The 113,706-nt window shown below is 41.5% G+C and overlaps 4 protein-coding genes across 6 annotated transcripts; 1 reads left to right on the top strand and 3 right to left on the bottom strand.

The window, feature by feature from the left end:
• Nucleotides 1-2,504: 2,504 nt before the first annotated feature.
• On the bottom strand, nucleotides 2,505-21,356 carry map2k7 (mitogen-activated protein kinase kinase 7). Of its 2 annotated transcripts, XM_047578250.1 has the most exons (12): nucleotides 21,136-21,356; nucleotides 17,846-17,893; nucleotides 14,201-14,345; nucleotides 13,629-13,695; nucleotides 12,523-12,636; nucleotides 12,042-12,161; nucleotides 11,732-11,839; nucleotides 11,475-11,654; nucleotides 10,855-10,935; nucleotides 10,099-10,241; nucleotides 9,813-9,858; nucleotides 2,505-9,696 (listed from the first exon to the last, which is right to left on the bottom strand). In XM_047578250.1, exons 1-12 carry the CDS (start codon nucleotides 21,257-21,259, stop codon nucleotides 9,553-9,555), a joined length of 1,320 nt encoding a protein of 439 aa, XP_047434206.1. In that variant the 5' UTR covers nucleotides 21,260-21,356; the 3' UTR covers nucleotides 2,505-9,552. The 2 variants fall into 2 exon arrangements, with proteins under 2 accessions (XP_047434206.1, XP_047434208.1); XM_047578252.1 differs by lacking the exon at nucleotides 17,846-17,893 and having other exon boundaries at nucleotides 21,136-21,354.
• A 1,979-nt stretch (nucleotides 21,357-23,335) lies between these two features.
• On the bottom strand, nucleotides 23,336-72,380 carry pkn1a (protein kinase N1a). 2 transcript variants are annotated; one of them, XM_047578468.1, is made up of 23 exons: nucleotides 71,575-72,380; nucleotides 43,080-43,274; nucleotides 39,595-39,700; nucleotides 38,751-38,899; nucleotides 38,240-38,360; nucleotides 34,596-34,741; nucleotides 33,664-33,877; nucleotides 33,285-33,479; nucleotides 32,833-32,942; nucleotides 32,554-32,697; nucleotides 32,204-32,279; nucleotides 31,281-31,416; nucleotides 30,878-31,004; nucleotides 29,628-29,707; nucleotides 29,315-29,390; nucleotides 28,924-29,015; nucleotides 28,513-28,689; nucleotides 28,002-28,064; nucleotides 27,527-27,603; nucleotides 27,063-27,205; nucleotides 26,265-26,372; nucleotides 25,992-26,072; nucleotides 23,336-24,909 (listed from the first exon to the last, which is right to left on the bottom strand). In XM_047578468.1, exons 1-23 carry the CDS (start codon nucleotides 71,593-71,595, stop codon nucleotides 24,706-24,708), a joined length of 2,841 nt encoding a protein of 946 aa, XP_047434424.1. In that variant the 5' UTR covers nucleotides 71,596-72,380; the 3' UTR covers nucleotides 23,336-24,705. The 2 variants fall into 2 exon arrangements, with proteins under 2 accessions (XP_047434424.1, XP_047434423.1); XM_047578467.1 differs by lacking the exon at nucleotides 71,575-72,380 and adding an exon at nucleotides 44,046-44,176.
• Nucleotides 72,381-75,351: 2,971 nt separating this feature from the next.
• c2h19orf67 (chromosome 2 C19orf67 homolog) lies at nucleotides 75,352-78,915 on the top strand. The gene is made up of 7 exons (XM_047578179.1): nucleotides 75,352-75,776; nucleotides 76,014-76,191; nucleotides 76,267-76,420; nucleotides 76,880-76,977; nucleotides 77,832-78,053; nucleotides 78,139-78,294; nucleotides 78,380-78,915. The coding sequence occupies exons 1-7, from the start codon at nucleotides 75,635-75,637 to the stop codon at nucleotides 78,504-78,506; spliced, it is 1,077 nt and encodes a 358-aa protein (XP_047434135.1). The 5' UTR covers nucleotides 75,352-75,634; the 3' UTR covers nucleotides 78,507-78,915.
• Nucleotides 78,891-110,556, bottom strand: si:ch211-214c7.4 (WASH complex subunit 2). The gene is made up of 6 exons (XM_047578178.1): nucleotides 110,264-110,556; nucleotides 93,768-94,428; nucleotides 93,447-93,540; nucleotides 87,517-87,686; nucleotides 84,730-87,324; nucleotides 78,891-82,756 (listed from the first exon to the last, which is right to left on the bottom strand). Exons 2-6 carry the CDS (start codon nucleotides 94,351-94,353, stop codon nucleotides 81,633-81,635), a joined length of 4,569 nt encoding a protein of 1,522 aa, XP_047434134.1. The 5' UTR covers nucleotides 94,354-94,428; nucleotides 110,264-110,556; the 3' UTR covers nucleotides 78,891-81,632.
• Between the last annotated feature and the right edge of the window lie 3,150 nt (nucleotides 110,557-113,706).

Genomic DNA, 113,706 nt, shown 5'->3' with positions numbered 1-113,706 from the left:
GTATGTTTTTCCTGACATATCTGGAATATAAGAGTCTTCAACAATAGGAGTATAGGGTCTGGGAATGCAGAGCCTCGTCTGTACCTGCAACAGGAGCTTGGGTGTGGCACAGCGGATGTGTCCAAGCTGGAAATATGACACTAAACGCACAAATAGCTGTGCAGAGAAAAATCTAATGTAGACCAACATGAGCGTGTTCACATGTTTAGAAAGGAATGGTTTTAGTGACAGTGAGTCCAGTGTCTGTGCAAACACATAAACCGTGTTATCCAATAAAAAGATATGAATTAGGTATAAACACAATCTTGGGCCTAACAGCACACATCCCAAACAAGGTAAATGTCTACCTGCACTTTGTCTCCCATCCACCAATGGGCTTTTGGTTTAATTTCCTACCATATATGGTCAGAGAGAGCAGACACAGAAAGAAAAAGATTTCCAAAGAGAGAGAGCAGAGAGTTGGAAGGAGGCGGGCTCTATTGTTGGGTTTGCTGCGGTGTAAAGTTTCTTTTCAGGCCCCCGTCATTACCCCGAGCTCTGGTCCTCCTGTTGTTTCAGATCTGTGACACATCAAAGATGAACTGATAGGGAGGCAGCATGTCGCAGCATGAACCAGCCGACACACACTCCCCCAGCTCTGTGAGGCGTGTGTCTTTGACTGTGGGCACTACAATAAAACAGCAACACACACAGATGAATGCTGAATTCATTGTTGAGCAGAGTGGATGACATTTGTGGAAGGACAATACTGATGGAAACACATCTTGTTCAGCAGACCGTTCTCTTTTAAAAAACATTTATATATTTTTTTATTTTTAAGTTAAGGTTTCCTGAATGGCTTCATTCCACAATCTGGATTATATTTAATTCAGCATGTATCTTGTATTCCTTGCTTTGGAGGAAGGCAGCTTGCTACATGTTTTTGAAAAGTGACACAACTTTAAGACACACTTTCCTAAAACTAGGTCGTCACATTTCTAAAGTACAAGTTTAAAGATATTTGAGTAATTATGTTCAGTAACTACATTGGAAATTCTTACTTCTCCCTCGCTGAAGAATTCTGCAATCTGAACAAATATGCAACTATTTTGTTCACATCTCAGATCTTTAAGGACTTAGGACCTTTTCTAGTATAGTGAAAAACCAGAGTGTTGTCGTCAGAAAATTTATTTTCACAGAGCAAAACTTAGTGTTGAACCACAATCACCTCCTAACAGTTTTTTTTTTTATAATGACAGGAAATCATGGTCATGCATGAATATGTGAGAGTGAGGTTGAAGATGAGCAGAAACACATTTAACAACAACCTGCTATGAGTCTGTTACTGTTACCTGAATTCACCTCACTGCAGAAAAAAAGTGCCATTTTGTAAGAGTTGCTTCTCTAATGCTCGTCTTCAAAGCTCAGTCTGCCTTTTCACTTAGTCCTGATCCTGTTGGTTCATTTTCGCCGCCACAGGGCACGGTCTGTTGCTTCACCACTTACATACAGTATAGAGCCGCTTCCTGCCTCTCACTTCAGTCAGAGGTGATCATACTTGTTTTTTTTGTTTTTTTTCCCCCTGCATAACACACACTGTGAACTTAGTTCAGAAACACAAATTCCATGTTAGTTCAAATCTGTTGTGTAAGCTTCCAACTTTCAACAAAGGAGCTGAAGCAGAGTCAAGTCGTGTCACGTCATGCAGGTAGTTGTGGTAAATAACACTGAGAAGGAAGGTGTAGTAGCTGCAGCAGGAAGGCAGGGACAGGACTGTCCGTGTTTGGCAAATACAGGCTGCATTTTAAACACACTGTTTCAGAGTTAGCGTAGACAAGAAGATAGGATATTTATTACAAAGCAGCAAATCCAGTAAAAAGCATCAAGATTTAAGTTTAAAGAAAATGTGATAGAAGCCTATAAACGATGCATTTAAAAAAAAAATGAATGGAATAATTTTTCCCTTTTTAATCCGCAATGTTATTGTCCTGTGTGTGATGCCAGGTACACCACTTTGAAGTCACTTATGTTACTGTAACCTGATTAACACAGTACTGAATGAAGAGTGCGCCCCTTTGTGGACAAAACTGGGAATTGCAACTTAATTCTGGCAAGTTTTGAACGTCTTGAGAACGAGAACAAAGTCTGAAATGAGAATTTACATGTTAAGTTCACTTGGTACAATCAGCTGAACTACTGCTAACATCTTCTGTGGCTCTGAAGGAAGAAGTATTATAGGCCTTAAATAAATAACCTTGATTACAAACGGATGGTTCTGTCAGCTGTGAGCCAACCTTTGAAGTTCGTGGACCTGATAGATTTATCTGCTGGTAGTTTCTGACGGTTCAGAGGGGGGACTCACAGCATTTGCTGAGGAGAAACCTTCCTCTGTAAGATTACATTTACATCTGATTACAGATTACATTACACTGAAGCTGCTGTTCTCCCTCTGACTGATGTACTATATAAAGGAAGCATGTGACTAAACACTGGAATATCCTCAGGAAAAAAACACCACCACGACACATTTTTAATGAGTTTTTATTTATTTATTTATTTGATTTTTAAGTGTTTTATTATTTTTTTCTCCAAAAAAATCCTGAGGTATTCACAATATAATGGCATTTATTCTGTTTGAAATGAGACTGGGGGGAGGGAGGGGGATAAAATACAGCCAAAAACCAACAAACAAACGGACGAACGAAATCAGAATAAACGGACAGTAAAGCTGTGTCGATTGGTACAACTGCCAACTTATCCAGGGTGTGTGGTACGTACGAGAAGCCTCTGAACTGCACCAGCAGTGACTGGAGTCAGTCCTCCCCCCGCCCCCCCCACCCTGACACCTAGCAAAGTCATGCAATCTAAACCGACAACTGCATTTTGAAAGACCAAGCAACAAACCTCAAATCAAAGCAGGGTGCGTCCCACCTTGCTATCAGGGAGTGCAGGTTAAAAACAAGCCAATCAGTTCGCTATCATAGTAGTTATCATCAGTGGAAACACCTGAAAAATAGTTTTGTAGGTGGCACAACTAATTGATTAAAAACCATTAAACTCTCAGATAACCAAGCTTTAACTGGGAGTTATTAGAGAGCACAAAGAGTCAAATACACGACGCCGAGGCTTTAAACCAGGGGCGCTTTGTTTGTCGAGGCCTTCTGAGAGGGTAAACAGTAAACAAAATAATGGACGTGTGACAGTTGCAGTGAAGCCAAGAACAGTTCACGTTACTGTGCTGCAGGTTTCTATTTTTAATCTACTCAACAGTTAGTGTGATGATTCAATATCCTGCTTTCTCTACACAATGAGAAAATGCCAATGAGAGACTACTCCTCTACCTTGAGTCCTGTTTGCCCTCCACAAAAAAGCAACACACTTAAAAACAAATTAAAAAAAAATAATAACAACATACAAATGACCAATAAATAAATATCAGTGAGAAAAATACACTGTTGAATCATTTTCTTGCTCTGTGTCACAGATGTATATGATTGATAAAATAACTGCTGTGACTTTAAGAAAATAAGGAAAACACCTGACATTCTCCTCTCTGCACAACAACAACAACAACCACCCCAATCTGCAGCACAAAACTAAACTAAATAAAACCCAAGAAGTGCAACATCAGTCTCAGCATTACAAAAAAAGAAAAGAAAGAAAAAAATAAAAGCTCTGGTGTTTGACCATTAGCTTGTTACTACAGCATCAGACAAACCAGAACAAATAATAAAAAATAATAATAATCATAAAATAAAAATCCAAAGCAGAGGGGAAAAAGAAAGAATAAAATAACAGCACACAATTTATGACCCAAACTGGGGAAAATATAATATATAAACAATAAATTGATCATGATGCCTGATCAAAGGAAAACAATCTATAATAATTATAATTGTAATAATAATAATAATAATACAAAAATACTATTAGACTTCGGGTTTATCTTTATGTGGTGGTCTGAATCAGGTGGATAGACACTACAGCGTAACGGTGAGTAAAACGAGCGCTCCACCTCGCCAGCTAAAGAAACCTGTCTGTCTGGGATCACACGCTTTATTTCTTTGTTCAATTTGGTGTCATCTTTGCCCTGAATAATAATATAGTAATAATAATAATAATAAAACAAAACAGTAATCATAATAATAAAAAACAAAACAATGGACAAAAATAAAAGCTAATAATAATAATAATAATAATCATCGTCAATAAAGACTTTTGGTAGACAAATAAACTTCACACACTCTCAGCACGCTCACACAGCTAACTGAAAAGAAGGACACACGGCACGTAACGAGAGGAAACAGGACACTTCTAACAAACACTGACTGCTGATAAACACACAGCTCCTCCTCCTCCTCAACAACTAGTGATGGGTCCAAACAGAGAAAGTATATTGCAAAGTCGACAGAGAACCAAAAAAAAAAAAAGGCAAAAAGTGTGTCTTTTTCTAAGTACACAGTAATTCAACAAAAATACAGACTATATGTGTAAAAATCATAAATAAGGATAAAGTTTTGTGCATCCCCGTCCCAACCGACCATTGTCTTGGAAGAAAAGTAAAACAAAAACAAACAGAAATCAAAACAATGGCAGTCACAGTGGTGACAATAACATGCAATTGATATACTTTACAGCATTGATCTGTATCTCCCCCCAACTACGAACCCCGGTCTAAGCCCCGCCCCTCCCCGACCCCCCCCCCGACCCCAATACAATCCTTAAATATTTGTCAGCTCATTCAAAACATATCTCTTGCTCTGTCTCTGCTCTGTGAACTAGCTGAAGGCGGTGATGTTGATCAGATTGAGGGGGTTGAAAAGGAAAACACACCGTCGCCAGTTTAAATCTGTGTATGTACAGGAGGCCTTTTTTTTTAATTTATTCCCATCGAAGCAAGCCGACATGGTTTGAATGACTGCATAGTGAAAATGATATTTGGTTTACTTACAGATGGGGTTAAGACAAGCACACACACTCTCACTCGGTGCCACGGCACAGTGTATATACAAGGTGTTGTCTTTATACACCGCTGGCCTTGCACCTGACAGGCTAATGTACACATGGAGCCACTGGGGGCAGCAGCCAGCAGTGCTGGGTAGAGTGGGACCGATTTATACATTTGGTGCGTGTGTAGATGAGTGATCAGATGTTTCTGCGCTGTCAGCCAATCAGACGTCTGGATGGGAATGCACTCGAGCAGCCTGGTCGAGTGAGTGTGTGTGTTTCTAAAATACACTTCAGCTTAATAACAGGAAACCTTGACAGTGGGAGACTGGGTCCAGCTGTGGACAGGGGTGAGTCGAGACACACGAGAGTTTGGAGAGTAAACGCTGCAGCGAGAGTGCATCGTCTCCTACAGTGATTATATTTGAAACTGCACCAATGAAGACATCTCAGGCTGTGCTGGCGGAACAGTACAGCTCACAGATGCTAAGCACCAGATCCAGGTCTATATACAACAGTTTTAGCAGGGAGATCTGTCACAAGGAGCCCTGAACTCCACCGTGTGGAGAGTTTCTGAGAGCAGGAGAGCCCTGTTCAGTGGGGAAGTAAACCGTGGCTTTAAATCAGGTCACATCTGGTTTCGACGTTAAAACCAGATGAAGGCTCAGCTAACAGATCGGCCAACACCACATCTGCTCAGGGGCCGGCATCACCAAGACAGAGGAGCTGGTTTTCCTGTATCTCAAAGCTGGCTCCTTTCTACATCACCATGGTAACCTATACTTCATAGCTAACCTGCCTCAGAGCAGGTTCATTTCAGCCCTTTGAAATGAAAGGTCATTTAGTTATTGGTTCTTTAACACAACCACGTGTCCACTGTCAGATTAAAAATCCACAACTGAAACTATGTTTAAGGGGTCTGTCACAATTTTCACATATTTTTAGTATGAAACAAAGCTTGAAGTGTCACAATGTTGAATAAAATCTCAACAAAAAAGACACCCATGTTGGCTCATTATCCTCAGCTTGGACAAATAATTGTGACTTTCTGCGTTACTGGACAGAGCTTCCTAGAGTCTCAGAAAATAGTGCTTAAGATCATTACATCAGGGTGACATCAAGAGGAAACCTAAGGGTTTCAGGTGCTCAATCCATACTAGGTTCTTTAAATGAGGGCATCTCTGCTTCTACTCATTCTATGAAGATAAGATAATCCTTTAATTTATCCCTTGACAGAGCCAGCTGTGTGTTACAGGTTAACGCTGAGGCCTCAGTGAGGTCAGGTAACGGCCTGTGGTGAGTTTGAACGACTGAGCAGCTGGTTTTTCTTTCCCCTGTAGTGTGTTACTGCACCAGTCTCCCCCTGTACAGTATATGACACATACACGGCACTGCTATAATACAGCACCACCCCAACTAGCTAGAGAGAGCTCACATATATCATAGCTGATAGGAATTAATTATAATGTCAATAACAATAACAACAATGCTCTTTTGTATTCTTGTTGCGTCGTGGTCACCTTTGGTGTGAACTGTCAAAGTTGTCAAGCTTGCAGGCGACCTGTGGACAGATGGAGGGATGGATGGACAGAGCATTGGATGGATGTGGGGTAAATAAAATAAGATAAAAAAAGCATCTGGACAGACAGACATCCCCTCTAATCATATCTACACTGGACAGGCTTGTAGTGTGGTGCTGGGATAGAACCGGTTAACTACTTGTGTTACACACACAGCTATGTTTGAGGTGAGGTGTGTCTTTATAGTTTGTGTGAGTTAGTACTTTTGTGACGTCAGCCTCCCTGCACTTTCTCTTCCAACCATCTCCTCATCTCTCACTTACTTTTGCTCTCTTCAGACTTGCTTTTCAGTATTTGGTAACACGTGTAGACATTGCATTATTTCACTTATTTGGCTTAAAAGAACGAGAATAAAGTATTTGTCCTTTGGGGAAACGAAGTGACAGCAGCGTCTAAAGCAATAAAAAGGTAGCAGCAGCAGCCATATAAATAAATAACATCATTTGAACAGAACAGTAAACATCACAAACGCAACACACTAACTCAGTGGCTAAAATCAGAATTGGTAGGTTGGTGCTGACACCATGAAAGCTTTTTACAATGATCAGCCTCGGAGCTCGGCAGTGCTGTGAAACTTGGCCTGTTTTCCTTTCTGTTTTTCTCTCCTTTTTCACAAACTTGACTTCCTCTCATCTAACACCATCTAACTCTTCTTTAACTTACCATCCCACTTTCTTTACACTCGCCCTCTTCCTTCCCACCTTACTCCATCATCTGCTCTCCTCTTCCTGTCATGTCATATCACTCGTCTTTTCTGCCCTCTTGACAACATTCCTGGAACTCTCTCTCTCCCCCCGACACTTAACAGTTTCCTGTCTCTATGGCTGCCCCCTCCTCGGCTCTCTGTGTCTAGCAGTGATTTGGTTTGCTGCGTGATGGAGCGTGAGACTGCACATCTAGCAGGCTTTGGCTGTGGCCCTGCATCAGGGGAGGCAGTAAGACTCTAGTCAGTCTGTCTCTGTGGACCTCAAATCATTACATACATTTATATCTCTATACACAGGAGTTTCACACACAGTGACCAGTTCTGACGTGTCTGTTTGTCAAGCCTGACACACTCCGTTTCATTTTAACAACAGTCCTCGAGGTCAGGGGGTCAAACATGAATTACCTGGAGACTGCTTGGTGGATCATTCTTTTTCTCCATTAAACAGCAATTATATATTTTAACTGATATTTGCATCTACTTGATGAATTCATCAGTTAATCACCAGAAAAAAAAAATTTGAAAGAAAAAGAAAAATGCCAGAATTTCAGTCCTGAGAGATCGGATCACAAGTATCCACCACTTGAGATCCAATATCAGTTCAGCTCTATGGCTCTTACTGCCAACTTGCTGTGGGTAACAGATCTCTACTTGATGAATATAAAGTCAGTTTGCGACTTTTTGTCCAAAGAACAGTTTCTGACAAGATGTAGAAGAAAATAATTGGAACAAAAAAGTGTATTTCAAATGTTGAAAGTGGTCTTATATAACTGATAACAAGCTTTATGTGTATCTCAAAATCTGAGGAGGGACATTTTTTTAGATGAAACTGTATCGTGCAGGCCTCCAGGTTAGTTTGGCACCCCTCCCAGAGGTTCTACTGACACCAAAACAACTTTAACAAGACCTGTCATTGTGAATTTTTAATATCAGATATTTTGTAGGAGCAGGTCTAATTCTTTTGTCCGTCACCAACAACAACCTGCATGCTGCCTTTGGTCTGGTAACCCTGTGGAGCACTACGCCACACTGAACTGCCCATGCAGACAGAGAGGTGGGCTAAGAGGAAGAGGTAGACCAACAGAGAGTGAAGTAAAGAAATGCTCCACAGGTAATAAGATCTACCCCACTTATATTCTTTGTACAAGATCAGCTCATACTCTCTGCCATCTCAGTGAATTAGCTCCCATTTCTACCTCCACTCCTTCTCTTGTTTCTCACACTAGTAACAGTTAAGTCTCCCAAGCAGTTATCAGAAAGCGTTCAACTTCCCTCTTCTTCTTCTACCTTTCCATCTCACATTTCATCATTTCTCTTCTTCATATCCCTCCATCTCAAGAACTCCTCTTTTCGTTCAACTCTGAATACACAAAAAATAAAATCATAAATTACCCTTCTAGAAAGCTACAATGCAACACTAATTTTTTTGTAATATTTTTCCATTGTTTTTCCAATTATGCAGCTGCTAAATAAAATGATGTATATAGGATTACCAGCCTTACATGTTAAACAATTGTGTGTTAGAGCTGTAGTGTGAAGGTGAATAAGTGATTTATAACCTCACTTATAAATACAGCCAGTGATATTAATTCATACATACACACATGAAGGTGTTTACTCTCACTCTCTCTCACACACACACACACACATACACACACACACACACTACGACCACATATAGACACAGCCTGAGAATGTGTGATATCAGAAACACCTGAAGAATCATCATTGCACCAGACATCGTTTTGTCCTCCTAATCATTTCTATACAAGAGCGATTTGTGTTTGCTTAAATAGCAGATGCTTTGTTCCAGTGTGTAGTGACTACTCTGTTGAATAATCCAATGTCTTGGATCAATGCTGGAAACAGACATTGTAGATATTGGTGAAGAAGCTAGTGGAGGAAATGCAGACGCACATACAAGACATGAACAGCTTGTATGACAGTGTGTGCCTGTTACACATTGTGACGTGATGTGATGTAACAGTGTGTAAATGAAATGGTACTAACTACAGTGTGCACCTTTTCCTGTTCCCTCCTCCCCATGTCAGCCTGTCCAAATTCAACACACAATTAAACCTATGTCTTCTATCTAGCCATCCATTTCATCTGTCATCCATTACTCCATCTGTCCATCCAGTCCTCCAGTGAGTCTCCGTCTCTCCCTCCTCTGTGGGCTCTTCAGGTTCTCCGGTGGACAGATGGACAGGCAGATTGGGTCTAGCGCTAGCTATAGCTGCTAACGACTAGACTAGAACAGACTGAGTCTGGACTTGGCAAAGCTAAAGCTAGTCTAGTCTAGCGTATGGCTAAGCTAACGCCGTGCTGGTCAAGGCTAGGCTACCTACTGAAGAGTGAATGGAGTTGGTGCTGATGGCTATAACACTGGCTGCTGCGAGGCGACTCGGTGCGATCCATCACCGTCTGAAACCAACCAGCCACGTCCACATCCAGCACCTCGTAACGCCGGATGAAACTATGCTCCTGTGATGAGGGAGATGGAAGAAAAGAAAAAGAGTCAAATGAGCAACATTTATTCTAACGCCATTTCTAGTGCATCTCAATAAATTGTTTATTGCTTATAACAAATGGCGACTTACCAGCAGCTGGTGGTATTTTGGCCTTTTTCTGTGATCCTTTGTGAGGCTGGAGAAAGATGCACACAAGGAGAAGCAGTCAGTGAATTTCAGAAGATAAATCAGAGAAAACTACAAGGATTTCAGTTTACTTGGAGTGTGGACACAGCTGTGACAGATCTTATGTCATCAATCAGTTTTTTCATGGAACAAAAGCAAAGCAGCTATAAAAGCCTTCATCATCTGGATCTCTTCCTGGTATAAAATGATGAACTGATGGCCCTGAGCTTCAAGAGAGATCCCAACTCACCAGTCTTTGACGAAGGACTGGAAGTCGAGAGAGAAACCCATGCTGAGAGGCAGGAGAGGAGGATCTTCCTGCAGCACTTTGGTCAGAACCTCAAAGTCTGTCTTACAGTTCTTGTAGGGAAACTGTCCTGTAGCCAGCTCCACCTAAAGGACAGGAAGAACACATTAGCACACACAAGAACAAATGTTTGACTTGTTTGTAAGGAGAACCAAGCAACCCTTTATTTTTACGTCCTTCATCTATATATATAGTCCAACAGGGGCTTTACATTTCTGGATCAAGAAAAAACTTGTATGCTTTTTTTGTTTGTTTTTTGTCAGCAAGTTTTTAAATCAAATGAAATTATGATGAACTGAACTGGTTGTAAGCACTAATGCATCATGCTCTGTGTAGACTGAAGGCAAGTATCATATACCAAATGTTAAGCTTCTTCTTATTTACCAAATGGTAATAGCTACGTTACACAAGGAATATTCATATATTGGATACATTTTTCTATTTGGTACCAAGACTGGTACCAAATACTACAGTATGTATGGTATGTCACCTGCTGCATCTAAAACAGATTTTAATATGCAGAACCTTAATATATATTTCTTGTATTTTGAGCTGCATGTCATATAAAATGTAGTTGATGTACAATATGCCTTGATTTTAGAATAACCATATATTCTTATTATAGACACAACAGAACAATAAAAACACATACATCTTGTAGCGCCCGTCCCCACACTGATAAAATAATAAAAAACATACCAGAGAGATGCCAAGACTCCACACGTCTGCTCGGATGTCATAATCAGGTTTGGTAGGATCTGGAGGGTCTATTCTTTCAGGCTGGACACATTCAAACATTCAGAATCAAGAACAGTGCTGTTTGTTGTGTGGGTCAGAAATGTGAAACATCATGACCTATGAAGCCTCTCTCATTCACTGAAACCACACACACCTTTATGAAGCCTTTCTCTGGGTTGTCAGCAGTGAAAAATCTCCCATAATAAAGGTAAAAACAGATAATATGTAATTCTACATAGCTACTTTGGATGCACCAATATGAACACGTTGCTAATTAACATCCCAACAAATGACATAAATCTCCACTTATACAAGAGGACATTAGTGGATGAGGTAGTCCTTTAATGTGGCTACTGAAGGAATGGGATCATAAATGGTCCAGACTACCTCAAAATGTGAACTGAGTGATAAGATCTTACATGTATTCACCTCAGTTGGTTTTACATCTAAACTTTAAGCTGGTCATTTCTGACTGGATCACTTAGGATGCATGTTAATACCAAATATGAACAGGGTTGATTGATAGTCAGGAACAGCCCAACAGCTATACGTACAATATTTGTGTGTGTGTTTCTACTCACCGCCATGTATGCAGCACAGCCGGCACTGCGTGTCTTGGCCTTGGAGTCGACGAGGCGTCCGCTGATGCCGAAATCGCACAGTTTGATCTGACCTTTATCGTCCAGCAGGATGTTGGAGGGTTTGACGTCCCGGTGGATGACACCATGTTTCTCTTTCAGGTACAACAATGCTTTCACTATCTACACCAGAAATACACGCAGTGAGACAACCAAGTCAGCAATGTCAAATTTGCCATGTGTGTGTTTCTGTAACTTACTGCCACTGTCATCTTTCCGAGGATCCGCTCTGGAATGGGGCCCTGGATTCTCTTCTTCAGCTTCTCAGCACACGTACCCATCAGCTCCATGGCAATGAATACGTCCGTCTGAACATGTATGCAAACACACAGTTTTTCAGAGAAAGCAAGGACGTTTTACTGAAATAAAAGGGTCAAAACACTGGCTGCAAATACTGAATTAATAACACAAAGTTACACTTTAGTGCGCCATGGTCTTCAGATGAACTGAATTTATCGTATTATATTTTCTTGTTAAGAACAAACTCTAAATTGCTTTTGGGACACCCACATTGGTCACTATGGCGCCATAGCACTGGATGATGTAAGGGCAGTCATGGCTCTTCAGCACCACGTCCAGGTCCATCAAGATCCTCTTGTTTTCGTCCTTGTTTCCTGTACGACGCATTTGCTGGTGACGCAAACACACAACAGGCAACACATTGAGCATATGAGAGGAAACAAGCCATTAGGGAATCACAAAACAAAGACTCCTCTGGCGAGCTGATTGACTGTCTAATTGTGGTACAGCTTGGCTGGCTACAATTATGTCATCTCTAAAATAGAGGGGTTGTTACGTGGGGTTATTACTGCCACAGTGTTAGTAAACTAATCACAATTAAAGCACAAAAGAGAATAAGAAAGTGAGACGATGCTGATTAGAGTATTTGCATGTTGATGGTCCCTGTAGAGATACTTAATTAAAATGATACTGACCCAGGAAAAACAAAAACAAAACAAAGAGACATTACCAGACCAAAGAATGCTCTTACTTTGACAGCGATCACATGGCCTGTCTTCTTGAATCGCACTTTGAAGACCTGTCCACAAGTCCCACTGCCGATCTCCCCCTCACTAATCAGGTCTGTTACCTCTGCTGGATACCGCTGTGGACACACAATTAGTAACAAGCACAACACACTTTAGATCACTCAAGATATTTTACTGATTACTATGAGGAATATTTGTTCTTTCTAAACAGACTCTTCAGGAGTTTTATTCATATAGCGTCAATAACAACACAAATTGTCTCAAGATGCTTTACAAAATCCACAGCCTGAAACCCCTCAGTGCATAAACAAAAGTACAGGGGACATAAAACAAAAGGCTAGTTCTGATTTTTCAAAGCATTTCTCTGCTTTAAAAATAAATAGTCACTGACACTGATGTAGTGAGGGTCATCCTATTGAGTGCAATGAAGTGAACCATCTGGGCTAAATAGAGGATGTAAAAACAATGTGGAGAGAAGCAATGGGTCACATCATTGTCTCAATTGCCATCTTCAAACCCTGACTATGAGAGTGGAAACTGGAAAAGGCTGGAAGAGAGAGACAACACATAAACTAAACAACGCACCAGCCACTATTAGACAAAACAACACATATGGAGAAGAAAGTGGCAGAGAGGGCAGTTGCTCCCTGAGAGTGTGTTTGCTTTCATGAAGTTTTAACCCTGACCGTGTTTATCTGTGGTCTGTCGAACTAGAGCAAGGATACCTGCTTTATTATTGTAGTTGAAAACGTTTTCTTTCTCGATAATGAGGAGGGACACTCCTTGCTTAACTGTATTTTTCTGATTGGTGCATTTATTACTGCCCAAACAAATTAAGTTCATGACAAGATGAAATCAATATTGTGTTGCGCTTCAGCAATCAGCCCCAAGTCCACTGATACAAGATGTAAATATGTGAAAACACTTGAAGTTCTTAAATTTCTGTAAGAAATTTGGCACTGTACTAGACAGGTATGCGTGACTGACTCACATAGAAATAAACACCAAATGCAGATGAGACTAGCGCATCCCTATTCTGATTTCACTTCTGTAGTTACGACATGCAGGGAACCGAAACACAACACGTGTGCCTGGGTGCTCATCTCACCTGACCGTCGATCTTTAGATAACCCGTCTGTTTCATGATCTCTTGCAATTTCTGGTCGATCTCTGCACTGTGAGGACAAGAAAGAGACAAAAATCATAGCATGAGAAGAGAAAGTCAAAATCTCACTGGAGACAGAAATGAAGCAAATCATAATGACAAACATTTTACTCTAAATATTATCAGCAGTGTCAGGAAAAGCTACATGGAGTGTGGGGCGTCTGGCTCATAAATAGATGCTGTGTGAGTTTCTGTACAACCTCGTCCACCCACACTCTCTGCATGTGGATCCATTATGTGCGGCATAAGGACACTTTATGCAGATCAGTGTTTGTGTGAGTACTTCATGTACATGAAGTGTTGAACTCATCCTGTGTGAGGATGAGTTCATTTTCAGCATGTGAGAATACTGATGTAATGTGTCCCTTGCCACTGGTCAACAAAAGTTATTCATTCAAAACTAAAAATGGTTTCTTTTTCAACAAGGCATCTGTCCACAAACGAGCCTTCTGATGCCACAGGAAAACTTTCTCACTACTTTTTTTTTGTTTTGGTGAACGTCAGAGTCCACATACTTCTCTAGGCTCTTCTGCAGGCCGTAAGGAGGCGTGGGAAGGGGGAGCATGGGTCGTGGGCGGCTGGTGTAAGGGTGGTGCTGAGGTGAGCTCTCTGAGGATGACGAACGGCTGCCTCCATCGTTGGCAAGGGGCAGCTGGAGCGCTGGGGGACGGGGGGGGACAAGACACATTAGACAAAGACGTGACAGGGGTTGATGTTTTTCACCAGCAGACAGCATTCAACATGTCTACGGGCCTGCTTAGACTTTGCATTAAGAACTGATCTGGGCAATGTGATGGAAAGTGGCCAGTGTAAAAGACAGTATGAACACCCCCAGGACGCACAAAGGTTATATATGAAAGATCTGATCTTGAACCACACTTACTAAGTGATAAATATATCCAATCAAGAGTTAATCTTTACTTAGATTATGGTGTGTACAGAAACTTCCAGGGTTGAGGTTATAATTTATAAGTTTTGTGCCGATCTAACTAACATCAGGGTGGAGATCAGTAAATTATAACTTAACGTGTCGTACGTATACGTATATTAATTCCAGGCCTGAACCCATACATAAAGCTGGTAACTTGCCATCATATTGTCCAGACTGAATCTTAATGCAATGAATTACCAGCCCCTTAATCCATTATTTTAGTGATTTAACGTTGCTGTACATCGACAGGTGATAAGAATTTGTAATTGGTGTTTTATTCACAAATTTGCATGTTTTCTTTTACTTTATGTTTTATTTCTGAAATCTGGTTTTCACGTGTTTCCTTTTTTTGACCCTTGACTAATAAGTAACATCTTATCCTGTGGTGCTCAGGCTGAAACTAATTTCCCATAAAACTCCAAGAGAAAGTGGCCTCGGTGAGGTCGAAGAGTTCTTCCACTACAACACTGCTATCTAGACCCTGTATAGTATTTTACCAGCATATGAACTTGTTCCCCTCCCCCTCAAAGTTACAGCTTTGCTTTCGCTTAGCTGATGTCCTGACCCAATGTCAAAGCAAACAAGACGGTTATCTCAGAGCAAAAGCAACACCATTCTCAGGCAGGAAGGGACAGCACAGTGTTAGCCCACAGCTTGGGAGGTACAGTTTAGGGATGTGCAGTCTACACTTTGTTTTTAATAAAAAGCTACAGAGTATTTAAACGTGGCTTTTAATTTAATAGCTCCAGACATTGATCTTAACAGTAATGACAGCATTTTACTGACTTAAGTCACAGCTGAGATCTCAGAACGCACCAACATCACAAACATATGACTGTACCAGACGCAAGCTGATCCTCAGTGAGTGTACCCCTGTGGGAAATAGTTTCGCTGTGTGCTTTTTATTTAACTACTTGTGTTTTACAGATATCACCGTGTTCCCAGATCTCAGTAAGTATTTTAGTGAGTACAAGGTCATCCTAACTGCTGAATGATAAAATGCCAGGAGCTTTAACGATAAGGTTCTGTTCAGACAATAATTTGACATTAAAGTAATGACTGTAATGACTCTATACCGCTGGACAGCTAATAATTAACTGTAGGTGTAGCTCAGATGTTCCTGGTGCTGAAATCCAAACTGAAAACAGAAGATGTAACATGCTTTAAGCCCCATACGAAGACAGGTATACCTCATGCATTAGAGGGCGTGTTAAAACCCCACCAGCCTTGTACTGTCAGGTGCATGTCCAAGCAAGCGCCAACTCATTTTCAAATAAATATGTTAAAGAATGTCAGGAGGACAATCTGAAGTAATGTTAGTGTCATGCAACCGAATGCTCAGACAGAAAGCCAGCCCCTGTGATGACGTCCCCAGACCATGAACGCTGTCACTGAGAGTTTAACTCCCCACTCATTAGCGACGTCCCGTCATCATCGACTTCTCAAATGACAAGACCATGCAGATGTTATTATTATCATTATAATTTATATTGCAGGCTGGCAGCTCCTCTGAGAGTGCCAGAGGGGGGTTGTTTCCATGAGTCACCTGGATGCATCTGCCTGTAAGGGGAGAATCAGTTAGTGAAGGGGAGGAGGGGTTAGTGTGGAGAGGAAGGGAGACGGGCAGTCTTTGGCACAGATTGCATCTCCATAGTTCAGCTGGCTCCAGATGGACGGATGGGAGGATTGACGGGCAGACAGAGTGAGGAGACACACAAAAACAGATACTGCAGGCAGTGCTACACCGCCTCCTGCTCACAGTGCTGCTGCAAAAGGAAGGGGAAGGTGCCAGAAGATGAAATACAGACAAACAACATCAAACGGTCCGATGTGAGAGAGAGAGAGAGACGGGGGAAAGAAGTTCGGCCAAAACTGCATAGCACAGAGTAAGCTGGAAGTCAGACAGTCAGTCAGTCAGACTCGGGACAGGAAGGCAAGTCTTCAGTCGGCACACAAAGAAAACAGAAAGGGAGGCCAGAGTGTCCACAGCACTCCTGCAGACCGACCGGTGGGGATGCTGGATTAGAGACTGTCAAACAAAACACAACCCAAAAACATTGTGCCGTGCAGAAAAGCCACATGCGCCGTGATTCTCTGCCTCTAGCGAAACAAAGGTTAATCATCCCAAACACGTCCACACACACAATGCGAACATCAACGCATACCAGCACTGCCCTGCCACTGGCACACACGCACACACACACTGAATGGAGAGAGGGAGGTGGAAAGATGGAGAGATGGTGCGAGTTTAGAGGAGGTGTAAATAACTGCTGGGATAAAATATCAGCACTGGTCGAGGACCGGTTTCATAAACACAAATTAAACATATCCAGGTTAAAATCATCAGAGGGGTTTGAGACAAACTGTGCAGGAAATTTGAAAGGATTTATTTAAGTTAAAATCCATGTCTTTGACATTTGATGTGTGCACATACCTGGTATGTTACACAAAAGATGTAAGGCACACAGACACAACAAACCTGCATCAAAGGACTAGTCACCTCACATCACCTATGTCTGCAATTAAATGCCAAAACTACAGCCAACAGCCAGCTGGCACATATGTTCTGCGCCTGCATGAAAGGAATAACTCTGGTAAGAAACCAGACGAGCTACTATTAGTTGGGGGGCTAAAAGCTGTCACAGAGAGCTGTCCTCTTCTGATTCACACTGACCAGTTTGTGTACAGTTTATTCATTCTAGATGATCTCTTTGTTGTGAAAGTATTTGTATATTTGAATGTTAAAATTAGATGAAGATGTAAAAAGAAAAAACAAGCTCTGTGTGCCCTTTAATTTCTGTTCTCTGGTTCTCAGTCAATCAGAGAGATCTTTCTCACCAACTTGTTCCACCACCGATTCAACATGCTGAATCGGCTGAAAAGCCAGCAACAGTCTAACAAGTGCCAGTGGTGCAGGACACACTTGATACGACAGACTGTTGGCATGCTGTGCCACAGCCATTTTGTAAGTGCATTTTTTTTAATGGACTGTCTCTTTTAGACTCTAAATTACCCTGGATGTAGGAAGTGTGATTTAGAAGACGACCCTTAGAGAAGTTGTGGTACTGAATAGTGAGAATATTTTGTTTGTGCAAGAGTGGTGTAAAATAAGAGAAAAAACTGAAAGAGATGATGGAGAAAGGAGAGGCAGAGGGTGTAATGGGGGGGAGGCAGGTGTTGGGAAGAGGGGTGAGTGCAGTGGCAGAGAGAGCGATGGATTGAATGATACCTGCGCGCTGGGAAGGGGCTGGAGCAGGACTGAGCTGGATCACGATGACTGGACACAGGAAAGAAAATATACACACACACGCACATTACTGTACTGTTCTACTGAGACACACACTCTGTCAAATAACGGAGAAAAATTACTTTCACACTTGTGGTCTTCACACATAAACAAAATGCAGAAATCTGAACAGTCTGTATAAAACAACAAGGTGGGTACGTTTCTTTGTCTCATTGCCTACAAGCCTCATCAAGACCAAAATCAACCATACGCAAAGCTACCTCTCAGTGCTTTGGAGCCTCTGTCTGCAGCACTTAACCCACTGAGCACTAATGAATTAATACATCTAAATAAAAGACCCAAACATATCTTCACAAAACAGGCCACAGCAGACCTTAACAAATACTCCACAAAAAGGAGTAAAAATCTCTTTGAGACTTTTTTCAACAACAGATGAACACACATTGTGTGTGTAAGAGAGTCAGTTCATTAGGTATGCTGGTGGAAGCAAATACATTGCACTAAAACTTAGCTTCATGGAGGTTATGGTGCATTTGTTTAGAATAACAAAGAGCTGTTCATTAAACAGCGTTTTCATTTTAGAGGCTGTGCTTTGTTCTAGTAACACTGAATTGTATTTTGTTGTATCATCACAATTTTTTATTATATTGACCAATGCTCGGCTAAATAACAGAAACTCTTTAGTATTTAATTCAATCCAGCTTAACAGAATCACAAACTACATCCTCCAAAATCAACACTAATGTGAAAATTACCACTTTCCTGACTGCGTTTCAACATAAACCGAACATTACAACAGTCAAGAAGGAGGATTTAGTGCAAGACCGTAATGTTAGAATAAATTAGTTTTCAGTGTTCCTAATGAATTGGCAATGGAGTGCAAATCCCTTAGTACTAACAGTACAGTTCATTGGTGTGTCTGGAAGAGGGTTACACTATAAAATATGTATAGCTCACTGCATGGAACATCACAGCCCACATTTCTTTTTTTAAGTAGTTTTTTTATGCCTTTAGTGAGGACAATCGTCTCTACATGTCCTGCGTCCCCAACCAGAAGAGCAATGGGGTGTCCCAAAAGACAGATTTTTAATGGCATATCTGTATCTGGTCATTTCGTAACTAGTTTTCAAAACTATATTCGCTTACATGCATTCTAATGGGCCAGTCTTGCTCAAAATCCCCTTTCATGGCTGTTCTAATGTTCACTTTATATTGAAACTGCATCAGGAAGGTAGTAACTGAACTGAATGATCATTCCAGAGGATATAATCTGTAGTGCTATTAAGATATGAACTGAACTAAACACTAAAGTGTTTCTGCTTAGCTTAGCACTGACTAAAATTACATTATCAAAGCAACGGAAACATGTGTCAGAAAATACACAAGTCAAAAGTACTACAAACTGCAAAAGTACAGCTGACTTAAGAGATTTCTCAGTTATTTACTGAATACCATGAGCTTCAAGAAGCTAAGATTTAGTCCATTCCTTTTCCTTTCAGTGAACCTATTGAACTGGCAAATTAGCATATGTCACAGAAGGATTAGCTCCACCAGGCTTTGGACAGAAGTATATGCTAGGAGAATCAATTATGGTTGGTTTTGGTCTTCTGGAGAGATTTGACAACAAGGAAATTAATCTTGTTCACGTTCTTATTTACTCTTTCATCATGACAGACCAAACTCTAATTACAAGAATAATTAAAGAACAAGAGGAAAAAGCTGGTTCGTGGTCTCAAACCTACATCCTATACCAAAAGAACAGGAAGGGATGATCTGTAGGAAAGAATAATGTCAGGCAACAGTTGTAAAAGTTCACGGTTCCACTGGTAAGATAACAGAGAGGCACCAGAGAGTCTGGTGTTCAGAGACAAGCTCCCTACTCAGCCAGTCTGAATGTTGCTTGGTTTCACCATCAAAGGCCCAACATTTCTGCTCCACCAGCTCCTACAACACTGACCTAATGGCAATTTAAACCATTCATTGTTTATTGTTTTATGTCTGGATGCAAATGTATCACATTGCCACAGAAATCCTGTAAATTAGTTTTACCTGGGAGGTCCTGTGATCCACACAGGATAAACAAACTCTAAGTTTTAATCTTATTTACATTCCATTGTTATGGCTCTGCTACTTTCCACCTCAGCTTTAATTAGTTACTTTGCAAATTATAATGGAAAATAAAAATATATTTTTGATACCATCTATCCCAGGGAAGAAATAACCAACGACCTGTCAGTATTTAAACAAACCCCACCTTTACTGATGAACACATTAATGCCTGATTTAATGATTTCATCCATCTAAATGGGTGAATGGGTCAGAGACGTCTCCACTTCGCTCCCTGTCCAGACTTTGATTTACACAACATAATTCATGATTCTTAAGAGACAAGAGACAGGGAAAAAAAGAGCATCAAACAAGAGTCTCGAAAAGTAAAAACTCACCCCTAAATCACAGAGACGGGACCAATTCGCTCTGGAATAGTTTTATCTCAGGACCTCTGTCTTAGAAGAAATAGGGTTCAGGTAATTTGCAGTGTAATTATTGCTTTACAATTTACGGACAGGGACGATTTGCACAGGATTAAAATCATAGACAATCTCCGACATGATTAAAAACTACCAGAGGTCCCAGATAAAACTAGTCCCGTCAGGAAAGGGTTTGAGTATATGTTAAGAAGTAGGTGTGTTTACACCGCAGCAGTTGGGTCAACGCTAGCTAGCGGGTCATAGCTTCCACAAAGTAGCCTCTGTTTCGCCAAAGGACCAAAAATGACATTAAAAATTGACCTTGTTGCAAAAGTTACTAAGCCCGTGAGCATACAGGCAGATTGAGAATAAATGGCATGGCTGTAGTATTTCACAGGGAGACTGCAAACTTCATGAAATGTTGAACTGACGCTGGGCCTGCCGCCGACTACCAGGGCTAGCACGTTAGCTTAGCATGTCTGACAGGACGGAATCAAAACAGATGTCGGGACGTGACTACCGGCGAGACATTCCACGACACTGCTTCAGTTTTCAAAATTATACCTTGCGTTTCTCCCTCTAGAAGGTGTCCCGCTTATTAAGTGCTTATTTTGACTGTAAAAATCAACAACCCAAGCCGAGTCGGCGTTTGTTTATGCAGCTAGCCTGTTAGCACGGAGCTAACAGCTAGAATAGCAGCATACCAGCCTAGCTCCTTCCCCCCTCCTCCCTCCGCCTCTCCGATCTTTCCCCCTTCTATTCTGGCCGTTACCGACACCCCGGTCCTCCCCGGTGGACACTCACTGGGCCTCGGACGTGACCGGTGCGGGCTCATGTCGATGTTGAGGTCGATTCTCCGGCGAGCTTCTTCATTTTCCTGCTTTAGTTTCTCCTCGATTCGCGACAGCCTCTGTTCCAGCGACGACATCTTGAAAAATTGAGCACCATGTAGTTCCCAGCAGAGCTCTCGACTCCCCTCTCTGGCAGGCAGGCCAGCAACACACTCACTGACACACTCACTGACACACACATACACTCACACACTGCAGTAACGGGACCACATGTCACACATCTGTCTCAGTGTTACAGTCACTTTAAAATCAATACTAGCTGATACATGTGAGTTACTGTTCTCAGAGGGATCCTCCAAAGCTGCCGGTCTGGCACTAGGCTACACTTTAAAATCTAAAATTATTGGGCTCCTGTGCCATTTTATCCTTATTAAAATATCCTTTACTGTGTTGTATTGCGGATGAATGCACCATTTGAGTTGCAGCTAATAATTTCACTGTATGCTCTTACACACTGATAATAAAGGCATCTGATTCTGAAATGAACAGAGCTCAACATTTAAAACTCAAAACAACAAACCAATGGGCCTTACTTGAGCTTCATCGCTCGTCTAAGTAGTTTCATTTCATTGGGTCCAAAAGGCTGGTAGGGAGTTTAGTTTTTTATTAGGGTGGGTGATGTACACTGAAACTCACATGATTAGTGTAGAGGAAGCGGAGAGGGGAGCAGCTGATTCAGATCATTCTCTGGAGGTTCATGGCTACAGTGACCTTTGTTACATAGTCATTTAATACCTTATTATTGAAACAGTATTGATTACGGATTTCTTTCATTCCTCACAATGAGATGGCCTTTAGCATAAATTCTATTTTATGAAACAGAGGCAGCCTTTCAGATGTCAGTCTACAGATAATTAAATACATAGCTGGTACAAAGACTCAAAGGGACAAAAAATGGAAAGGAACTCGTTAATATGTTTGATCCTCAACAATTCACCAAAGGATACACTGGTTGAAATCAGAACAGGACCACTTTTGTTAATGAAAAATCATATATGTTCCACTATTACACGATTATAGAGCTGAAATTATTAATGGGTTTATTGATTAGTCCAAGAAATGAATTAGTAAATGTATAGCCAAGTAAAAGGTGGCATGGTGATGCAGCAGATGACACTGTTGCATGGTCTGTTGCATGGTGTATCTGGGTTTCAACCTTGGCTAGGGCATTTCTGTGTGAACCTTTAAGGTCTCTCATTTTCTCTGGCCCAAAGTCACACGTTTGCTTATTGGTGATCCTGATTGGCGGCCTGTCCAGGAGGTACCCCAGCTGCCATAAGTGGTAATAGATGGGTGGATGGCCAATCACTTAAGTCAATAAATGCCAGACGATTGAGGGTTGAGTCTTCACTAACAAGGAAGGATTTGCACATTTCTATCATACATATTTTTGGGACTTTTTTTTGGGGAGTTTCAATGTTCTGCAGCTTTAGATGTTCGATCTCCTCCACCAGGTCTAGGATGTTCTTCTGTTGCAGCCTGACAGCAGAGACCTCCTTACCCAGAAAGTTGAGATTTCTTCATGTACTTTATCTCCTCCATCGAAGGAGCTTTCTTTGGTGCCATTGCGCTTGATGTTGTTATGCATCCAGCTGGTAGCCTAGCTGGCTAGTTAGCACACTGTACTTATAGTTTCATGGTGAAGTCCTCTCTCTTTCCTGGATGACAGGTCGCAGTTCCTGAAACACCTTCAGCTCGGGTACGTCTATGTCTGTTCATAGTTCCTATGTTATCTATGAAGACTCTGAATGTTTTACAAAACACTATGACACAACAGTGAAGTTGACCACTGACTTATAAAATATAAAATGTATATATAAACTCTATGAGAAATTTGACATCACTCTTTATGATTTCTTTATAGTGAAAAACATGTTTTATCAGGTCACAAAGACCTTTGAGCACCAAAAGGCACTCAAGCCATGTTTTGCGATACTGTGTAATATACAGAAAAAGGGAACTAATTGTACTATATTATCAAATGGTTCCACTTAAATCTGATAAATGATATTGACTTATTGCCAATGTTGGATTCAAATGAATCCTGTGCCATTCATTCATAATGCTCCATTATGACATTTGTTTCAACTTCACTTTCCAGAGCATCTCTGCTTGATTGAACCCACCCATAACATCAATAAACACGCACAAAAGTCACTCCAGGTTTTCTTTATAAAATAAGTCATCTTATACTGTCACAGGGTTTTGTATTGTCGTACACGAGATAAGTAAAATCCACACGGTCATAAATACAACTTCACAACAAACCTCTCCTGTAACATTTTCACCATGGCTCATGTTTTCTCAACATTTATCATTCCATTTCCTCTCTAATGATATATGGTCCATTTAGAAACATATTGCCAAGAGAACTGGGATCTAAGGCAGTGAGCTCTTTAATTGGTTCTACTGTGGAAAACTAATGAGGTCAGGTTTGCTTATGGCACCACCCATGTTTTCCAAAAGCTCTCAATCAGAAACTGAAGATGGGACCCTGTAGGGATTTCAACCTTTCGGTGGCTTAAATCTTACAGCCAGCGAGTTTAAAAATTTAAACGTGTTGGAGGGAAATGACTTACTTCATGTTCACAAAACTCTGGTAGCAGCTAGATGAATGTGTCTCATAATGACGAGTCTCTTACATCACAGTTTAGTGTCATTGACTTTTTTTCCAATTAAAAAATTGTAATGATCCATTTGCCATGTAGCTTTTTATGCTGATGTTTGTGTTCATATCAAATTAATTTTAAAACAATAACTGATTAATAAAAAGCTAGTTCTGTGCAGCGTAATGAATATTACAAAGAGGAGTCAGCGGTCATTGAACATGACTCATTTGCAAGTTCCTATTGTAAAATCCAAGCTTCACAATTTTAAAAAGTAGTTGGCGGACGTTTCATTAAAAAGTCCACTGCAGTGAAATCATAAAGTGGTTCTTTACCCCATAGCTCACTAATAATTCATCTAGAGTCCATCATAAAGTCAGAGGCTTGTGCTTTTAGCACAAATTCCCTATAAATGTTGTCTCTCTGTCTTCATCACACTGCATCCCTCCTGTACACAGAGGGCCACAAAATAAAAACAAAATGCTTTTCTATGGAACAAATACAAATACAAATGTAAGGCATTGGTATGAGAGGCCACTAAGCAACCTCTAAACAGTCAATAGTACAAAAAGACAACAAGCTCCTCCTCTCACAGCTGCACAGGTGATAACATTGGCGCATAAGAGAATGGGAGGCTTACGTTTGCAAGATACACAACCCACTGGTGTGTTGTACATTGACTGGAGAGGCGGCCTTTGTTTATCCTTCGTTTGTGATACAAGATTTCACCCTGACAGCCATCTGTCTCGGCTTTTATTTTCTCAGTCCAGGATCTTCACGCTCTTTGCTTTCAGTTCACAGTGTAAAAGACGGCAGACAAGCTCGGACAGTCAGTTGGTCCACTCTGACTAAAACCGCTGCAAGGCCTTCAAAAATCTAAATCCAACATTCCTCGAGATCACTGAGCTACAGCCCCACTAGCAGAGGTCAGAGACGTAGTCAAAGTCCCGGAAGCTTTCCTGGTCTTTGCGGGACAGCACGCGGGGCTCACGTGGAGGCGTGAGCGCCGGAGGTTCAGTGGTGAACTCCTCGTCAAAGTTGCTGACGTCCTCCTTGCCGCCGATGGAAGGGACGAAGGGAGGGGGAACCTTCCTTTGCAGCAACGCCTCCCAGTCCACATGCTGGGAGATGGAGAAAAGAGAAGGGGAATATTTTAAATGAAGCATCTGCTGGTTTTAGTTCTGCAAGTGTCAGAAAGAATAGAATAGAATGCGGAAGACTGGAAACATGTATAAGACTGTATTAACATGTATTAACATGTAAAACTATGCACAGTTGACCAATTTACAATTTTACAAGTGACTATTTAAGCATTTAGACCGTGGTGTTATACACTGTGATGGCTGTGTCCAGAAACCCAGCCTTCCTAACCAGTCTGTCCAGTCTCTTAATGGTCTTAGAGTTCCTTTGAGTCATGCTGCCCATCCAGCAGACTGCAGCATGGAAACGAGCACTGGTAGAACATGAGTAGCATTTCACTACACACGTTGAAGGATCTCAACGAGTCCCGAAGGAAGAAGAGTCGGCTCTGCCCCTTCCTGTACATTCATTTTGATGAAGTGAGAAGCTCAGAGATATGTGACGGGTGACAAACGTCAGAAGTGTAACTAATAAGACCTGGAGGAGGGTCAGCAGAACGTGGTGATAAAATACACTCCTGCACTCAGCACACTGATATAATTTTTTTTTACTCTTTTTAATAAACTGGTAACTATTTTAAAGCATTTATATAACATTATTATTTATCTATTCAAAACTGTAGCAGGCCTGTCACTGCCAGTGAAAGCTGAATATTACTTATTGCTTCTTCAGGAAGTTTATTTCATTTATATAGCCCCTTAACAGCAAAGAACATCTACACCAGCATTGAAGGCCAAGGAATAAAGATGGGTGTTAAGGTGCTTCTTAAAAGCCTCAACAGAGTCAGAGCTCCTAATAGTTTCTCGCAGGCTGTTCCAGAACGAAGGGGCTGCAAAAGAAAACACCCAGTCCCCTGCCTTTTTTTCCCTGAACGTATTACAGCCAACATACCACAGTCTGAGGATCTGAGGGGTAAGGGGAGAGCTCAGAGATATATGAAGGGGCGAGACGATGGAAGTCAGAAGTGTAACTTATAAGATCTGGAGTGGAGTCAGCAGATGACTTTTAAACATTCATTTTGATGAAGAGTTGTTAGATGAACACGTTGCTAAAATACACTTACTCTGAAAAATGGCTGCTTCTTCACTTCCTCTGCATCCTTTTCACCAGAACCCAATCTTCTCTCTGGATTCCTCCTTAACAGCTACACACATACACACAAACAAAGAGAAACAAGAAATTATAGGAAGCTGTTTTGTTCAAACATCAATGTGACCTGTGTGTGTAAGTGAGTGTGTCAGAGTCAGTGATTAAATGTTTTACATGTAGGTGCAGCATTTGTCATGTCTGAGTGAAGATGGTGAGGTGGTGAAAAAATGTGCGTGTGCACTGTTACCCTTCTCATGATGCCAATAGCCTCAGTGGAGAGGAAGCGTGGGTAGCGGACTTCATCATTCACAATGCTGTCAAACACCTCCTCTTCATCATCGCCTGGGAACGGAGACTACACACACAGGACACACACAAAGCTTAATCCAAAGCTTATTCACAAATCAACACCTTAACTACAGCCAACCAGTCATGTGTCATATAGACCTGTCACCTCCTAGAGACACTGCAAGAGAGTCAGCTTATTTGGATTTATTATTATTAGTTTGTTCATTAACAACTAAAAAGATAAAATATTTAAGTAGGCTCTCATTACTAATGAACAGATAGCAGGTGAGTTACATTTGCCTTTACTACTGAACATTCAAAATAGTGAGTTTTCCCCCCCTGAATGAATAAGGCAAAACTGTGCTTATGCAAGAGGACATCAGATGAGTAGGTGGTCCATCAGTGTGGCCAGGATACACTGTGTGTTAAACCACTAGTAAAAGAACGACTCACAAGTTGTCCAGATCCCCTCTAATGTCAATGGATCTCAAATGCAACCTCAGCGTGTCTTGGTGTGTTCACAATATACACATGTATAGTTTTCTTTCATCATTCATTCATTTTCTGATGAGTATTCTCATTATCTCGTGACATTAACCATTTGCTTTTAAAGGCAGAGCTCATAGGTGAAACCATAGCAACGGTGTCACATCAGCTACATGCAACATCAACCTAACACGTCTCTAATGTGTGCTGACATCTAACTATATCCCGTGGACAGTCTGAAAGCTGTCATTACGTGTATGTTATTTCTCACCTCTCCCACCAACATTTCATAGATGAGGACCCCTAGGCCCCACCAGTCTACTGCTCTGGTGTAGGACGTATCCGTCAGGACCTCTGGGGCCAGAAACTCTGGAGTCCCACAGAACGTGCTGGTCCGGTCTCCATAACCCATTCCTGCAGAGAGATGGAAAACATTTGTGAAAGCTTTTAGGGAAATCTCCACGAAGGTGTGGGAGATGGACCTCCAAATTTACTTTGCCTCTTTTGATGCAACTTTATCACCTAGATGACAAAAATCTGCCACATTATAGTTCATTTAAATATTTATATAATATATATATATATATATATATATATACTATTTTTCAGCAGCCCTGTGTTTTTGTGCCCAGCACACAGGTTTTTTCTTCTTAAAAAGTCAGTTCATATCAGAGAATTTCCTCAACTGAGTTATAAAAAAGTAAAAGCCGATGTGTCAGTAACACCGTTATCCACCTTCTTTACACAATCCAAAGTCCGCGATCTTCACATAACCATCTGTGTCTAGCAGCAGGTTGTCAAGCTTCAGGTCTCTGCGAGGGAGAAAAAACGAAGGTGAGAATCAATGTCTCTGTATAGTATTTCACCACGAGCAGTGGGAGTTTGAAGGAGATAAAAACACTCTAGCAGCTCTGTGAGGCTGTGATATACTGTACAGCCATACCAACTATAAATATCAAGCTCAAAAAGCTTCAACAATGTCAGTAGGATTTATCCTCTGGGCATTAAGAATGTACAGGCAGTGGCTTAAAAAACTGACACTGCCATTCCTAGAACCATGCTGCTAGCGCGACCAGAAATGAATAGAAATAACCACAGATTTGCAGTAAATTTAAAAGGATAGTTGTGTTCTTTATATTTTGTTTTAATTTACTGTTCAGTATTGGTATTTGTGGTTGGACCTTAATCCCCAATCCCAGTCTCTACTCACCTGTACACAATCTTATGGTCATGGAGGAACTGAAGTCCAAGAACCACACAGGCTGCATAAAACCTGAAGTCAGAGCAAAGAGACATTATTAATAAGCTACAAGACAAAGTGTAATGCTCCAAATAAATAACAGAAACTGCTGCTTGTGTAATCTAAACCACAGTCTGAATGCTGGCATGCAGCTTTTTGCCATGTGTTGCACTGCAGTTGTATAGTTATTACTAGTTTAATGTAGTTCAGACTGGTCTCAGAGACCTTCTAACTGGACTCCTGTAAGTGCAGGAAAAAAACCTCTCAGGTACTGGAATATTTTGAAAGCCTTAGGTGATTGGTTTAACTGGTAGTTCATTTTTACACACAGAAAGGACTTAAATGCGCCTTTTAGAAATGAACTTGTTTAATTATTCACAATTACAGAAATGTTGTCCAAGTTTGTGTACAGACTGACAAAGACAAAACAGGGACAGAATAATTCCATTTTCTGTTTGTCAGACACGCAGTCATTACATACACGGCCCGTGGTTCTGTGAAGACATCGGTGTGGATGTGCATCATCAGGTCACCACCTGCTGTGTACTCCATAACAAAGCACACATGCTCTGGTGTCTGGAAGCAGGCGAACAGGTTGACCAGGAACGGATGGTGGGACAAGTTCACGGTCTCAAAGATACGCTTCTCGCACATCAAACTGGAGGAGGAAGGACAAAGTGGACACAGAGGCAAAATCAAGTGAGCAAGAGAATGAGATGAGGAGGTGAGAAAGACGGGAGGATAAAGAAGATGAGAGAAAAATAGATTAGAGTGACATTTCTAGATATTAGCTAGAATACAGGCTGACCAGCATTAAATAATATATATAAGCTCTAAAGCTTCAGGCTACGATCATCAACCAGTCAAATAAGCACAGGACATCAACACACACCTGTCCACCTCATCTCGAGCGATGATGTCTCCTTTCTTCAGGGCTTTAATGGCGTACATCATTCCTGTCTTCTTGTACTCTGAAAGCAACACCTGGGCACAAACATACTCTTTAGCCGAGGGCTTTTATACAGAGGTACATGTTTATTCTTTCAGCCGGAAGAAGAAATAACAACCTCTTAAAATCTTAATTACTCAATTTTAACCAGCAAGTTCAAAGCTGCCTCTTTTCTTTACTACTGTTGATACCTTAACACATGAGGTTCAGACAAACAATGAAAACAAATGATCAGATCTTTTCCAGCTTCTTCCTTATTTCACTTATTTCAACAAACTTTTGTTTGATTTGGTTGGTGAACCATTTTTCACATTTTGTGGATTCAAAATGTTACCTTCCCAAAGTGTCCTCGTCCCAGCACAGCAATCAGCCTGAAGTCTTGGAGGGACAGAGGACCTTTCCTCTGTTTACTGGAGAGACGGATGTTCAGAAGGAAAAGTTTAAATTTTGATTTGTCGTAGTAAGAAAAGCAAAGTGAGCCAACATTATTTTTTTCATTTACACCTCTGCTATTTCTACTGCCACATGTCAAAACATGATCTATGAAAAGTCTCATAATGAAACATAGTGTATGTCAATCAAAAACAGATGAATATATGAATGAAGGAAAAAAGGAAGATGCAGTGTTTCCGAGCATGTGTGTGTACCTGTTAACGGGTGGGGTTTGGACAGTGGACTCAGGGGTGAGGTCTCGGGGTGAGAAGGGCTCGATGACTGGCAGCTGGTCCTATTGGAGGACATGCAAGGAAAGATACATAAAGGAGGAGACATGCAGAGACAACAATGAGGAGACGCAAAATGGAAGACAACAGAAACAATATGGAGGCAACGCTTACTGCCCCTGGTCTGCATTATGGTGGAGGCATTTTGACTGGACACTGTCCTTTTTATTCCACAGTAGCTGCACTGCTAACAGGAGGTGAGAACAGTGCTCTTACAACGGGCTGTAAAGTTTGGATATATTCCTCCTGTGAATTTACACACAGTTATTTGCTTGACTTGAAGTGTAACAATCTATTTCTATAAATATATAAACTGGTTTACAGGTAGTCTTTTAAGTAAGGGATAATGCCTGATGAGGTTTTCTTTATGTTTTCTATATGTTTATCTCATCCTTATCATTCTTTAAACCATCCAGTTCCTCCGGTGTCACCTCCTTGTGTCACATCTCCTTCTTCTTTTCATATTCCCTTCTCTCTTTCTCTTCTGCTGCACCCCAGTCTTCAAAATTATCAAATTCTCCAAAAAGGTTAAAGTTAACTATAAAATCACAGTTTTGTTGTCAACTGTATTGCCGCTGTGATAAATAAACAGTAAAATAACGTATGTTCTGTGTTTCTGTTGCCAAAAGCCAAAGCGTTTGAACCAGCGCAATGATTTAGAACTGTCATCATTTAATTTGACCGGAACTTATGGGTGTCCATTATCACTTTTTAATGTACACTCCGCAGCCAATCAGAATCGAGGATTCACCCAGACCATGGTTTAAGATAAGATAAGATAAGATAAGATTTATTGATCCCCACTGGGGAAATTCAAATGCAACAGAAGCACAAGTCAAAAAGAGAGCACAAGAAAAACTAGTGACCAAAGAGAAATTAAAGAGGAAGCCACATGGTTGAGTGGTAAACCATCTTCCACATGTTTGTTGTATTTATGTCCATGTTTCTGAGGTGTAAATGTGATGCGGATGTCAAAACATGGTCATTAATTAATAACTTTGACATGAAATGAATGTGGAAAAAGTGAATTTATAAGCACTTTTAGATGTATGTTTTTTTTTTTAATTAATTTTTGCAACTATTCAAAAAAATGATTATTTATTTATTTTCTTGTGAATTCAGGATTGTCTCTTCTAACTGTAGTAGCTTGAACAACACCAACTCTTGTCACACACCTCCCCTATTTCCCGGTTGTCCTCTTTCTCTGTCTGTCTCCCCGGAGTGTGTGTGTCCACGTCTCTCTTGAAATCGCCTCTTATTGGAGAGTCACTGTCCAGACTCAACTTCTCCACTGAGATCTCCCTGAAACATGCACACAGACGCACACCAACATACCAGCGCAGTAATGGAGACAGACAAACGGACATGAAACAAAACACAACAGGGTTGTTAGATGCGGGGCAGAGAAAGCATCGTGTGCTTTAGTCTTTTCCAGGAAACACAAGGAAAAAGGTTCAAGGAATGCTGATGTGGTTGATAGCAAAGTCCAGCTGACAGCTATCAAACGTCACACACATATGCAGAGTGTTGGCCCTGCGGCGGCTTTTTACTGATGCCTGTGGTGTGTACTTGTCTCACCCGGAGTTGAGTGTAAGGCTGTGTGCGCTGGGACTGTAGGTGCCTGAGTTGTTGACGGTGGGGATGGCGTTTCGAAGCAGCCTCACCCACGTCCCAATATCCACGTTCATCTGACGAGCCCGAAGGAAAGCCTTGCCTGGAAACACACACGTCTAGAGTCACTACCGTCCTTTCAGGCCACACACAGGAATTAGTTTTCTAGCATTCTTTCACCCACTTCTTCTATTCTATCAGACTCAAGATGGTCAATGATAACAAAAATTAAATATATAAATAAATATATAAACTTCCGTAGAGTAACCAAAAACGTCTCTGTCCCTTTTTGGTGCATTCATTGTGTAACTGTTGTCAGGGCGCAATGAATTAACTTAAGTCCGAGAAGTCTGAAAAGAAGTCAAGAACAAATCTGAAAGTAATTTCTACCATCCTACGTGACTTCAGAACTGTGGCAGGGAAATTATTTTTGTTCCTTCAGAAATATATAGTAAGAACTTTGATAAATGAATGCAGTAATAAATACAAGCTCTAAGTGTGAAATGTTCTAACACACACACTAAAGTCTAAATAAATTTTGTTATGAAAGATTCTTGTGTTTTTAGTCAAATCTTTTACCTTATTAGCTCTTGAATCTATTTTTACCCAAATGTCACCCTTTTTTATCTTTGTTTTGTCTAGATCTACTTTAGTTTTTAATCTTCATTATATTACAGTGCACACTTGCAAAGCAAAGTGTCATCAAATTCTCCACCACCAGATGGTGCCGTGGTCTAAATAAAGTAAAGTGTAACAGCAGCGTGTTATCTGTTGTTTTGGCTTCAGCTACTCTGACTGTAACAGTTCCTCTGTATAAACTGTACAAGTTCTGGAGAATAGAAAAAGAAAGAGGAACAGCAGGTCAGCTGATTTCCTTCTCTGTTGCCCACCGTGCTGCTTAGAAAAGACTTTCTTCTGCCTCTGGAGACGGGGAACTCTCTCTATGACCGGGTTAAAGAAGGTCACCTAGAAAACGCACACAAAAAATAAGACATAAAAACCCATATTTTATTTTCAACCATCAGACACAGAACCTGTTAGTATGATTTATCAAAGCGGTGTTTTTCCAGTACAGGTGCAGGTGACAGCTTGTAGGTAGGTGTACACGCACACATCTCAATATCTTGGGGTATTTATAGCACACAGGTGTCATGTATGCAAGAACATGTGTGTGCACTTTTGTACATAGAGTGTGTGTGTTTTCTAAAAGGATTTATCAGTGTGTGTGGACGGTGTGTACCTCTGCTAGCAGCAGGCCCTGAGGCTCCAGCTCCAGCTGAACTCTATGTTTCTGGTTGTCCAGGAACTCCTCTAGCTTCAGGTACTTCAGGGCGCATAGTGAGCGGTAGTCCTTCCAGTAAACCGCAATCTCCATCTCCCTTGACTGTGACATACAAACACACAACCAGGCAACAGCATTACACACACAAAGCAGCAGTTGTATTTACATTACAGCTCCTTGGATGGAGTGTTTGGTGATTATGTGCAGATCAGTTTGAGTGTTTGTGTGAATACTGACCCTTTCCAGCTCCACAGTGAATGTCTGGTCCCACGCCTGTTCTCCCACCGTCCTCCAAGCTGTCTGGCCCACCACTGTGTTATCCAGCTTCAGCACTGCACTCACCTCAGCTACACACACACACACACACAAACACATACACATACAGCAATGGTTTCTGATGAGTACTCAGCATTTCTGACACTTCTGGTGAAAACTGCTCTACAATATAATATAAGCGCTGATTTCCCGTGAGACACCTTAGAAAATGCAAGACCATAAGACAAGCTGTGTGTGAATTGCCTTTTTTTTTGAGGGCGATCAAGTGAAAACTGCCGATGTTTTGTGTGAGCACTGACCTGTAGTATTTAATGTGACCTGGCTGCCAAGCTGCATTGCATGGAAAGTAATGTTGACGTGGTAAAGGAGGAAAGAGGTTTACACTCATCTGAAGCACATGAACACAAACTCACAGGAAAGTTCGTCTGCCTTGTTGGGCGTCTTCCCGCTGACAGAGCCGCTGCGTCCATAGAGCCCCTTGCTGCTTCTCATGAAGGACCGGGTGTCACCGGGGCTGTAGCTTGGCAGCATAACTGCTGTTCCTTTGTTACGACCCGGGACCACCTCCAACAGTCCAACACAGCCCAGCAACTGCACCTGTAAGGTCCCTGATGACAGAGGAAAAATACACAGGCCAGATAAAGGATCTGAAGATGACTCCAAATATATATTTGCCTCACCACATGGTCAGACTTTAAAAAGGTCACTGTATGGGAGCATACATACGTCTGCATCCCTCAGTCTGAGTCAGACTACTTCAACAACCCCACGGTGTCAACTTGTTAAACATACCAGTGAGAGGCGAGGGCTTGTTCAGGGTGCTGTACTGATTGTGAAGGTAGGGGGCGCCGTGGCGGGAGCTGAAGGCAGGTGAGGAAGCCAAGACCATCTCCTCTTTAATGATGTTGGCCTTGGGATGGTCCTCTGGCAGCTCTGTAAGACGCTGGTCCAGTGAATCCCTCAGCAGGTCCAAGCGCTGAGACGCCTCGCTCAGACGAGACTGCGCCTGCACAGCATTCACACAGACAGGCTTTAATATACATTTATGTCCAGTGGTCAACTGCTTCATTTGACAAGAGTGACAACTAAATAAACATTTAACAATGTTTACCCAGCCTAACAGTGCATAAAATGAAATAAAAGAGTAAATAAAAGGTGTACGTGTGTTGGGAATATAAGCTTCTATTGACTTTGTTTAAAAATTAAATATAGTTATATGGCTTCACTGGTGCTGACAGTGATTCAGGCATAGTTATTCTGATTTGAACAGCTGCTGCTGTTAAAATATGTTTCAGTTTTTTTTTTTATGAACACGTGTTTCAAAGTACATTTGTTGGAACTGCTCTGTATAATAACAGACTTCTCAGAAGACTTTGCTTTGCTGCTTTCAGTATCCTGTGTTTTCCTTGAACCATAAATTAAATCCAAGCCAGACACGTCAGAATGTCACAGTGTTGTAAAGATCTGCACGGATCTCAACTAACACCATTTAAGTGTAATATTTTAGATGAGTGACAATGCCAAATACGACTAAAGAAGAACAGAAGACAGATAGTGACGGAGGAAGAGCAGGTCAGTATCTGATGCAGTAGGTGACATTGGTGTTTCAGTGTAATGTCAGTGATACAGATGTTCTCCAACAAGTGTCTAAGTGTATGCTTTGAAGTGTGTGACAGGAAACTCTTTGCAGGATGTCTCTGTGTTGTTTGTGTTTCTGGACTAACCTCAGACAGAGCTTTCTTGTCTTGAACTTTGCTGGCCCCCAGGAGTCTGAGGACATTTTTGGCCCCCTCAGCAACAGCATGTTCCACCCTGTAGTGGTGTCTCAGCTCTTCGATACGGAGCTCCACCCCACACAGGTCATGGTTACCTATGTGTTGGGACAGACAGACGACAATACAGCACGTCATAGATGGTGATTTTACACAATTTACTGTGTGGCTAATCTGCCACAGGACTGAGAACCCTGGTTTCCCAGAAAAAACATTACATTGTAGATCAATGATGTTTTTCACTTCTCAGGTTGGTGGGTTTGATGTAGCGGCTAAATGGGTTCTATTAAAAAGTAGAGTCCATAGTCAGGTGCATGTTGAAACACTTGTTTTGGCACTTGTTTTGGCAGTGTTGTGGTTTAGGGAACTCCCCAGGGCATACTAAGTTAGGTTAATGCCTTAATGTGTGTCATGCATTACACAAGAGTCAGACAAAGAAAACATTAGCAGGGCCTGGAGGGAGGTAAGCAGCGTCTAAGTGTTCATCCAGTAAGTAGCTCTTACTAAATCTGTTACCAAATGGCCCCGCGTCCCCTCTTAAAAGCAAACAGAGCAATCAAACAGCCTTTCTTGTCTATGTAGATTTGCAGAAGTGCCTGATCATTACCTTAAGTTTGGCAGTCAACACTAATGCAACAATGTTTGTCTAACCCCGACTGACCTCTAGCTCTCTCTGTTGATTGTGATGCTAGGAACATAGCCATCTACTGCATAGCAATGGTTATATACCTATTTTCACTCTCCCCAATAGACTGAGGGTCACTCCAAACACACACAGTTAATTATTTCACTCCTGAAATGACAAGACCTGGCAATGGAAGATAAAACAAAATGAAGTGCTACACTCTCACGTCAAAAGGGAACGCACACTTAAAGAAGAGTAAGCCTCAGAGCAGACCCCATGAAGCAGCATTACAGCTAAGTGGTTAGCTTAATGACACAGTGACAGCCTCTCACAGTGGGCAGCAAACACAATGGAGCACACAGACATAGGATGAACAGGGAGGAGGTGGAAGATAAGGAAACTGACAATGAGATAAATAGCATTTTAAAAAAAATCACATTCGACTTTCAAATGTCAGATTAGCAAAGACGAACGACAGAAGGAGCAGTCAAGATTGATTTTTATGACTTATGAGCTGTTCAAAACACTGCATGAGACATGAGTATAAAGAAAGGAAAAAGAGGGGGGCAGGGGTGGAGACTGATGTGGCCACTTTTATCTCCTAATAAGGTGTTCTGCCTGGAGCCCAGACCCCGCTAGATGACCCCTCCACCGGGTGTGGTGCCTGGAGACTGTCTGTCTGTGTACACTATACTCAATGTGTGTGTGTGCGTGTGTGCGTGTGGTTTAAAGAACAGGGCAGAGTGAAGAAAAACATAGAGACTATGTGGATCAAGAAGAGAGAAAATGTAAGTTTACCATCAAAAACAATCAGGTGGAGAAAGTGTAGAAAGGCATATGATCTTGTAATGTAATGTAAAAGAAGTGGACCTCTGATTTACACATTAAAGTCTGTTTACAGGTCTTGAGTACTTGTGTATATGAGAAAAGCTGGTCAGACAACACCTCAGTCAGCATCAGCTTACACTTAGAATAAAGTTTGAAGAGGATACGTCAGGCCTCTTCCCAGCCCTGCTGCCCAACACACCTGACTAAACTACACTGTCTGCGGCTGATGGTTTGTGGGTAATATACTATTGAGCAATTGGTCCATAACATTTATAATATTATTATTTACATTGCAGCAGTAGAAAGCACGTTAAGATTTTCTATGTGGAGGACACATAGTAATACCTTCAATAATCCTTCCTATCGTCTTTGCCTTAAAAGACTGACATAAGGCCATCAGGTCCCTGAGCTCAAAAATGAACAGAGAAGAATAGATGGCCCCAAAGAGAATATGTCTCCCTCCCATCACTGTCTCCCTCTCTCTGCTCCCCTGCTTTATTCTACCAGATAATCCACCTCCTGTGATCGTCATCAACCCGCCCCCTTTCCCAGCAGAGGGGCCTTAATGGTCCACAGCACTCACTGCCTGTTACTCATTCACCAGCTACATTACATGTGTCAGAGAGAAGTGTGCAGGTCATAACAATTATTAGACTGTATCTTTACATACACAGATCAGGCATAATATTATGACCTAATATTGTGTAAGTCGTCCTTGTGCCTCCAAAACAGTTGGGACCTATCAGAGAATGGACGTGGGTCTTCTGAGGCCCACAGACACTTGATCAGGTTGGGATCCAGTGAATCTAGAGGCCAGGTCAACTCCTTGTGCTGTTCTTCATGTTTTTCTGAGTTGCTCCTAAACTGACCATCAAGGAGTGTCATTGCTCTGGACTGGGGTGTCTGGTTTTAATGTTATGGCTGATTGGTGCATAAATTAATAATGCATGCAACCACCTGCTCAGACAACGTTTGCTGCTTTGTCTCCACATACAAAACTATTACTGTGATTTGTGCGTCAAAGCGACTTTCATCTGCTACCGTTTTGTTGAATTATTTTTGTTGTGCATCTGTGTGTGAGACCAATCTGTTGATTGATTGTGGTAATGTGCCAGGTGGGCCATTTCATAGGCTTCATTTCGCTCACGCCCATATTTGGTCCCTTCATGCAGACACCCACACACACATACAGATACAGATACAAAAGGTCAAAGGAGTATCAAATTAAACTATCCTCTTCATCTTTTTTTTGCTACAAAACGCAGGCAGAGTGATGTGAAAACACTGAGCCAGCTCTTCATCGATCTGTTTGTGCTATTGTGTCTCTGCTGTCTAGACCTGCTGCTCAGGACAACATGTAGGACATACAGAGGAGAAGAAAGCAGTCCTGCACATAAAGATAAACGGAGATGAACAAACCCTGACAAGTGATCCTGCCAAGGCCGGCTGATTACCGTCATAAACTATGACGAGTCTAATTGCACTTAACATTTAAGCTTGGATGCCATTAACGACTGAGCTAAAAGAATCTATAAACAGCATTTAAATGTTATTGATAGTGAGGTTTGCATCCAATTAGCTCAATACCCTTACATTTCTTTCACCTGCCTTTTGGTGCATACAATCTTAGATTCCCCAACACATCTATGCTGCACATTCTGTATTCTTCAAAATAAATCCTAACACCACTAGAGATATTTCAGGCTGATCTGATGTGGTTATGAAAGGTGTTCATAATCGCACCGGGCTGCGAGTTAACACCCGTCCACCCCCACGACACAGACCCAAGCCCCAAGTGGAACGCCCCCACCCTTACATCGTCTTAAATCCTGCGGGAAACACTGGTAACTTGCACCACCATGCTCACAGGTGAGTTGAGTTTAGCTCAGTGTTGTCTGACATTAAGAACAGCTGGGTGATGGAGCATGCATCACTAACTGTACGTGGTGGTTGTGGTTTTGAGCAGCTATATCACCACAGACATGAACCGCCTGAAACTGTGAATGCAAGTACTTGCATATAATTTAATAAGTTTGACATTTATGCATTTGTAACTTCCAATAAGGTAAATGGTCCTCTCTTCTCTGATTTTCTGTCAAATCTCTGCAATAAAACATTCACAAATGAGCTCAGTTCCACTCACCCTGTGTGTCGTCATTGTGCTCGGTGGCCTGAACAGCCTTGCGGATTTGCATGCGGATGATGTCGATTTTGGTTTTACTGTCCTGCTGCATTTGCTGGGCCGTCTGCAGCATCTTCTTATCCTGAATGTAACATTAACATAACAATAAGGAAATCTCCCCATGGCAAGCTAAATATGTATATACGCAAACACACACACATATATATATATTTGTATCCCTTTATGACGGTATAAGAACAAGGTGAAACTGCCAAGAGAAGCAGCTGCATAAAGAAGGGGGAGGGAAAGTTTAATGTACACAACTGAAGAATCTGCTTCGTGAAGAGGTTTCAGCAGATCAGGTTTTACACATATACATCTGAGTCAGCAGATTCCAAGGTTACAGATCATGGACGCACCCACACAATCTGTTGTCAGCCACCTGGGGGAGGGGTGCTGAATGCGTATGGTTTGTCCTACAAAATGTGTCGCGTGTAGTCAATGTTTACTGGCAGATGTAGATGTCTCGTACCTTTGTGGATCCATTAGCGTAGATGGGAATCATGTTCTCAACTCCCTGTTTGACTTTGAGCTCGATGTTGAGCTGCCTCTCCAGGGCCGCGATGCGTTCCTTGTGGGCTGACGTACGACTCTCTGCCCCAGGAGACTGAGGACACTCATCTGTGGAGACAAGGAAAGGTTGGAGATGATATAATAAGGAACAAGATGAGAGTTCACATGGTGTGCTCTAAAGTAAAAAATGCTCTTGAGGGAATTTCATGCAGCGTCTAATAATATTGTTGCAGTCTTGGATTTCAACAGCAGCTTCTACGGAAAACAGATCTGATGGCTGTGTGGCCTGTACAATTTAGTTGTCGACTCATGATGAAAAAAGACTTATGTACTGCCTACAAGTTTTAGGCCCCATTTCAAAAGATCAAAATTCAGAATGAAGAAGGTTGACATAAATATACCTTCTTTTTAAGAGAAGTATGAAATGTTAAAAGGCTTTTGAGACATTATTGAAAACTACAGCGACTACTCAACAGTACATTAACAAAGAGAAAAAACAATGAATAGAGTGTGATGCTATGAGTTTGTACTAAATACAGCTCAACTGGAAAACCTTGAGAAATATTGACACACAGGAAGAAACATACCTCTGGAATATGATAAGCACAACATTTCAAATGCTACACATCAGTTTGGTCAAACTATTAACTAAAACGTTTAGGTTGCATTACAGTATCCCACACCAGTTATCATGAAGGTGAAACCAGTGAATTAATGGTTGATGAACTGTTGTATTTCAACACACGGTTACATACATTCATGCTCATCAAATAAAAAGTAACAGGTTTTCACTTGTCACATACCTTTATTCTCCTCGCCTCCCTTCACCACAATGTGAGCGTCCAGTTCCTGCAGCTGAGCGTGCAGGTTGTCCAGTCTACGGTTTGATGACCGCAGCTGACTGTCCACCTGTAGGTAAAGACACAGGCATTAAACCTTCCATACTGTAACTCTGCATTATCTGTGGACATTTCTTTACAAGACATCAAGAATTCTGTAGTTTTTTTGGAAATGATGGATCCATTTGATTCTTAAATTCTTCTATAATGCCTTTCTGTGTGTGTACACACAGACTTTGACAAGGACATTGTTAACCCAGGCGATGTCTGAGCTGGTTTGACTCTGTGCTCTCATGTTCCTGAGGTAGGCCTTAGTAGCACTAAGGATCTTGTCTAAGGATCCTCACTGGATGGATGTTATTTTCTTTTCTGCACAGAAATCCCAGTCTTCAGTGTGGTAGTCTGTGTCACTAACCACTGTACTCGCACATGTGGGAACCCAACATTCTTTTGTTCACTTTCTCAAATAAATCAAATGTAATTGGACTAGCTCAAACTACCGTGCTTTGTCTTTGAACAATCCTGATTCTGAAACAGTTCAGTGGAGAATATTATTTATAAATGATGCCAGCATAAAGAAACATGCATGCCTGTTAAACATTCAGTAAACTGTTGACTTCACTTTAAATTATGAGCAGCGTTTAGACTAAAAATAGTTGCCATACATCAAATATAGTAACTGTTTAAAGTGGTGCAGTAGAGATATGAGAAAATATCATCAACAAAATACACACACCAACAGAAATGCTCTGGGAAAGTAATATGACTACAGCGCGAATATAATGTGTTCAAGAAACTGCATAGATTATAGAAGGATGGTTCCATTGATTTCATAAAGATGTCACACTTTCTTTAGTACCTACAACTGTATATGAACAAACTACACTGGCCACTTTATTAGGTACACCTTGCTAGTAAAAGGTTGGACCCCCTTTTGTCTTCAGAACTGCTTTAATTCTTCGTGTCATACTTTCAACAAGGTGTTAGAAACATTCCTCAGAGATTTTGGTCCATATTAACATAGTAGCATCACACAGTTGCTGCAGATTTGACGGCTGCACATCTATGATGAGAATCTCCTGTTCCACCACATCCCAAAGGTGCTCTATTGGAGTGAGATCTGGTGACTGTGGAGGCCATTGGAGTACAACTCATTGTCCTGTTCCAGAAACCATTTTGAGATGATATGAGCTTTGTGACATGGTGCATTATCCTGCTGGAAGTAGCCGTCAGGAGATGGTACACTGTGGTCATAAAGGGATGGACATGGTCAGCAACAACACTCAACAGCATTTAAACCATGCTCAGTTTGTACTAAGGGGCCCAAAGTGTGCCAAGAAAATATCCCCCACACCATCACACCACCAGACTGAACCGTTGATACCAGGCAGGATGGATCCATGCTTTCATGAAATCCAAACTCATCAGACCAGGCAACGTTTTTCCAATCTTCTGTTGTCCAGTGTTGCTGAGTCTGTGTGAACTGTAGTCTCAGTCTCCTGTTCTTAGCTGGCAGGAGTGGCACCCGGTGTGGTCTTCTGCTGCTGTAGCCCATCTTCTTCAAAGATGGACATGTTGTGCATTCAGAGATGGTATTCTACATTCCTTGGTTGTCACCAGTGGATATTTGAGTTACTGTTGTCTTTCTATCATCTTAATCCAGTCTGCTCATTCTCCTCTGTCCTCTCACATCAACAAGGCATTTTCGTCCACACAACTGCTGCTCACTGGATATTTTCTCTTTTTCAGACCATTCTCTGTAAACCCTAGAGATGGTTGTGCGTTAAAATCCCAGTAGATCAGCAGTTTCTGAAATACTCAGACCAGCCCGTCTGGCACCAACATCCAGACCACGTTCAAAGTCACTTAAATCCTCTTTCTTCCCCATTCTGATGCTCGGTTTGAACTTCAGCAAGTTGTCTTGATCACCTCTACATGACTAAATACATTGAATTGCAGCCATGTGATTGACTGATTAGCTATTTGTGTTAACAAGCAATTAAACAGGTGTACCTAATAAAGTGGCCAGTAAGTGTAGTTTGTTCTTATACAGTTGTAGGTACTAAAGAAAAAGTCAGCAAACAGAGAAAAATCTCATCAGTGTGACATCTTTGTGAAATCAATGGAACCATCCTTCTATAATCTATGCAGTTTCTTGAACACATTATATTCGCGCTGTAGTCATATACATATTACAAGTCACACAAGATCACTTACAGCAACAAACAGAGCCTAATGTTCACACTAGTGACAACAGAGCAACAAGTTACAATTCATTTTCAATGACAGCTGTTGCCATCAACCAATCATGCACTTCTGTTTGACCAGTCAACTGCACTGTGACATCAACAACAACGATTGTTTGGGCTGGAGCTCTAGAAGTAAATGTGTGAGTCTTTAAGTGCTTTCGGAGGAAACAGTCATGACGACTCCAGGTGTAACTAGCCACTGTCGAGCTACCTTCAGAACTATACACCTTCACCAGCTATGACTTGAATTATGGACCCAAGTATTTTGATGTTGTGATTCAGTTCTAGTTTGGTCTGCTGGCTGGTTTACAAACGTCATTTCTGACACACTTCTGCATCACAAAGAACTGCCTTACACTACTGCATTATTTATAAAAGTTTATCGAGTAGGGGGTTCGTTGGGGTCTGGAGTGTGTCCCAGATGGGTCCCCTGTCCAACACCATGGCATATAGAGTCCATAAAGCCTGGGCTTCCTTACTGATGTATTTCTGTTTTGTTTCATTTTTCAAGGCCCGTGTTAAGTGCTACACTGCTACTGTTTCAGGATTTTTTTTTTTTAATGAAAGTTGCCAGGGGCTGCATTTATACATATGATCACTGTACACTTAGGTCATTCAAAGTATCTTTAGCACTGGGGAAGTAGCTACACTGAAGTAGGAGCAAAAATATACCCAGCAAACTGAGTTGTAAAAATTGCAGTTTCAATCTGTCATTTTTAGTTTCCACAGTTCAAACACACAAAGAAATGCTGCATGTTTCCAACAGTTATAGAAACTATGAAAATGTCTGAAGGTGATTGTGATGCTGGAGACAAAACTCCTCATAATAAGGACGTACTTGTCAGCGAGCTGACTGCTGAGCAAACAGAGGTCAAACAACTGGTGTCTTTAACACTTTAAATAGAGTCAGATCCTTCAAAAAGTCCCAGCTTTCTATAAAAACAAACAGGATAAGAACTTAGCATACCGTCACATCTATCACAGTTCCGGTGAAACAGTTATGTGTCTGATTCACCAGCCACAGTTCCAGACAGCCGTCATTACACTGGCTTCCTGTTGCTACTATCACTCCGTTACTTGTTAGTGAGTTTTCTTCTACACATTATATTCTCAAATCATCCATTGTAAGTAGAAAATCAGTTTTAAGTCTCCATCTCCTCCTGGTTGATTTGTAAAGTATGGGTAACCGTTAGCTCTTACTTGCTGAGCGTTCCTTTTGTCAGTAGTCGCCCTGCGCAGATTCTCGGCTCCTTCCTTGATCTTCAGCTCTTTGCGGATCTCTCTGCGAATCCTTTCACGCTGCTCGTCCAGAAGCTGCTGAACACTGGAGTCTGAGAAGTCCGAGTTCTGGTCCAAACCCAGCTGCTCCAGAACCGAAAGCCCGCCTGGGTCGCTCTGGAGGGGTAGATCAAGAGGGAAGGAGGGGAAACAATATATATATGTTAGACACTGTAGTTATAGAACAGAATATTTTTTCCAAGTCTAAATTTCCTACTCAGTCTGTAAGAAGAGGTGTTGAGAGTGAGGAAAACAGAAGAGGAAGAGATGGTGAGTCAGATAAGACCGTAATGGGAGGAAAGACTGGGTGAGATGATAGTGCCGGAGGGGTAGAGGAAAAGTTAGGCAAAAACAAGTAAAGTGGAAAAAGAAATAGTCGGACTGGAGAGGGGGTGAAGGAGGATCAAATATATATGAAATATCTCGTTCAGCTGATGTTTTTAATATTTCAAAACAAATCTGCCAACCTGTTCACAAGAAGAACTTTGAGACTTGAGATGTTGTTTTCAGGGCTGCTTGTCTGCCATATGTAACTCAGACTATACATAAGCATCAATGCAAATTACGAACTTCCCACGACCTGTGCTGTATATTGTCCTCAATCAGTGTTTCCTCACAGTCCAGTCCTTCTTTACCGTCTGGAAAATTCAGTAACTGTCTTAAGTTACATGAAAAACATTCGTAGAAACCTTAGCACTAGTATATTAATAGAATACACTCACTCCGCCTCTAACAGGCCTACAACTTACTACACAATGAGACTTGCAGACTCAACAAGCCTCAGACATAGCCAGGAACACAAGCGAGAGACTGTCAGTCACTTGAAATCTCACTCAGTCTCGATTACAGGAACAAACAAATCAAAGAAAAGAGCCGGCGACACTTCACCTCAGAGCTGTCCTCATCCTCCTCATCACCATGCCAACACATAGTTCAGTCAGATTTGATGACCCAAAAAGCTAACGGAGGAGCAGAAATCTTCAGTTCGCGCCCGAGCTCGGCCAAACAGCTAATGCCACACAGAGAGCAAAATGGGCTGGGGGGGAAAAAAAACGATAAAAAGAGATAAAGAGAGGGAGAGTTAAGTGAGGGAGGAGGGGGAACGCCTCCGAAAGAGGATATCCGTCCCAACACCAAGCTGCTCAGGCCTTTCCTGTTTCCTCTGCGATTTTGCTGCTGTCAGAGGAGGAAAAAAAGGACAGAGACTCTTTATACAAGGAATACAATCTCCCTCTTGAAGGTTTTGTAAATCATTCCTGGATGTTTGGCATCAATTGCTTATGATGTCAATTCCTTCCTCGTCTGCATGTGTTCACCAATTAATCACATCTGTCTGGAGGTGAATTTGTGACAGTTTTTTTTTATTTATTTTTTTTTACTCTGGCTTGGGTCAGTGATATAATCTTGAGGGCGGAAATGAGGGAAGGATGCGTTTTCTAAGTATTGGATCAAAGCCAAAGAGGACACATTTCTGCTGCCTGCATGAGCTCTTATTTCCTCTCATCTACAGGCCCAGTGGGGGTTCCCCCAGCTTCATATAAAGCAGCAGCAGCAGGCTGAGTTACACTAATGCTAGTGCTAACACTATCCATCAATCAGGAAAATAAACACTGTGCATACTCTGCGTTAACAAGTACAATATTTGAGGTAGGGCCAATTGTGTGAGGTATGACTCGTGGTTTGAAGTGTGCTGTAGGCTTTTCTCTTTTACTCTTGTATTGTCCAGTGAACTCACTTAATTTTAGATTCTTAATTGTTTACTGGCTTGTTACTGTGGGTTGTAACTGTACCACTGATTTCTTCATTTTGCTGCGTCTTAAAGGCCGAAATTTTAAAATATTTTAATGTCTCAAAATTCAGACAATCTCATATTACTGTGTTTAAAAGGTGACATTCAAAAAATTAGGAGTGAAAAGAACTGAGGCATGGAGCCTGACAGGATGCGAAAACACAGAAAGGAGAGGTTGAAAGCTAGCTGTTAGCTTTGTGCTGCAGTTACAACCAGCTATGCAGGTGTCACTGAGCCACTGTTAGCCTCTAGCCAGCAGAAGGCAGTCCAACAAGAGTAGAAGATGACCTGTCGCATCCCTAAGGATGACCAAAGACACAAGTCCTGACTGAAGACCCCTCCCTTACTCACTGCAAAGCAGGCTTTATAATTGCTCATTGTAATCAAATTATATTCAGTCTGTATCTGGGGAAAGCTTGTTCAGAAAAAGAATACAAGAAGAAGTAAAGACAAACCAATAAAATATAATGCAAATTATTTCTCACCACGGTAGCTGGAAATGTTTTCATGTCAGATAAATACGAGAGGATAAAGAGACTAATTATGCCTGTAATTTTGCAGCCTGTCTTTCCTCACAAAACTGGCTCATGTGTGTACACCTAGACAAGATTACTTCCTGTAATCTGAAAAGTCCAACTAAGCCAAGTAGGGATTCTGGGAATTTATGGTGATGAGACACATACGATACATCAGTCATCCCCTAGTAGCTGTGATCAAACCTACAATTTGAATAAGCATTTCTGTTGTACCCAAAATCTGACCGGTTCACCTTCCAGTGGCACTAACAATAACTCTCAAGACCGTGTCAAGGTAGGGAACACCAGATCTTCAATAAAGAACTACCTGCGACAAACTTCAACTATGACGACACTTAACCTATGTTGGGACCAAAAGTTGCACATTAATGCACCACAAACACTACAGCCAGCTGTAAAAGAAAAGAACGCTTCATACCAGCAGGTGGCAATAGTCCGTGTCTGAGGTTCAGATAAAAGGAGACTAGAAGAGCTACTATTAGCTGGGAGGCTGTGATCTAAAAAGAAAAACAAACCGTCTGACAGGGCTGGACCCTCCAGGATCAAGATGGTCAGTTTGTCTATAGTTTATTATTCTAGATGATAATGTTGATAAAGTATCTGTTTATTTGAATCTTCAGATGAGATAAAGTTCTAAAATGCCAAAATGTTTGGTGTGTGCTGATTGGATTTTGTTGTTTTGTTTAATTATCTTTCTTCTATTTCTTTTTTCTTGTCCTGGTTCTCTTCCATTACTAATTCAATATGCATTCATCTGAAAAGCCAGTATCAGGGGACGGGTAGAGCCAATGGTGTGGAGCACACTGAAGGAACTAGGGTCACTCAAAGCAGCTGACTGTCTGCTCAGTGTGTCACAGCCCTTAGAATACAGAGAATATTGAGAAAACATATGAATACACGAATAGTTACTGAAAGTAAAATCATCTGCTAAATAATATTAATGATGAACTACACATGCGTAATCTCATTCTATTCTAATGCAGTCCAATAAAACAGCTGGTAATGTTGGGGTTTTGATGCCACTATTGCAAATATAATTTAGTTAAGTTTTATATTGAGGTGGCATTACACTGGGCTACCTGTGTTTTAATTTGTTGCCTTAACATTCATAAATGTAGTCGATTATTAAAAGCACTGTTCAATATTCACTCCACTGAAAAATCATTACTATGCCCGGAGCACAGAAACGTGTTATTTAATCAGCCCGTCTCTGACAGGGTCAAATCTAATCTAATAGTAGACGTTATGCACAACAGCTGACTGAAAGTACTGAAAAGGAGAGACGCAAATAAGACACTTCCTGGGCTGTTGTTGGTTTGTTTTATTAACTAGAGGGCGTGATCTTCCAGACTGACTGATGAAGATGAGGGGAAATCTTACTTCAGGCGAGATGTCACTTTACCGTGACACAGTTAATCCTCGGTGCCTCCTCCTCCCTCTGTTAAGTGTGTGGACGTGTGATCCACACCTACCACAGTAAAAAACACTGATGAAATGTTTGCCTACATTTTCAGCATCAGTCAGAAGGAGGAACTGTTGTGGCTTTAAAGAGGCGCGTAGTGTTTCAGTGTTACTGTGGATTGTTGTGTTTTTGCAGAGCCTTGCTGCAGAGTGATCATCTCAAGATGGTGAAGTGATTGTGTAACCGAGATAGAAGGAGTTTTTTTTTTTTTTTTTTTTTAAAATATGTCTTACTTCACATACCTTCCTCTTATCCACAACACACATCATCAGCAGAGACACTGATCAAAGTAACTCCCATGACAAATAAAGTTTTATAGTATATCAAAAACACATGGTACTGGTGTACACCAACTAAAAAATGTAGATACACACAGATTGCAATATAAATTACAAAATTGTTGTCACATTTTCATAACATAAGTCTAGCAGAGAAATTTCCACTGGTGAACAGGTTCTTTCAGGAAAAACTGTATTTACAATTTACTTATGGCTGTGCATTAAACCCTGTACAAACTCCCACACAGGAATATTCACGTAATTCAACAACTTAAACTTCATATTTATTCATAAGGTTCTACTACTACTACTACTACTACTACTACTACTACTAGTACTACTGCCAATTTCCAAGAGCTCTGTGTCCTCACAGCGGCCTGTTTTCCACAGCAGCAGCTAGTTTGTAATCATCTATTTTACTGTTTCTATGGCACAGTGAATTTTCATTTTCTCTCCGACTAAGGATCACAATGTTGCCTGATGTACTCAACTGATGATCCTGGTAACACGGCATTTGGATTTAATTATGGGGCACGTTTAAACCCATATTGTAAAAAAAAAAATGTTGTAAACAAATTCAACTCCATGTCTCAGATGCCCCGCATCACTATGTCACTGTTACTCTTCTGCCCATCAACACATACAGCCCTCACAAATGATTGGATTAGCCCAGCAGATCTTTGCCGCAGCATGATCACTTCATAACAGAGACTTTTTTTCAGTTTAATGTCACAAAAAAAGACGGATCATTCTGTTAAAGCACTGACCTTAAGTTGTTTGTGTGAATCACAAAAATAAAAAACATCAGTTAGTTGGTCTAAGGAATAATAAAATGAAAAGACATCAGTTTATTTCACTGAGCTATGGAGAAAATCACTGTAAACGTGTTCTTTAAATAAAGGTTAATTTATCACATCTTACATCTATCTATAATTAGAGAAAATAGGGTGGGGGATGTTTGGATGATTTATGTGCAGATCTGGTTGGTTTCAGAGGATCAGTGATTCAGTAAACAGGTCATCAGTATCCAGTCCTACAACAATAAGGTGTCACTCCCTTCAGGATGTGTCATTTGTTCAGTTGGTGGTGATCTTGCTTCGTCACTTCCAACAACGACAACAGATGTTTACAGCATGATCTGACAAAAGTATGTATGCAGCACGGAGAGGAAACAAACCTTCAGTCAAAGCAGTCATGCCAACACTTTTTATAGTAGCGGAACTCAACAGTTGTGAAGCGGACACAGATCAACAACTAACTTAAATGTCTAGCTGACCCTGTTTAACACTGCAGAGATGGCGACAGCCAAGAGGCATCAACGACTCATCCCGTGCAGCTTGTTAGCGAGCCAGATCAGGGGGGGACGTTCAGCTGGGGTGTCCAGGGATGTAATGACGAGCTAATCCGATAGATAACGGCACCCAGCGACGCTAATTCAATCAGACTGTGTGAGCAGTGTAGAGGAGCCCAGGGCTGGACAGAGAAGGACAAAACCGAGCGTGGTGTGTCCTCCACTGCGATTACAATGCCTGGAGTTTTCCTACTGAGTGATAATGACTACTCGGTACAGAGACCGTGTCCACACAGAGGTCACGGAATGGAGCGCCTGTGCTAGCGTGCATGGCATGGACAAAAATAGGAGAGGAGAAATTCACTTTTAATGAATGCACACACGCAGACACACAAACACAAAACCCCTCTCAGTTTCCAGTGAAACATGAGGACATGTCTCTCTGGGAGTGAGGCCACAGAGCTCCACTGTTATTGTAGAGGGTGTGATCGGGGCTCTCATATGGCTACGGTACACTCCGAAATCCACTATGAACATGACATTACGTGAAAATGCCATTTTAACTGTGACTTGACACTTGATCTTATACAAGAGAGGAAGGACAGATGAGCTCTGGCTGGGCTCAAAGGTACAGCTAAAAATAAAGGAGGAAGGAAGAAGAGGAAGGAGAAATAACCAGTTCAGACAACATTTTATACAGTAACAAAAACCGAAAATTCAATAATAATTTGCAACTGGCTTTCTACAATAAACTGTACTAAATAAGAACCAAAAAAGGGCGATGGCCGTTTTTTATTTTTAGCAAAAGATGTGTTATTATGTAATATTTATGAGGAACTCATAAGTGCCAGCTCATCTGGTGATGACCCAAAATAGGTGACTGCTTTCATAACTGTGTATTTTTTTTTTTTTTTTTTTTTTAGACGAACTCAGTATTTTCACATTCTTATTTCTAGTATTGTAACATGCAAAAGGAGAAGTCCTGCAACAACCCTCCAAGGCAGGAAGCACTGAGGTTATGCGTCTCAGCCACTTAGTGGTCAGTTAATAGAATTTCATAAATTAATTCTTGATCCATTTGAGAGTGGCTTCATCAGTTCTAAATGATTAGTGTTAAGTTCAGCATGAAAATAAAGGCTGGTGTAACCAGGCTCAATTCTTATGGGTCTGGTAACATTTAGATTTCATTATGGGGAACGTTTCAACTGATACAGGGAAAAGAAATAAATACTTCTGCAAGAAACTGGATAGTGCTCCAAACAATCAGAGGCATTTTGTCGTAAACAAATTCAACTTCCCGGTGCTCAGATGATGTGGATGGCTGTCACTTTTACTGTCTATCAACACATAAAGTTGCTGCAAACAATTTGATTGACACATGAAGTTTGTCTGGCTTTCCAGGCAAATGAAAATAACTAAATTCTGATTTGTTTGCATTAAGTTAAGCCTCCCAGAGTTGCGGTCATGGCTGACATCCGTCGCCTTTGTTTAACCTCTGTCAAAGGACTAAACCATGACATGGATGAGTGAAAATCTTCACAGACACAACAGCAATTCATACATCCATTACTACAACCACAGCTAAAGTTCCCTGTAGTGCAGTTCATAGCAAACAATGACAGGAGGAGGAGTCCGCAAAGTTTTCTCTAATGGATTTACAGTGAACTTGTATGTCATTTCCTACAAACATGTACCAGGTTGCATTATTCTGCTAAAAAGACAAGACAAGCTGGCAGGAAACATCGTTTCCTATTCTTGTTAAAGTGACACAGCAGAGAGGATAAGAAGTGGACAATAAGATGGAAATAAAAATCTAAGAAAATGTTTTCCTTGATGGGAAAGGTGGAGTTGCACATACAGTCAAAGCATGTTACCAGCAGCACAGATTTCCCCATATCCAAAAGCATCATTCTTCAGTGAGGCGACCATCTGTAACAGAGATATGGGGGAAAAAAAAAAAAGCTGGCGAGAGCAACAGCCAGTTTGTTCAGTCACGCTTAAGGAAAAGACAGAAAGAGAAGTGGTTAGTGATGGGCTGAGAGAGAAAGAAAGATAGAAGAGGCAAACAAAGAAAGAGCAGCATGGGGCAGGAAGAGAGGGACAGATGAGAGAGGCACGGGGTAGGAAGCCCTGACGACAGGCCAGAGGGCTGCAATGAATCAGCAAACTGAAACTACCACATGAAGGATCTGTGTCAGACAAGTGTTCAACAACAGTTCTCATGGACGAGTGGCTACTGACTCAATTCTGTAATTCTTTGTGTTTTGAGAGTTATAATTGGCAGTCTAGTCTATCTTTGGGTGGACATAGAGCTCAATGATTTATTGATGCTTCTTAAAATACAGTAAGCATTGGGAATGTTGAAAAAATCCTGAAAAAGCCCATTATAAGTTTTGTGTGATACATCTTAGGTAAAATATTACTTCTATATGACAGAGAAGAGCATCAAATCTTCACATCTGAGAAACTGGAACTTCAAAATATTCTTCTTTCTGCCTTGTGACTGACATGATTAATTATTTCAACAAAAGCGTAAACAAAAAAAGAAGTGGAAGAGATGACAATAGGAAAAGACGATGGCTATAATTGGGGCTGGGTGACCTGACCCACCTCCACAAATTCACGAGGATACTCATGAGAACTAGAGCAGTGTTTGCTCTTCGAGCCTCGCGGTCATGTTGACGACCTCCAGGCCTTCCTACTTTCCCTCCCTCCCAGTCTCGACTCCATCGTCCTCACCCTCTACTACTCCACTGGCTCTAAATCATGTGTATATTTTCGTGCCTCAACCTTTACTGTCGTCATCTCTACCCTAGAGAGGGAATTCATGCAGCCCTTAAAGAGGAAATATTGAACTGAAGAAGGACGTTCGATTTGTCATTTTCATGGCATGCTTTTCTTGGCTCAACCTGATCACCTGTTAGTACGACCACCTCCTGAAGATCATTGTGGAGGAAGCTGTGCTTACCTGCACTCACATGCAGCAACACACAACCAATGTGTTGACTGTGAAAACATCAGGTGCTGATGGTTTAATATGCACTTTACGGAAGGACTTTTTCTTATATTTTGCACCGTGTCCGATCTGTCGCTCCCTCACGTTTACTCAAAACTTCCATCTTGTTCTTTTCACCAACGTGCCAAAAAGCTTGTCAGCTAGCTCTAAAACCTCAACACAAAATACAGCTGTAGTGATGAGATGGAGCGTGAGAGAAAAATGTAAAATAATCCTCCTCTACTTCAGAAATCAGCTGATGCATAAAACTGCCCAAGGGCAGAAAATGGGGAGGATCCACTTCTGTGAATGAGCAGCTATTTTGACATGCAAAGCTTTGGGTGGAGACTTTGATTCTCACCTGGATCATTGCTCACACGCTGCAGACCACACAAACAAAATAAATGACATGTCAACTTCACATTCAAAACAGTCTGGATACATTTGGTCGGATTACAATCAGTTAGTCCCTCCAGTGTTCTTACTAAAGTTTGCGAAAGGTTTTGTGTTTGTACTTAGTTTTGTCATCCACTTCAAGGATACACACTGACCAAACACCTTTGTTGAGGTTGTTGATGACGACAACCATTTGTCATCAGACAGGGCAGCCGAAGCCAGACCGCTCAGGTTCACTGAACAAGGAGCAAAAGGTAATAGCATGCGTCGCTCTTAACTTAATTACCAATTAACTTAATTACTAAAGAAATTGAGTATTTACTTGGTTGTGAATCACAATTGGAAGGTGATTGGGTAAACTTGCTGCATTTTACTTTAGATTTCAATTGTTTTCACACAAGAAAACCTAACACACATTCATATGCATAAAAAGTGACGTGGGAATGTTGTCTTGTTAAATCCGAGGTGAAAGCGAGAAAGAAAACAAGACGAATATGCTATAATATATGCAATGTAAGTGAAACGTGTTTGACTAAGGTCAGCTGGAAGATGGTTCTTTAGTCAGATGAAACCGAAATGGAGCCTTTTTGCCTTCAGACTAGAAACACTGCCCATCACAAACACACCATCCCACAGTGGAGCATGGCAGTGACAGCATCATGCTATCATCATGAGATGTTCTCGGCTGCAGGCCCTGAAAGGCTTGTAGAATCTGATTCAGAACTTCAACGGCAAAGAAGATTAGTTTCTAGCAAATCAATGAACTGCAGCAAACAACAAAATTTACAGAGGCATGGTTTAAAGACAACAAGTTGAATACAATACACTATGTCATAATACTTCATGTCGGTACTTTGTTTACACTTTGATGCTCTAGAACCACACAATTTATTGGAAGATGTCACTACTGGCTTTGGGACACTGTTTAACTAAACCGAATAATATTTTATTACAGCCCTACACAAAGCTGAGCCTATGAGTAAGAGAAGCAACAGATCAAATGGCTGAAAGCCAGGGAGCTATAAATGTTTGTAGAGGGAGATTAGAGATGAATCAATCATAAAAGGTCTTTGGTAAACAGAGGTGGAAATTAAATGACAAACATCTCCAGGTGGGAATGTAAACACAGTCAGGAAGAAGTGGCTCCAGAACTACTGAACCCTTCTACATGTAAGAGGGAAGAAGAGCAAAATGAAGGCAGAAGACAAGAGCAAGCAGCTTCTCTACACTCTTATCTCCTGGGAATAAGCCCAGAGAGGCTGGCATTCACACCAGCCTCATTAATCTCCCTCATCAGCAGGGGGAGGACCTTCAGCGCAGCAGGCCGCCCGTCAATCACCATCTGTTCCAGACGTGCTTAGTGAGCAGACCAGACACCTATCAATCAGCATCCAATCCCTGCTGAGTCAGTCGGATGCCTGGCAGCTCTCAATCATCCTCTGGCTACAACAGAAAAAAGGCCACCACACAGCGAGAGGAGTGACAAGACAACTGGCTTGATTCTAACGTAACCTTTCCAGTGGCAGTACAAAATGAATCCAGGAGGGAAAGTAAACACATGTCATCTCTAAGCGGAACAGTTGGCCTTCCAAGACGGCTGGACGACTACTGAGCTTAAAGTCTCCTGTTCCTCATAAAATCTGACATGTTTTGATCAACACGAGGACAGAACAACCATTTAATTCTGTCAGCCTTTCAATACTGTGTTCAAATGAAGCAGGCCACCTTTCAGCAGTTATCTAAAATCAACTACATGCAGTACAGCAAACCCACACAGTCACGGGACAAGAACATTTAAAAGATACTCTGTCTTGGGAGCAACACAGCGATGGAGGTACAACCTCTACATGGTAAAACTAAAAGTCAGCACTGTAAAAGTAAAACATTATGTTCAATTTGGGCCAAATGTACTTGAATGGTAAATATGTTAAATGGAGTAGCTGAGATGTAGTCTACTATTTGTTTGGTTTGTGGTGCAATGCACATGAGAAAAGAAACTGTACCACCACATGGGTAATCACACAAAAGGGGAAACTGAAGTCCCAGGACAAGCTAGAAAGAGCCACAAACCATCGTAGAGAGCTGGTCTCTCCAGAAAGATCCTGATCAGCTGGTCTACACTTTATTCCTTCTACATTATCATGTGACTGACAAAGTATTTGTATTTATGAATATTCAGATTACACGCTGGTATAAAACAACTTAATCTCTCTCACCAACGTTTTCTGTCGCCAAAGGCACCACTAATGTGAATGGTAAATGGTTTTGCTTTTATATAGCGTTTTTCTACCTACTGGTACTTTTACAGTCACAGTCACATCCACCCAATCTGATTTTGGGGGAAAATAGCTCATAAATTACAGGAAAGAAAAAACTAAACTTGCCCAAGTGTTAAATGTGTTTCTATTCATAGATCAGAAACCCAAACTACCATGTCCTTTCCAGCAATGAATCAGCCAGCGTGCGCCGCTGATGCAGCCAACAGCGTGCACGTTAAGAGATAAGTCTTTGCAAGATTGTATCTTTCAGTGGCTGAACATGAAATGACAAAATGTTTCACCGATGTTGATACCGCTGATCGCGATAACCGTTCATCACAACTACACAGAAGATAATCTGCTCTTTGGTGCAGCGGGCGATATCAACTGTGTGTGTTTCTGCGGTCGTTATGTGTGTGTGACAGAGGACCTAGCTGTAATGACTCTGACAAGTCTCAAGTATCTGCCGAGATGAACTTCCGGGATAGAAGGCCCTGCAGAGCTGCACTCTTATCTCTGGATTCTTGTGTGTGAGCGTGTTAACTCTAAAGTGAAGGGATAGAAATGGGTCTGCATAGCTGACTTATTATAAGGCCCTGATCTGATGTCAGTTCAATTTCGTCACACAGCAGGAAAAAAAGGCACAGAAATAAAAGAGGACACAGGCCTCTGTTCACCAAAGACATGAGAGCAAAGGTCGGATGCAAAATTCCACCTGAAGTCAAAACAATGTCTGCTCCACTCTGTTTATGAGCGCACGGGAGGAAACGTGTCCAAGAAACTGTGTGTGAGTCAAAGAAAAAAACATCTGGAGGCATTCCTGAGACGCCTGAGTGGTGACAACAGCCAACCTGGCAGGAAAAAAGGGGAGGAGAATAGGGACGATGGAGGGAAAGGTAAAACAGAGAAGAGGAGGGAGGAGGAGGCAGTAAAGCGATAAAATCACTGACTTATTACACTGCACTCCCTACAGTGTGTCTCCACCTAATCAAGCTCAACTGATTTTTACTATGATAAAAACCACATGGACTACAACGATCCCTTCTTAAAACAGGGGTGTTGCCGGGTGAAAACAAGTCTTCAAAGACGTACACAGTGTGGTATTTTCATTTGGGAAAGAGAAGTGTTATCAGAAACTTTTTGAGAGAATAAAAGTTGGCACAGTCCCTAATCTGAGTTCTCAGCGCAGCTGCACACCAAACCCACGTCAAGGAAATACCAGACACGTTGCTCCTAGTTGCCCATTTCTGGACCAGAAAGTTGCACTTGGACACACCGCAGAGACAAAGGCCAATGACCAGCTGACACTTGTGTTCTGTGCCTGGGAAGCTAAGAAGAGCCTCTCCTGAATCCTGCTGATCATTCGAGGCTGTAGTTTATTCGTTCTAGATCAAGCCGTCTTACAAATATTTGTGGGCTTAAATGTTGTGATAATAGAGAAAAGTCTTCTGAGCACCCTTTGAAATTCGTCATTTATTTTACTTTCAGCTTTCCTCTGAATGTGGTCCGACTAATAACAATAGCCGGGTTTACATGGAGACTTTTTTCTCATTCCAGCTGAAACCAGTCCGATTGGAGGCTTCAGGTCAGCTGTTTACATGTGAGGTGATCCACTCCGATCTGATGTTTACATGCACCACTACATTCAATTGGAACGGCAGTTTTACGGAAATGTGACATACGCAGATCAGTGAAAATGCCCCGTTCCTCTTCTTTTGCAATGGCGGTTGGCAAACAGCTTTCAGGTGCACTACCGCCACCTACTGAAATGGAGGGTGGATCTGGATAATCTAAATCCTATAAAATAATCCCGCGACTGATCTCTCCTCTAATCAGCATAGCAGTTGCTATTGTTCTTACATTTTTGTTCTTAAAGCAACAGGTTGATTCGGAAAGTCTGTGGGGTCATATCCACATTTGTGTTGCCCTTTGTGTTAGCCTTATAGTAGCCAGTCTTCAAGGTTTTCCAGCAGTTCTGAAATTGTTACACGGTTCAGTCTAACTCAGCTTCAACTGCTTTTTAAACAGTTCGGTATTTCTACTTTTTCTGCCGTCTAAGCATGCGATAATGTCTAGGTCTTTCAGGGTTGTTATTAAAAACAAGCTCTCCACTGCATCGCACACCAGTTGAGGAATTCTGATTTAACGTTTACATGACTTTTGATCGCTTTGGGAAAAGGAATATTCTACACCCGTGAAACCAAATGAAATTTCATTCGGTTTGGGCCTGTTTTTTTTTTTCCGACTGAGGTGTTTATATGGAGCATTTTCGTTCAGTTTGGGCTTCCAATAAACCGAATGTAATCAGAATATTTGGCTCCATGTAAACCCAGCTACTGATGCGAAACGCACACACCACAGATGCTCAACAACAGCCAACACTAGGGAACTGACAACTGTTGGCTGTTGACAATACAGGCTTTGTAAGTTCTTAGATGTCAAACTGAAGTTCTCATCGTGTCACACAAATTATGAGATCACATGGCAGTCTATGTTAATATAACTATTACTATAACTATTATTATTCATTAATATTTCCTTCAATCCAAATAGCTCTCTGTTACTTGACTAATGATCAAAACTTTTTACATTTTTTAATGAATGATGAGTAGACACAGAACTTGAGGCCTTTACTCTGAGAAATCCCCTTCGTCCCACTGAGAGAAGTAAAACTGCTTTTTTCAGGGGGAAATGTGCCCACTTTCTTTCAAATCAGTTCTGTTGCTCAACACTCCCTTTCATCTCTTTCTCTGTGAGTTGAGGGAGGAATGAGACTTCAAGAAAGAGGAGAAAGAGATGCACACCACCCTTCCCCATGAGGCACACAAAGGCCAAGAAAGGCTCTGAGCAGAGAGACAGACTGAAGGAGGGGGACCGCCAGAGAGAAAGACTGCAGGGAGGGAGAGAGGGAGGGAGGGAGAGGGAATACGAGAGATGGTCGGCCAAAAAGTGATAAAGAAGCAGGTGGAGGAGGAAGGGAGGACGGTCGACCCACGGAGCCAGAGGCGACTGATGGATAAAAGAGCATGTGAGAGCATGCTGGGAGGCTGGACTCACTGCCAAATACACAGACATCAGACACATGAGGCAAAGGAGGAGGAGGATGAGAGCGAGCCTGTACTCATGGGTGGAGAAGAGTTCATTGAGAGCACATTTGGCAGAGCACTGCAGCTGTAAACCCGTCTGACACACACAAAGCAGGGAGGAACATCACATCAACCTCACAACCAACAAATCAATTTCCCATTAAGGAGGTTTTATTTTGTTTCACTCAACATATTTCTTTTAGAATCTAATGGATCTCTACACAGCACTCTTCATGGTGTAGTCTTCTTAAAAGCACACTTCTGATTTATGCCTCTGGACGTCCTGCAGTTCTCAGACATAAAGCCAGCCTCTTTTCTAGGGCAGAGTGTGACAGTCAGGGAGGAAATGTTGAGTCCCTGAGAGGAGATAGAAGGAAAACCAGAGACTGTGGGTTCACAGATACAGCGGCATACAGGAGGCCATTCATATGAGTGTATGCACACACATGCTGTATCACATAAGAATAGATTGCATGACAATAAAGTGATTGAAAATGTTTGTCATTCTCTCTCGTTTAAATGCCTCTAGCTCTGTTTGTTGGCCTTGAAGCTGGGTTGGCTTAAAAAAATCATACACGTTTGTTTCACTCATTCATTTATAAAGGACAATGACAAACTTCAATTTAACTTTAATTATTAAAATAAAAAATAAATATTTCAAATGTGCTAACAACTCATGCTAGTCTCTTGCTTGAACAAAACTGAGTTGTTTTTGAACGTTCATAAATCAGTAACGTTTTAGGAAATGCAGGAAAAGCAGTTTACACTTATCTTTGTAACATGTGCTAAAAAATATGTGTTGATTAAAACAGTGTTTGTTAACTATGCAGCTAAATACATCTGTTATCGCCTTCAGTGTGTGTGTGTGTGTGTGTGTGTGTGTGTGTGTGTGTGTATGTGTGTGTGTGTGTGTGTGTGTGTGTGCGTGTGTGCGTGCGTGCGCGCAGGTTATGACAGTTGGCCTCAGCTGTGAGGTGTGACCAGTGCAGCAGGTCTATGTGGTTCTGTTTAGACGACCTGCAGAGACAAGTCTCACTGATCACGTGGTCACACAGGGACAGATTCTACTGCCTCATTTTCCAGAGTACTTCTGCACAGACATATTCAGTCACATGATTTAGGTTCCTGCCCCTATTTTTGGGAGTTTGGATGTTAGCCAACTGGTAACTGAGACATTTTAGGGACACAGCTTTGTTTAATGGCAGACTTAAAGTAGATAACCGCAACAGATATTACTACTGATTCCATCTGATCATTATAAAAATGGCTGGATTAGTTCCAATACCGATCAGGACATTACTAATTAGCACTTTGTTGGTCTGCTGACCACCAACAGGATGTATGCACTTTTTGCTATCCATGCATTCATCTGCTACTTTAATATGGTAAACTATTTTCTTCTTTTCCCTCTCTCCATCTCCATAGGCTCCATTTAGACCCATTATAGGACTATAAATCAAGCTTAAACCTGTTTAGTAGGTCACGTCATTCAACCTCTGTCCTTTTGGTTACGCAAGAGCAGTTTGTTGTACAATGAACAAACAGCTGTTTTCATATTAGGATTACCCAGTACTTCATTTTAACTGCAACGTTTAATATTGTTGAAAGCATTGAGCTTTTCCCCGGCTTATACGGAGCTATAGATGGTCACATCAGAGCTCCGGCTTCTAAGTCCAGAGTAAATATTTGTGGCTGTTAATGGGAGCAACACCTTGGTTGAGATTGTAAATTAATACTCTCAGATGTGTTCGTGGAGGTGAAGGATGAGCTGTCAAATAGAGGAAGGTTAAGGTTCACGTTTGGGTGAATTTGAATGAGGTCACAACAAGTATGTGGGGATAATGATTGAGTAACCACAGCTTAATCAAGTGTCAAGGCTGAAATCCCTTCCATCAAATCTCTAACTGCATTGGCAAATATAATTTTACAGCCCACGCTTGGTTAATTGTCCTGAGAGTCCACTCCCATTAAAGCTGACAAAAAAAACATGTAGACAGTGGTGGAAGGAGAATGTAATGACATGTACAGCTCTCTTTGCCTCTAAATAAAATGGTCTCCCTAAATTAGGCTTGTTGCAGGGACTTGTGGGAAAGTGTATGTAAAATCACTGAGTAGAAAAATGATGACCTCATGCTGTTGCCAACTGTTTCTATGGAGGCACCGCTTTCCCCCACAGCAGAAAACACCTGTCTCCTCCATCCCCATGGCTGTCTTTTTATCCAACACTCCCTCTGCACTGAGGATTACTGACATTCAAATAAGTAGGATGTGAATAAAAAATGAATGAAAGACTAACTGAGCACTAAAGAAGTGAGTTGTTGCAAAGAATCCATCTCGCTCTAAAGACATCAACTCAAGGTAGAGGTCATGACCAGTGCAAAATAGAACCACTGTGGAAAAGCCCCACACAAGGTCGAGTGTTTTTACTGTGGCTTCATATTGTCCATTTATTTACACTGCAAGCTGGTGGGACTGTACACACAAACCAATACGCAAAACTTTGTTTCATCTGCAAACACGCACTGTTCGAAGGAGCCTGGCCAAATTTGTTTTTGCAGCTCCACCTCAGCCTGCAAACATCTGCTAACGGACTCACACACTCTGTTCAACTTGGTGGAAAAGAATTTTCCCTCGACATGTCAGAGAACAGCATATTTCACAACAGATCTCGAGATTTTAGTAAGTGGGGAAAGGAAAGGAATACTAACAGTGCTTCAGACCCATTCATTCTGACTTCCAGTGGTTTAGTTTACAGTGTCTGTGAGTAAAGTTCATATGAGCAGCGCCTTCTTATTGTTATCAAACTCTGAACTGATAAACTGTGACGTGACTGTTGACATTTCCAGACATTATAATATATGCTAATATGTTAATATATTGTAATTCATATAAGTTTTCTTAATTTCCGAATAGCTCCAAATAAAATGTGTGCACTTACTTTAAAGAGTATTGTTATCTCTGCAAGATGCACAGTTTCCTGATACTAAGAACAATACACTCATGTCCAGTCCTCAAATTCAATTCACCCTCAACAAAAAGAGACAAAGGTTGAGGTTAGGGGTGGGCGATATGATGATATTAAATCGTGGACGATTACAACGTGAAGACGATCTGTCAAACTGCGAAGATCATGGGATCTGTCAGTAATGAATGAATGTCCATTGTTACAGCAACGAGCTTTATGTTGTGAAACACAGCAGGTGTGCTCACCTTTGGAGAGTTTGGTTTAATTCTGATGCTATTCCACTATAAGCATGAGTCATCTAAACCCTTTATATAATAATAATAATAAAATAACACCACAAATTTGCTTTAGAATGTTTAAGTCCTGCTGCAGATAACACATTGTAAAAGTTGACCAATCAAGTTGTGCCTTGTCTGTCTGCTTCCTTGATTGGCTGTTGGTTCAATAATTAAAAACCTAATGAATGTGACTGCTAAGTGAACCAGGACTTTTTCTGCTTTGGTTCAGACCAAAATGTATAAAATGTGAAAAGATTGCATTTCAACTTTAGCTCAGTTGAGTTCAAATTCCAAAATATTTCTTATTGAGTGAAATAATAAATAAAAAAATCTAATTTCCACGTGTGAGAAGATGGCTCAAAGAAAATGTTATTTTTTTAAGCATTCATTAATTATCAAAACTATGAGCAAATGATTTCCTCTATAGTCAGAACAGTCAAATAAAAGACTTCAGCACATAATGGATGTCTAAGAATCACACTTCTTTTGTCATTTTTCCAACAAGATACACTCATTATAATATCCAATGTAATAATAATACTGGTACCGATGGAATAACAATTTTAAATACACAAATAAGGTATTTGTCTCTTGGACTTAGTTCATTAAAAATGATTTGACAACATCCATCCATCCATCCAACTCCCAAAGTTGGTGAAACTCTTGGAAATGATTGTTACCCAAACGTTATCTGTGTTTTTTGATCTCCAGTTCATTGTAATGAGGAGGATTGTTAGTGGGGAGACTTCAATAACTCCCATAACCTATTTATATCTCTTAAGTCACAATCTCTCTGTGTGACGCACAAAACAAACACAAAGCTGCACACGCCCCATCCCACACACTTTAATAAAGCCTGTGCTATGGTAAGGAAGCTCTAATAACAGTTGCTTGGCTCAAAACTCTTACTGTTTACCCAACCAGTCACACATTCGTACTCATCTGTTATTTGTAAAAGGTGACAGCCTGATAGTACAAGATGTTTTCATTCTGGGGAAACACACCAAACTACAGCCTTCACACAACAGGTTTGTGCGTGACAGCAGTGGCACGCTGCGAAATGAATTTACCAAGTTAACACCGTGTAGCTTGAGAGTTCAGTCTGCTTGGCTTTAAGCTGATTAACCACAACAGCATCACTTGAAAGGAAAAGTCTTCCTTCTAATTATTCCCAGTGGAAGGCGGCTCTCGAGGGCCTACCACCCAAATGGGTAAACAAGGGGAGGGCTGTGGGAGGAGAGGGAGGAGAGACGAGGAGAGGAGCAGCTGTTGCACGGCCTAGACAGGAGGAGGAGAGAGTCAGTGGGAGGCGGTAGGACAGAAAGGAGGGGTGGGAACGATAACAGAAGGGGTGGATCATTTTACAGCCCCTACTGTAACAGGTCCAGTGCCATTTATCCTGCTTCTCAAGGCTTTTCTGGCTTCAATTTATATACTCATGTATGTCTGTTTCAGCAGATGACAACATCCAACAACACTTGAACATGTCTTCATCTCCTCTCTATCTGTGTAGTTAGTTACTCTCTGCTACGTTAACAAGTTCACCCTTTTAGTACAAATTTATAGAGACTTTAAAGTTGTTTCATGCCACATTCACTCATACCAAAACAATATTTTTTCTCTGGTTTTCCTTGGCATCATTTCCAGAATTTCTCCGTAAAGATGACTCCATTACAAAATGCATCTACTGTAGAAACACTGTAGTGCATAACCCAGACCTATGCGTGGCACTGTTTCCGCTACAGAACTCAGCAAAAAAAGCAAAGAAGAGGTGGAGCATGCGCACCAACCCTGCGTGATACAAACATACAGTATACAGACACATACAGTAACAGTATATATTGCCCTAGCCACCCAACAAGAGTCAATATCTGACGCAGCAAAGTCACAAGCCTCTAGTCCACCATTGATGTTGTTATAGTTGTGAGACGTTAGGGGGTTCAGGGTCGAGGTGCGGGGAGTGAGCGATGACATCATCATGTTGGTATCAGGCATCCACGCAAACGAAAAAAAGAAACCCAGAATCCAAAATCCAGATCCGTCATGACAGTTATCTTAAACGTGCTAGACTTCTGGTTTCACCCTAAAATCTTAATAGTATGGAAGTTCACTGTTTAGCTGCCTGGCCCACAACTCTACACAGGTCCCATAGTGGCATTTTGGCAGTGAGTCGTTTTCAATGAAAACGCTCTATAATAACCTGCTCAACATAGTAGAGCCCAGAGTAGAGACCCAAAACAGAGCTACAAGACAATAAACTGGAGACTTGGCAACCAAATACATGACAGTGTTGATCTGCAACTGCAGGACATGTAAACAGCTGTTTGATAACCAGGTCAGGCAGCAATTTTTCCTGCTAATTTTAGCAACCAATTGAATGCTGGTTTTCAATTTGGTGAGTGCCAGAGATTCACCTTAACTGCTGCAGCCACAATAGATGATACAACACGTCAACGTCCTAGTTTCCTACTTTCTAGTTTTTACTTAGAGTAGGTGCCAATTCGTTGTGTCTTTCTTTGTTATTGTCAATTTCACTTCCAAACCTGGTAAAAAAAAAAATATATATATATCTTTAACCAGACAAGCCTTCCTAGTCATGGAGAAGCCACCGACAGAAAATTCTTTGGAGACCACAATTAGGAATTTGGAAACTCCACCATAGATCTGTCTCCTTTTACAGAGGCTGTTTAACACAATCACAGCATACTTCTGCCCTCACTATTTATTTTTTTGTCTTGTCCAACACCACATGTTTTTGTCCAATCATGGCAAATCAACAGTGGCCATGAGAGAACAGACCACAGGAGAAAATGCATAAACCCCTCTAAGAAAAACAAACAACAAAAATATTTTTTCTCATTTTCCAGCATCGCTGAAAGCAACTTGTTGATGCTGCGTTCATGTTTTTTTTAGTGTCCCTTGAATCAATTGTACTGTAGTTTGTGCTGCATCTGAGCATTTTCTCACGTTTTCAGATGTTTGTGGCTTTTTCTGAATGTGGCATGTATTGATTTATTAAATTTGCATTTGTAGAGAAGTTGCTTCAAACTGTTAAGGAGAGCTTGGGATATTATTTAGAACTTTGACAAACATCCTTAACAGTGTGATGTTATATTATTAAATCAAAAGGAAACTACAGAACCCCTTGTTTACCAGTAGCATGGTGCCTGATTTGTGGATAATAATACTTCGGCAGGTCAGAAGAAATGATTGGATGTGCCATTCTTGGGTTTAATATGGAGAGATAACCCTGTTTAATGAGGCGTGCATATCAGCTTGTGCTTCGTAGGATGCAGGGAACCATGCCTAGTTTATTGCATTATGTTGTCCAATACTGCTATTGTTCATGGACTGTTTGCCAGCAGACCTCCTGCTGTGGGGGAAATCACCATGACTAAATTGCCATAATGCGTGCAAAAGGGCTGAGGGCACAGTACTCTCGAGGGCTAAAAAACTGTTTAAGGACAAGATCGAAATGACAAATACAATCAGGGTTCCTCCAGTCCTACACATTTTTCATAAACGCCATGCCAAACCATAACAAGGAAAGCCAGTCGTAAGTATTCAAATCCTTCTCAAAACTTGCAGTTTCCTGATGATGCCTCCAGTTAACAAAGCTCAGAAAACGGCTTATGTCCTCAAATATCTTGTCCTACTTCAGGACATTCCCTTTATTGAAAACTGTGGCTTTAACTCATTTCTCTTTTTTTAATTTCTTATTTTTTAATTTTATTTCATGGAACAAAAACAACAGAAACTCGTACAGGGCATCTACAAAACATATTTCTATGTTTATAAGCTGGTCACCCTCTAGAAACTCCACAGATAGTTCATTTGCGCGGCTGTTTAAACGGCATGGCAGCAATGTGCAGTGGGTTGGGGATCAATGTATGTGGCCCAGGGGCCCTGTGCACTGTCATAATGAGGAGGAGTCAAGGGTCACGGTTACTGGTGTAAACAAGCCAAGCTTTGTGAGAGCAAAAGTAAGTAATTGCTGTAGATGCGTAATTAAACGTCAGAAATCAAAACCAAACTGATACTGATGCCGACATGAGGGACAAAACGGCAGCATCAGTGATCTCAGAGGATGGACGGTAACATTTCGTTTTGAGCGACCCACCCTGACCCACTTGCTCCAGTCCATCCTCCTGATCAGTCCTCCATTTTTTCCAGCCTCACACAGGAAGCTGACCATGGGTGATAGGTGATGTCATGTGTGTGAGCTCAGCACTGCTGCCTTGTATGTGTGTGTCTGGGGAGAAGGAGGGGTCCGTTCGCGGCAGGAATGCGGGGGTACATAGTTATGAGGTCATGAGAATTATGGGATGTTTTCACAGGCTGAAAGCGAGATGTTGAAGAGAGATAAAGACACAGGGCAAAATCCACAGAGACGAACGCCTGCTTACAGCAGCTGCTGCAGCTCATACCAACCAAGGAGCAAAAAACACAGTGTGAACGCTTGAGGGATTTCACTTTACATGTTGATAAACAAACACTCTTATGGCTCCACCAACAAAAACAGCTATTAACCACACTTGATATAAATCAGGTTTTACTACGGGTGCCAGGGGGTGGACAGCTGGGTTGCTTGGTTTGTTGGCGAGGGTGTGGTCGCTGTGCTACATGCTACAGCTAGGATGAGGAAAATGAACTCGCAGTGAACTGAACGTGATCTGGGCTGCAGACAATACGAGCTATTGTACTGTTGCAGCCGTAGAGCCTCATCATCAGCATAACGCCCTTTGGCCCACCCCTTCCCTCCAACATGCAACCTCCAACCCTGTGGCCGAGCAAAGCCTCACCCCATCCGAACCGCCTCTATCAGAGTAGACTCCCAAGGTATTTTATCTTTCAAGTGCTCAACCATGAATTTCCCTCATGAGGAAAGAAAAAGAAAGTGTTCAGTGGTCAACTCACAAATTCATTCTGCCAAACAAAGGATTCTTTGGCTAGCTTCCTGGAAACAACCATTTCTCACAAAAATGTTGGTATCTAACAGAGGTTTATCAATAAAATCAAGACAAATGAATATTCTCCAGATTTGAGAAGCAGCTAATGATTATTCTAATTACCATGAAGCTTGGCATTATTGTGTTGACTAAGAATCAGTCCATATTTCCAGGAATCATTAAAGAAGCTGACGCTGTAAAATCATTTGAAACTTTACAGTGATTAACAAATAAATTCCCAAACTAATTTTCAGTCAGTTGACTTGTTGAATTGAACTGTTGCAGTTCTTAACTAAATTTCCCTCCAGAAGCAGAAATATCACACGGGTGCTTAAGACATTCATGAGCTGGATTCCAAGATAATCCCAATGTTGTTGTTTTTTAGTTATATTATTATAACTATTACAAAATCACCTGACTGCAAATATCTGAGCAGCTGGCAGGCACCTTGAATAATCACATAATCATTTCAGCATGGAACAAACAGAAATGTCACATTCATGTAATACTTCCATGTTTTCCACTGACTGAGGTCTGAGCGGTACCCTCTTAATTACATTTTGTAATTTTGTGTTTGTCATTCTATGGTTTCATGGCACCTAGTGTTTGTTTATTCTAATATGGTGAACGTATAAAGCTAGAATAAGGCAGCCATTCAATGCATTTTGAAGAAATGCTGCAAATGTTTGAATGCACAATGTTTTGAACGATGTTGTTTTGTTTTGCGATTACGACGGCCTTATTTTTCATTGTGACAGTGACAAATACTTTAACTTGAAACAAATCCTTCCACAATATCAATTTTAAACTTACAGCATGAAGCCTTTAGCTGTTCGATGTAGAGCAGATGTGAAATGCGGCCCTACGATAAGGACTGTGGCTGCACAGCTACTGTAATACGATCACCATATAGAGACAGTGCAGAGAGCCCATCAGAGGATAGTCAGGTCACAGTGTCCAACACTTTCCCACAGCACTGGCTGAGTAGGAAGGATGGAGGCTGCGGTCAGGAACACTTAAAACTCATGGATTACGATTAAAAACAACCATGTTAAAGCGACCGGTGGAATTGAGAGCATGCCTGCATGGACTACATTGACCATCAAAGCCGTTTAGATAGTTAACTTTGCTGACAAAGGAAGATGAAATAGGAAGATGAAATACTACTTGCTACCTTTACATGCTCTGCATTTAAGTAGACACCAGTAAACAGTGGTTTTATGAAAGCTGTAACTGCCTTGAAGGTTAAATGGAATAAAGCACACATTCAATAGAGCCAGTAGGAGGTTATGATCATGTGTTACAAGCCTAAATATAGAAATGTTCATGCAAGAGTTTGAATCACATGATTGGGAGTCCACTGTTAGGCCACACTGTTTCATTCAATCGAGATGCCTGGCATAAAAAAAGGGAATATTAGAATATTATCTCTCTTCCCCTCTCTCTCTCTAGTTGTTCAACAGTTCCTTGATGCATTGTGGACTCCGTCTGTCTACATGGCCACAGGGCAGCGCTGAGAAAAGCCCACTTTGTGTGCATAGCTGTCTCCTTACGTCATGGTAAGGCTTATGGGAAGTACTCCTATGCATTCCCTGGAGTGTCTGACTCTGTCACTTGCTATATCTGTATATTTGAGAACAAGAACATGTGTGTTCTTGTAATTTTTGTGAAACCGAGAGAACACGTCTCGGCTCTTCAGGCTCTTTCTAGTGAAGATATATGTGCAAAACATGCAACACCGGCAACCGCAGATCCCTCCACATACTGTACCTAAACACAACTCCCTCTCCATTCCATTCTTGTCTGCCCTCTAACCTTTGTGAGGAAGTGTGACACAGTTGGGTTCGGATTTCTATTGAAGCGGTTTAATACCATCTTCCTGTGTGGAGTAGAGCTTCACTGCCTGACTCGAATTTACAGCAATGTAAACTTAAAGGGGAACTCCATACATTTACACTTCAAAGTCCGTTTAAAGTCCTTGAAGTGCCACTGAATGTGATAAAAACGTACAGAAACTCAGCCTCTGTGAAACCACTCCAGTCAGTTGTGGCTAGAGTGAAGACTCAGGGCGTTTACATGCAGAGCTTAATCGAGTTATGCTCAAAATTCGACTTTCTGACTACAGTCCTTGTCCCAGTTTACATGCAGCGCAAGAAAATTGAATAACTCACAGGAACATGTTCTCCTCCTCCACACTAGGTGGCGATACGTGTCTTTTCAGCGGGTTAATACCACGTTAATACAGCTTGCTTTCGTTCATGCGGCAGACCGGCATTTCAAACAACAACCATAGGGATAATAGTACATTTTTTAATCTCGTACGTAATGTTTGCGCTACTTCTGGTGAAGATAAGATCCGCGCTATCCCTCAGACGGTTCTTCTAGCAGCTCCGTTTACCTTCTTCCTCTTTTGCAACCAGCTTTCTTGGATGGTTTTATTCCGGGGTCACACACCAGCGCAGTGGTGGAGCATACGCACATGCATTATCCAATCAATACTGCAATTAAGACGTAAATAGGGCGGAGAAAACTAAATTCCAATCGCATTATCTGGGTGCCTTAATCGGAGTAACGTGTTTACATGCACTTAAGTTCTCCTGTTATAGTCTGATTAAGGCAATAATTGGGTTTTTTCATGTGCATGTAAACGCACTGACTGTCTGATGGCCTGAGGGTGTGAAATTAAAGAATATTTTTTTTAAAAAGCGAGCTGACCAGACCTCAGGTTGTGGCTACATCAGTGACTAGAATGAACCCAAACAAAGACGAAGGGCTAGTGTGGCATATTCGTATCTGACCTGTGGTCTGGTAAAATGCCATTTAGATTTCATTATGACCAGAAAAATACCTCAGCACCAAATTAGATCCCTCAATCAATCAGAGCAACAAATGATATAATTCCATGCATCTCCACAGATGTCTTAATCCTATTTTTGTGCTTTAAAGTTATTTCGCTGTTGATCATTTTTACAACAGACGTGACTGTTACTCCTCGGTCTATCACAACAGAAAATGATTTGATTGGCCCATCAGATACAAAAAAGGTTTCGGTCTACATAGATGCTTTTTGTAGAAATAATCTGTCTATTCATTCAGCTGCGTGGGGAGAAGATTTCTATAACTCACATGTTTACATTGTACTATGGCTTCAAATGCTACATTTAAGGTGTGGCTGCCTTGCGTGACAGAAAAGAGTGGGCTGCAGAAAAATGATTTTGCTTCACAGTCTAGTCATATGCACATCAGTTTCACTGGGTGTCTCATTCAGATTTCCAGTCAATCACCCAAACCGGCCAGTAGAGCAAGCAAACCAAATTTAACAGTATCCGTTCAAAATAGATTTTTCTACACCAAGTATTACATCATGATAGCGAAGCTAGAATAAGACCTGGTCAAGAGGCAAACTGACTGAAAAGAAATTAAAACATGGGGCACTTAGGCAGCGTAATTAAACACAGACTTTGTCTCATTTTACTACCAACACGTGCTGAGATTTATGACATCCTGACATAAATTAAAGAGGATAGTCTAATAAAGGAGCAGCTATGGCAGTCTGGCAGCGTATAATTATATTTACTATGTACTAGTCTCCAGATTATTATCACTAATAAATGAGCAGTTGTATGCATCATAAACTATATTTTAAAGGTCATTTACTAAGTATGATGTCTTTAAATTGCCATTTTGTCCTTGGTTGGAGAGTCCCACACTGCTCAAACACTAAAACAGTCATATGGTTCTGTTACATAACAAAGAAAACCACATGCATGCAAATGCTTGGTTTTAGGAGCTTTCACAGGTTTAGTTCAGTTTGCAAGTAAGCATTTGACAAAAGTTTCTTTGACAAGCCCTTGTCACTAGGTGCTTGCATGCAGTTTTGTGACTGGTTCTAATTCTGGGGGAAAATTGGATCTCAGGGAATGCTGGAACCTAAAATGAGGCATCATCAGTGAATGTGGGCCCTGGTGTTTATGCCTGTAAATGTGAACCTCACATCAGGTAAACCGCTTTGTGCCTTGTCTTCAGACTGCAAACGAATCACGCCAGGGAGCAACTGCAAGCAGGCCGACACTACCCTGTCAGGTTTTAGCTTGGTGCTTTGTTTACACCCGCCTAAATAAAGCGACCTGGTGACGCTCCTGGATTCTGAACAACGACCAGGTGAGGAGACGCGCTTACTCCTGGGAGTCATGAGCAGCCGGAACATCAAGACCACCATCACTTTTTCATGGTCATACGTCATAAGGTACGTCACTGGGTAACTCTATCAATTAAGGCAGCACACCTTGGTCATTTATAATGCAGAGAGGAAAGGGATGTATGGGTGAAACAATTCAACTGTCTAGTCAAATTTTTATGTCCCGTTTCCATCCTATTACTACACCTGTGTGCTCAGTTGACAGTCTCTATGCAACCGATATAATCTTCATTATCTCCAGTCTGCATTTTCACATGCATCTGTTCCTCATTTGGCTACTTCTAATTATAGACTATACTGATGCTAACTTGTCTCATGTTTCACTGCTAGCCATTATTTCTCAGAAAGAATCTAAAACATCTATGTTACTAAAATGAAAACAAGACAGTGTGCTTGCCAGTGACCTATGAACCTGCATCACCTGCATGACATCACAAGCACACGCATTTCTGAACAGAATACAACTCCATGCTCCTACGTCAACTGATACACGATACTCGCCAAGACTTAAATGTCAGTGTGTCAAGCTCTGAAAGAACAATGCTTATTGAGCCCAGTGGTATCTTTCATAATGTTCATCTGCCTCCTCACGCACTTCAAAAATAAATGTCAACACGTTTTACTTGATAAGGCCAATTCCAGCCTGATGACTCATGAGAGCAGATCCCATAACATCTGACTCAATTATACCTACTCAGTAAACTCAGTATGCACACAACTATCCCTTGTCAAATGCCAAGTAAGCAGACTTCCTGCTTTACTAATGCTTTCATGGTCTAGTGATGACCAAAGGGAGTTGGGGATTGTGAGTGAGAGTGTGTTGTTTTACACCAAACACCAGTATTGTGCCTGCGTGCACCTGCCTTTAGTCTGTACACACAACTTGCTGAACGCACAAAGCTACAGTCAGACTGAGGCCCACATCACAGGAAATACAGAACAACACCAAGGAGACAGAACCACGCTGGAGCCCTTTGCAAAACCAGAAAAGGGTCCATCATACATTATTAAGAGGACACAAACGATCCATTTCCAATTCTACTGAGTGGTCAGTGGTTCACAGTGGGAGTCTGCCAGTGTTCCTGGAGGAGTCAGCAAGGAGCCTCCAGCAAATCAGAAACATTTTACAAATCAACCCCACAACAGCTGCAGCGATTAGCTGATTAATCAAGAGAAAAAAGACGAAGGTTGAGTCTTTTTCTATACTTTTTCTGGGCGGGTTTCTTTTGTGTTAAAAAAGATTAACATATTTGTTTAGAGGAACTTACAATAAATGTTTTTCATAGATAAACCGCATGACAAAGTAATGAAAATAAATTACCTATTCTCAAACGGATTGTCATCTAATCCCCTTTTATTCTAGGTGTGGTCTACAACTGAGGTCTTCCAGTTGGACAGTAGCAGCCTGGATGATTATGTTTAGCCAACTCTGTTTTGTATGAAATACCGAATACCTCTGAAATGTAATGTGAGATGGAGAAGGTGGCCACTTACACAAACTCACCAGCTCATTAAGAACAGCAGTGAAAAGGAAAAGTCTTGTGCTAAATCTTAGCTTGGTGGAGGTTCTGGTCTTCAGCGTTTGTTTCAAATATCTGAGAGAGCTGGTGATTAAACAGCCTTTCATTTTGGGGGCTGTACTGTTGGATTGTGTTGTGACACGTTTCTAATATTGTGGCATCCCCATTATAGTCAGTGGGCAAGACTAAATAACGGACATTTTAAACTATTAAATTCAACACAAAAAGCCTTCACTGTTGAACCCAATACACAGTAACAGGATGTCCATTTAATATTACTTCATTTGACTTAATGTTGTCGTTTGCCAAACGTCTGGGACACACCCAACATCCTGTGGTTACAGTCTAATAAAGAAAAATAATCATATTTTAGATCATTCGTGGAGGTCACAGGACACCCAGCTTGATGAACTTACTTGAATTGAGTCGTTCGCCATGGTTGTCCCTGTTGCCGTTTTCAGTCCGTGCAGTTTCACAGACAACGTGTGCACATGAGGGAACTGTCCCTCTGTCCCCGAGCTGTCTCCTTTCTATGACAATAAAACAGGAGATGGTGTGGAAAGGCCTGGCTGTTGGTCTTATCTCAACTTTATGCCGACAGTCTATTGACACAAAGGCAAACAGTCAAGAGGTAATCCGCATTGTTGGCTCGCCTGGCCGCGCCTGAACTGATCCACCCTGTGCGTTTAGACACTTAACAAGAATTCAAATGCGTCCACTATGCACGTTTTTGCTTTTTTACAGCGACACTAGTGAGACCCAGAATCATTGTTCATCATCTTCTTCTTCCCATTCAACAGCTAGCAAGAGCTCCGTGAAATCCACCGGAGCACCGGCTCCTTCGTCATGTCCTGCCGAAGCCGAGAGATAGTCGCATCCGCTGTCCACAAACACGGCGAAAGAAAGAAAGCTCCTTCTTCCCTCTCTCCTTTCCCCGGTAACATCCGTGAAACATGAACACGCCTCGGTCTCTTGTCTGTATCACATGCCTCACAAAAAGAAAAGCCGCCTGTCAGTCCTCCACAAGCCGCTCACAACGAAGAGCAACACAGAAAGCAAATGTCCATTAAATATACCGCTGACTTTAGTTTTAAAACAAATGAAAAGGCCTTTCTTTGTCTTGGTAGTTGAGATGGACGAACATTTTTCAGGCTGCGACTAACTGAGGGAAGAGGAGCACATACCACTCACTAGACCCAGCAGCGCGCTCCCGACGCTCGAGCAAACCGCCTGGCCATTCATTGGTCCGTGGCAGGACGGCGTGGGCGCGCCCGGACGTATCACGTGACCTGCGACGGCGCTCAACTTCCAATCCAAGGAACCAACTGTTGATATACCAAGTGTAAAAGAAGTCCTGAATTCAATAAAGTTTACTATTGCTGCTCAATATATTGCTAATTGATATTAATTGCATTTAGTTCCAATGCAAATGCTTACATTAACTTAATGCTAATTGATATAACTTGTACTCCGTGCATCAAGCTAAATGCTAACATCAACTTAATGCTAATTAATATTACCTGAAATTGGTGATCCAAGCTAAATTCTAAAATCATCTTAGACTTAGACTGACTTTAATGATCCACGGGGGAAATTACTTTGTCACAGTAGCTTTGTTGTACATAAGCAAACAAGAAAGATAAAATAAATTAAGATTAGATCAAAATAAAATAAAATTGATTATTATCTACTAAAATAAGCGATGTAATCAAAAAAAATACACAATTTGCATGAACAAATGTACAAAAGTAGTTGGCAAAGTAGTGTCCAAGGTGATGTGGTTGTTTGGCCAGTTGCATAGCAACAGTGGCATGGATTGTGTCATTGCATGGTGTTTCCTTGTCATTGTCGCTGAGGGAGAGATGCAAACGCCAAGGGAGTGTGTCATCTCATAGTCTCGAAGCTGTGCACAGACGTACTGTGGTCAACCAGGTCTCCAAAGCACATCTCATGACACACTCCTTCTGGGTCCCATCAAGTGCACACAGTCCATCCATCTTGCTGCCAACGACTTCACATTCCCCATGAGGACAGACAGCACTGCCGACCTGAGCCTCCTTCTCCACTCCTCCACCTCCAGCCTGGCATCCCCAGCACCTCTTCTGAAGCTCAGCGGGAATCTCAGGCCTCATTCCGGGAAGCTCAGGGGACACGGACAGCGCTAGCAGCTGATCTCTGGAACACACCACCAGACACAATGGCTGGTCTGCTGAAAGCCACAGCCAACGACACAGAAAATAAAAAGTCCATAAAAAAATACATAAAAACAGCACAAAAAGACCAAAACAACCAAAAGCCATATTGACTGGTTCGAGGCACAGAAAATCAGGAAGTCTGACAAGAAACAACCAATAACACAAAAGAATAACCCAAATAGGGATTACATCACGGAGCTACTGGCGACATACAGGCACTACAATTAGCTTAATGCTAACTGATATTACTTGTAATTGGTGCTTCAAGTTAAATGCTAACATCAACCTGCTGCCAAATGCTACTGCTGCTTAATGCAAACATCAGTATGCTGCCACATTCAAAACATGTTGGTGCTGAACATTATTTACCATTGTTTTGTATATTAAAATTTGCTAATAAATGACAAGAAACAGAATGTGGAGCTGACACAAAAATACTGTTCAGTTATTCTTAATTTTTTTTTAGCAATCATATCCTTTTTTCAACACATTTATCAACACATTTCACTAAAAAAAATCATACACATGACACCAAAGTCAAGATTCATCTTCAGGGAACTATGAGTGTATATCAAATGCAATGCAAATTCCCATGTAGTGGGAGAATTACTGTCGGTAGGAAAATGTATTTAAAAATGTTTAAATTGTAGTATCAAATAGGAATATTCCAAAAGACGGACGGACAGACAGACAGACAGATAGATTGTCATAACAGGGTAGGATCGGCATCATAGAAAGGACTTAGCTTGGGCAGTGAGGACAGCGCAGGGGATTTTGGGATGTCATCTACTAGATCTGGACTCAGTCTATGCTCACGGGTTCAGAGGAGGGCTAGACGCATTGCAACAGATCCCATCCACCCAGGCAACACAGTTTGTACCTCTTCCATCAGGAAAGAGGTACATAAACATTAAAACAAGGACAAACAACTAAGGGACATGTGCTATGTTCTCATAATGACAATAAAGACTCTTGAATCTAAAAAAAAAACATTGCTATCACAAGCCAGTGCAGCCACAGCTAACACAGGCACGGCCATCTTCATTTTTAATAAAACACAATAGATCAAAATTATACTCAAGTACTTTGAGTGCTAAGTTTATTCTACTTAGCAACATTGGAGAAAAATGCTGGGTTGCCTATGGCCTAAAGCATACATCTTTGTCTTAGAAGTATCAGTATTGTCAGTATCTTAATTTTCTTCTTGTAATTATTTTTACAAAACATGTGCTTTGTAATCATACATTTTATTTTTTTGTGTGTGGGAGAGAAACAAACACCCATGACAGGGAGACATTACAGTGCACTGGAGTTGGTAGACTGGACAAAGACGAACTGGCCCACTTTGCATAACTGATTTGCAAGCTGAAAATTTGCATGCATGAAAGATATGAAGGATGTAGGACCAGAGAAACCTGACACTACAGGATACGCACGTCATATCCCGTATAAACGATATGGAAATCTGCATTCTCACAACAGGCAGTTAAATGAATACAGCCAAGTCACTTACAGTCAGCAGAAACTGTTGGGAAGGTAGTACTGACTCACAATGACAACTGCTTAATATATTGTTTAAAATGTCACACAGATCTATTTGTCCTGTCGTCTAGAAAAATGGGTGTTTCGTATTTTTTATAGTGTATATGCTTAAAGATAATAACAACAGAGTTATTATTATTTTCGGTGTGGAGGATGTTTTATTGGTGTCACAACACATGAGAACATTGCCCAATATCATGTTTTCTTTAGAGGCTTTTTCACACAAAAAAATAAATAAATAAATGAATAAATAAAATAAAACTGTGTCAGTTTTGCTTGATTGATAACAGTAGGTAAACAATTACTTGGTTATCTAAGTGACTGTAACAAAAAATGTATTATATTTACTTATCTATAATAAAGACTCAACATAAAAGCAATGACCTTTGACCTTCGAGAAGCCAACGAAGAAGAAAAGTTGACACTGTAAGTGACGTAGTTAGCGTGATAGCTAATACTTAGGTTAGCGCTTGTTACACGGTTTAGTTAATTTGCTGCAGTGCTTAGACGTTTAAATAAATTAATTTGTTAAGAAAATAACTGGTCGAATTGTATAAATGTACTTTTGTTCGTTTCGGATGTCAAGACGTAGCCGCATTGCTAGTATCGCCACAGTTTGCCGATTTGTTAGCATAATCGTGATTTAGCAAAAAGTAAACGTTTATTTATAGTTATTTATTCATGTTAATCTATTTTCCCCAGCAGGTTTATTAACACATGTCAACTTACCTTGAGCAACATGACAGATACTGAAGTTCAGGTTGAAGTCCTGCTCGAAAACTCACCATCAGGACCGTCTCAGTCTGAGAACCTGCAGCAGGAGAATGTGAGCGGGCGGAGGCCAGACTACACGGAAAACCCTCAAAACTCCAGCCGGCGAGGTCAGATAACATGGCCTGCAAGCTTTGAAAATATATAGGGTTCAATTTATACCGTGTATCATCCAAAGTCTCGCATTCTACAGTGTTTATGTTTGATGCTATAGCTTTGTTTAAATGGCCATGGTTCTCCATACGTGAATTCTATTTATGTGATAAAACATTTGCTATATTTGCTTTTAAGAGATACGATTAAGTAAAAGAATTATTATCTCACTTTTGAATTAATTTGTTTTTCAGAGGCGGATGAGCCGCTTTTGTTTTTGGCTGACGTTGCTCTTGCGCCACCTTGTGGTGAGCATGTGCCCTGCAGGTGCCTGGAGGTGAGGCGGATGGAGATAAGCCTCCAGTCCATACAGCGGCAGCTCCAGTTCCTCACGAGCAAAGCTGATGACCTGCAGGACTGCCTTGTCAACGGGTCTGTCCCAGCCTCACCGGAGAGCCCTGATTTTTAACTGTGTGCTGTTTTGTGACGCTTGTTGTTGTGTTCCAGCACACATGGCTGTGTAGAGAAAGAGTCTCTTGCTGCTGCAGTGCTGAGCTTCCTGTACATCTGCCAGCCATACTTCAACCACCTGGAATCCACAGCTAGGGGCATTGTGGCCCAACACCTGTCTGCCTACAGACATTCACACAATGGTAAAGGGGTTTATTTCACCAAAATCACATAATGTCACTTGAGAGTTTTGGCTTAATTCACTTTTGGAACACATATTCGATCTACTTTGTTTCGGATCCAGTTCCCACTTGGCTAAATACCCAGGTATCTTATCTAAACTCAGTGAACCATGCTTTTGTCGACAAGGGGCACTGTATGAGTAAAATTGAAGTGAAATGATTTAAGTGACGGTTGTTTCTTGCTGGAAGCAGCAGCCTCAGATATCATTGGATGGGATTTAGTGAAGTTATGACACATGTGACACTAAGAAACAAACACATGCTAGTGTGGTCAATTGCTTGTCATCTATTTAGATCAGTTATTCCCAGTGGAGTCATATCTGCTGCTGAATAAGAAGCTGTTTGTGTTAAACGTATGAAAACATCCTGGTTCAAGTGCCATAACCTGACCCTGAACCTCTGTTGTGTGTCTGTGTGTGTGTGTGCAGCTGTTGGACTTCTCTCAGCAGTTGTGTGAAAGGTTGGAGCAGCTGCTGTTGACCTGTTCCAGCTACAGTCTCTGTTTGGACGAGGCTGAGCCGACCAGGTACACACTTGCACAGAGTCCCGCAGTGTAGTTCTGTCATCCTGCTCTTTTGTGTTGTTCTTCCTCAGAACAATTTTGACTGTTTGTTTGTTTGTTTTTTTAAGACAACAGAACAGAACACAATGTCGTTATGATCAGATGATTTATTCTAAAGACCCTTTTTTATAGATCATCCAAAGTTTATTCCTCTTGTACTTTATGTTTATTTTATTAGATATGCACAACACAAATACACTGACACTGTCCCAGTGGACAGACCAGATGCTTTGCTTGTGTGTATATAGCAGATATGCTAATTTTCAACACCAGTCCATAGGTGGCTTTTCTAAAAACACAGAATAATCAATGTTAGGAAATGGAACAGACAGGATACATTAACATAACAGTATTATTAAGAACCATGGTAAAACAAGAGAAAGGAAGGAAAGACAAATATAAGAAAAAAAGGGCCATATGTATACACGTGAGCATTGTTGTTGTGCTTTTAGCCACGCTTTAAGCCCTCTGCTGAAAGCGTTTGCATCAGTCTGTATTTTTAGGTAAGTGGGTAGAGTGTTCCATAGGTTAACCCCTTTTACTGATAAGGCAGACAAATGATGTTGTGCACCTAGAAACAATAGTCACCATTGTAGGAGGCTCGTGTGTTTGCTTGACTTGATGTCCAACGTCTTCTTATCAGTGCAGAAAAGTGTTCTAGTAAATGTTATCAAGTGATATTTTTTGTGTCTGGAAGTGCAGTTTTTCAAGTCTGTAATCACTATATTACATTCCTTATTGCTTTTTTATGATTATGTGAGCATTGCTGCTAATAAAACCATTTACTTTCTTCTCTTTTCTCCCATTTTCGTGCTCAGTGTGTCTCACTTCTGCATTGGACAGATTCACCTCGGCCAGCTGAGGCTGACCATTTTCCGCTACTGTAAGCCGATGCCGTACCTGGCCCGGGTTGACACTGGACTGTATAAACGTATGCGCTGGAACGTGGAGAGACTCGGCCGTGGGCAGCCGCAGGATGATAAGGAGCAGACGGGGCAGCGCGAGGGCAGAGAGGCGGAAACGGGCCATGACACAGACTAGTGAGCTGGACTTATTTTGTTGTTTTCTCACTTGTCTTCTCGGTCATTTATTGATGTGCGACCGCTGTTTTCATACTCCTTAAAGTTACTTCCTGTGCTACGAGGATATTTCCAATCCGCACGCAGAGGCCGACCGGGATAACTCAGGAGTCTCTTCTCACAGTAAGGTGGTGAGGATGTGGTCCATCGGTCAGTGGGTGCAGGTGAACCCTGACCCAGACACCGAGAATATAAGCGACTGGTAGGCTCCAGGAAAACGTCAAGCATAAACCAGCTGATCATCTTTGAGCTCCAGCCCTCAGAGTGTCTCTGTGTTCGTGTTTCAGGATCATATGCGAGGTCCCTCAAGCCACGTATCACAGGCTTTTGTTTCTGGGTAGAGAGGAGCCGTCCAGCTGCAGTGCTACAGACTGTCTGCAGCAGCTGCTGCTGTCCCATCTCACTGTAGACTGATGCAGGACACGTGTGTCCGTGTGGAACGGAACCAGCCCACTTTTAATTTCTAAAGTTATGCCAGCGTGTGCCTTTTGATTTGTTGATTTAAAGTGTCATGTTTGGGTTTTCATAGTTTCATTGTAGTTTGTAGGATGGATACTTTGGTATGTCTTCAAAAACATATTTTTTGTTTCTTTATTCTGTTCAACATGCAGATTTTATAGTGTTTTAAAGCATTTCATAAGTGTTAATATTTTTTTTTATATATACACATTTATTTATTTAATTATTTTTATACCTTTATTGGATAGAGCAGTGGCAAAGAGTTCAGGACTATAGCCTCAGTTTGAGCTTCTGATTACAGTTCACTGGCTTGTTGTGTTGTAAAGAAGTCAAGATGTGTTATTAAAAAAAAGATTTTTATTTACATGAGACATTTCATTGAAATAATTACACACAATCACAGATTCATCTGTCAGAAGATAAAGAAAAACACGTTAGAACAAGCTGCCTTGATTTGGGCCTGGAGTCATACAACACAATTCACCTCATTTCAACTGGCTCATCAAGACGTTCAGATGCACTCATGCAGGCCACACTTCATTTACAATAAATTAATATACCACACATTTAATGACTACGAGCCCAAGAAACAAAGGAGATTTGTTCACTCAGAGTTCAGCCTACTGTGTTCAGTTTGACCTTGTAACAATGCTTTTAGCCGGACATCTAGAGAACGCAGTGTACTTACAGAAAATAAAATCTACCATTTACACCCTTCATTCCCTATTCAATAAAAATCTAGATAGAACTCAGCTACTATACTTGTAAAACTCTCAGGTACAAAAGTAAAGTGGAGTTTCCCTTCATTACAGTGATAAGTCTTTCAACAAGATACAAACAATACTTTACAAAACACTACACAGACTTGTTGTGGGAAGGACATTTAAGACGGTTCAGGTTCAGCTGCTCCTTGGCTGCTAAATGTTCACAGCGCACAAATGAGCAAATACCTTCAAAAAGTTTAAACTTCTGGAAGCCAGATCCCTTAATCTCTTTAATACTCGGATCACTGCTTTCAATTCTGTTACTGAACACAATGCAGTGTTTATGCCATTACACACTGGAGGGCAAGGCAGCGAGTCGAGAGACTACAAACGAGAAACTGATTCAGTGTCAGAGCTGTCGTGAGATTTCTGTGGCCTCCAGTCGAAATGAACAACCAAACTCTGAGAGACAGCGTTCATCTTTAAACCAGCATCCAGACGTCAACACCAATATGAACATTTACCACTAGTGAGACACGCACAACTTCTCGCAGTTTAAACAGTACACAATTAATCCCCAGAATAAGACCTTTTAAAGCGTCCTTTTAAACTCCTCATTTCACACAGTGACCTCTGACCTTCACAGCAGTGTCGGTTTCTACCTGCAGTTGGCTGGAACGTTACCGTCTGTTTACTGGATGTGACCAGGGCGGTAAGACTTACATAATTACAGGCTATCATCTGACTGTTGTCCCTGATGCACCTAATAAAACGTTAATCAGTATTTAGACCAGTACTTGTGTAAAAATAAACCCTCAGTAAGATTTAAGCACCAGCTTTTATCAACGTTATACGTAGTAAGAAAGTCTCATTAGTGTTTTAAATGACACATACTAAACTTTGGTAAAGACCTGTGAGATGCATACGGCTCAGAATGCGCTCATTTCTTCCCTATTTTCTCAGAATGACTTCCATCAGTCAGATGTAAAAATGGACAACGATCAGGGAGTTCTCCTATAATCACCAAATCTGATTTACAATACTTGAGGAATTGGAGTAAGTGCAATGTGATCAAACAGTAGAAATCAGTGAGCGTACATCACTGATCAATAGAAAGACATCCAGTGTATTCTCACGTTTAAATAAGGTGACGTAAACAAGTATGAACAAACAGGTATGGCTTCGATTAACAACAGGTGAACAGTCAGTAGCACTGCTGCATCATGGGGATTTAGAGGTTTATTGTAGAGGGATGTTATAGTCTGTAAAGTGTGTATAGAGGTGGTGTAGGATGGCAAGTGTGGGGTTAGACAGGTGCCGAGTTTCAGTGTGGTGTCACATTGTATTTGTCTACTTGAATTTCTGCAGAGACCATAGCCAGCAGCTTCAGTGGCAGCATCGGAGACTTCCTCACCCCGTGCAGAGACTCTCAAGCAGCGTTACTGCTACAACACTGAACACATCAGAGTCCTGGATTTTTGTTTGCACTAATTAAAAACTGATTTTACCAGCAGATCCCTGTATGTTCATAAAGATAAATGAATGAGAATTGCCTGACAGTCTGAACTCGGGGGTAAGAAAGTCCCTCACCCCTTTTTTGCATCAATAAACAGCATTTGATAAAACTATAGCACCACCAAGCATTAGTATCTGTGTTGTGCTTCTTTTCACAGTAGTAAGAAATCCCAGTGTTTCACTAATAAGCCTAGAAATGTGGTCCCCAACCTTTTGGACTGGTTAAAATAAAGCTCTCCACTTGAGACGACTCATCACGGGCTGAATGTCTCTACATACTGTAAGTAGTTTAACCAGAGAGGGATGATTCCTAGGCACATCTCTGCTTTTGGATCTTTTTTAAGCCCTGACACGTAGATTTATTCAGTAGTTTAAACAAAACCCATAAACAAAAGCAGTATTCATAAAGTCTACAGTCTCAAAACAAAAATAAATATGTTATTGTAATCCCTTAAGAGTCTTCCCTTGTTTGAGAACCACGTTTGGGCTGCTCATGTATTGTTTTTTTTTTTTTCTTAAGATTCCCAGTTTTGAACAGTTTAAAACGACCGTTTATGATTTAGTAAATTGTGATAAATATTAAGTAAATGTATAAAATCATTTTATGGATCTTAACATAGTGTGATCTTTTTACCACGCTGTGGAGCCTAAATGTGTTTTAGTCTGTACAGCCGTTCTCCAGAAATACAGATAAGTGTATAGAAACAGTACAGTTAGAGAGAGTGTGTGTGTGTGTGTGTGTGTGTGTGTGTTTCAGTTCTCTTCCAGTATTAAATTCCCTTGCTTGTGTGTGTAAACAGCACTTGTCTTTTTCCCTGTGTGCATGTTGATAAATACCACCTCTGCAGTCGTTTGGCCGCCGTCAATGATGTGTCTCCAGCTCCACCACTGTCCACTCTCCCTGTGGGGAGCTGCCCGTGGCCTCTGGGGAGAAACTACTGACAGAAGTGACGGTGGCAGAGGGAGGGGTGAGTGGAGGCAGGAGGCTGGGCCACAGGCTGCTCTCCAGGGGGCTTAGTGTGCCTCCTGCCCCCCCTGGCAGCAGCATCAGAGACGAGCAACCGTCTCGATTCAGCAACAAGGTCTGATTGATCAGCTGCTGGACGATGTCCACTTTCTTCCCCCAGTCCAGTTCCAGGGGTGGAGGTCTCTCTGGAGACTCAGGGGGACAAGGGGAGGATGTGTCTCCATCCTGTGAGGGATTACTGGATGACTGAGGAGACCCTGGAAGAGGAGGGGGGCTGTCAGACAGCAAAGAGTCTTGATGTTGGTCTTCATGTGACATCATTTCACAGTTGGTGCCCAACTCTTCGTATGATGTGTCTTGCTGAGGCTCTTTCTTCTCTTTAGCTTCTACAGGGTTCAGCTCATTTATTCCCTCTTCTTCAGCCTCCTCTTCATCACTGTTCTCCAGAGCTTCGTAGATCGTACAGAGGCCAGAGGAAGGTGACAGCAGAACTGTCTGGCCTTTATTGGACTGTTGCAGCTCCTGTTGCCACTGCATGATTTGCTGCCTTTGCTTCAGCTCCTCTTGTTGCTGCTGCAGTTGCAGTTCAAGATCTTGCCTTTGCTTAAGCTCCTCATCTTTCCTCAATTTTTCCTCCTCCTCTTCTTTCTTTGCCACCTCAGCCTGCTCCTTCATCTTCCTCTCGTCCTCTTGTTTATTTCGCTTTATTTCTTCTTCTGCCTCATCCTTCTTCTTCTTCTGTTCCTCTTCCTCTCTCCTCTTCCTCTCCTGCTCCGCCTCCTCCAGGGGCCTATTCTGCTGCTCCCTACGCTGCTGCAGCTCCAGCAGCTGTCTCTGGTGCTGCTCCAGCCTGCGGAGTTGAGGGCTCAGTGCCTGCTGCCCGAGGCTTCGGGGCGGGAGGTCGGCACAGGTCAGCCTGGGCGGGGTGGCAGCAGAGCCGGGTGCTTTGACGATGTCGTAGTAGGCCCTGGGGTATGCCGAGTGATCGCGGCGGTGTGGGTGTGGGATCGTGGTGAAGCCTGTGTGTGAAAGGAAGTGGGAAGGAAGATTACAGTAGTGTGATGCCATACAACAGAAGTTTCAGGCAGCGGGAAAGTGACAGCAATGCAGTGTGAGTACAAGCAGAAAAGGGCAAGGGGAAGGGTGGGCTTCAGAGGCTCATACTTGCTGAAAGAATAGTTAAAGCATTGTGAAGCCAAGCCTGGAGGTGTGCCAGTAACCTACATCACCAAACTGACCAACACTTACAAGTATTCTTATCTTTATAACTAGTCATAGTGGGACATGTGCAGCAGTGACAGGTGGTTTTCAAAATGTAATCAGAGGGCTGGAGTATCTGTGTGAAACACACAAGAAAATAGTGACCCAAGATAAGGTGACTGGGGGTGGGAAAATTGTGCAGAGAGCAAAAATGCATTTATAAGAGGATTTCTTTTATAACTTTAAAATACGACACAGAGAAAAGAAAGAATTTGTATGTGCAAAAAGCAGCCAGACTTCCTGTATATGCAATCACTATCAGCTATGGTGAAATATTAACAATCACAGAAAAGCTTAACGCAAGCTTAAATAGTCATCACCCGTGAATGGAGTTTGTAGTTAGTCGACCAGTGGTACATGCAAAAGCTCTCCATGCATTTCCATACATCCAGCATCACAAGAAACGGAAATAATAGCTTGGCTTTAGAACGAATCAATTCACGGCCAGATGTTACTCACACCTAAGCACATCAAGTCCTAAAGCCAAGCTATCAGGCTAACCCTGGACACACCAATCAAAGTAATGAGATGAAATCAGTTGATTGTGCAACAATAACATGCATAAGCTTTCGTTAACCTTATTACAGTGCTGTATAACAATGCAGTAAAAATGCTTAAAAAAAAAAAAAAAAAAAAAAAGGCAGCAGAAAAGAGCTAAAAGAGTAACACACCCACAGTGAACTGGAGGGAAATTACAGGAGCAGAAGAATGAGCCGTTGGTTCCAATGAGGCCGTACGACATCAAATCTTCATTGCAGCTTCAGGTGGGTTTGATCAAAGGATGAGGTCATCTGATGAGGAGGTAATCAGCTCACATGCTCTGGTTGTTTTATTTTCAGATCACTGAGGTTGGACATGAGTTTCAGTGCTTGTTGTCAAGTGTCCAATTTTTAAAGGAACTGTAGGAACTCGTTGAGCGTACAGAGACACTGGTTTGTCTAAATGAACACCAATGGTGTTATGTGGGTTTGTGTACAAAACAAATCATCCACCATTATTGTGCATTGCACTCCACTCCAAAGTGTTCATTGTAATAAAACTGTACAGTGAGAGAGTGCATCATGGTAGAAATCTAATCTTTATTTAAAGTTTTAAGGTTCATTACTCCAAAAGATGGATAAACAAACAAACAAACAAAAAAAAGCTGGGTACAGTTTAAAGTGCAAGAAGAGTAAGGATAAGGAAGATGTTCTGTGTATGGTAGGAAAGCAACAGTCAAACATGAATATACAATCAAAACTCATTTTCAGTTGTTAACTTGGTTCAGTAAAAAGTACAGGGGTAAATACACATGGAAACATGATCAACAATTCATTACACATTTCTTTTGTTATGTTTTCCCTCTTTAAGAGCTGTAAACAGATAATTCACAACCATGCCAGTTTAGGGCAACCACATAATTCTCTGTTAAATAAGGTGAAAACCGAATCCCAGGCACGCTCACACATTAACAGTAAATAGATAGAGCTATTGCACATACAGGAGTTGAAGCCGTATAATCATTATGAAAACATTATATCATGAAGTGCCACTGCTGTCCTCTTTATATCTTCCCTTTTTTGCTCTCTGATTTATTCATTTATTTATTTTTTTTTAATCTTTGATTATGTCCACCCCCAGACATTTCAGGATAAACAATGACAACAAGGACTATAGCTGGGATGTTGAGGAGTCAGAGAGAGTTAAGAGACATAACTTGGGGCTGTTAGGGAGATGATGAACTATACGTTACCTGCAAAAGAGTCCTCGGTCTTTTCGCAGATAGCAGAATAGTAGGGCGGCTGGATATCATCTGTGTTTTCCTCTGGTTGCTGCAAAGTGCACAGAGTTGATGATGGAACTGGGGCTTCCTCTGACCCCAGCACTTCCTCCTTGCCATGCTCAGCTGACTCTACTTCCTGCTTCCCACACTCAATGTACTGCTGCTCTGCAAGAAGGGCAGAAGGCGGCGAGATGAAGCCAGATTCCTTGGCCTCTTCAGGCAGCTCCTCCAAGGAGAAGATGCCAGGACTCTTGATGCAGCTCTCCCCTGTGGACTGTGCATTTGAATTTGAAGCTGTGGTCGTGGTGTCAAAGCCATAAGATACCAAAGAGGTAGCTGAAGGTGGAGTGGTGTCTTCCCCTGCAGTGCCCTCCATCTCAGCCTCCTCACCTTCTTCTACAGTTGACAAGCAGCGCTGGGCTGAAGGTTGGTTGTCAAAGGTTATGTGGATGACTGCTGGAGTCTCCAAGGAGTCATCCAGTTGAGCTTCTCCCTCTGTGTCGCTGGCCTCATCTTCTGTTACGGAGGATGAGGAGGGGTTGGAAGTGGGGGCAGTTGCAGGGCCTCCCAGCACTTCATCAGCAGGCAGGGTGTCAGCCTCCTCCTCTCCCTCTCCTCTGTCTAACTGAACAGCCAGGTCAGGCTGTGGCCCCTCCAGAGGGGCTCGTGGCTGGAGGTTCCCTTCTCGATTGTAGTCGCCCAGTTCCTCAGGTGTGCTGGTCTCACTACTTAGGGTGCTTGATAGAGACATTCCTGGGGCACCTGAAGTCAGGGTCTGCACTGGAGCTGGGCTGATCTGATCAATGGACATTGGAACAGCGAGATTTTGTGGCTCACCTTTGAGAGAGGAATACTGAGGAACTTCTTGATTTTCGGGGACTAAAGGAGCAGAACCTAGTTCTAGCCAGGCTTGAGCAGGGGACTGAGTTGGGGTTTCGGAATCTGCTTGCCAGGGGTCTGCCAAAGGGCTTGTTACAGCCGCCCCTGCTCCTTGTATGGCGTGAAGCCCTTGCTCAATGGGTTCCGCCCAGGGATTAGCAAAAGGGTTTGGTTGATCCCACTGAGCAGCCGGGGCAGAGGGCAGCATAGGCGGGGGAGGTGGGGGCTGGACCACCCTGTTCAAGTTGTCCAGCCTTTCATCCTCTGCAAAGTCATCCTCATCTGCATTCCCATAGCTTTCTAGCCCACTCTCTGTCACCCCCTCACTAGCCATCTCCACATCATCATCATCATCATCATCATCATCATCATCCACGTCGTTGTCATGTCTGGGTCTTTGTGGTTCATCTGCACGCTCTGAGCCCACATCCATGTCACACACCCGATCATCATCATAGTCATCCTCATCTTCATCCTCATCAAAGTCATTAACTGGTATGTCAGGAACCTTCTCAAAGTCAGGTGAACCTGCTGAGGCTCCTTCCATGTCAATAGCTCCTTTGAGACTGCCGTCCCCCAGATCATCCATGCTTTCTGTGCCCTCCAAGACACCAGGGGCACTCAGTTCAGATGCACCCTGCTGGCTGCCACTTACCTCCTCAGAGTCTAACTCAGAGAGCAAGGGACCACTAGCTCTCCAAACCGAGCCTCCTACTGGTCCAGCTGACCCAGGGCGAGACTCTTCTGTGGGCTGTGTGGTTCCACTCATTTCAGACACAGAAACCTGCTGACTACCCTCCTTTTCCTCTTCATCTTCATCCTCGTTTAGATTGGTTGGTGGGACTATCTGTAGGATGGCATTTTCTGAGGGGAGAGCTGTAGATGTTGAAGGGGTCTGTTCTGTTAAGTGAGCAGGCCCTTCCAAGTGGTCTGGAACTGAGGCCACTGGTGGTAATGTAGGCTTAACAGGGAAAGGGATCTGCTCCTGGGTTTTTATTAAGCTAGCACTGCTTTCTAAAAGTTCCTCAGGTGGAGATGTTTGAGGCGAGGTTGGCCTAACAGGGCTTTGTGGAGTGGGTGCAGCTTCATGGCTTTGAAAAGCCTCTTGAGGAGCCACTTCTGGTGCAGTATCCTGGGCCAAGACAGGGGCTGAGAGCTCCTCAGATGTAGAGGCAGCATGGAATGATCCCAGTGGTAAGGGCACTGTAGCCTTTCCTTGTGTTTCCGCTAGACTCGCTGTTGAGGCGACTGCTGCCGCTGTGGCAGCTACAGTCGCGGTACCAGTTGCACACTGTGCAGTAGTCTTTGAGACATCGGCCTTCTTGGCGGCAGTGAAAGGTGGAACAGCCTGAGTGGGTTTGGTAGCACGCTTGGTTTTAGAGGCACTACCATTTGCAGATTTGTTGGCTGGAGAGGCAGGTGGGGTTTGACCAAGGGGCAATTTGTTATTTGCAGGGAATCGTACAGCAGCTAGAGGTTTCTTTATGGGAGCAGGTTTTGCAGGCTGTTGAGGTTTGGACTGTGACAGCTTTGTATCTGCTGCCTTTGTTGGTGTGGACCATTTGGGGGCAGAGTTGAGTTTTACGGTGGCTGTGGGTTTAGAAGGTTCGGGTTTTTTGGTCGCAGCTGATGCTGTAGCTGCTGTGGGTTTCTTGGCCACTGTAGTAGAAGCTGGTCGACTGACATCTGATGGGGAAAAACAAATAAAGACTCACACACCTATTTGACTGTTAATAATAAAACAGTTTTGTCACTAGCAAATTTTTAGCATTTGTTACAATATTCTTTGATTAAAAAACTTCAGTCTCCAGATTCAAAGTAGCAAATGTTCCCCAGTTTAAATGACTATCAAGCAAAAGATATCAAGGTCCTTCTTACCTTTCTTAGCAGCAGTGGTTCTAGGAGGAGGTGCTGCTGTGGACCTGCCAGTAGATGGTGCTGTGTTAACTCTGGAAACAGTGGTTTTGGCTGTTGTGGAAGGTTTGGTTGTAGCTGTGGGTCTGGATGTTGTGGTTGTAGGTCGAGATGCTGAGACAGCTGTAGCAGGCCTGGAGACAAACAAAGACAGACACATTTAGATGGCATGAAAATTATTAATTAAATAATACAGAAATAAAAATAGATAAAAATGCAGATTAATTTTTGTGCCCCATTTATTTGTTTCAAGCTTAACTTAATTTGACCTGCTAATGTAAGCTACAAAAGCAGTTTCAGCATTGGGACAACTGATGCAGCACCTTCCATATACAGCCACATAAGACATCCTCCATCTTCCAGTCACTTCTAAGTGGTTAAGGATGGTTTAGAAAATTGTAGTGCAGAGGTAGAGGAGATGAAAAATTATGAAAGCTACACAGCTAAAGAATAGGCTTAAAAGGGAGGGGCTGAAATAATAACCAAGACCACATACAGCAGGTGTTGATGTAGAGAGGAAAACAGTCTTAGAATTTATCCTGTACTAAGCTCCTCGTCTACTGCTCTGTTTGGAAGAGCTCTTACGTGACACTGTACTAATCCACTCAATCGCCTCAACTGCAACTACAACAAGCCAAATCTCCTTTCTCCATTCCTCTTATTCAGTTCAGCTTTGCTCCTAGATAAACAATTAGAATCAACATGTGCTCAAGTCTTTCGCACAGACAGGCTGATACACCCAACAACATTATGTAGTTAACATGCATTTTTAACATCAACATTCATTTTATTTATTAGCTTATATAAACATGGGTTGCACAGCACCTTTCATCTCTGTCAGTTAATCGAGGAGACAATTCATAGAAACCTACATTTAATAATAACCAAACACAAAACATATCCAAGTGCAATGTAAATGCAACTAAAATTGCCCAAACTGAAAGTTTTTCTATGGTCCAGTTTGTGTCCGAAATACAACCTTTAGGTCAATGTGATAGAAGAACACTAGAAGAACAGTACAATGAAGCAGATTTCTCCCCACAATTGACCTGACTATTCAGTTTTGCATTTTCTGTGCTATACTTGGTGAAATCCCCACACTGCAATGAACATTACTTCCTTGGCTAACCTAAAAACAAACTTAGTTTGTAGAAACAATGTAAAACCTCAGCACTGTAAATATTAAGCCTTTCAAACACAGCAGACTGGATCGCCTTAAGGAGCTGTGTGGTTCCGCATACAATTACAACAATTTGTATTGTTTTTTACTTGGTCTACTGATATTGTAGAAGATCATGACATAAACGGGCAAATACAGAATGACTTTGATGGCTTTCAGTGGGGTAGCATGCCTGCACACAGATGCCGCTCCCACATTACATTACCCATTACAATGGCCTTTTGTTTCAGAAAGATCAGACAACCACTGCACAGCCATGGAATCATATCTATGGGAGTAATTGGCTGCTATCAGACAGAAGATTTGGGTTTTAAGGTGAAATACAGCCCAAACACTGGAAAGTGTGTCAGACACCGACATGAGATCTACCCAGAGTTACAGTTGAACAGGGTGGTAACAAGAAACAGATCGGAAAGTTTGAGCAGAAACAGCAATAAAAGTAGGAGAATGTCCATATATTAAAGCAATTTTCATATCAAATCCTTGATGCAGACCAAATGTGAACTGGCAGGACCATGCAATTACGTCAGGAATCAAAATAGAGAAAATCAAAATAATAACTTTGTCTAGATGGGGATGGTGGGGAGAACTGAAGTTAGTTAAGTGATGAATGAAGAGGGCACAGGGACTTCATAGACAATATAACTCTAAACGACACCAAAGCCTCTCTCCAAAGTTCCATGATGAGTTCTAAGTTATTCCGGTTGGATCCAGAGAGACAGCATGGAGAGGAAAAAACACAGCCCCTAATGCCACTAATGACTCTGCACACTGCCTGTGGACGGTGCCGGGTGGTTCTGTTGTTTGAGTATTAGTATGGATTACATTTCCTGCCAACAGAGGGAAAAAATCAATACAAAACCACAATCCAGCAAAGATGAGAAGTACTACACAATTTTATTGACTAAACACGAGGTCAGAGTTCAACATAGGAATACGCCACTGATACTTTATGGGCTCCCTTTGTTTTTCAGTCAATAGTCACAAAAGTTTATCACAGATGCAATAACATTCTCATGGATTTAATCTACTGAGCAGCTGCCACGTCTGTTTTGCCAAAAATCAAAGTATAAACACAAGTCAGAGCATCTTTGATGAAGCCATACCTCCTATCCACAATTTTCCTTTCTTTAAAGAAAACAAAGGTCCCCTGACAAAGATTGAATTATTCTGATTTAATCAGTTGGCCAGCAGACAGACTTCTTCCATGTTGCAGTAAGGTTGCCCTACATAAATTGCAGTATAAGTACACATGCTTCTGCCTTTGCCCTTTTCCCTCTCATCTTTTCAATGGCCCCCACAGAGACAACAAAGGGAAATGGAGCACCCTAACAATGCCTTGTTTGGTTTGTCGGCTGTCCAAAACTAGCAGATTTACTCCTTCCCGAAAGGAGCACACATTCCTTAGACTTTGTGTGAGCTTTCAGATTCTTCCTTGACAATAAATAGTGAATGCCTGGACCAGCTCAGTCCAGAGTTGTAGATGATGCGTTGCTGCCTAGCAATAGTCGGGGCTGACAATCTTGGCTCTTAGGAGGCCCTAGACACCCACTGTCACTGTGACAGATGCCATGGGTCGTTTTATGTTAGGAATGTAATCCAGCTCCCAGCCAAGTCTGTTAGGGAGAAATGACGCAGTTTTATCTCTAGTGGGTCAACGCACTATAAGATCAGGATTATTCAGATAGAGAACAAAATAAGATGATAAAAAGGTAAGATGAAAGTGTACTGCAAAGCCACATCATTCCTGTGAAGTCAGTACAGTGCCTTTGGTGTAACCTTTGACAAATAATACATTACAGGCCATTCAGTTTTTGAATGAGGATAAACACCAACGATTCCCAGTGGTGACCTTTTGAATATTAATCACAGCACTGCAATACAAAGGCGATAAAATCACTGTCCTTCTGTTGTTGCACAAATGCACATTGATTTTTTTCAGGCCCTATATGCAGTTAAATGACAAATGTGTCTGAATGCTACATAGATGTGAAGGCTCCAAAAAGACTTAAAAGATCCTGGCTAAATGCCCAGCACTGTACATGTACAGAAGGCAAAGAGACAGATCAACGGGTGCTGAGAAGGAAGATGGAAAGAGGGGGTGGGGTGGGGGGAAAAGCTCAGTGCAAGGACTCCATAGGCCAGCAATAAAGGAGATCAGAGTAAGGCAAGCGCCAGATCCTACATTTGGTGTCAGCTCTATTTATCAATCTGAACAACCACTATAACAGAGACACCCTGCAGTAAATGGATTGTGTGCATTTCCTAGGTACATATTGTAAGTGACACACAAGTGACGCAATCCTGCCTCTGCTGTGTTCACAACAAGGTTGTTAAGCACAGATCCATTTTTACTGCCTTTTTACCATTTGCTTCTATCAAATCACATTAACTTTCCCAAAGGTACAGACACACCATCCTGAAATCAAAGAACCACAGGACATCGCTTGAGTCTAGGCTATGATGCTGCACTTAAACACACTGCAAAGAACACAAATGGTCAACGCGCAGTGAATTAACTCTTCTGGGAAACTGGAACAGCTACTATTAGAAGCTATTTACAGAAATGTATAAACTGGTGACAGTGCCAATGGTGCAGGAAACACTGGAAGAAATTAGGACCAGAGATGCTCATTCAAATTTCAGCTGGGTGAAATCCTATTTTAGGGAGCTCCGAGTCCAATTTAATCAGCCAACCTTATTTATTCTTCACCAAACTGTCTCTTTGAGTTGAAGTAAAGTATTTTGAGATAAGTCCTAATATTTTTTGTTTCTCACTTTGGGCCAGTACATTTTAACATTTTAAGAAAAAGTATTGGACACAGGTTTATGTGTGTACATATCCCAACAGGCCTTGACAGTTTGGTTGCCACAGTAGTATGAAAACAATATGGTATGGCTGGAATTACAACAAAGAGGAAATCAAGCTGCTGTGTTGAAACTAGAGCTCAGTGCATAGTTGGCCAAATGCTATTAAATTACGTTGGAATTGAAGGTTAGATCTGCACACTTTTGCAAGTTTAAAGCAAGTCATGTCACGAACTAAGAGGAGATTTGTTGATATTACTGCCAGAGAGACAACACAAAAATCAATACAGACTGAAATTCACACCATTAAAACAGTTGCTATACAATGGCTCTAACACACTACTGATCACATCACACACACACACAAAGGTGACATAAAACACAGCATGCATCACCTTTCAGAAGGGAAGACACATTCTGCTGCTCTCTTGTTGAGAGCCTGATGTTACATTGCAGGGAGCAAGTCAGCAAGCACTGACATAAGGGCGAGGTGCCACTGTAATCAGACTCCTGCAGTTCAAAAGACTCATCTAATTAATTCACAGGATGAGCTTCTCCATGTCCACACTGACACACACACAGTACAGATCATCACCCTGCAGTTAATGTGTTGCCACAATAAGTCATGCCTCCTAAAATTGACAATGGTCACTAAAGGTATGTGGACGCGCTTAGTTAATCAAGTCATTTATCAAACTAAAACTACAACTTGTAGTTGTACAACTTTTACAAAATAAGCATCTTTGGCTTTGGAACCAATAAAACAAGACGCCCAATCTCAGAAACCATGAAAATGTATAGTCTTAACACAAATTAATTGACTGCACAAAATCACAATACTCTCCATGAAAATTATTTGTTGTTGAAGTAAATGCATTGTTGAATGCATAATATAGGTCATACATTTTAGCTTGTATGTATATCTCAGATAGTAATGCAAGATAAACAAAGTGCCATTGGGAGCACATTTTCTTATAGTCAAATATGAATGCAGTGACCGCTTGCTACTTCATAGAATAGTGATGCAGCACTTTATTCCTTTATTTAATAAGAGAGCATTAAGAGAAAAGCCAAGTGGAAGCATAATCTAAACAAGGCCCTCAGTACAGAACATTACATCCTGTGGAAACACAGTAGAATGGTGTATTATAGATCTGACTAGCAGTAAACTTTTAAGAAAGTTCACTTAATTTGCACAAGTTACTATACTTATCAAGTCAAGACCTATCACATCAGAAATATATTGGATAAACAAACTGCTGAAAGCCAATGCATGAACTGGCAAATATGTTTTGTGAATATAAATCCTGTGTTTTCCCTTTTCTAGTTTAAATGGCAAAAAAATGAAGACGATTTAAGAGCAGCAAGTAGCTCAAGCAGAGCACTCTCTATCAAAATCAATGGGCCTAGAATGAGAGGGATTATGATCCAAGTCAACAACTCTCTGGCCTGGGGAGGTGGGTCTGGTTTCTGCCAGGGGGTCTGTTTGGGACAAAGCGGTGGTTCTTCAGTATCACTGGTTCTGTTAAGGCCCTCTGTTTCAGGTTATTTCTGCTAACATGACTCACACACACTTGAAGTGAAATCCGACTCAATAATGGCTCAAAGGCCACAATGGACATCGTTCTCCACTGCTCCTTTTCATGGCACCAAGATAAACAAAGTCACCCTGTCATGCAGTTTGTAAGGGGGGTACAAAGTTCAGACCTCAGAGAATAGTGAGTGTGTATTTTCTGAGAGAGAGAAAGTCAGAAACAAAAGCGGAGAGAGAGACAAGCACATTCGTCATATTTTATCAATAAATTAAAGGGGGTTCCCAACCACAAAATTTTATTCAAATGTTCACTACACGTCACCATCAGACCTGTGAGTTTGGCTGTTGTCTGTTTGAGATAGACAGCTTTACCTTGTGGGTTTTGAAGTAGTCGCACCAACAGCTTTAGATGTGGTTGAAGTGCTGGGCTTAGAAGAGCTGGAAGCCACCGTTCTACTGGTAGTAGCTACAAAAATGACAATGAGATTGCAAAGAAGTCAGAATAAACAAAAAAGGCAAAATGCCTTGTAAAATTTGATTTATATTTCTGCATTGTATCTAGGAACGTAAATGGACTACACAGCTACACTGTAGCTATGATGTAAGTGTGATGCAGAAGCTTAAATCCAGCTTTAGAGGTTCTGAAAACTTCATCAGTCAAAATTTGTTTTTACAAAACACCTTTGGACTCACCTGTGGTTTTGGATCTAGCTACGTTTACAGTCTCAGTCGCTGGTCTCTTCTTGGTAGTGCCATTCACAGGTGTTAGTTTGGTACCATTTGTCGCTGAAGGAGCACCAACAGATGTAGTCCTGGGGGGTCCAACAGACTTCTTGTCAGGCACTCTGGTTTGGCTCTTGGATACAGTGGAAACTCCCGCTACACCTATTGGTCTTTTAGGTACAGCTCCTGTCAATGATGCTTTTGCTGTGGTTGTCGCCAATTTCTTTCCTGCAGCTGCAGAAATATTGTTGGAGGACTTTACGTCATTCACTGTGCGGTGCGATGCAGTAGTTGGCCGTGAGAAAGATCCAGACACTCCTGCTGATTTGGTTGTGGATTGAGTTTTTGTTACGGTGGCCTTTGGTTTGACTTTAAGTTCTGTTGTCCCTGACTTGCCATTAGCCTTTGGAGCAGCTCTTTGTGCTGCATCCTTTGCTCCTTCCTCTTGTTGAGACGGGGCTTGCTCTGTTATGTTGTCCTGCAATGAAGACGGCTCTGCTACTGCTGCAGTTTCTGTGGGCTCTGTCGTGTCCATTGTAACCCCATCTGGCTTCATCCCCTCCTCCTAAGATGTGGATGCCAACGTTGATGTTGTTAACTAGGAGGGTTGTTCCTTTCACAGTTTAATATCCTGTAGACAAACAACAAAACATGGATTAATCTCCAGGCACAGTTTTTACTACATGCCCATGCATTCTTTAGACTTCCTTTTAAATGCTGAATTCTGTCAGCCAAAGGAAGCACCATTTATGGTAAGGGGCCTCAGTGGAATTTGGGGGGGGGGGGGGGGCAAAAAAACAGGAAATGAGCAGTGCAAGATGCCAGTAAATTATTTCTATAAAACCAGCCACACTCTGACAGAGTGACAACGCAACCATTTAAGACAGAAATGACAATAACGCCTCAGAAACAAAATAAATTCAAAGGTTCAGTTAACTACTAAACAGCCACAATTTAGAAAAGTAGACGTTTTAACTGTAAAATTAATGGGGGGAGAAGAAAAACAGATGACTTGGGACATGGCCCTAAACTGCTTCCAGCAACTGAAAAAATATAAAAGAGCAAAAGCTGTGGTTTGGAGCGGTGAAATCTATGAGAGGCCTCACAATGTCCTGACACGACACAGTCCACAGAGGGTGAGAAGAAGGAGGAGGTGGGAAACGAGCACCGAATGGCTTATTTGTTGGCCTTTGTCTTCCCCCTCTGTTCTGCAGATGCAGAGGCTAACTGCTGCGTCATTGATGGTTGCTTTAGAGATGGACTGTGCTGGGTGATCCTGACTGTGCTAGTAAAAAATTTAGATATTAATATGGACTGGGAGTGGGGTCATATTCAGAACTCTTAATCCACTCAGTCTAGTTTCTTCCTGGATCATTATGGTTTAGGCTTTTACTCCATCATCCTCTCTGTCCAGAGTCTCCATTTCTTTGACCCTCTGACCACAGCAGCTTCTAACCACACCCTTCTCATCTCCTTTTGTCACGGGAGCCACTTGTGCTCCCCCGAGGGGTGATCTAGATAGTAGTCATGTGAGAAACTCAGTGCGTTTACATGCACGTGACAAAAAGCGAATTATTGCCTTAATCCGACTCTAACTGGACGACTGAAGCGCATGTAAACGTGTTACTCCGACTAAAATCGGAGTTCTCCTTATCTGACTAAGACACCCAGATAATGCAATTGGAAATCGATTTTCTCCAGCATGTATACGCTCAATTAGACAACACGTGTGCACATTCGCCACAACCACTGTGCTGGTGTACGACCCCAGAACAAAAACATCAAAGAATTTTATTTTATTTGTAATTTTATAACATTGCCCTGAGCTGCATGCAGTGAAATTTGGTTCTGTATACACCTTGTGCATACAAAATGACAATAAAGTTAATCTAAGTCTAAGAAAGTTGGTCGCAGAAGAAGAAGGTAAACAGATCCCAGTAGTAGAACCTCCTGAGAGATAACGTGCATCTCATCTGCATCAGAAGCAGCGTGCACATTATGTACGAGATTAAAAAAGCTGAACTCTGATCCATCTCGTCGTTGTTTCAAATGCCGGTCTGCCATATGAACTAGTGGTTTATTATATGATGTATTATGTCAACCAGAAAGTGGGGCCGTATTAACCCACTGACAAAAACACATATCGCCACCTAGTGTGGAGGAGGAGGACATGCTCCCGTCAGTTATTCGATTTTCTCTGTTGCACGTGAACTGGGACAAGGACCACATTCAGAAAGTCAAATTTCAAGCGTTCGTGTAAATGCACTGATTGAAGTGCCTCTCCCACACAACCCAGCCATTAGTCATCTTATTTCATTAGTTATGCTTGCAAGTTTACTGGTTTGGCCCAAAGTTCCCCAAAGACTCCACACAAATGCCTGCACATAAAGTAACTGAAATCCACTGCTCTCCTGCATAAAGTAATTAAGTCTTACCCTTTTGGCCAGCCGTGGAAAAGTAACAAACTGGGTGCAGTGTTTGCCTTTAGACGGAGAATTAAAATTTGCTGCCTCATGTTGTAACCATTATTCTACTCTGGTTGCCATGGTTGGAAATCTGACACAGAGACAGGATACCAAGTAGTTGTGAGCAGCCTGCCAAAAGTAATGTTGTTATGTCTTTTTTTTTTTTTTTTTGTAAAATGTAAAGCCTAGATTAGGTTTAATAAGACAAAGTGGTGAGTAAATCAAATGCCAGGTAAAACTATTTATTTGGGGGAGGTTTTGATGTTATTATCATAGTGGGGTCCATAAGCTCTGTCATATTAAGTGATTCACTGATTGGCCATTGCTTTGTTGCCGAGATTTGTTTGCCAATAGACGCCCCAGACTCTGGTTGTCTCAATGTACAAGTCAGCCAAAAAGTTTCCGTCTTCTCAAGTCGCCTCAAAAATGAGATGCTTCAACTTGGAACCTGTCCATTTTGTGTCACTAAAGGTTTCCAAGTTATCACTACAACTTGCTGAATTTCATTACCTTTACATGGATTCTTGCTACTAGTAGATTCTTGTATGTGTGGCCCAAAACAGGCAAGATGTTCCAAGCTTAAAAAAACTAAATCCATGAAAAAAAAAAAAAGTATAAACCTATGACCCTTTTCTGATGACTCATGGTAGATCACATAAGGCAGGAGAGCACGTAAAGTGTTGAGAAGGGTAGTTGAACACTCACACACAATAAATAAAACCTGTCTATGGACTGGTACAGACCTCCTGCATCCCGACCCTGGACTATGACATGCTGCTACCTCACTATGCCACTTTATTCTATCCGATTTTAACTTCTGTTCAAGTCATATCAGCATTTTATATTCTATGAATAAAGTGTATTTTAGATAAATTATAAGTCTACTCCACTATGAGCCAAGGAAATGAAATTCTGTTAAATATAATTATGCACCCATAGTGTGCTTGTTGAATGACAATAAAGCAAGTCTAAGTCTCAGGTCAAACTTGCACTTCAAGGAAACTTGGTGGATTTACTTGTCAATAGACCCCACCCTTTAAAAACAAAAATTAGCAAGACAGGAAGTTCACCTGATATTGTGACATGCATGGCATTGAAGGTTGTTCTTCAGCTACTATTGCCAGAGGCTGAGAATCAACATGAATCAAATTCCTCATGTGATGAGGCCCCTCCTGGGCAAGTAAAAGCATCATCTCTGACCCGCTGATACCATGTGACGTAGCACAGAGAGGAAGTGAGAGGATCATTAAATCCCATCCACACAGGCACACAGATAAATGATGGTTTAGAGAAATGATTATAGTGAGACTGCTCTGCAGCACACTGGTGTCTGGTTTCATAATTGGAAAAGGCCCCTTTACAGCAATTCTAAACTCAGTTTAGGAATTCTTCGAGCTGTTGACACGTAGCTAGGAACATGTTGAGTCACTCAACTATACCAACAGAATTTAAAATCACTATTAACTCAATGCCCCTGGTGACAATTACCATGTGTTGCAGTTTTTTTTTATTAGTTGAAGGCCTAAGGGCTGAAAAAACTGCAGCATATATCTAGTCGAAGCAGGCAAAGAGTGCATGTTTATAAATGTTGTCAGATTATCAGACGGAGACTGTCAAGACAGAGGGGAAAAAAAAACAGTTAGCAAAAATTTCATAGAATTTACATTCTAGTTCTAATATAAATATGTTCCTGTGTGCCATTAAATCTTACTTCTGACATCTGTATCCAGACAGTTTAATTAAATCTGTTGAATCCTGTATCTCATTCTCTCCCTCTACACATTAGAAATGGGGCCTAACAAAATGGGTCACTTTTAATTCTGTGTTAAATACAAGCTGAAAGGGATTTAGCTGGGCTGAGAACATTGCAGGGGTTTGAATATGGGGCCATTATTGTAGTAAAACTATTTGCAAATGTGTATTGCGATCCACAAATGCATAACCAGATCCACAAATGCGTATCGTGATCCACAAATGCGTAACCCAATGCACAAATGTGTAACCAGATCCACATATGTGTAAAAAAACAATTCATAAATGTGTAGCCAAATCCCCAAATGTGTTAAATAAATTTGCAAATGCGTACATCCATTTATAGGATTTATCCGGCCTCTAGATTGGGCATCTTCTTCCACGGAAGATCCACAAATGCATGCATGCAGCGATTTGCTAATGCGCACAGAGACTTGTGTGCCTACGTAGCTGTACAGCTCCATACCACCAGGGGCGCAAGCACCAATGACAGCAGCCACCGGTATCTGGGCTGGTCGGATAGACTTAATGAATGGGACCAACGCTCCACGGTGAAACAGCATTTGATCATCGACTTCCAGGCTGTTCCTCGGTCCGAAAGGCTGCAGAAGCGCTGCCCTCAGCCACACGTCTGGGCAGGTCAATGTCTATTTGTGCGTTATATCATTTAAGAAACTAGGAGTCAGGTGAAGCCATTTCAGCTACTTGATATCCTCAGCTAATGCAGACGAACTGCACTGTGCTCAAATTATTCTGCCAACGCCATTTGTATGTTGATATAAAGGATACCATACTTCAGGTCACATTGTTGAGATTAGTGTACGCATTTGCAAATTTATTTTACACATTTGTAAATTTGGTTACACCTTTGCGCATTGGGTTACGCATTTGTGGATCGCAATACACATTTGCAAATAGTTTTGCTACAATAATGGCCCCATATTTGAAATGCATTGTGCAGATTGCAGAAGGTGGTGGAGGGCATGTGTTGATGATGCTGGAGTACAAAGTTATCTGTACATTTACCCCAGGCGGTTATCACACTGCCACAACTATGTAAAAAGCAGTTAAACATACAATAAGCGTGTTGTATACTGATAGTGGGCAATGTAGGGAAACTGGGGTGCACATTTCAACCATCAAACTGATACTCAATTATTCAACCCATTTTAAAACCAAGGAATCTTAGTTGTGAGGTGTTCTTTTCCAGATGTAAGAGCTGAACAAATAATGAACAGCTGGTTGATACAACAAGTAATCTATTGATGTCACTTTGAGCATTGTTCAATAAAACATCAGAGCTTTAAAAAGTGCCTATCATCATTTTGATAATGCAAAGTAGTGTAGTGCTGCAGACCTATGCAGACCTTTGCTGGGTGCATGAGGCTACACACAATGTTGGGTTTTTACTTAGATTTATCAGTGCTACAAATGCTGAAGATGATTTATGGTGGAAAGTAAATGCCTCATGCAGTCCCGACCACATTCCAGCTCTGTCAACTTCCTCAAGACTCCTTGGAGCTACACAGCGACAGCTGACAAAGAATGTGAGTGTGTCTGTGTGTGTGCATGAGTTTTCGGAGCTGAAGGGTCAGCAAGTGATCAACTAATGCATGAGTAACATACACATGATGTGTGAATGAACAAAAGAACTTCCAAACTGAAGTCTGAAAATCTTATTTGCATAAATTTACAAAGACAAAATCAGAGAAAAGGGAATTTGGTGGCATGCCACTTCCTGAATTCCTTACATTCTTCCTACATTCTCACCACACCTTGAGACATTTACAACAAGCTAAAGTTGGCCTGCTGAACCTGAACATGGCAACAGATTTGCGGCTGTGCAGCAGACGGTGCTAGTTGTGTTTAAACAATGTTTACAAATGAGTTTGGCGAGTGTCCGAGGACCCAAGTGTATGTGTATGTGCATGCAACTGTGAGAAAAGAATAAAGCGGTTAACAGGAAGAAGGTGGTTGATTCATGCAGTGGAGTGAAAATCAAAAAAGAGGTTTAATTACGTTCGGGAAAAGGAGGGGATTTTCCTAACTCAGAGCTTTACAAGCCACAACAACAGAAAGTACAAAAAAATGCCACATTTTTCAGAATTTTACAACAGCTACCACCACAAAAAACTGTTCATGGACAGTCTTCAGAGCGGAAACTTCAAGCAAATGCATGTGAACAGTGAGCAGGTAAAATCCCTCCAGGAAATGAGAGCCAGTGTGTGTAAATGCCTGAATCGCCATCTGACCATACAAGGCAGTGGTGCGGTTTCTGTTGTATCACAGAAGTGTTTAGTTCACACACATACAGAATGACAGAGAGGAAAAAAAAAAAAAAAGAAATTCAATCTGCTGCTGGAACACACACACACAGAGGAGAGGAAGAGTGCATGTGAGCCTAGGGTTTGTGAATACAACGCTCTAAAGAGCACGTTACTGAACAGTTGCATCAATCTCTGAACATAGAGAATCTCAGTCTAATAGACAAACACGTAAACACTGGCAAATTGTAGTTTATCTGACATTTATAGAACAGACAGTGGGCAAAATCAGTCCTTTAAACTTAAAGCCCATTTAGTTCAGTACCCTCCTGCACCACATTCAACTGGTCCAACATGATCTAATCTTAAAAGAAATGGACACAGCTTGCACCAGAGTGGAAACAAACAAACAGCAGTAGGATGAGGTAGCCTGTCAACTGCCACTGAACCAACTTACTTCAGTGCCATGCTACAGTGCTTCCTCTACATTCATTTAGCAGTGACGGGCCGCCATTCCATAATCCTAGCCGCCACTCCTTCAAATTTATTTTTCTTTTTTATTGTCGCAAACACACCACCGCCACATGTGTCCACCTTCACAGCAGAGTCCTGTTGGATTGGGTACTCGCAAGTACGAAGGTAAACAACAGATAACTATGTTGCTCAGTATCTACTCTTTGGGAGGGCGGGGAGGGGAACGGGGGTATTACGATGTTAATTACTCACAAAAGTGAAAGTGATATCATGTCAAGGACCCAGGCACCAGGTCAGAAAGTTGGAGGTGTGTGATCTTTGAAAAAAGAAAAGGGCAGTGACTTACCGAAGAAAAGGTAGACTTATTAGCTTAAGATAACCCATAATAGATTTCACAAGTTAAACAGTTAGACATTTACAAAATACTGATGACCTGTACGCAATGACGTATGAGGGAGTAAAAAACAGGCACGCAGCTCTCACAGTGGAAGGTCCAACCCAGGACTTTTGCCGATGTCAAAGCGCACGACACGCGAGTCGACTCACGTCTGAAAATGTGAAAGTGGTATAATTGATAGCATTAAGCTGATATCTAACCGCCGTGATGTAATTGCTGACTGCATTGTCAGATGAGCTTGTCAAAATATTTCTCTAAGAGAAAGGCCCTTGATGAAGATAACGCTAGTCAGGTATCATTAGCCTTTTACTGACTCATAAATGGTTAGGTAAAAAAAAAATATTTCACACTTGCAATCATTCTATGGCTCTTCTCTAAAACAGAACAAATTCATTGTTCCGACACTGGGTGCAAACTTTGCCACTGATTCTACAGCCCCATCAAGAAATTATTATTTATTGTTTTTATTTTTATTTTTGTTTTTAACTTGAATCAACTAGCGATTCAATAAATAGGTTGTTAAAGTAAAATCTTTGTTTGCCAGCACTGAAGAATCTGTCCCTGTTGATGAAAAAAAATCCTAGAGGAAACACTGTACTAGTTCTGTAGAATTGAAACAGAAATTCAGTTTATCTATGAACATAAGATGTTTTATTACTCTAAGAACATAAGGTTTAGTTCAGAATGAATTTCTTGTACTTCTGCTCAGCTTTGATTCAGCGCATAGTTCCTTTTTTGTCATCATCATATTAAACACTTGAAACAAAAACTAAGGCAAATAATAATATTTTAGCAGTCATTTTAGGATGTCTGGGAAAACAAATCTGATATTCAGATGTCTGAATCCCAAAACTGAAAACTAAATGCCTACAAAACAAATATCCAAACCCAAAATATCTGGGTCACTCAACTTTCAACTCAACATTACCCCACTTGCTCTACCAAATAATTAAGACACGGCCAAGTTGAAATCCCTGGAGATTTTTGTTGACATTGACACCCACTAGCTAATACATACACACATACAACCAAGCAGCCTAAATACACACTGTGAGGGTTGAGGGGAACAGCTCTTCCTAACTTATGTCCTAAATGTACATTTAGAACAGTAAGACTCCCAACAGCCCTTGGCCTAAGGACAGATTTGACTGACCATTATATACAGACCTCTATATTGACAAATAGTGAAATCACAAAGAGCAGTCTAAATGCACTTAAAAAGAACCAGTTCAGCACTTAGGATGGTCACACTCACTTGGCTGCTTATTAGTTACATTACATTATTAGGCCCAACTTAAAGAAGACGCACGAGAACATGGGGCATATGATCCTGAACAAAGGAGAAATTTCTGTGCTTGTCCAGCTGCCGAGTCACATAAACAAAGAAATGCGTGTCAGACCAATCAAAGTTGCTATGGTCTGGGTTGCCACAAGGTGCAGTTATATTGCGGAGGGAGGTGTGCAGCAGGGTAACATGGCTACATCGTAGCTATACCTTCAATGTGCCGCGATACTATGAATTACGGGTAAGATATTTAAACAAAAGACCATAACCTTCATGAAGTGAAGATTTAGTGAAGAAAAGTGATAACAAAAAGAATTAATTTAGTGTAATGAATGTTTTGGCAAGAGTGTTCTGACTTATGAATGGTTCAATCCAATGGTCCAATGGTCCAATCCACAGATACGTTCAAATATTGTTCGATTTTCCAGGTTTATGTGTATGTGTATTGTACTAACCACCACAAAAAAATTCTCACATCTCTGAACACACCTGACAAGGAGACGGAAATAACAGTGACCATGTTATGACAATTCAATGTTCTGCTGGGAAACGTCTGGACCTGGCATTTGTGTGGATGCTACTTAGACATGTACCACCCAGCTCGACCAGACCAGACACCCCCATCTCATAGCAATGGCACTATTTGATGGCAGCAGCCATCCCCAGCAGGATGCAGGCACACACAGAAAACTTTTAGGAACAACTCAAAAAAAACGTGAAGAACAGCACAAGGTGTTGACCTGGCATCCAAGTTCACTAGATCCCAAACAGATCAAGTATCTGTGAGATGATCTGCAGAGACTCCTCCCCTCAACCCACTGGACTCTATGCCCCCCACTAACCACATTATGTTGTCAGACACCATGACACACAACTGTTTTGGAGGCACAAGGGACTTACACAATATTAGGACATGGTCTTAATGTTGTGTCTGATCAGTTTGTCCAACTGAAGAAACAAAATCAAACAAATGTGTTCTGATCCAATACAACAAGAGTAACATATTCAGGCTCAACATGAATTATTTATTTCCAACTTCTGTTGTCAACATCATGGAGCTTATGATATATTTATGAGATATAAAACCTTCAGGCAAAGCCACCACCCTACTGAACACATCTGTGTATCGTTTAAGTCCATCATGGTAAGCTAGGGATATTTATTTATGCTGAAGTACAAGTGAAAATGTTTATCAAATGATACATCTTTATTGATCCAATTTGTAATTGTATTGAATGAACCGGAGATTCTTTGGGTGTTGTAACGACAAAAACATGACAAAAATTCTAAATGGTTCTAAAAGTCAAGAAATGTGTCTCAAGGTCCATGGTTGTATTTATGTGTATGTGTAGAGGGCAGGGCAGTCTACAGAGGCTCATCCCCCTCCCAGTAACCTATCAAGAAGATGAATGACACTCCACGCATCTCGTTATCTGTAGACAAAGAGACACATTAACCCTCAGAGATCGTGCAGCTTCGTTGCTTTCTGTTCCTCTGTCAGAATAACAAGACCATGTGCAGGTCTTGACAAGGTGTGCATCACCCTTTTTCATCCTTAAATTACTTTTGCAATTCCAAATGCCTAGAATAATCTGACACGCAGTCTATTAGTATTGTTTTTTTCCACCATATTTACAACATAGGATATTCTGACATTGTTCCAGAATGTCCCAAGTATGAATCGACAATAAGTATATCCTCACAAGCATAATGTACAGTGCAAAAGTCAGTGGGAAATGGCCTATTTTAAGCAAATATTTTTACTGTCTTGAAATTTTAATTTTGATGACCATTAAGTTTTTTGTCTGTCATTCTTTGTACAGTGTCCTTGGATGTTTTGAAGCATGCCTCTAAATAAAAATGTGATTTTTATTATAGAAAAATATTATTATTACTATAGAAAAATAAACACTTTCATCCAGGGGGTTGGGCTGGATGTTAAACTCACAGCTTACTCTAATCTGCTTCTTACAGGACATTAACATGTGCTAAGTGACTGTGAGCTCCTCAATAAGGCCATCAGGGGCAGGTGGTTTAGTGTTACCGAGCCAGTTAGCCTGTAAGGGAGTGGCACTCAAAACAGGATGGACTCCCGGCTACTGGCAATGCATTAGTCTGAAGGTCTGCATGAAATGGGTGGCAATCTGGTCCTGCTGCCATTACAGCACCCTGGGCATGGAGAATATAAAGTCAGTAAGGTGGCCAACTGCAGTAGGATTCAATATACCTCAAATATTTGTGCGTATCTAATTAGATCTGGTCCAAAACAATAGATGAGTTAGGGTATCACTGCGTGCCATTAGGGGGAGGGTGGGCAGACTGGCTCTTTTGTCTGCACTGCGCACTATGTATCCCCCTAAGGCATGGTGCCGAGGGGGATACATGGAGTGGGGGTTGGTATTGAAGGGATTAACTAGTATAACGGGACAGAGGAGCAGCTGGCATGGGTAACTTCACCCAAAGGACCCCAGAGCTGCAGAACAGGCTATAATGTGAAAAAGTAACACACGGATGACACCCATTTAAAAAAGACATGCATATCACATGGATGTACTGATAAAGCACCATATTTAGACTGTGGTTGCTCTAGCATGCTGGACAAGTGAAAAGAAAGGCTAGGCTATGCAAGAATTGCAGAAAATGGGAAACTAAAAACAAGGCCATAAAACTCAAAATCGCAATGTGTCTACACAGAGCCAACGGTATAGGGGTTACACAAGTGAAAACCTTTTCACCTGTGTGCCAGTGTGTTTGCATTGTTGTAAACGCTAGTCAGGTGCATTAAATTTTACTGTGTATTTCAGAATATTTTGAGTGCAGCTGAGCAGCTCATGGTGCAGGTGAATTTATACATGTTGATCAACAATTAGTTTTACTGAAAACATTGCAACACAGAACGGTTCAAAGACATCTAAGTACATGGAGGGAGGCTTTTCTGTGCTTGTTCAGCCACCAAGAGAGGTGAACAACGAAATGCATTTCTGCAGCTGCTGTGGTCTGTGTCGCCAAGTCACATAGGTACATTTCTGGGGAGTTGTGAAAAGCAAGGCAGCTATGCTGTACCTACACCATAGAAGTGATGCACGACTAGCAATCACACTCAAGGCTCATGCCAGTATCCCACCGAAAACAATCATTTTCACATGTGATCCAGACCAGAACTTTATAGACATCAACGGTCAGACATTAAACTAAGCTTGCCCTGCTATCTCCTGAACACAAAGTCTGTGTAATGTGTGATTGAGTGTGAATAGAGCTGCTAATTATCTGGGGAATTTACAGCTGTGATGTGTGGATGCTGATGTGGCACCATGTCTTGCCTGTGAGGCTAAACTAAAAGACGCTTCAATTTGCAGTGAAATAGTGGTTTGGGGAGCGTAAGACATAATTTCCTCACACTGATTGACCACCACAGAGTCCAGACCTGAACCCCATTGAGAATCTTTGGGTTGTGCTGGAGTAGACTTCATACAGTGTTCAGACTCTCCCATCATCAATACAAGATCTTGGTGAAAAATTAATGCAACACTGGAGGGAAATAAACCTTGTGACACAAGTTTACTGAAACAATGCCACAGTGAATGTGTGCTGTAGTCAAAGCTCAATGTGGTCCAACAAAATATTAGTTTGTGCGGCTTTTTTTTTTGGCTAGGCAGTGTATAAAACAAAAACACATTAAGCAGTTCTATCAGGGACGATTGGCTGTAGAGAAGACAGACCTGACATCATATTTACCATATTAAGGCCAGCCAACGGCACTCCCTTGTGCACCAGCCAACTGGTTATAGACAGACAGGCAGATAGTCAATATAATGTTGGAAAGCCTGCGGGGAAGATCAGTTACCATGCCTTTGACTGGGTAGGGTGAGCCAAGGCCAGATGGACAACGATCCCACGCTTCGCTTACATGTCTTTCTGACAGCCACCTAAACACACAGCCACTCCCCACAACAGTGTGAAAGACACAAACCAATAACTAAACACACTGAATTGACGTTCACATGCACACAAAAAGGCAAAGGTTGGACAACAGTATATGCCCGGCCTACCCTAAACGAAACACACCCCTTTTGCTGCACTTTGATTCATCCAGATTAATGACTAAACAGATCAATATACAACAATGCTTCAGAGGAGATTGTAGCTGCGCGAGGCAAACAGGCCAGGTTAAGGCTTAATCATGCCCTATAAAGGCTTAAGTTAAAAATGCACCACTCAAAATAAATTATATATATATATAAATATCTCTCTAAAAAATGACTGTGCTGTACTAAGGAACATCAAATGTCTTAAGGATAAGAAAGTGCTGACACATTCAAAGTGCTGAATTACTCTTTCAATAATTACAGTGCACTGTGCCCAGCTTCACAGTCGCAGACAGAGCACCTAAAAACTGCAGCGCCAGCGTCCACCACTTTATCCTAATGGGCAGGAGAGTGCCAGCCTCTAAACCACAGTGAACGTCACAGCGCTGTCTTACCATGCCGAAGCTGAAAAGTCAAGAGCAACACAGCAGATACACAACAACCTTAAGCATGAATGACCAGTTCAACCCTGAATGTCTTCAGATGCAGTAGAGCTGGCAAAAGTTTGGATTGAATTTCCATGGGTGTGGGACGCAGATGCAGGCTGCAACCAGCTGACTTCCAAGCAGATGCAAATGCTGTGTGGAGTCCCTGACATTAACTAAAGAATTGAACCTCCCTTGCTCCTGATTGGTCTGCTGACCACCAACCAAAACACTACCATTTGTCAAATCCCAACTTCATATGTTACTGTTGCTGGGTTAGACAAACAACAATGAAAGAAAGAAAAACTTTGAAAACCTGTAATAAGTCTGCAAGTTAACAATGAGGCGACACAGCGCGACATGTCATAACATTAATATACACTGCGAAAATTACTAGTTTTTCGTACCAGTGTTCAGTTTTCAAGTATGGTCATTTCTTCTGCAGTACTCACACGTGTCTATTAAGCATTTCACATTATAGAAGATAACAGGACAGGAAGATAAGACTACAGGTTTTCAACACTTCTCTGTAAGAATCAAATATTGCAATTGCATGTCTAAGCAACAATAAAATAGACTGTCAGGGCTGAACAACAAAAATGTTTACCATGTGCTGGATCATAATTGGCTTGAAACATACTTTTACTGACCCTTCTTCTCTACTTTTATTTAATTAAATGTATCTCTCAAACACGAAATGTTTCAGCTATTAAAAACAGTTCCATAATCTCAAAAGATCGATGTCTTTTATCCGGTGGGTGTGTGTTTGTTTTCTCGTGGCTGTGTGGACTGTGCAAACAATTTTCCTGTAAAGGACAAATAAGCATCTATCTATGTATCTGCTGTTAGGATGTAGAGTAACCAAGAAATATTTTCTGCTACTACAGCATGGGATCACGATGCATTTGAATTGCTGACCTCAACAACCATCATAACCCCTCACAGCTGTCACATTAATGCAGATGATCCTGAATGAACAACACAGATCAGCCATTAGATGTATTAATCCCACAGTAAGAGACTGAAGCGCACATTTTCCTATCAGCTCAGAAAAAGGCTGCAAATGTCTGACATTCAAAATGATTCAAGTAAATCCTGACAAGGTATTCAGCATGTCAGTGAAAACACAAGACAGGTATCCGCTCATTACAGATCACCAGACTTTAGCGATTTCCTAAAGCGTTGCCCCCATTTTGAACAGGTCAGTCAGGTCGATGTAGCGCACATACCGCAATGGCAACCATCTGCATTTTTCACACACTGCCATGCCTGAAATAAACAACAACTATATCTGTCCCGTGAGCACAACAGCCCTGCCTGGGTCAAAAAAATTCACAAAGTTCACAAGATGGAAGCACCTAAAACATTCTGTACAATGAACATGAACTTGCAGCAAAGTACTTAATCAGAAAATCAGCAGATAACAAAGGAATGTGATTCGTGATTGACAAAAAGTCCTAGTAGTTTTAGTACAGTGCAGTTGGTGCAACCACTTCATCTGATCTCTTGAGATTTCTAAAGGTTATAGGATGCAGTGAAACAAGTAAACTATTTTGGGCTCCTCTTCTGGTTTGTCCTGAGTTTTCAGTAGAGGAAAGGGAAATTGGTGTGGAAAGGGGAAGGGGCTCTGTAGTATAAAAACGCAGCTGTGTCCAAGTTTCCAGGTTGGATCTTGGTCCATCGAAACCACAGATTAAGGTGGTTCCACAATCTTTGAGGTTCTGTTTGAGAACTGATTTAGCCTTCACTAAGTCACTAAAGAACCGTGCCTATATGTCATCAAATACATCTATATTTGTCATGACTTAAACATGTTCAATTCTAATACATGTCTTGTCCTTGTATCTACCTTCAAGTTAATTTCTGCCGAGGTCCACAAAGCAGTTCTGCTTTAAATTTGCCGTCTTGTATTGATCCTGGGACTAGATGGACAGGGCACCACCCTTGCACTGTTGTTTAAAAAAAAAAAATGGCAGTCATAAATTTCTTGTTGTACTTCTTGGTCATGATTATCCAGACCCAGCTCACGACATGAACAGCCACTGATTCTAACCCAGTCAGTTGTCAGTGTCAAGAACCAGTTTTTCTACAGCACCTGGGCTCTAGCTCACACAAAACCTAGGAAATGCAAGAATGTAGACACATGATAATTGCTAACTTAACTAAATATGCTGCTATGCTGATGCTTAGCCAGCCAGAATAAGCATTAGTAAGGAAGGGGGCAAGTTGGAGTCCCATTCACACTTTCTCATCCAGGCCATCACAAGTGACAGTTCTGACGGAAGAAAAATGGCCCTGTTAGGGTCTGCATGTCAAATACCGTTTTGAAGCCAGAGAGAGTCATCACTATTGTGTCCAAACCCATCCAACCACACCCAGTAAAATCCCAAACAGTGATTATGTAATGCAGACTCAGAGCCAACAAAGTTCACTGACAAACTGCATCTCTTCATCACTGAGATCTGCAGGCAGTACCATCTGATAGTCTGCCTCACAGGCTGTTCTACCAGGTTGGGATTGAGATCGCTCCATGTGCAGGGAAGCAGATCTGTAAACAACAAACATTGATGGTGGAAAACTACTAAAGAGGCACTGAACTAAAGCAAGAAAACCAGTTCAAAACGACTTTCACACGAATGAAGATATCATGCAGATAATGACAAAATACCAACAATTACTAGGTTGTCAGTCTTGTCCTCATGAGTTTGGGGAAAATGTCAACGACCCTTAGGTGGTCTTCGGACCCCAGTTTTAGAGCCATTGTTGAGAGACTTTCTGGGTGTTTTTCCAGGCGTCAAGTGGAGCTTTAATAATGCCATTTGTCTCCTGGAACAAACAGTCTGAACTCTCCCAGGTTTAGCAAAGGCCCAGTCCTACCCCACAGAACAATAGCGGTGTACGTTGAGGAAGCTTGCAGGCTGAAGCATAAACCAAGGAAATACATTGAATCAGATACCACTGAAAAACATGTCAACCAATCTCCGCATCTCCCCAGACCCAATTAAATCTGTCACTGGGAGTAAAACGCACGTTGAATGCAGCGCCCAACCCTTCCGTGCCATGCTAACGTTACACATCCATCCCATGCAGCCACAAACTGGACACTTCACACTACAAAGAGGGCGCCTGTCTAAAAACAAACGCGGTTTGGTTTATTTAAAAAAAAAAAAAAAAAAAAAGAACACACACTCAAAAGATGGCGAGCTCCTCTAAGAGAAACCGAACATTGGAGGTACTTTGCGGTTAAAACGATACAAAGAAACCAAGAGGCAATGCAGCGAAACTTAAATAATTTCTCTCGTTGTAAATCCACCGTTACCTTTCAGCTGTCGAGTCGTCCACACTCCAGGAGAAACAAACAGTGCGTCCCTATCGGGTCAGCAACAAGGTAAAAATGCACTAAATACGTCGACGGAGCCGTAAATTTCACCAGACAAACAATAGCGCCGCGCAGTCGGCGGCGAGCGTCCCTCTCCGTGTCCTTCCCTCCACGTTTAAACAGCGGCGGGCGGCGGCAGGGTGCTCTGCTTCATGAAGGATGGAGGAGCAGGGAGGGGGAGTGACGAGCAGTCCAGCTGCAGCCTGGAAGGAGGCGAAGCGTGGCGCTCACTAAACAACATGTACGTTAAATCCCGCGAGCGGTCCAATCAACAGCGCGAGACCGGACGTTATGCAAAGCAGGGGTGACGTCAATATCCGAACCAAGCGCGAGCACTGGTCCCTGCACAAGGGCCGGAAGGGACGTTATAATAATAATAATAATAATAATAATAATAATAATAATACATTTTATATAAATATTTTTCAAACATGTAAACTAAAAATAAAACGTATCTATATCCAAATATGTATTTATTAATAATTATATATATTACATACATTTTATTAGGAATATAGAATATATGTAATTATATATAAAAAATAATATATAGTCTAGTTTCAAATTTTTATATATAGTTTAAAAGAACAATGATATTTAATATATATATTTGACCGTTACCTTTCAGCGCTCTTAAACATCATTGTTCTTTGTTTTTTACATATATTTTATAATTTTGTATAATTTATTAACTTTTTTGTACAGTATACATTTAGACTATGATGATTTTTTTTTAAAATCTTATTCTGTTTTCACTATGTCTCATGGAAGGAATAAAGCATCTGGTATCTTATATATTTAGATTTATATCAATATACGTTTTATATTCAACCAAATGTTTCAAGTTCAATAAGGTTAAATAAAATAGCCATAAGTGCAAATTTAAAAAAAAGAGGATTCCAAATTCCAAATATGGTCATAGATGAGTCCCTGCAATTTAGTACTGTGACAGGCAGAGATATCCTGGCTTTTCATTTCACTCAATCACTCGATTGACCACTTTCACATAGTCCAGCTACAAGCTTCCTTTTGTCACCGCGTTTGAAATTATTTATCAAAAGTTGGGATAACACAGTGCCTCATCCTGTTGCAGTACAAGTTGCATTCAGTAACAACAGAAATATTTCATATCAATCTCCCATCAATGTATTTGTTTTCATTTTAACCTAATTTTTTGGACCTTCTGTTTTATTCTCCAATCATTCTCATGTTTTTACTTTCATGCAATTTTACTATTTGTTTCATTGTCCGTCTGAGACAAATTGTAACAACAGCATGAATTGTTTCACATGGATTTAATTTATGGTCTCTCATCACACAGGATTTTCCAAAGACTCTCTTTGGGGCCAATTTCCAATGGTTAGCTCCAGCAGTGACACACATTCCCCATCTCATTTTCTTCCATCCACTAGTTTATTGTCTGTGTTTAAGTTTCAAGAGCTGCATGCACAACTCTGTTTCCTGAGCTATGAATAGCTGGAAGTATCCTCTGAAAAGCTTTATTGTTAATTTCCTGTACTTACACTTTAATACAGTGTCCACTTCCTTATGGTACAAGCCCACAATAGCTGTGAGATGAACCCTTTTTATGAGCGTTGTTTCTCTGAGTCGCAGCTGCAGGCGCCACGGCAGAAAAACATACAAAGACTACACTGCTACTTCCAGAGACATGAAGGGTGAATGAGTTAAGGCATCTGACATCAGCTGTTGTTTTCTCTAATAAAGCCCAGAGAGGAATAATGGAGACATATAAAAGAGATGGCTTTAGGGAGGGAGAACTGTGAGTGAAGGCTGACCAGAAGTCATCAGTGCACACGTTCTTAGAGTGAAAAGTGAGAGTTTGTGAGTCATGTGCGTTAGCTCTGCCTCTCCATCCATGCTCTTTACAGGACTGTGGCAGATGTTTCATCAGCTGCTTGTCAGCATTTCCAGCCAGCCAGAGGCCCTGGGCCAGAGTGAGGGGGAAAACCCAAAACTTTCACCGATTCTTCCTCTGTTAATACGGTTTCAACCCTGAAACTAGTTTTAAACTGCATAATTTCAAATAGGTTTGAGCTGACTTTACTATTTTCTGTTGTGTTGATGATGTTAATCCGAACCCAGAAACTAAATTCTTACCACAGGAAGTGGGTTCTTGGGTTTGGATTCCCCTCAAATATGCCAGTAAAGGCTCCTTGTTTCATTTGGCCTAACTCAACACTAATAGCATCCATCATTATGTCTTAGAGCTGAGAAAAGCTGCTCAATCTCCTCACATCCTGCCCATCCATTTCAGATTGCTCCATAATGCTGTTACGCTAGGGTGTGACACGAAGAGGCGCAATGGTGAAAAAAAAAATCTGAACACAATTAGGGCAGGCTGATCATCGAAGGGCTTTTAACACTTTCTTCTGAAAGTGTTTCTTCAGTTTTGTGTGGTCTGGACCCCCATCTGCCCAAACATTTCACGGCAAAGACAGCTGCACACACTGCCTGTGGCAGAAAACACAATCGGCAAGCCCACATACAAGACAAACACACAGGCACAAACAAACTCCTGTGATTCAGTGTTGAAGACGGGACAAGGAAACGCTTGCTGCTGCAGGCCTATGGTTTTGATCGGAGGTGCTTCAAACAATGAGCCACAATCATATCAAAAAGGCACCAACAAAGCACACTGAAACTACAACTGATAGACCATTAGCAGCTTCTGGCAGCTGTTTCCTCTGGGCTTTCATTGTGGATCAAAGTGAAGTAGCCCAGCAAAAACAAACATGTGAAAACACTGTGAATATGAACATACTCCAGGGCTATGGATGAATGAGCCACTCTTATTGAAAAGCATTAAACTATGAACCTTTCCTTCTGTGTCTCACACTCTCCAACACGAGGTCAGTGCATAATGTCTGATGATATTAGTGTAAGTGGGAGGAAGGCAGAGATGTGCTGCATCGGTTGCCAAGCCTCACTCAGTAACCAGGAAATGAGCTCATCATATTAGATTTTTCTGAAAGAAAATGTCTCAGACTTGTAATCTCTGAAAGCTTTGAACTGCAGCTTCACAGCAGAAACAAAGCGTTTCAGTCTTATACGCTGATCAGCCACAACATTACGACCAACCGTTTATATTCATAGAGAACAGCACTGATAATTGTGTTTTCATGTCAGTGGGTGGGGTATATAAGGCAGCGAGTGAACATTTTGTTCTTAGTGTTAATTTGTCAGAAGCAGGAAAAAGGGAGGTGCAAAGATTTCAGAGGATCTCCAAGCTGCTGAAGCTGTTGAGGGGCATTCCTGCTCAGCACCTATCAGACATGATGCAGGGAGGGAAAAAAATATGAATTGGTGGCAGGGACATAGACAGCCGAGGTTCACGAATGCATGTGGCGAGAGAAGGCTAAATT

This window comes from Mugil cephalus, chromosome 2 (genome assembly GCF_022458985.1).
Source record: "Mugil cephalus isolate CIBA_MC_2020 chromosome 2, CIBA_Mcephalus_1.1, whole genome shotgun sequence".
NCBI classification, from domain to species: Eukaryota; Metazoa; Chordata; class Actinopteri; order Mugiliformes; family Mugilidae; genus Mugil; species Mugil cephalus.
Note: the sequence above shows the minus strand (reverse complement) of the source record. Positions and strands in the feature narration are given on the sequence as shown.

Coding starts and splice junctions, on each gene's coding strand:
- map2k7 (XM_047578250.1), bottom strand. CDS start 21,259: ATGTCGTCGCTGGAACAGAGGCTGTCGCGAATCGAGGAGAAACTAAAG. Junction 11,840..12,041: donor ATGGCGCCATAGTGACCAAT/GTGGGTGTCCCA, acceptor ATACATGTTCAG/ACGGACGTATTCATTGCCAT. Junction 10,936..11,474: donor GCTGTGCTGCATACATGGCG/GTGAGTAGAAAC, acceptor GAATGTGTCCAG/CCTGAAAGAATAGACCCTCC.
- pkn1a (XM_047578467.1), bottom strand. CDS start 44,087: ATGTGTTGGCATGGTGATGAGGAGGATGAGGACAGCTCTGAG. Junction 32,698..32,832: donor TCACTGTGGAGCTGGAAAGG/GTCAGTATTCAC, acceptor TGTATGTCACAG/TCAAGGGAGATGGAGATTGC. Junction 27,206..27,526: donor CTTTGGATTGTGTAAAGAAG/GTGGATAACGGT, acceptor ATCTCTCTGCAG/GAATGGGTTATGGAGACCGG.
- c2h19orf67 (XM_047578179.1), top strand. CDS start 75,635: ATGACAGATACTGAAGTTCAGGTTGAAGTCCTGCTCGAAAACTCACCA. Junction 75,777..76,013: donor TCAAAACTCCAGCCGGCGAG/GTCAGATAACAT, acceptor TTTGTTTTTCAG/AGGCGGATGAGCCGCTTTTG. Junction 76,978..77,831: donor GACGAGGCTGAGCCGACCAG/GTACACACTTGC, acceptor TTTCGTGCTCAG/TGTGTCTCACTTCTGCATTG.
- si:ch211-214c7.4 (XM_047578178.1), bottom strand. CDS start 94,353: ATGAAGCCAGATGGGGTTACAATGGACACGACAGAGCCCACAGAAACT. Junction 93,541..93,767: donor AGCTAGATCCAAAACCACAG/GTGAGTCCAAAG, acceptor TCATTTTTGTAG/CTACTACCAGTAGAACGGTG. Junction 87,325..87,516: donor AACCACTGCTGCTAAGAAAG/GTAAGAAGGACC, acceptor TTTCCCCATCAG/ATGTCAGTCGACCAGCTTCT.